Genomic DNA, 144,179 nt, shown 5'->3' on the forward strand with positions numbered 1-144,179 from the left:
GGTACAAAGGGGCTAGACTGGCAATAACTGGGGGAGGAGCACCTGCCATAGACCACATCTGAGCAAACTAAGCCTGCAACCTTGCTCACCTCTCATCTTTACCTTGTGCTACATCAACATAAAATGGCTTACTTCCAACCATTTTACCATTCATTTCATTTATAGCTCATGAAGGTTCGTCAAGAGAGGAAAAATGAGGTTAGTCAACAAACTTGGGGCAACTTTGTCACCTGTAAAGAGCAGTTGATCCATAGGTATAACATTTACATCTTCAACAATTTCGAGACAGTCTCATATTCTATCTAAGTGGTTTAAGCCCTTCAACTCTCAAGCCAAGAGATATTGGATCAGAGTGAACTTCTTGACATGGAGATACATCTTTAGGTTTCTGAAGACCAAATTGATTGAGTTTTCACCAGCTCTTGAAGACCAAATTGGTTGCATTATTTGAGAACTCAAATAAGCATTTATAGGATCTTGAGATATGTGGAGGCCATATCTTCTAGCGTACATTTTTTTCTAAACTTTTGAACACCAAATTGGTTGAGCTATTTCATCTCTAAGTATAGTAGAGATAGGAAGAGTACTCAATGGTTTTGGAACTTCTACTTTAATAGTTCCTGCAGCCATGGAGTGAACCACATGATGTAGTCAATGCAACAATTTTGATTACCGATCCATCATTGGGAAGATCCTTTGATGCTTGGAAGGGATTATGGGGTACATTTATGGAAGATCTCCCTTTTATGCCCATCTATGCAAGCTGTGAGCTATTGAGAGTTCAATCCTTCCATTCCAATTGATGAACTTTTCTTCTCCAAGCTCAAAGATTCCTCTCTTAGCTAAGCATTGCAACCATGGAGTTTATTGGAGTATAATGGAGCATCTTGGAGCACTCAAGAAGGCCTGAATCATTTTTTGATTGCCATCTTCATCAAGCATCATAAGGTACTTGGTTCTTGAACTCTTATTCTCTCAAATTCATCCTCTTGCTAAGCCATAACCAATTGCTTGAGAGAATGCAAGAGCTCAAGTAGGCATTAGGAGATAAATTTGATGCTTGTCTGCTGTCCAATTCATCATAGTCATTTTGCTTTACTCTCATTGCATTGGAATGGGTAAATTCATGTTGAAACTCATTGAGGATTATTGCTTCTACTTACCTTAACCAATCGAGTTGTTGTTTCTTGATTAAGCCACTTAAATCATTTAAAAAATCCATTGTATAAGGGTAAGTTAGCAATGAGTCACTGCTTGGTAAGCCCCTGCCCTTGATCCTTATTTTCCATTCCATGCATTTCATGAAAAGGTTCAATTCCTACTTCCAAATGCATCTCATGCTGGGAGTTTAATTAATAAATGTCTACCATGTATATTCCAAGTGAGGAAAAACCCGATGCCAGGTGAGTGGCAAGACAAAAGAGGGATGATGCCCCCCCCCCCCCCTTGCCATCAAAGACCCTAAAGGGGTGCACAACTCAGCCCGAGGGGAACTTTGCCCACCTCCTGGTGATCCGGAGCTTGAAGTTTGCTTGTAGGTGCAAGTACTCTCTTGAAGAACTAAGATATTGACTTGGCACTGATGTAAGAGATGTATTTGCTGATGCATGGATGTGTTCTTGGCTTCAAATGTATGGAAAAACACTACTGAGGATGTATTTGCAGACATGAGAATACATATGCAGTCAATGGCAATGAATACAATGCTTGAAATGTATGGGAGATGCCTATGCATGGGGAATTATGCTAAGAGATGCTTATGACATGCTCAATTCTAGAATAAGGTTGCAAACAATGAATTTGGATGATTGGGCAATGTATTATGCCATGTGGGATGACCCTTCAATCATGCATTGACAAGTTGATCCATTGCAACCCCTTTCTTGACCCCCAAAAGGCGCTATAAGCAATTTTCTTGCATTTATAGAAGTATACCTACTCCCACGAACTGAGGTGCAGCTCTTCCCAGAGTGCCCACAAGTCCTACTAAGGGCCTTGATCAGTTTTGGAGCTCTATTTGGACTCTACAAGATACTTACATGTCAAAACAGGCCTCCTATAGGTGTAGACAGGGTATTGGACTGCACAGTACAACAATACTTTTCCTATTATAGAATTTTTTGTATAAAACTTGGGAGCACATGCTTATGCTCAGTTTGAAGAGGGCATCCTTGGCTTCGACTTACAATGACATCTGGTCTAATAGGACTACACCTAACCATGGCAGGGAGGAATAGGGAAAAAACCAAGGTTAATGAAGATGTTCGGCAACAAATCAAGGATGCATGAGAACCAAGTACTGAGAACAACCCTGAAACAAATTATGAGGAGTATCCTCAAAACATTGGAAGCCTTAGTGCTCTTAATGACAATCTATGTAGGCATGAGACAAGGCATAATCTAAGACATGAGGCTATTTTGGAAAGACAGGAGGTTGTACTTGCAGCAAACACAGAAAATCATGCTAAGATGATGAAGGAAAGGCATCAAATGAGAGCCACCATGGACACACTTAATGTCAATTTATCTAAGTGGTTGGAGATTCAACTGAAGGGAAAATAGCAAGAAGATCGATCACATGTACATGTTGAAAGAAGCACCTTCCCATCAGTTAATGCAAATTCACAAAGGCATTTTAGGAAGAATGGGCATTCCCAATAGTAGCTTTGAGCTTGGTGAGCCTTCTCAAAGGCAAGTAGACCCATTAGGGAATGCATCACATGGAAATTCTCAGCTTCCATCAACCCCCATGCCTTCAGTAAGGTTTCGACTATCTTTTGGCAGAAATCACTCTCATAATAGTACCACTTTTGGCACTCAAAATGATCAATTTCATTTGGGACAGTTTGGACAGGCCACTTCTCATGAACGAGAGCTGAGAGAGAAGATTATCTTCTCTAAATTTACTGGCCAATCCTCTTCCCCAGTTGAATTGGAAGAATGGCTTTCAAATCTTGAAGACTACTTTGATATTTTGCTAAGAAATGATGGCCAAAGATCCACTTTGCCACGATCCACTTGGAAGGATTTTTTCATACGTGGTGGGGGTATATTATGAGGGAAAATCAATAAGTTGATACTTGGGATGCATTTAAAGCACTTATGGTTCAAGTTTTTGTGTCTCCCCTAGAGAAAGAGAAGCTTGCCTAGCAATGGTACAACTTATGGTTCAAGTTTTTGTGTCTCCACTAGAGAAAGAGAAGCTTGCCTAGCAATGGTACAACTTAGAGCAACGTGGCTTGATAGTTCAGGACTACACAAATCAATTTCTTAATCTCATGATGTATGTCAAGTCCATAAGTGATGATGCAAAGCTGCATAAGTATATATATGTCTTGGATCCTCAACTATCAACTAATGTTTCAGCGCAGTCACCTTCCAATTTGTTCAAGGTTACATCTCATAGGCAAAGTCCTTGTATGCATAAAGAGGGTCTCATGATAGTAGAGGAGACCAACAACCATAAGCAAATGGACTAAGTATGAGTATCAACACTCAGTGAGTAGCCAACCAAAATGCATAAACCACTGACAACGAAGTGACAGGAATAGGTGCTTGCTCAATGTCAACATCAGATCAGCTCATAACCAAAGCTCTGCAGATGGGCAACATGACGAGCATATACATGTAAGAGATCCCACAAGCTCAATTGTAACTGTAAGTTCCAAAGCTCTATATACATTCAAGATCGATCAGAGGATCCCACTTGAAGAAAAATCCAATGCAAGCATCAAATGCATATCACCTAGCATCCGATAGCCAAGCAAAATATATGTGACATCCAAGAGGAGCATGAATACAATGTAACTGACAAAGAGTAGCATGAACCAAGCATTTCAAGACTACGTATAGTAGTTCAAGTAAATGTCCAAGCATCAAGTATTTAGTAGCAAGCGGCTCCAAACAATGTAACTAGCATGCATAGGTGACATAACCTGTAATAGTGGTCAAGGCGATCAAGCATAGACCAAAGCATGCCATAAGTGCATCAAAGACGGAGCATCCAAATGCTTTCCAAAGCTGAGCTCAAGCTCAATCAATGATCTGGAGTGTAAGCCAAGCTCAAAGTCATACCCCAAATGTCAATACATCATTGCATATCCCAAAGACATAGCCCGAAAAGCATAGGCATAACCAAGCATGAGTTAAATAGCTTCAGCCCAACTATGTACATCAGACATTCACTACTTCAAATTGAGTATTTGCAAGCCCAAATCATCACCAAAATAATGGCAAATCATTACCATCACATCCACCAATAATAGGCATCCATTGCATAGGCATATGGGCATGGACCGATGTAGATAAGCTTCAATGTACTTGCAAAAAACCCTGTCACAGGTTGTAACCAGCAGATCTGCTATGTATTCTAGCAGAGGAGAGGTTCAATCCAAGGCTCCAAGCATGCTAGCAATGCCAAGCATCAATACAATGTGCCCAAGAGGGAATATGACCCACAAATGGTGTTCTAACTAGGGAACAAACCATTGAAGCTCAAGGACTTTGACTTGTAGGCTGGCGCAATCAATGCAGGTATGGTAGGTTGTGCTACTACTCCACCTAGCAAGGATGAAGGCCACAATGGGGCCAATAATAGCCCAAGCAAAGGCTCATGTAGGCTCAATGAAGCCAAGTGAAGAGAGGAGCTTCAAACTTCAAATGAGAAGCTTGATAATGGATGCCCCTGCCCTATCTAAACTGTAACCAGCATAAACCCTACAAAGAAAGAGTGTATACCTCTGTGTGAAAGCCCTGAGGGTGCCTCAATAGGCCGGGAAGAAGCTCGAGAAGCCGGGGAGTGACGAGAGCTCAAGGGAGTCAGCTATGGCTGCCGAGAATGAGACCCATGGAGTGTAGGTATTCAAATGTGAGCTAAAGACGCCATAAACCCAGTTCAGGGAGTCAGGAATCCAAGCTCTGATACCAGTTGAAAGATGAGAAGGATCAAATCTTACACGCAAGGGCTATGGTGGGAAAGCAAGAGCAAGATAAAGAGAGACACAAAGTGGGAACTCCAACAACCACAATGTGTGGCCGGGCCTTCCTTTATTCAAACTGTCACTAAAAGAATAAAGAATAAGTGACTATGACGGGTGCCTACCACCTACAGTGTGTAGTGGCGGGTACTGTTAGTGTGGTAATACACAAGCGGCTAGGCGGAGTCACCTTTACCCCCAACATGTGGCACTTTTGGTTTTGAGGGTGGCCTTAGCATCCGATCTTTTCTTCCTTCATCTCCGGCTCTTCTTTCCACTTTCCAACTAAGATTACATCAAGGTTGCTAAGCCCTAGCAATGATATGGCAGCCTGCTTCGTCTACGCTCGGGTCATGACATGCAACGAGATAGGTGTGGCCTCCCCATCAAGTGTCTCAACACCAAACAACCCCAATGGAACTGATGGCTCAGTTGCTGAACTAGAGGATGGCTTCCATCTAGGGCAATCAACAAAGAGATGACTGATTCCACACTCAGCACATCTCAAGCCAGCCTTATCTCTATTTACTTGCTCCCTCTCGGGGTAGCGCGAAGAAATATGTCCAGGGTGACCGTAAGTCCAACAACATACCATTGGTTCTTGGGCTTGCCCTCCTAGGCCTTTGCCTCTCCCTCTACCTAATGCCATCATCGATACTAGTCGATAGTCCATGAGGATGGCATTGCCTTCCTCATCGTACAACACATATGGGTTTACATAAGGCTCGCCCCCACTGCTAGGCTCATCCACATAGTGGACTGGAGTATCACTTGGTGGGTGGGTCATGTAGGGTCCCGGTGGTCTAGGGATGCATGTAGGATTTATTTCCATTCTAGGGATGGTCAGTTTAACATCATTAGGTGGTGTTGGGAGAGCCAATGGGGCTCCACTTCTGAAGAGGTTCGGTGGCTTGTTCACAAGGTAGGGTTGACCATAAGGTTGCGAGTATGGGAGCCTTTGAGGTAATCGACAATGCATGGTGTCATGGCTGAACTTACCACAATTAGCACAAGGTTGTGACCTAGGATCCTAACACTCGACTAGCAAGTGGTTTCTGCCACAATGCACACATTGAACACGTGGGTGTGTTGGCCATCTCGTCATCTCCTATAGTTTGATTGTGTCCATCCTAATCTCTACTAGCTCTTGTCTCGAATCAATACCCTTCCCTTTATCCAGCATGCTTGGGTCTACTCTTTTACTCGGTGTTGAGGTTCTCTCGGAACTCATGGCACTGGACTCTTCTTGATTTAAGCCTCTAGAGCCTCTTTTCTTGAGCTAGTCATCCACTCAATAGCTTCTTCAAAGACCTTGGCCAGTGCATATCACTGCAAGCTCGAGTTTCCAACTAAGGCTTTGTAGAGCTCTTTGCTTCGTATTTTGTTGATGAATACTATGGATACTACCCTTTCGGTTGGTCTCTCATCCATGGGAATTCTCTTGAAAAGGCTCCTCACATGGGTCACATAATCTTGAATATCCTCCTCTTTCTGCTTGACGTTCATGAGTCGCACTAACAGGTTATCGAAGTATCCAGGTTCAGAAAATCTATTAATGAAGAGATTTTTCTGTTGGAAAACACGGACCTAGTATAGATTAGCTTGGACTCATAAACACAATCTTGAGTGACTCAAATTGATTGTACCATATATTAAAATGAGTGTCAAGTACATGCCTTTATAGCTTTATGGATAGTACCACTTTTCTTCTCTGTGCTTATGGGATTTTGGACATCTCTTCCTTGAGCTTATGGAGCATACAACTTTTGTCATCTTTCTTATACAAAGCCTCTTCTAGACATACATCATTTGATTTCTCAATACCCTCCCTCAAATGATGAGTCTCTACCCTTGCTGGCTTTTGCCCCCCCTGCATGTAAACATGGACCAAGAGACTAGATCTTTGGCAGCCTAGTCAAGTTAAGGCTTGAAACTTTACATCTTGGTAGGGTTTTTACATCCACTATGGGAAATTTTTGCAAAACATTTTGTTAGTTTGTAGCAACAGAGTATTTTATCTTCTTCATTTCCTTCATGCTTCTTTGGCATTCTTTGATCTTCTTCTTGGTCTTTTGCTCCAATGTTTGAGCTTCTGGCATTTTGGTCTTCATGGTGCTCTTTATCCCTTTTGTTGATGTGTGATACATGCTTTTTTCTCTAGTCTTCTTGACATGATCTTTGTGCTTTATAGGTTCATGGCTTTCTCTTGACAAGCTTTCTTTGCCATACATAGGATTGGCCTTTGGCTTAGCATGGATGTTGCAATGTTTTTGGCATACGAGATGAACATATTTCTCTTTGGATCTCTCTCGGATTTGGAGTACATGGCTTGACATGGCATGGTATAAGCAAATCATTTCGATTTTGGGATATGGGAAGGTCTTACCTAATAGTAGTGTCTAATCTCGATTACAAAAAATGCTTCAGAGAAATTGAGAAGCACACAATGCTAGTGTCAAAAGACACTTGATGGCAAATATAAAGAGATGGTAGAGTACCTTAATGTCAATAAGGTTTGGAGAGGGTGTGAATAGGTTTGATTTAATCATACGGTTAATTTTTTAAAAAATCTTAAGGTATTTAGAAGGATAAGAGAGGTTAAAAGAAATACATTGCTCCTGTCGGCGACTTCTTCACGCCTTCCTGCGCGGGGGCCATGACTTCGTCTGCCGCATCAGCTTCTTTCTCATTCTCTTGATTTGCTGGAGCAAGTAGATGTGTTGTCTTGTTCTACTACATTAGCTGAGTGATCACCTCCTTTCTCGTGCTTCTCTTCTTTAGCAGGGCCCTGATCTTTGTGTGCATCTAGTTTCACCACTTGACCATTCTGTTCTGCGGGGTCTTTCTACATATGGCTTTCAGTTGCTCCCTCTGTGGCGATCACAGAATTATCATCCTCACAGTCTAGATGCAATTTCTTTGTGGCTTGGCCACCGTTGCCATTCGCTGCTGCTGACTCATCTCCGTTGACTTCCTGGGGTCTTTTGGCACTCTCGTCAGGAAGGACTTCCATGTCGGCCATTAGAGTATGCTCACTCGGTCTCCTCAGTCACTGGAACCAAGGACTTGCAAATGGTGAACCTTACCCTTCGTGTTCTCTATAGGCCTGATGTTGACAAACTTTCGAATATATTTAAGTGCCTTGGTGTAGAGTACAATGAGAAGATGCTTCCTTCAATTGGAAATGAGGTGTTGAAATCTGTTGTTGAACAGTTCAATGCTGATCAGCTTCTTACAGAACGGCCATATGTGTCTGCACTTGTGAGAGAGGGCCTTCTCCGAAGATCCAAGGAGTTTGACATCCTTTTGGATGATGTTGCAATCACACACCTTTCTTTTCTCTGTCTCTATCTAGTTGCCTCTTCCTTTGTGGCTATTCCTTGTTTTCGAACAGAAGCTAGCCTTCAATGTAAACTCCAAACAGATCTTCTTGAACAACACTGCAACACTTCCTTAAGCTTCTTCACCTCTCCTACACAGCACCTCGTATATAGTAATGAATCTTGAATGGCTTGTACACGGAGAAAAAAAATGAGAAGGAAATGGTGAAAGACTATGCCCACTAGCTACCTAGCTTAGCCATGGCTCTGATACCATGTTGGAAAACACGGACCTAGAACTAGATCAGCTATGGTGGACACAAGTCAAACACACGATACATTATCAAAATGAGGAATTGTAACTCAAGTGAATTAGGTTCCAAGATAGATTAGCTTGGACTCATAAACACAATCTTGAGTGACTCAAATTGATTGTATCATATATTAAAATGAGTGTCAAGTACATGCCTTTATAGCTTTATGGATAGTACCACTTTTCTTCTCTCTGCTTATGGGATTTTGGACATCTCTTCCTTGAGCTTATGGAGCATACAACTTTTGTCATCTCTCTTATACAAAGCCTCTTCTAGGCATACATCATTTGATTTCTCAATATTTTCAAGTCATTGAAATCGGCACGCTCCGCAGCATCTAAACTTGTGTACTGGGTTGACCGTTATCGCTTAAGCACAGTCCGAAGGCTTGGGAGCATTGAGTAGGATTAGTGAGGTCATTGGCCTCACAGACCTACTCAAACTACTCCACAAAATTGTATGGGTCATCAATAGCTTGGTATTTGTCCAGCTGCTTTGCTACCACAAGGATTTTCGATTGACTCTTAGCGCCTTGGTTGACTCCCAACCCCGTCAGTAGCAATGTTGCCGATGTTGCAATGCTTTGTTCTTTGGTCGTGTTATCTAGCAACCGCTTTGTCAGGAGCTCGCTCAGCGTGAGATCTCCTTCTAGCGCTCTCTCACTCTCAGACTGATTCCTGCCCGCTAAGGCTAGCACTCTCTGGATCTCTTGCATTTCTAAGCTCTAGCGTAAGTTCATGGTTTGCTGATCCTAGTTGTATGCATCCAGGCCTTGTAGAGTCTTGCGGGCTAGTTTTCTCTCTTCCTCTAGGCCTGCTATGATGTCCTCTACCAGCCTATCGTGGTGTTCTAGTTGGGTTTGAGCGTCGTATTGGTTCACTAAATGTTGAACAACCTTAGGAAAGTCTCCTAAATTAAGCTCCTCGTTGCTTCTACGGCCTGTGTTGCCCTCTTTCATGTCTAGGACTTCTTGCTCTGCCAAGTTGTTGATCAAGTCGATAAGACTAGATAGATCCACTTCCACAATAGTACGCATTTGGTTTTCAGCTGTACTCCTTGCTTGGTCTTACCTTTGGGGATTCGATCACTTGCCTATGTGTTTGGATATTCTCCTACTGGTGGGTTCCTTCAAGTTCTTACGTGTGGGTGAGTTCCTTATTAATTACAACCAGTCCTCAACTTACCCTCACTCTGTGTGTGTGTGCGTGTGTGTGCTCTTTTTCGTGCACTGTGTGAAGTCATGCTTTTAACTTTTCTTAATTGTGCTTAGAGGGTCGGAATTTAGAGTGAGTGAGAAGACAAGTGCCTATACAAATCTAACAATATCGTATAATAGGCTTGTATGCTCGGTTTTTGGCCATCCCTATTGGTTTATAGGGTTCTCTGCTGCGCTCTCTGCCCTGTCACGATTCGATGGTGCTCTAAGACTCCACTCGATGTTGTTGTTGGACTGAATCGCTAGATGGTCAACTAGAGTCACTTCTATGCTTGAGTCTCATTGATCCCTTTTTTCCTTGTGCCAAAAAGGCTTCTCTAGCGTCTATGTGGTTTCTAATGTTCGGATAGCCGGTGTCTAGGTGGTCTGGTCTAATGTTCGAAAGATTTTAAAAATTCAGACTAGGCCCAACAAGTCCAAATTGCAGGGGCTGAATGTCTGATTCGGCTTGTCCGAATGGCCAAGGGCTGAATGAGGAAATGGCCAAATGTGATTGGTCCGAATGTCAAATTCGGATAGTCCGAATGCGGTTGTTGGAGAGCCGAATGGCCGAACGGCCGAGGGCTGAGTTAGGTGGGCCGAGGTACGAATGGTGAATTCGGGCGAGCTTTGTTCTAGTGGGATTGAGCCGAGTCGACAAGTCAAACACAAGTCAAACAGAGTCTCAAGACAGTATGCAGCCTCAGCAAAGTGAAAGACTAACATACGGCTGTAGAATCAGCCATAAAGTGCACTAAACGCGCATCAAGAGGCCTGAGAGGTGTCTGCGTCTCATAAAAGACAACATGACGGCTGCGTCGAACCTGCTGGGCATCTAAATCCCAAAACCTGTAAGCCATAAAGTCACCATCTCCATAACCAAGGAGTATGCATCTGTGTGACATAGGCTCATGTGGCATATTGATAGATGCCTGGCAGCCAAACATCCTTAAGTGATCATAGGAGGGTCTCATGCCACTCCATGCCTCATGCGGAGTAATAACATCCAAAGAGAAACACAACATCCGATTAACCAAGTAGACTGCCGTCATAAGGGCCTCAGCCCAAAAGCCATAAGACAACCTAGCTGTGGTAAGCATAGAAGCAATCTTTGTTTATAAAGTCAGGCACATGCCATGAGCAATCCCATAATACCGTGTGCATAAGAAATCAATGCCATATTGCTGACAAGAGATCCGTAAGCTAGGAGAGATAGCATGACTCTCATAATCCATCTACAAGCATCTAGGCCTGCTACCAACAAAATCCATAAACTTGTCAAGCATAGGAACAACATCCTCAAGCCACACCAAAGGGTAAGCCCAAACATGGTGGGTAGCATGATCCATGAAGGTCACAAAATACGATGCTCCACCAAGTGACTGGGAAGGCATAGGTCCATATACTACAACATGGACTAGATCTAGAGGAGCATGCCTCACACAATCACCATAAGCCAAAGAGGCTCTGCACGGACCATGAGTACAATGAGGGCAAGTAGCATGGGGAAGAGCAGGCAATAAGCCCATATCACATAAAGCATCCATCTCAATGTGTCGTACATGGCCTAGGTGACAATGCCATAACAATGCATGTGGTATCTGCATAACTGCAACCATAGAATCTCCCACATGAGAGACATGCACTACATAATCACTGCCATATCTAGCACCTCTGGCCAATACCAAGCAACCACGACGGATTTTCCATGAAGTATCCCCAAAAGAGACATAATATCTTGCACCATGCAACTGACTGACAGAGATCAGGCTCTTACTAAGCGTAGGTATATGCAAGATATCATGGAGCATAAGAGAAGATCCATTTGGCAAAGCCAAGTGTATATCCCCTGTACCAATAACATGACAATCCTACTCAAGGCCCAAAGAAATACATCCGTCAACCTCCATGTAAGAAGAGAACCAAGCTCTATGGGAGTAACATGACAAGATGCCATACTGTCTAAAAGCCAATCAAAGGTATAGGCCGTATCACTGAGCAAGTAATCTGTAGGGTAACACGATGCCAGGAGTCTAGGCTTAGCTGCATCATCATGGGTAACTACATGCACCATACCACTATCAATAGTGGTCTCACCTATTGTATCACTGACTCTGCTCTCGTGTCTAGTGCAGCCCAATCTTTTCTGCTCTCTAATCCACTTGAAGCATTTACACTTCACATGCCATGTCTTTCCACAATGAAAGCAAATAGAACTTGTAAAACCTATAGAAGAGGACAACTACTCTGTAATAGCATGAGTAGGGCTGTCCAATACATCCAAGGAGCTCAAAGAATCAGGGAACTCTCATCAGAAAGAACATGCTCATCAAGAGGACTGTTTGCATGACTAGAAGAGCTGGAAGACGTCATAGCATACTGCAAAGGGGACTCATCCAAACCAGAAGGGGAGAACACAAAGGCATCAACCACGGATGCAAAAGCTCCCACACACGGACAAGCCTAGCAGACAAAAGCATGACATATCCAACCACTGTAGCTCGCAGCGCCATAAAAGCATAAGCATGCCTCAGAGCCATAAATGCATAAGCATCCCCAAAACATAGGAGTATATATACCTTTGAAGTGTCTCATACCATGTACTGACATACATGTTCAGCCAAGAACGGCAGGTGGCAAATAAACCTACAAGAATCAAGCTCCAATAAAAGCCCAAATATCTGTGTAAAAGCATCCAGGTAAGAGGCTCTATAAAATACATAGCAGCAGACCATGTGCATACATGGGTGGCCATAAAGATCAATTGCTCCCTGATATACACGGGCAATAGCAGCCCAAATAGCATAGATGCCATACAATAGAGAAGCAGGATGGCCATAACTGTAAATCCCAAGCACTATCCAAGTCCATTGATCGATAAGTATTCCGCATATCAAATGCAAACGAGTAATCACAGCTCAATAGGCAATTGACAAAACAAGGGAGCAGTTCACTGCTCAATACCTGTAAGTGCATCCAAGTAATAGCCAAGATCCATAATCAGAGCATCAAATCCCATATAGCATCCAAGGTCATAACGGAACAAGCCAAGTCGTAACGGAAAAAGCCAATTCAATATCCAACTGCTCAAGGGAATACTCAAATGAATGTCGAGACAAGCTCAAACAACTGCCATCCACAGCCAAAGCATAAAGCATTCACCAAGACATCATAACCCGTATTGGGTAGCCTAGGCATAAACCATGTCATAGATGAAATGCCAGCTACAAAGAAGTGACAATCAAACCCAAATTGAGCTCTAATCTCAACTCAAAAGCATTCCGGAGCATAAACAAGACATGTAGCATAGTCCAAATACATCATGACATCATACCGAGTAGCTGGGAGCACCCCATAACCAATAGGCATAACCCAACTGCAGCATAAATAGCTTCAGCCCCGAAGTTTCTAACAACAAATAATAGTCCAAAACTGAGCAAAATAATGCTCAAACCAAGCTCAAATAAAGTGCCAACTCATAGGCATACATTCCTAGACATGTAGGCACCAACCTGGCATAATCGAGCATCAAATGACCATGTAGCATGAGCATAAAATGTAACGACGGGGGGCTGCCCTGTTTTGGGCTGCCTGTGGACTATGTAAAACAATCAATGGCTGAGCAAGATCAGCTCCAAAACCATCTCACATGATAGGCATACATTCCCACATCATTCGGGGAGCATTTGGGACCAACCGGTTGACCAATGTCAATGCCAATGTGGCCCAAACATAAAATGCTAATGTAGCACTGCTGTAAACTATTTGTGAATAGTCCTGGACTGAAGCAAATCAGCCCACAAATCAATGCCAAGTGCCGGGGTCAAATGCCAAGTGTCGGGGGGTCCAATGGACCAATATCAAGTGCCAATGAGTAGCCAAGTGGGTGGGGAAGCTGGAGAATGATCATGAGCTGTCTAGGGCCTGCTAACAAATGGTGCAAACTGTCCTGAAGGGGGCTGATCGTGTTTTTCATGAAGGGGGGGCTCAAGGGAGCCACAAGGGGGCTCAATAGGTGCCAATGAAGGCCCAAACAAAGCCTTAACAAGCCAAGCAAGGCGGGAAGCTTCAAGCTTCAAGGGGGAAGCTCATCAATGACTGCCCCAACCTGTAAACCCTATTGTACCTGTGTGGACTAAAGAATGAGAGAGAACAAGATCTCATACCTTGTGTAGATGCCGAGAAGAGCTCACGAAGGAGTGGCTTTGATACCAATTGAAAGGGATGTAGGAGACGTGGGAAAGAAGAGCACACACAATGTAGGTGCTGTCAATCATGTTATGACAACCTTATTGCACTTTCATATATATATGAATAAAGAATATGGGCGGTCACTGTACACAGATAGGCCCAAGGGTCTTTTACCCCAACAGCAACTACCATAGATATGCATGCATGAAGGGGATGAGATTAAGACAGCATTCAAGATTGATCGTGGGCTTTATCACTTCTTGGTTATGCCCTTTGGTTTGACAAATACACTCGCCACTTTTCAGAGCCTAATGAATAAAATACTTCAACCATTTTTATTCAGATTTGTGTTGGTAATTTTTTTATGACATTCTCATCTATAGCCACTCATTGGAAGCTCATCTATTGCACATGAGACAGGGATTTGATGTACTTAGATATCATAGACTCTTTGCTAAGGAGTCAAAATGTTCATTCATGCAGATTGAGGTAGAGTATTTGGGCCACATTGTCAATGAGGTAGGCATTAGAGCTAATCCAAAGAAAGTGCAACGTGTTAGAGATTGGCCTACACTTGCAAACACCACCTCTTTGAGAGGATTCTTGGGTCTCTCTTCATTCACCGCATATTTACTCGACATTACGCCACTAGTGTAGCTCCTCTCACTGACAGGCTAAAGAAAGAAGCATTTTTCTAAGATGCCATTGCAGATAGAAGCTTTAATCAGTTGAAAGGTTTGCTTACTTAAGCCCTGATCTTGGTTTGCCTTGATCTTGGTTTGCCCTGATTTCTCCAAGGAATTTACCATTCAGTGTGATGCTAGTGGATGGGATATTGGTGCAGTATTGTTGCAAGAACATGGGCATAAAGAAATGGCACCAGTACTTGTATGGCAGCGGGTTTAGAGTCAAGAGTGACCATAGGGTCCTCAAATATTTCTTATCTCAGTCCAACCTTACTCCTAAGCAACGTAGATGGGTGGCCACATTGCAAAATTATGACTTTGACATTACCCATACTCGTGGGAAAGATAATGTAGTGTGGCTGATTCCTTGTTTAGAATGTGGGCATGCAAAGTTGCTGTCATCATGGAATTGCATAGTGATTGGATACACGAGCTTCAGGAGGCTTACCTATTGGATGCTAATTTCAACAATATATTTCAGAAATTACAGCAAGGTCAATGTACAGAAAACTCTCCATTTCAGTTTAAAAATGGGCTTTCATGGCTTAATGGCAGGATTACTATTCCTCACACTTCCCCATTCAAGCAGAAGATCATGCATGAAATGCATTCAATACCTACAGCTGGTCATTTGGGAGTGTTCAAAACCTATGACAAAATTGCCAAGAATTTTCATTGGAAGGGCCTTTGGAGAGATGTTAAAGATTTTGTCTTGAGCTGCGTGCCTTGTCAGCAAAACAAGGACATCACATTAAATCAGGGTGGGTTGCTACAGCCATTGCCTATTCCCGAGGGCAAGTGGACTCATATAACCATGTATTTTATTACAGGTCTGCCTCTCACCAAGAAAGGGTGGAATAGAATCTATGTGGTGATGGACAGGCTCACAAAGGCAGCTCATTTTATTCCCACTAAAGCCCAATTTACTGCATCATAAGTCGCCAGCCAGTTATGGAACATGTGTTCAAATTGCATGGTTTAACATAGATCATTGTGCATGATCGGAATACAAAATTTATGAGCAATTTTTGGCAAGCAGTATTCAGTTCTATGGGCACTAAGTTGGCTCCCTCTACAGCTTATCACCCCCAAATTGATGGTCAAACTAAGAGGGTCAACAAATGGTTGGAAACTTATCTGAGACACTTTTGTCATGATGTTCAACATGCTTGGGATGCATGGTTACATTTGGTTGAGCTTGCCTATAATAACTCCACCCATGCTAGCATTGGAGTTTCACCTTTTGAGGCTTTATATGGATATAGGGTCCCTCCCCCCATGGTCATCTTCAATGACAAGATCAACCCTCAAAGCAAGGAAGAATTGGAGAGTATGCAGGCCCTACTTTAGAAATGTAAGCTGAACTTAAAGAGAGATCAAGATGAAATGAAGCTTTATGCTTATGAGAAAAGACGGGACATTGAGTTCCAAGAAGGGGATTTGGTTTTGTTGAAAGTACCTAAGTCTAGGTATGCCACTCTTAAGTTTGGCTCCAACAATAAGTTAGCTCATAGGTTCTATGGGCCCTATTGGATTACAAGTGGGTGGGTGACTTGGCTTATTAGTTGGAATTGCCCCCTTCCACCAAGATTCACAATGTTTTTCATGTGAGTCAACTCAAACCTTTTATTGGATCATCAATGGATTACTTAGAAGAGGTCCCTCCTATGGATGAAAAGGGTATCATCCAATACATTCCAGAGGTAGTCATAGGTCAGAGGGAAAATAAGTTGTGCTTAAGATCAATCATGGAATAATTGATCAAATGGCAAGGATTGCCCCTTGAAGAGGCCTCTTGGCAACCTGATTCAATCATGGAAGAGTTCTCTCATCTTATGGATGCTAACTTGGCTGAAATGTAGTAACAGGTAGCCTGTCCTAGTTTAGACAGCTTGTAGATAACTCTTTGTTTTCAACCATATTTAATTCAAAGTTATGGACAACGTTTAATGCCATATGGATTGAAAGTACTCGAAGTAAGCTTCGTTTCTATGTGTCAAACACCCCGATCGGAGTTACCTATAAAAAATTATTACAGATTTACTACAACAGGGTCTTGTAGTAGACAACATGCTGTCCACCTTCTGCAACACTCAATTCCTCACTAAATATGGGTCAAAATTGGATTTTTCTTATTCCCCAATCATGCCCATACATCATATTGTATCCATGACCTAACATACATACATAACCCCTACATGATTTAATGAATAACCCCTTGTAATCAAGCAGCAGAGTAGTACTCTAGACTACCCTGCCTTGTTTTGTAATAAGTGCCCATTTTGTTTTGAGAGCAAAAACCTTTGGGTGGGGATGGAATGTAAGAGGTAGGGAATACGTGGGAAAATATGGGAATAAAATAATGGAGGAAAAATACGTGCTACACTAGTGTGTATATAAGATGAAAGGGACTTGTCTTTTTTTTCCTTCAGATTATAATAACAAGTCTCCTTCATCTTCTCTTCCTCTCTCTAGCTTTCATGGCTTCGTTCCTTCCTTTTTTGTCTTTCTCTCTCCTGGTCACTCTCTTTCTCTCTCTTTTGCTTCTCTTCTTTTCTCTCTTCTACAGTCTTCTCTCTCCCCAGTCCTGTCCTTAACAAACTCTTTGAGGTTTACCACTAAATGAACAACAATAGAGACATAGAGAAGCTAGAGCAATATGATCAACTGAGCTGAATGCTGTCTCCTTGAGCTTTTACTTCTTGTTCTTGGTCTTGTTTGATTAGAGCTGAAGTCAAAACAAACCCAAGCATAAATGTCACTCAACATGGTAAGTTCTCCCCTTGGTATGCCTATAGGTTAAATGGACCAACTAAAGTTCTTATGTAAAATAAGAGAGCCTATAATGCATTATATCAAGATGCCTTTTGAATATCACCCCACACTAAATGGGCTTTGAACTCGATTTGCATGGTATAGGGCCCTAACATGTGATGGTGTGATGACCATTTTCCCTTCTTTGACAAGTTACAATTAATTAGCTTGACGAGTTATAGTTAATTAACAATGGTATAGCTAAATAGTGAGTCTTGTTTGTTGCACATTTCATGCACAATTCCTTCATTTTATAGCATAGCTATATTTCTTTGCTCACAAAAATGTGGAGCGAGGAAGTGTAAAAGGCTTCGGGAAAAAGTATACAAGGTTCCATTGACAAAACACCTTGGGGACACAAAGTATATAAGCTTCCATTGACAAAACAACTTGGGGACATGTGCCATGACCAAAAGTCATACAACATTGCCGAGCTTTCCATCGACAGGAGCCATGGCAGGACTTGCATTCCAAGTGGACTCTCTCTCAGGGCGCACCCTTCTGCTGTCAGACCAGCACCACCGTCATCGTCAAGGTAGGAGGACTGTAAAACACAACCAGCTCCTCTGCTTTTCCACCCGGAAAGCTGGCCTTCCCCGTTCCCAGCAGGAACAAGCTGGCACTCGCTCCACTAAGCTGGTCACCTTCATTGGCAAAGGGGGCTCAGGCAAAACCATCTCTGCCCTTCTCGCTGCCCAGGTATCGCTCTCTAGTCGCCCTGTTAGAAATTCTCTGCTGGACTGCCATTATAACGCAAAATTGGTGATTGCAAAAGTCTGTCTGGCTTTTAGACCCTCTGATGCAAACACATTGCCACTTCATGTCTCATTTCACAAGAAGTTTTAGACAAATTCCCAATATAATTTCCACATTGCAAATCACGACAACATCAGAATCTTCTGCTTGGGAGGTACCATGATCTTCTGCTCAGGAGGTACCACCTACCTAGTTAGGTGCAGATGGGGCAGGGGGCTGCTGGCCCGGGAGACCCCTGGCCCAACCACACCTAGCTAGGTGGGCATTGCCTTGCGATCAGAAGCTCATGATGTTGAACACTATAGGGATAACCAGGGGAAAGGAGCCCCTTTTCTAGGAAAATGTCAAAAACTTGTTGTGCTTGACATCATAACATTGACATGTAAAATGTAGAGCACCTCCTGGGACAGCAATGCCAAAATTGATCAATGGAGAGGAAAAATGATGATGCCTTTGTTGCAATTTGTCTACACAGACTATGAATTGCCAGCAATTTTGAGACTATATTGGATGCAAAGGTAGTATCGGCCATTCAAGCAACATGGCTACAGAGATTCTGAAGTGGTCGTATTATGAAATGTGTACCTGCCTTATAAGCAAAGTGGCTACACACACTATCAATATGGTCACAGTTTTTAAAGGTAGTAGCTGCCATTTAAGCAGCATGGCTACAAAGATTCTGAAGTGGTCGTATTTTTAGACAGTATTGTATGCCAAGGTGTACCTGCCATATAAGCAGCATGGCTACACACACTATCTGTTGGTCGTACTTTTTAGACTTGTATTTGGAATTTCTGCCATTCAAGAAAACCTTTTCAGGCTGTCACAATTGGGAGGTTTTGCCATGCAGTACTATGCCAGAATGGGCCTACGTACATGCTTGGTCGTACAATCCCAGGAGCCCACAGTGGATCTTTTACTTGGACAGAGGATAGGAGCATCTCCAACATCGTTTGTTGAGGGAACCCTGGATGTTGTTCGGCTTGAAACAACCAAGGTAGCGAGCGTTCTTTTATTTAACTCTTGCCAATGCTGTAGGCAGACTCAGTGTTGCAATTTAGTTGTTAAAGAATTGTTGCATGGTTATTTTGCAGCAGCTTCAGGCTGTGAACTACATAATAAACTGGAACTTGGAACTAATGCTTGTGGTTGCCCATTTTGTTTTGCATGGGAACTTCTCCACTGATGCTACATAACAAATTGGAACTTGGAACTAAAGCTTGTGGTTTCCCATTCTTCTTTGTACGGGCACTTCTCCACTGATGAAAATTTCATTGCAGCTGCTTCTGGATCCACTGGCACAAATCAAGAAGGCTGATGCAAGGCTCAATTTCAGCCAGGGAGCTTTGGACGAAGTATGTTTCAAGCATACATTTGTAGTTTTAGTACTATGCTATTGATTATCATATGTGTTCCGGGTTGTTAGCAGATAGTTGGTGAAGAGATAAGTGTTCTTCCGGGCATGGATGCTCTATTGGCATTAGGGGCAATGGAGCGATATATAGGATTTGCTGGGGATATTCTTAGAAGCAAAACAGCAAATCTGCTGTACGATATAGTTGTTTTTGATGGTGCAAGCACCGAAGAGACTTTGCGACTTCTTGGAGCAGCAGAAAAATGCAGGTTATACATCTTGGCTGTCTGTGCACTTTTGATAAATGTACTGGTTCTTAAGTAGTCAAAGCCTGTGTCCCTTACCTTTTTTGCTGGAGAAGATGGTACTTGCAGCGTGCAAGGAGTCTAGCTGAGAAGACTGACACAGGCAGAGTGACATCTCCATCCATTCTACGGCTATTTGAGGCTTCTTTGACACAAGAGACTGGTAGTGACAATGCTAATCGAACTGTTGCTGAACTTTGGGATGGGGCTGACAAAGTTTTTGAGGTGTGTTTTACCTTCTGAAAGGCACAGTTATGTTAGTTTTGCTTGCATTATCTCAATTTTCAAATTTGTGTCTTTAACTTAAGACTAATATTTGGGTCCTGACAGAAAATTGCACAAACATTTGCAGACACAAGAAGGTTTTCATGTTACCTTGTAATGGATCTGAGCAATGATCTGTCTATAAATGCTGCTCTGCGGTACTGGGGTTGTGCTATGCAATCTGGAGTGCGTGTTGCTGGTGCTTTCTATGCAAAAGCAGCATCCAGGTCTTTGGAGGATCAATCCACCGGAGAGAAGTTTTCACCTTTGAGCATATCTTCTTTACCGTCTGTCCCTTTGAGTCCACCCATTAATTGGGAAGAAGTTGTCACAAGCCTTGATGACAATGCAAAATCTCTTCTATTGATAAAGAGCCAAGACAACATGCCAGAACCTGTGACATTCAACCTAAAGGAGGGAACTGTAACCTTTTTCCTGCCAGGCTTTCAAAAGTCGGAGATAAAGCTATCACAGGTTAGTATTCTGACTTCTGTTGCTTGGGAAGTTCTAAGCTAAAGTTTATATGCATCTTTGAAACTTGACCTCTGAATGTAAGGACAAAGAATGCATGCTGCTCAGGAAAGGTTGTGTGCTTATGATTCATATTAAAACATCCTATTTTTGAACCTCTGCTGGCAAAAAATGAATGGTTATCCTAGTAGACACAACCTTAGTGGTAGAAAAATCATGTCGTATAACTTGTCACCATTTGCACAGGATTACCTGAAATTTTGTTGATTTTGTGCATGTGCATTTTGGTCATTGGATGCATTTGTACCTAGTAGACATATTCCAAATCCAGTGCCAATCAACCAGAATGCGTTGATTGAACATTGGATGCCCCTATGATCCATTTAAACATACTACATTTGTTAAATCTATAGGATGTTGCCAAGAAGGCTTCTTGTCCTAGCTATGGATGCAGTGGAGGCCACCGTGTGTAGATCCTTCCCCTGCAAAACGATTTCTATTTGTCCAAAGCATGTCACTTGGTCCACCTTGAATAGGGTTTTGGTGTGAGTGCACAACGGAAGAAGGAACTCGAACACAAAGGAAGAGAGAGAATCTGCAAGAGAAGAAGAAACGAAACTTGTATTGAAAAAGGAACAAATGCTGAATACAGAAGGGCTGATCAGTCCCTGCACGCAGTCCAACGCATCAGTGAGGCCACCAGATCAGGTTGATGATGACAACAGCACCGAAGATGGAGGAAGACGACGGAGTCGGAGTGTGCACTTGCCAAGGAAGGAGGGAAGATGATAATCTAGCTGAGTTCTAAGTGGAAATTGGCTATAAATAGCCAAAAATCCCCCGAAAACTAGCCGATTTGAAATTTGGTTCCAAAAATCCAACCAACATTTAATGCTGGTAAAAATGCTAGAAATGCTCAGAAAAATCGTGGAAAGGGTGGACAACGTTTGACAGGTGAGGCATGTTGAAGAATGTAGAAACTGCCCTGGGAAATGCACATAAAATCCCGATTTGAGGAGAAAATGCACTGAAATGCAATAAATTCAGTACTCTAGAATGAGCTACCTTCTCCGTCAAAACAAGTGATAGATAGGTCAGAGCTCCTAAAGTCCTCATTTGAGTTAGACTAAGGCTCACAGGTAGGAGATGACAAGGCATGACAAACATGATTGCTAACATCCCCTCTCAGATCCTGGATGTGGTGGAAGGCCAAGGGAGAAACGGATCTTGGGGTGGCAAGGGGAATACCAATGTTGATGAAGTCCGTCGATGACGATTGCCAATGAAGAAGCTCCTCACGATCTTGGGAAGCTTCATGTAAAACAATAGGGGTTAAAAAATCCCAGTCACACCATCGAGATTATCCCCCTTTGAAAGGGAAGGGGGGTACGAGGGAACCACCGGAGGAGAGGGTAGGGGATGGGAAGGAATCCGTGGAAAAGAGGGTGCACAAGTGGAAACAGGTGTAGCAATAGACAATTGCCTTGGAGGACCCTATATAAGAGAAGGGGAATGAAGCCTGTAAAGCCCGCTCTCCTTCCAACCTGTTGCGATAACAGCCCTTGTAGAAGAATCCTCAATACAAATAGCATGCTCAATGAAGACAGCTTAGGTATCGAGCCTAGTAAGGCCATAGATTGAGAGGAGGGGAAAGCCCAAGTCTGGAACATAAAGAGCCTGTGAAAGGGAGTTGGATGCGTGGTTGAAAAATAAAGGCAAAGTGCCTACACCACAAGTGGGCACCGAAACAATGTCACCAATAGTGATTGAACCATTAGAAGGGCATAGATCCTGCAACAAAGCACCTCGTGGAGTCATATGACAAGAAGCTCCACTATCAACTAGCCAAGGCCTCTTAGAAGATGAGGCAAGCATGGAAGAAGGCTCCTCCAAGTCAACAATCCCGAATGAAGGTGAGGGCACTTCTTCCAACATTTCTCCTTTGGATGTGTCCCCTTTCCACAATATGGGCATTTAGGCTTCTCCAAGTTGGAGTCAGAACTTGAAGAACTCTCTGTGAAGAAAGCTACTAGGGTTTGCACCGAGGACACACAGAGTGTATGACCATAACAAAAACACAAAGAGAGACACACAGACACAGAGGGAAAAACTCAAACCCTAAACGCAAAACTCAAAAACTCAAACTCTAAACGCAAAACTCAAAACTCAAACATAGAAACTTGAATACAAATAGAAGAAGGAAGAGAGAGAACACAACTCTGAAGTGAATGAATGCTGTAAATGAATGTAAGAGTGCATAGTGTGCTCAAGGGTAGAGCAATGTCGGAGTGTGACGTCCACCGGAGATGGATCCCAAGTCTGTGACCACCAGTCAGAGTGTAGGAGTGCTGAATAGTGAAAGGCAACAAGTTGGTCACCAAAACTGAGCAGTCTGGAGGTTGGAAACTAGTAAACGCAGCAGTGTACCATCGAACAGAGGCTGGAAACTGTGCACAGTTTGTTGTAAACAGCAAGCTGAAACAATGTCTGATGTGGCGAACGATGATTGGATGATCAGATCGCAGAAGATGATGATGTTGCCAGCAGCTGACGTGCATGGATGAAGGCACCAACAACAGGAGCAAACACAGATGGAGTGGCAGCAGTCTCGAGGGCTGGACAGCCACGTGGGAGGAGGCTGATGTGACTGAAATCTGCACGTGGAGTGAGAAACCTGCACAGATGGAATAAGGCTGAATGGGAGCAGCGTGTCTATTTATAGATGTGGAAGGGCGCCCCAAAAATTAGGGTTTCCACTGAACTCTCTCGAACCGCTCCCCGTTTTAGGGTATTACTCTGAAAGAGCATTTTTTAGTGTGCTTTGGGGCTGTTTAAGAGGCTAATCAGCAAGTAATGCATGTTTTAGCTCAACCCCCCCTCTCTCGGGCCCAAAACTGAGCTGAAAGGTTAGGCCAACCACTGGGATGTTTACTTACCCCAAGGCGTCCCACCCCAAAGCAGCCAGGGCATCGGACAAAGGGTGTACGTTGGCTGCCCAATGGCCTACCAAGACTATAGAGGCGATGGTTATCTTACCAAGGGAATCCAAGTAGTCACCCCAGAGAGGACAGGGCATCGGACAAAGGGTGCACGTTGGCTGTCCAGTGGTCTACCAAGCCCTACAAAGACGGATGGAACTACATGGAACTTTTTTTTTTTTTTGAATAAGTGAGGTAAATTTTATGGGATGCGGCTGATTGAGTAATAATGACCCAGAAGACGGGAGGGTACACCCAACGCATCACAAAACAGTATAAGCTAATCCATCCACTCAGGGTGTTGATGACGAGAAAAAATCGGTGATGAGATATCCATGTGATGAAGGAGGATGGTGGTGTGGTAACAATAGTCGTCGGTGGAAATAGCTTAGGATCTGCGCAAGTGGTGCTCTGCACAATGAGATGCAAAGTATGCTACATGCTAAAGAATGCTCATGCAGCAAGTGCCACTTGGACAATGTCCCTCATGGGAAAATTGTTCACTTGTCCAAGCGCCCCAGTACAAAGATGATGAAATGATGCAATGCAAAGAGTAAGGTACAACAGGGGGGAGAAGCCGATGTCGAAGACAAAGTGTTGAAGCCTGTAGAATATCAAGAAGGGTAGGAACCCCCTCTCAACCTGGATGTAGAAGCCGAAGAAGGAAGAGAAGCTTGATGTTGGTCTTCATATAGTGCCGAGAACTATAAGGAATGAACGAAGATAAAGTGGATGAAGCACCCCGCTAGAAGAGCAAGGTAGAAGTCACTACTATGATAGCATTGAGAGAGATGCTGCACAATTCGCATTGAGAGGGGAAGCCGTCATGCTGGAAGAAGAGCAAGCACTTCGAGGATGATGAAACCATGAAAGGAACGGTGCATATCCCTACATCTCTAGCCCAGGTAGGACCAAAGCAATCTACAAGTTAGTCCTACACTGAAAGACAAAACCTTGCAAAAGAGATGAGAATGTTCAAACACAGAGGTTAGTGGTGAGATGCTCCAAAGCAAAACATAACAGAATGAAAATCTAGCGCAAAATAAATGCAATGAATGTGTATGTGTGTGAGTAAATGGAGCGGAAGACAAAAGAATGGAAAAGCTAAGGACAATGAATCTTATGGGCCCGACTCTAAGAGTTCGAAAAATGAATGCTAGATTGACCTAGGGTATCCGAAAGGACCTAGAGACATGCTAGTCTAAGAAGGTGGCCACCATTGCGTACGTCCAGTAGCAGGGCTCTGCCAAGGGAACGCCTGATGAGGTGGGGAGGAAGGTGAGATAGATGCATGAAGTGCAACAGGATTGGAACCTGCAGACCAATCAGCCAGTCCCTCAGGGGTAGTGAAAGAGATGGGCTGTTGAGACTGTACTCGAGCCACATGTCCAGCAACAACAACAGGTATGCCAGCCACCCATGACATTGGTGATATCTTTGAGAGTCTTTCACCACTATCTTTGGAGTTGGTGCCTGGTTGTAAATGGTAGGACATACATAAGACAACAAGCTGATGCTGCACTATGTACTTCCGAACAAAAGGGTTTTGATAATGGTTTGCCACATGCAATGGAAGATGTAGTACTGTAAGAAAGGGCTGCTGTAAGTCCAACCAAAATAATCCTGAGATGGCTATTACATACTCTCCAAGAGAGTAAAATGGATGCTCCCTTACCTCAACGCACTTGAAGGGCTTCTAGACATGTAGCACATGATGCAGGGGATTGTGATGAGCATGTATTTATGAGCTCATTGTTGGATGATGATGAGTCTACTTCCTTGGACGAAGCTCAACAAGATGTACATTGGATGTAGGTCGTGCAGGATGAGTTAGACTCTCTTGCCACTAACTCTACATGGGATCTTGTGAATTTACCTCTTGGTAAGAAGGCCATTGGCACAAAATGGGTTTTGAAACTCAAATATAAGGCTGATGGCATAATTGACAAGTACAAAGCACGGTTAGTAAAAAAAAGGCTATGCACAGAAGAAAGGCATAGATTATGAGGAAACTTTTGCTTCTACATCTTGTATGAGTACGGTGAGATGCTGATTGGTATGGTTGCCAATTATGGTTGGAAAGTACATCAGTTGGACATTTAGACAACATTTTTAACTAGAGATTTGCATAAGGATGTTTATGTGTCACAACGTCTAGGGTTTGTGGTTAAAGGGAAAGAGCACATGGTATACAAGTTGTGTAAAGCTTTATGGTCTCAAACAGGCTCGTGTATAGTGCTCTAAAATTGATGCTTATTTGGCTAGCAAAGTATTCAAAAATAGTCCAATGGCTCCCACTCTATACAATAAGAATGTAGGGGAGGGGAGGGGGTGGGACTTGCTGATTATCATTCTTTATATAGATGACATGTTGCTCATTGGACCTACGAAGGGAAAAATTGCAGATTTAAAGGATGAATTAAAACATGCATTTGCTATGTCAGATGTGGGTTGCCTACACTATTATTTGTGGATTCAGTTCACCTAAAATCAACATGGTATCATCATGTTACATGCATAGTACGTGGATAAGTTGTTACATAGATTTAATAAAATTGCAAACCTATGTGCACTCCTATGGAGCCAGGCTTAAAGCTGTCTATGCATGATGGTGAAGAGATGCATGATGTTGCAATTTATAGCTAGGTTGTTGGCTGTCTTATTTATCTTTGCAACACACCCCTTGACATTCAGTATGCAATATCTCAAGTGAGCAGGTATATGCATAGCCCATGGACTATACATTGGCAAGTTGTTAAGCGGATCTTTAGATATTTGCAAGGTACTCAATCACATGCATTATTATTTCCCAAGGGGGGAGACTTGCATTTATAGGGTTACAATGATTCAGATTGGGCTGGTGATGCAAGACACTAGGTAGTCTATTAGTGGACATTGTTCTTTGGGCCACTCGTGCATTTCATGGCTAAGTAAGAAACAACCTACCATGGCTACCTCGTCTTGTGAGGTTGAGTACAAGCAACCCTCACAGCAACGATGGAATATGCATGGTTACATAGATTGTTAACTGATCTACATTTACCATTGGAGGGTCCTACACCCATTCTTTTTGACAGACAGAGTGCTATTGTAATGGCATGAAATTGTGTAATGGCACCAAATCTTGTGAGGTTGAGTATAGGGCAACCTCATAGTGACAAGAAACGGCCGGAACAGCCCCCTGGCACGTGGAATCGCCGTCCCTGGCACGAATCCGTCGTGGACCACGTTCCCTGCTACGTTCCCTGTCTGAAACGGGATAGGGAACACCACGTGGCACCATTTACCTGTGGCCGGCCGCTCGCTGATCCCGTCTAGAAGATGCCAGGTGGCAAAGGACTGTGCAGTTGGACAGTTTTTAATGCAGTCGGCTGCATTAAATAAAGCTGACTTGATGCTGGTTATTTTTTGGTATTTTCTTCTGCTATTTATAGCAGCCCTTCCAACACTTGTCTATCACTTGTATCTGACAAAGACAGCCTGCTGGTGAGAGAGAGCACTCAGGCTGACGGAGATCGAGGTCCTCAAGGTGAAGACATACGCAGATATTCTATCTGCACCTGTGTATAATTCTGTATCCCTATACAACATTGTTCACTGCAGATAATAGTGCAGTATGTGTTATTTGGAAAATGCGGCTTATACACTTTGTGGTTCCATGAGGACATTTGCACTTGAGGGTCATCTTTATTTTGTCACCTTTATTGATGACTACTCTCGGTATACATGGGTGTATGGGTTGAAAGCAAAATTTGATGTGTTTATGCATTTTTTTAAACATCTTGTTGCAAAGCTTGAGGCTAAAACTGGCTTGAAAGTGTAGACACTTTGCACGGATAGAGGGGGGGAGTACATGTCTTGTGCTTTTGAGACATATTTACTTGGAAATGACATCATGCATCAAGCCATTGTTAGAATGACACTTGAGCAAAATGGTATTGTTGAAATAAAAAATTGGATATTTGTGGAGATGACTCATTGTATGTTGAAAACCAGGGGGCTGTCACATAAGTTTTGGCTTGAAGGCCTTAAGTGTGCAAATCCTGTATTAAATTGTGCTCCCACTAAAGCACTAAATGCAAGAAACCCAAAGTTGATTACTTTTGGGGGTATTTGGATGCATAGCCTATGTACATGTTCTGAAAGAGCTTCATGGAAAGCTTGATGACAAGGCTGTAAAATGCATATTTATTAGCTATAGTTTGGAGACCAAGGGCTATTGCTTGTATGGTCTATAGGCTTACAGTGATTTAGATTGGGCTAGTGATTTAGACACTAGGTAGTCTACTAGTGGACACTATTTCTTTTTGGGTTGCTCATGGATTTCTTGGCTAAGTAAGAAACAATCTATAGTGGCTACTTGATGTTGTGAGGTAGAGTATAGGGCAGCCTTCATGGCAATTGTGGAATGTGTATATTTGTGCAGATTATTGGTTAATCTACATTACCATTGGAGGGTCCTATGCTCATTCTTTCTAATACTCAGAGTGCTATTGCAATGGCACAAAATCGTGTGTTTCATGCTCGTACAAAACACGTTGAGGTGCATTACCATTATGTTAGAGAGATGCTATGCAGGAGAGATCAACTTGATGTATGTACCTATGAGAGTGTGCAACGGAAGAAGGAACACACACACACACACACACACACACACACACACACACACACAAAGAATCTGCACAAGGAAAGAAGAAAATAAATCTATAGTGAACAAGAAACAAATACTGAATATAGAAGGATTGATTAGTCCCTACACGCATCTCATAGCGTCAGTGAGGGCTTCAGATCAGGTTGATGATGACGATAACACTGGAGAAAAAGGAAGATGACGAAGTTAGAGTATGCACTTGCCAAAGAAGAAGGAAGATGATTTGCCGAGTGAGTGGGAAAGGCTATGAATAGCCAAATAAGTGCAAAATTGATCGACCAGCAATTTGGGTTAAAAAAGTGATTGACCAGTATTGAATGTTAGTAAAGATGCTTGATGTGCTCGGAAAAATCCCTGAAATAGTGGACAATGTTTGGTGGGTAAGACAGACTTAGGTATGCAAAAAGTACTTGAGAAATATACACTAAGTCCCGATTGGAGGAGCAAATGCAATGACATGTAATAAATTGATTGCTCTAGTGGGAGACAAGTCACAACTCCTTAAAGTTCTCATCTGACTCAAACTGAGACTCACATGCAAGAGATGACAAGGCATGACAAAAATGATTGCTAACACTTCCTCTCAGATCCTGGATGATGTGGCGGAAGGCCAAGAGAGAAACGGATATTGGGGTGGCAAGAGCCAATGTCGATCAAGTCCGTTGATGAAGAGTGCCGATTAAGAAGCTCCTCACGATCCTAGGAAGCACCCTTTGAAACACTAGGGCCTGGGATATCCATAGTCACATCACCGAGATTAGTCCCCTCTGAAAGGGATGGAGGTAGGAGGAAACCATCGGAGGAGAGGGTGGGGGATGGGAAGGAACCAATGGGAAAGAAGATGCACAAGCAGGAACGGGTATAGCAATAGACGACTATCTCAGAGGACCTTGCATAGGGGAATGGAGCCTATAAAGCCCGCTCTTGTGCCAACCTATCATGATAACAGTCCTTGTAGAAGAATCCTCAATACAAACGGTCTGCTTGGTGAAGACAACCCGAGTACCAAGTCTAGTAAGGCCATAAATTGAGAGGAGTGGAAAGCCAAAGTTTGGAACATCAAGGGCCTGCGAAAGGGAACTAGATGTGCGATCGGGAAACAAATGCAAAATGCCAACAACACTAATAGGCACCGATACAATGTCACTAATAATGACAATTCGTAGAAGGCAATAGATCTTGCAACAAACACCTGGTGGAGGGGCTTTTGTAGGGACAGGTCAATTTTTACTCCAGCAAGTATTTTAGTGCACAAATTGCAGAAATTTGCAGGCATTTGGGTCAGCAAATTTGGGGCTTTTGTATCTTTGGCAGACATTGGCACATATATTGTGGTTTTAGTCTAATTGACTGAAATTACGCACATTGGAGGTCAAAATTTGTTGCTTTTGCGTTTTTAGTGCTCATGAGCACTCTTATTGCATTGCATAGTGTATTGCTTGCTGAAATCTGAAAAATTTCAGCACATTGAGGTAGTAGTGGTGGTCAAGTGTGACACGATTTAGTTGATTACAGCTTGGTATTTACTGTAATTTCTGGAAATTTGAAGATTTCCAGGTCAGCCACCTTTTGTTATTGCTCTTGTGCATTTGATTGAGTGACATCTATCATGGCAGCTCAAGGATAGAGTGATGTCTTCACTTATGTACCAAAGGAGGATGGATTGGATGGCAACAACTATTCTTTGTGGTCCTTCATGGTGAAAAATGTGCTTGTTGCAAAAAATCTTTGGGATCATGTCAATGGGGAAAAAGTATATCTTGGTGATTTGGCTCTTGCATCTCCTCCACAAGGAGGTTGTGGCCAAAGGCAAGAGGGTGCAGCTGCAACCTTTTAATAAGTAGGACGTGGATAAGTTGGCGCTCAGCCCCACCACCCCAAAGAATAGCTGCACAGAAGGCTTGGGACACTAGAGATGCCCAAGCATTGTCGCCTATTGCATTGGTAGTTCAGTTGCTTTACGAGTAGCGTGGCTTACAGTTGAGCATATGTTTGCTGGAAAAAATGATACCCACATTTCTTTTTTGAAGGAGCGTGAAAATGTGAAGATGGATGAAGGTGATGCTATGTAAGATTACCTTAACAAAATTCAAGACTTGCGCGAGCAATTGATGAATGTAGATGAGTATTATTTTGATGCTCAGATGATTTCTACGACTTTGGACTCTTTGCCACCTTCTTATTTGGCCTTTCATACTTATTGGTGCAAGAAGAAGAAACAAGGAAAAAACAATGGAGTGGATATTGTAGCTTTTGAACAAGCTTTTATGGCAAAATAGAAGGGAAAGGGCAATCAGCCCAAGAATGCTCTCCAAAGTTTTGGAACTTCACATGATAACAAGAAGCAGGGGGGCACACAAGCCAAGAAGGGCACGTGCCATTACTATAAAAAGCTAGGTCATTAGAATGCAAGAAACACATTGCCAAGGAGAAAAAGGAGGAGTTTGGGATGTTAGTTTTTTCAGATGCACCTTCTACTGCTACTACTACAAAGTTCGTGTTTTTCATTATTGACCATGACTACTGTTTTTATACTTGCAGTTATGATTTTTCTTGGGAAGATAGAGCATTCAAATCTATAGAGGATGCTAGCACTTGGTTTTTTAACAGTGGTGCTTTTAAAGCATATCACATCTTCCAAGGATTTATTTACTTCTCTTGTTGCAACTCTTGTTGGAAAATCAGTGCAATGTGCCAACAATGCATCTTATCCTGTTAGAGGTGTTGGAGAGATTATTTTGAAAGCCATTGATGGCTCTATTCTGTTGGGTGTAGAGGCCCTTTATGAGCTCTTCCATGTATATATTACTTCACACATGTGAACCCACCCTAACGGGTGCAAGTGTACCGCACCCTAAGTATAAATACATTCTTTTATTCTTTGTGTGTACCACATTGGTACACACCTATCCAACGACTCACTCTCACTCCATCACTGTCAAACACTCTTCAACTCTGGGTCATTGAACTCCTTGATCATTGTGTCTGCTCTTAGCTCATAGCTCTCTCTCTCTCTATCTGCTTCCACTTCGCCTCTGCAAACTGGTATTAGAGCATATGGCTCATGCAAGTTGTTGAGGAGTAGACAAGCAGGCATTAGCTCGAATGACTGGTCGGGTGCAGGCATAACAGGCGTAACAGTTTGGCAGACTGTTGAGGGGCAGACGATAGGTAAGCAAAGGCAGTCGACGGCAGACTGACGACTGATCAACAGGTAGGTGCTGCACGTGTTTACTACTTGATGGGGTTGGAGGCGACATTGCTGTGCGACAGGGCTGCATGACGACTGACGGGGCTGCATGACGACTGCTGCGTGATGGGACAAGAAGGCTTCTATGTGACGAGCGACAGGTCACCCGTCACATGAACGACGGGCAGAAGGTCAACGACATATTTTTTCTCTTTAATTTTCTTCACCTTATTTTCCCCTCTCTATTGAGTGTTCACACCTACAAGCACAGAGTGCAAATGTGTGTCTTGAAATTTGGGGCTTTTCCCAAATTTGGTGCGTGACACATATTGTAGTGACCTCTGGACCATAAATTGCAAATATTGAGTGCACAGGCCTTAGAAATGTTTTTGGGGATTGTCAAATGCAAGTGAAATTTTTACTTGGATGAGCCAATTTCTTGGAAATTGTGCACTGTTGGACCCCAAAATTTGGGGCTTTTGCAGAAATTGTTAAATTTCTGCAACATTAGCCCGCATTTGATGCTTAGGATGATGTATTTATGCAATTGGAGCAGATTCATGGCTTTTCATATTAGTGATGCATTTTTGAGTCGTTTTGAGACTGGACAGTGAAATTTGCAGCAGATTCACTGTTGAGTGGGAGTCTTTAGAGTTTTGGATGCTTCAAATGTTGAAAAAGGGCAGCTTCTCTTGGTACATGCATTGCTGAATACTCATTATGCAGTGAAACAGTGGTAAATACAGCATTTGGGTCATTGCATTTGGGATTTTTGGTGATGTAATATTGAAGTGGGAGCTATTATTAATACAAATGTATTAGATTTGATTCGTGCATATGCTGTAATCAGTACTTGAGACTGAAATTTGCAGCTAAACATCTGCTTCTTGGACACTTTGGAAGTACAAAAGTGTGTATCTACATCTGAGACAAAGAATCTATATCTGAGACATTTCTAAGGCCCCAAAAACATTGAGTGCACATTTACGAATGCTGGTAGTGCATCTACATCTGGTCTTTATTACAGTTGAGTGCACTCAATTTACGAATGCTGGTAGTGCACTCAATACACAACTGATAGTGAATCTACATATGCTGGTAGTGCATCTACATCTGAGACAAAGAATCTCTTTGAGATTCGTAAATTTGACGGAAATGGTTTTGATCTTTGGAAAGATCGTATGCAAGGTATACTCTTTCTAAAGGATTGTGATGATGCTTTAGAAGAACATAAGCTTGTTGCTTTGTCAGATGAGGATTGGGCTAAAATGAATAAAAAGGCCATTACTTACATTAAAATGGTCGTCACAGATGGTATCTTGGTTGATATAAAGGGGCTTGATACTTCCTATGTAGTTTGGGAAAAGCTTAAGGCTACTTATGAGAATACAACTCTTGTCAATTAGGTACATCTCATACGGAAGTTGGTCAACTTGAAGCTTGATGAGTCTAAACCTGCCTTAGAGCATTTGAATGCTTTCACTGGTATTTTGAGTTAGTTACAGGATGCAGGTTTGCTAGCTTTTGATCCTAAATTGAGGGCTATCTTCTTGCTCATGACCTTGTTCGATTCATGGGAAGCATTGGTTGTGTCATTGAGCAATAATCCCAACTTGACATTTGATGGTGTGTACGGTTCTATTCTGAATGAAGAGATTAGACACAAGGCAAGTGGGGAAAACAGTGGATCAACCTACAATGTAAGAGGAAGACCTAAAAAAAGGTATAATACTGCAAATAAAAATAAAAATTGTAGTAAAAGCAAGGAAAAAAAGCAAGATGTAACTTGTTATCAATGTGGTCACAAAAGGCATAAAAAGTCCAATTGCAAGTACTTTAAAAAGGAACAAGAACGTAAGAAGCAGGCTAATGCAAAAGGCAAAAAGAATGATAAGGATGGTAGCTCTACCCCTAAAGAGATAGAAAAAGTAAATGTGGTATCTAGTGTTGTTATTGAGGCGATAGAAGATGATAAAGATGCCTTCTTGTTGCATTTTCAGATCCGCTTGCTATGACAGTGGAGGACATGTATATCACTAAAACAGATGTGATAGATGCCTTGTTGTCAGCTCATGATGGTTTGTCACAATCGTGGATTGTTGACAATGGTGCTTCTTTTCACGATCTCTGGAGTGTTTTTCTACTTATGCAGAAGGTAATTTTGGAAAAGTCTACCTTGGTAACAATCATGCATACGATATTGAAGGAATGGGCACCATACACCTGGCTCTAGAAAATGTTCAGGAATTGATACTTCATGATGCTAGATATATTCCTGGCTTCAGGAAGAGCTTGCTTTCTACTGGGTAGCTAGACAACAAAGGCTATTTCACTACTTTTGGTGGTGGTATGTGGAAAATACAAAAAGGATCTATGCTAGTCACTAGAGGTGGTAAAAAGAGGACTCTGTATTATCTCTGTTGCAAGGCACTTCTTGGAAAGTTTGTTGCAGTTACTGAAGTACAGTCACACATGGAGTCGTGGCACAAGCCTCTTGGACATATAAGCCAAAACGGTTTGCAAGCACTCTCTTCACTTGGAAGAGTTGATGTGAAAAGCTCAAAGCTTAATTTTTGTGATGATTGCGTCTTTGGTAAATATGTAAAGAGTCCCTACTCTCATGGAGCCTCTAGGAAGGTATGTATCTTGGATTTAGTCCATTCTGATGTTTGCACCATGTCAATGAAAACTCATAGTGGTTTCCGTTATTTTGTGTCTTTTATTGATGACCATTCTAGGAAGCTATGGGTCTACTTGCTTAAGCAGAAAAGTGAGGCATTGGATGCTTTTAAAAGGTTTTATGCATTGGTCAATACTCAAAAAGGCCTAAAGCTAAAATGCATAAGAACAGACAATGGGGGAGAGTATGCTTCTAAAGAATTCATTAAGTTTTGTGATGACAATGGGATTAAACGAGAGCTGACAACTCCCTAAAATCCATCTTCTAATGGTGTGGCTGAGCGAATGAATTGCACGTTATGTGAGAAGATTCGGTGCATGCTGTCCACAACTAATCTCTCGCAATCATTTTGGGGAGAGGCACTTAAAATCGCGGTGCATATTTGCAACCGATCTCCACATCGTGCACTTGACAATGGCATCCCTGAAGAGGTTTGGTCTGGCAAACCTGGTTCATATGACCACTTAAGAGTCTTTGGCTGCGAATGCTATGTACATGTCCCTGTTGATAGCAGAACCAAACTTGACATGAAATATCAGAGGCATCTTCATGGGTTATGGAGATGAAGGTGAAATGGGCTATGGAGTTTGGGTTCCAATCATAAAAAAGGTGCTACGTAGTCGGGATGTGATATTCAATGAGTCAAAGTTGTTGAAAAATGTCACATCTAATGACTTAGACAAAAAGAAAGCTAAATTCAGCATGATCAGTTACTTGAGCAGCCATCAGCCACACTGAAAATTCAGCTCCTTTTGATGCTGATTATGATAATCAACGTATCATCATTGAGCCAGATGAAAATGGGCAGCAAGGGGAGGCTGAACATCAGCTTGAGCACCAAAATCAGCATGCTGAAAATGAATTACAATAGCCTGAAATTGTATTATAGCAACTTGAACATGCAGTTCGACAACTAAACAATGAGGTCATTGACATTCCCTTGGATGTCGATCCATTACCTGATAACACAGATCATTGGGTAAGAAGGTCTACACATGTTAGAAGACCTATGGAAAGATTTGATGCTTCTTTGGACTGCATTTTACTCACAAATGAAGGTGAGCCTCTTACGTATAAAGAGGCCTTATCATGTGAGTTAAAGAAAAAGTAGGAGCTAGCTATGCAGGAAGAAATGAAGTCATTGTATTAGAATGATACTTGGGATTTGGTTGCATTGCCCAAGGATAGAAAAGCCATTCCTAACAAATGGGTCTATAAAATCAAATGTGTGGATGGCAAATCCAAATACAAAGCCAGACTTGTGGCTAAGGGCTATACACAAAAGGAGGCGATTGATTTTCAGGAAGTGTTTTCTCCTGTTATCAAAACGACCACTCTTGGAGTGTTATTTGCCATTGTAGCATCTATGGATCTTGAACTTGATTAGACGGATATTAGAACTGCATTTCTGCATGGTGATTTGGAAGAAGAGCTGTACATAAAACAACCCGTAGGCTTTGTTATACATGGAAAGGAGCATTTGGTATGTAAGCTTAAGAGAAGCTTGTATGGTTTGAAATAGGCTCCTAGACAATGGTATAAAAAGTTTGATGCCTTCATATTCTCACATGGTTTTAACAGGAATAGTGCAGATCACTGGTTATATATTAAGAAGGCTGATGATGGAAGCCTTACAAGTGCTTTATGTGGATGATATGCTTATTGCTGGTAAGCATAAAAGCCAGATCAATGCATTGAAAAAGCAGCTGAATTCAGCCTTTTCTATGAAGAATTTGGGTGCAATTGATCATATTTTGGGCATGCGTGTAACAGAGATAGAGAGCAATAACTCTTATTTCTCTCATAAGAAAAGTACATCAGCAAAGTACTTGATCCTTTTTCTATGGCCGATGCTAAGCCTCTTGGTGTACCTTTTCCATCCTATGATGGAAGCCACTTCGTAGAAAGAAGTGATTAATTCTTTGATACTAAGCACGAGAAGGGTACTTCAAGCCATAGACATGTTCTCCTTCCCTTGCACAAGAAAACTTGGGGGCTGTGAAATATAAATCTCCTCCTCAAGGACACCATTCAAGAAGGTAGACTTCAGATCCATTTGATAAACAGGCCAGCGATGGTGGGGTGCAAGAGCCAAGATAGCCCGAATAATAGACATCCGAGTCATAGGTGCAAAAGTCTCAAAATAGTCCAAATCTGCCCTATGAGCAAAACCTTTGACAATAAGCCTAGCTTTGTGCTTGTCCAAGGAACAATTTGCAAGGTACCTGGTCTTATAGATCCACTTTATGTCTGCCAACTTTTGCTTTGGGGGGGACATGGAACCAACTCCCAAGTCAGATTACACTGGATAGAATTGAGCTCCTCCTATATGGCATGACACCAAATATTTGTGCAAGAGCCTCCTCAACTGTAGTAGACTTAGTGGCATGAAGAATGTGTGACATAAGAGCATAGTTCACACAAAGTTAACTATTCCATTGGGCCTATAAGCGAGTTGATTTGCGGGGACCTCTAGGAAAGTGAGAGACACTTGAATCTTGCATGAGTTGTTAGTACCAACAAGGAATCCAAATAGGCTCATCCTACTGTGAGGGAGACTGAATAGCCTCCGGTACCTGTAATGCACCTATTTGTAGTAGGGACTTCCTCTCACCTAGGAAAGATAAATCCTCCTCATGTGAAAAAGGCTTCCCCTCTGATCAGCCCTAGAAGATTACGAAGGGGAGGTTGAAGGGGTGGAAGTATGCGACAAAGAAGCGGTAGTCGCATCGGCCAAAGGTGGTAGGGAAGTTGGAGTAGAGTGTAAAGGAGAGGGAGGAGCTGAAGACGAAGAAGAGATGCTTAGAGGGAATCTAGAAGGAAGAAGAGGAACAGGGGGTGGGGAAGGTTTAGCCGATGACGAAGAATCACTTGTAAGAGAACCATCAATAGGATCCTTAGAGGTTGTAGTCTCGTCGAAGTTACCAATCATGCATCTTCCAAGAAAAACTCCTCTCAAAGCTTTCTTAAAAGCTGTCCAATTAGCATCTCTTCTATGTAATTCATCAATCCGATCATGTATGTATGGCCAAACAGGAGAAATACCAATTCCATGCATACTGCGATACCCCATGAAACAACATCTTTTCTTCATACAACCGGATGAAAGCTGAAACATTTTGACCCTTAAACTGCTTAAATTCCTGTCCCTCTGCTTGTAATGCTAAGGAATCAATTCTTTTTGCTTCTTGCCGAGTATGCATCTGCTGTTGTAACAACAACTGATGTTGTTGTTGTTGCTGCGATAAAGCAATTATCTGTTGTAAAGTATCACCACCACTTGAACTTGTAGAATTTCCCATCTTTACACACTTGCTGTCGACTTTCACGTTGGGTTCACCACTGTCGGAGCGGTTCGGGTCGAAAGTCTATCATGGGGGTAAGAGATAGTAGGGTGAAGGGAGATTCAAGGAGAGCAATTAATGAAAGAGAAGGGGTTCAGAGAAATAGAAGATGTAGAAGAATACTTGTAGAGGTGAAGCTTGTCAATTTATTTCTGCATCGTGAGAAGATAAATCTCTTGTAGACCAAAAACGTGCATCAAACAGTAGCTTCTTCTCTGCTGCTCAGACCACTAATCTGCTGCTTCTGTTGGCTGCGAAAGGGGAGTAAAATATCAGGACACATGGTCAGAATTCTCTGAGATCACTTCGTTTTCTTCTCCCAGTTCAGAGTGTTATTTGTTGCTTGTAAATTGCGATCGCGCGTGGCGCGATTTCACCAATTCTTTTTTTTGCATAAAATCTTCCAAAAATGGCTAAAAGCCACCTGCTTTTTTTTACATGACACTTCATATTATTCTAGAAGTTGTCTACAACTTTTGGATATTTACAAGAAATGATTTCCAAAATATTAAAAATATGCTAAACTTGTTTAAAAATCTAGTATTTTTGAACCATCCATACTACGAACATTGACACTAATGACTAATATGGCATTGACTCTCCAGACCAATAAGAAAGTTGAATGATGATGCACTCTAGAGTTTTTCACTTTGTGTCCATGTAGCAGTATGACAATGGGTGTAGCAATAGACAACTGCCGCGGAGAACCTTGCATAAGAGAAGGGGAATGGAGCTTGTAAAGCCCGCTCTCCTACCAACCTATTGTGATAATAGCCCATGTAGAAAAATACTCAATACAAACAGCTTGCTCAATGAAGACAACCCGGGTATCAAGCCTTGTAAGGCCATAAACTGAGAGGAGTGGAAAGCCCAAGTTCGGAACATGAAGAGTATGTGAAAGGGATCTCAATGTGCGGTCGGGAAATAAAGACAAAGTGCCAGTACCACAAATACACATCGAAACAATGTTGAATCCTTAGAAGGGCATAGATCCTACAACAAATCACGTCATGGAGTCATATGACTAGAAGCTCGACTATTAACCAGCCAAGGCCACTGAGAAGATGAGGCAACCACTGAAGAAGGCTCCTCCAAGTCAACAATACAAAGGAACACTGACTGATGGGTAATTGTTGGAGTAGAGGTAGAAGGCTCGGATGTTTTAGCACCATTCTTTGCTCTTGGACGAAGGTGAGGGTACTTCTTCCAACATTTTTCCTCTGGATGTGGCCCCTTTCCATAGTATGGGCATTTAGGCTTCTCTGAGTCGGAGTCAAAACCCGAAGAACTCTCCTGTCTTTGAGCTTGTGACTTTCCTTTCTTTTGCATCTCCCCTCTTGAACATGCAACAAAAGCTTTGGTGGAGGTGGATCTACTAGCTATCTCTTTGGCGCCCTTGTCATGCTCCAAAACAAGTGGGGCAAGCTCCTCCCATAGAAGCTTCTCACAGGTCCTTGATATAAGAAGGTTGGTGTAGAAGACATCAAACCAAGGAGTGTTGGAAATAAAGGCCCTCATGTCTTTAAATGTGCTCGGGTGTGAACACACCCTTAGCACTTGTACTTACACATATATATCTATCTAAAACCTAAAGGTACACTCTCGTCATTGTACCTAAAATCGTGCACACTCTTTGCTTTGCTCTCACCCACTCTCTCTGTCTCTTGCTGTGCATGTAACGACTGACTGTCTCGATCTTCGTGCCTTACCCATCACTACAAACTGGTATTAGAGCCATCAGGTTCTGTGTGCTTCTCGAGATCTGACAAGACTAGCAGACAACTGGAGTTCTTGACGACCTGTGTGTCCGGCTGAGGCAGAAGACCATGTGCACAAAGGGTGACCAGCGTGGTGACTAGGCAATGTGTGGCGTCAGGTAGGTGTAGATTGCCAATGGTTCAGGCAGGCTGGATAGGTGACAGCAGTTGTTGAAGAGTAGTCGGAGGAGGCGAGCTGATGGACGGCGCTTGCAAGGTAGTTGACCTGTGCAGAAACGCGACAGGTAGCAGTTGACGAGGATTGGAGGCGTGCTGCACGGAGACCATGCGACGGGACTCGAGGTGCGCTGCACAGCGCTGACGACACACCTGGCGGCATAGTCGATTGGGTCATCGGACCTGTCACAATTTTCCTCTTAAAATAATTTTTTTTTTTTTTTGAAACTCCTTTTGCCCCCCCTTATTGTTACCGGGTGTTCACATCTACAAGCACTGAAGGCAAATCTGTGTCTTGAAATTTGGGGGTTTTCCAAAATTTGTGCCTCACACACATGGCAATGTTCTGTGGACCAGATATTGCAGACATTGAATGCGCAGGCCTCATAAATTTTTTGGGGATTCTCAAATGCAAGTGAGATTTTACTTGGATGAGTTGTAAATGCCCCGAACAACGTAGTACGCTTAACAATTATGATATTCGCTTGTTTTCGAGTTTTAATATAAAAGAGAATGAACACTTAAAGTTGAAAATGAAAATTACTCACAAAATTACAGCCATGAAAATGTAAAAGTAATGGAGACAAGATTGAGGGTTGAAGATGGGCAACTCCCCCCCCCCCCCCGGTGAAGGAATGTATTTCTGCTCAACCCAAGTCCCTTAGGGAAGAGCTCAGTTACAATCAACCTGAGAGTGAGGAGAAGTAATTCTCACTCTCACAAGATCATGCAAAGATGTACAAACACACATGCATTATCTATTATACAATGATAAGAACTGATTTCTTTACAGTATGAGAGAAGAAAGAGGGGAAATCAGCCTTTCTTCATCGTTGATCAGCAGTACATGGATAGGGCTTGCTTCTTGTTGCTAAAATGGAAGAAAGAGCTCGAGAAGGAGATGCTGTAATGAATTTACAGGCTTGCTGTCCTGTAAAACAGCAGTGATAGAAGAGGGAATATGGAGGAATTTGATAATGGAGAAGTGGGGGATGATGATGGGGATGGATGGGGCCAGTTTCTGGCTATCTGTGGGTGCTGTACATGAGTTTATAGCAAAGAAAAATGATGCTGAATGAAGAAAAACGAGCTCTTATTTATAGGAGAGGGAAGAGCTAGTACAAAAGGGGAAAGTGGAGTAGCACAAGACAAGTGTCCAGCCACATGTCATGAGATGTGACAAGTGGTGGGACACTTGGAAACTTGTGTGACAAGTGTCTTGACACTTTGTCTTTTCTCTATGGCCTTCCTTTTTGAGCCGACTGTCAACAATAGAAACAACCAAATTTAGTAAGCATAGTCAGAGTACAAAATTTACTATTTTTAGAATGACATCCCTATTTTTTAGGACTAGTATTTTTAGGCTAATTCGAGGCTCCTAAAATTTAAGGACCCCCCCAATATGGGTGTCATATGAAAGCTTTTTCCGTGTACATCGCAAAAACGGTATCAGAAACTTCATGTGACTTTCCTATGCAAAGAAATGTGCATTTCAAGCTTTCAGCCCACACATGCACATTGTACAAGCATTTCATGATCATGCCATCTTGTTGATTGTAACTGTCTGTTCTGGCGGATCTAGCCCACACTTCAAGGCATCAATCCTTTCTATGTGCGAGTCTAACCCTGATATGTGTGAGTTCTGGTCACAGGCGTCCAATCGGGCCATATAGGTGGAAGTGTGAACTATCTTTTCTCTAACCCACCGCGTGGGTCCACCATAACCTGTGACCACTCATCAGTGGTCAGCTCCAATGCACTTTTCTTTATATCTAATTAGTGCAAAGGAAACAAATTTAATAAATCATTATATAGACAAATTAATGAAAAAGGATACAAATTTTGTTTCTATAGAGTTGTGACAGCCCTCTGGCTTTTATTCAGCTGTTCTCAGCTGAAAAGCTTCTTGATATGGCTAAATAATGTCTGGGTAATCCTTCATGAATTTTTCATCTATCCACTGTGCATTTGTTGTGGGTAGATTCTTGAATTTTAGTAAGAATTTTTGTGTCACAAGGCCACTTCTCGTGGTTCGATCCTTGTGAAACAAAATCTGTTCAGGTTCCGAGAGTTGCTCTGTTTCTTCAACTTCTGGGGGATCTTCAGTAATGGGTTCCTTTGGTTTTGGTCCTATGTAAGGTTTTAGCAAACTTACATGAAAAGCATTGTGTATTTTCCAATGAGCAGGAAGCTCAAGTCGATAAGAAACTTCATTTATTTTCTCAATCACTTTGAAGGGTCCAAAGTATCTACTAGAGAGCTTTGGAAAAGATGAATTTAAACCGAAACCTTGTTTGAGCTTGCTTTTATCAAACTTTAGCAAGACATATTGACATTTTTCAAAAGCCAAAGGTCTTTTTCGTTTATCTACTTGCTTCTTTTGTCGCTCTTGGGCAACTTTGATAGTGGCTCGAACTTGATCCATTCCTGTTTTTAAATCTGAAGCAAACTCATCAGCAATAAAAATCTTATCTTTAGTGCGAATAATTGGAGGAGGAATCACTTTACCCTGTACTATTTCATTTGGAGCTTTTCCTGTGGATGAGTGCACTGTATTGTTGTAAGCAAACTCCAATAATGGAAGATATTTCTCCCATTGTAACTTATGTTCACTAACATAAGCTTTCAACATTTCCAAAAGAGTGAGATTCATCACCTCTGTTTGGCCGTCAGTTTGAGGATGAAAAGCTGAGGAGAACTTTAAAGTGGTTCCCAAATTCTCAAATAAAGCACGCCAAAAGTTACTTGTGAATTTGGAGTCTCTATCTGAAATGATCTCAGAAGGTATACCATGAATCTGAAGATATGCTGAATGAAAAGTCTTGCAGCTTGTGCGGATTTCAATGTTTTATGACATGGAAGAAAATGTGATTGCTTGCTGAATCGATCAATTATGACCCAAATCATATCATGACCTTGAGGTGTTCTTGGAATACCTGAGATGAAATCCATTGTGACAGATTCCCATGGATCTTTGGACATTGGAAGAGGTTGCTACAATCCTGGAGTCTTCTGCCTATCATACTTGGATTTTTGGCATACTAGACAAGCCTCAATGAAGTTATGTGTATCTCTTCGTAATGTTGGCTAATAAAAGTAGCGCTCAATTGCACTAGAGTGGCTGTTCTCTCTCTATGCCCTGCATAAGGGGGTTCATGACTTTCTTTAAGCACCTTTTGTCGAACAGGAAGAGTGACACAAAGGCGATTGTTCATGAGAAGGTAACCGTCTTTGATGGAATAATCTGGATGAGAACCTCCTTGCTGTAAATTTGACCAAATGCTGCAAAATCAGTATCTTCATCACAAGTATTTTTCATCGTTTGAAAATCTTCATGATGAGCCACTGTAATAGTTGCAATGCGAGGCACTCTAGAAAGTGCATCAACAACTACATTTTGTTTCCTTGGAGTGTACATAATTTGAAAATGAAACATAGACAAGAAAATTTTCCATCTTGCATGTTTCTCGTGCAAATGCTTTTGAGTCTTGAAATACTTCAAGCTCTGATGATCAGTTTTAATAAGGAATTCATTGCCTAAAAGATAATGTTTTCATATCTTCAAAGCATGAACCATTGCTAAGAGCTCCTTTTCATATATGTCATACATTTTCTCCACATCATTTAGACGGCGGGTTTCAAAGGCTACGGCATGACCTTCTTGATTTAGCACTGCACCAATACAATCACCGCAAGCATCTACTTCCACCACAAATGGTTTTACCAAATCTGGAATGATAAGAACAAGTCCAGAAGTAAGAGCTGTTTTCAGCCTTGTGAAGACTGCCTTCTCTTTTTCCTTCCATTGGAAAGAGGTCTTCTTCTTTGTAAGGTCATGAAGTGGAGAAGCCATATGTGCAAAATGCTTGATGAAGCGGCGGTAATAAGAGCATAAGTTAAGAAACAATCGCACCTCATGTACATCATGAAGATGAGGCCATTCTTGGATTATCTTGATCTTTTCAGGATCCATCCGAATCCCTTCAGAAGAGATGACATGCCCAAGGTAATTTATTTTATGCATGAAAAATTCACTCTTTTTACCATTTACCAAGAGTTGATTTTGTTGAAGTAATTGTAGAACAATCTCCAAGTGCTGATGATGCTCCTTTTCATTCTTGCTAAAGACAAGAATATCATCAAAGAAAGTACCGACATATTGTCGATGCTCTCTAAAGATGCGCTCCATCATTCGATTAAAGGTGGCTGGTGCATTGGTTAATCCGAAAGGAACCACCAAGAATTCATAAAGACCGTATGAAGTGCGGAAAGCAGTTTTGTGTATATCTTGTGGTATTACCCTAATTTGATGATAACCACTCTTTAGATCAATGCGGCTGAAAACCTTTGAGCCTCCTAGACGATCCAAAATGTCGTCAATTCTGGAAATAGGAAACCGATTCTTCACAATGATTTTGTTGAGGGCTCGATAATCAATGCACATCCTGAATGTGCCATCTTTTTTCTGAACAAGAAGAACCGATAAACAAAATGGTGAGCTACTTGACCTAATTAGCCCATCGTTGAGTAGGTCTTCGACTTGCTTTCTAATTTCTTCTTGTTGAGGACAGCTCACACGGTATGGTGCTATATTAGGAGGAGAACTACCTGGAATAATATCAATATGATGGTCTTCTGGCCTTTCTGGGGGAAGCTGATAAGGAAGATCTTCCGAAAAACAATCTTTATACTTTTCCAAGAGCTGAAGTCGCTCTTGGTTTTCAGCATTCATATTATCTTTTACATCAGTGACATAAAGCAAACAATATTGAACACAATCCTTAATTGCTCTAGAGACTTGCATATGGCTTACCATAGGTATGGTGTCTCCAGAAACTCCAGCTTGGATCTTGTACTTCTTGCCTTTGTTGGTGAGTTCTACTTTCTTTTTCTGAGAGAAGATGGTTGAATCTACTCTATGATTCCAGGGCATGCCAAGAATCACATCGCAACCATCAAGGTCTCCGATACAGAAGGTATCTTCGTCATTGTAGTCTTGAATTTGAAACTTGAGCTTGCCAATGTAGGGTGTCAGAGTCTTCACTGTGTCACCTTCATTGGCATTTAAAGCTTGGCGAACTTCTGCCGGAGTGTCCATCTCTTCATTCTTTAATCCAAGCTCTTTAGCAAATTGCAAGGAAATGACATTTTCATTCGCCCCAAGATCTATCAAGAATAGTGCTTGCTTACCTTGCAATTGTCCCCAAGCTTTTAATAATTTGCGCATCTCTGGAGTGTGAGTTGTGTTTGCAACTACATCACTGATAGCATTGATTTTCATTGGCGACTTAGGCTTGTTGTCAGAAACCTTGCTTTGTCCTTTGTTTGGACATTGCTTCGCTATGTGGCTTGTTTATCCACATTTAAAGCACTTCCCTTGTTTCATGAAGCGCTGCTTTTCTTCTTCGAAAAGTTGCTTTGCTTGTGGATATAGATTGGAGCGAAATTGAGGAGCATTAGGAGGTGCATAGGGCTTCATCTTCTTTTGATTTGATGGCTGCTTTTGCCGCTGTTTTTGTTCTTCATTTGGGGCTGAATACTCCTCATTATCAGCTACTCTCTTCTTATCATTCTTTTGGAATGGTTTGTTGCCATTGTGCTCCATTTCCCATGTCTCAGCATGGTCAATGAGTTCCCTGAGACTAGAACAATGATAATGATTAAGAGCAGTACGAAGTTTAAAATGCAAACCTCCTTGAAACTTTCTAAGCTTTTCCGAACTGCTGATCTTCTTGAAATGTTGGACCTTCAAAAGTAGCTCCCAAAATCTCTTGGTATAGTCACCAAGTGACTTATTTTTCCTTTGCCAAAGCTGATCCCATTCCATTTTTACATCTCTTTTGAAATGAACAAGAAGAAATTGGCTTTGTATCATGTGAACAAAGGACCGCCATGATTTTGGGGCAGCATGATCATATTCCAACCCCGTCCACCAAGTATGGGCTAAGTCGGGTCAAATATAAAGCTGCAAACTTAATCTTTTCTTTTTCTTTATACTTGTCACGACCATATAAAATTTGAAATTGACGAATAAACTTCAGAAGAAGATCAGGATTTCGGGAACCATCATACATACTGAACTTGATCTTCTTTTCAAGTTGAGATAGTGACTTAGTCTTCTTCTTTTTCTTATGTCTTCGTCCATGCTCGAATCTTGAGGTTGAAGATGATGAAGTGCTTGATGGGGATGAAGATGGAGACGAGGGTGAAGAATGTCGACGCCTTTGACGATGATGAGGTCTTTCACGAGAAGGGTGTGACTCTTTGTCACTAGAAGAGGATCCATCAGAGTAAGTGCTAGATGACTTTAAAGAAGAGGATGAGCTTCGACGCGATCTCTTTCTTTGTCTTGAAGTAGAATGGGACTGCCTCTTAGAAGTAGTTGGACTTATTCTTGATCGGCTCCTTTCATTGGTATGGCTCTATCTCCTTGAAGCAGATGGGCTTCTTTCCTTGAATTCTTTGGGATTCTCAACTTTTTCTAGTTTGAGAAGTTGCTCATGAATTTGCTGATTCTCCTCTCTAAGACTTTGAATGGCTTGAAGGATAGCACTCGACTAATCCATTGAGACTCTAAGGAAAATATGCTCAAGCACTCAATGCAAGGGTTGAAAACAAACAAACTTATAATTGTAAGCACTACCAGTGTTGGGGTGAGGACCGAGCCAAAGCTCTGATACCACTGTAAACGCCCCGAACAACGTAGTACGCTTAACAATTATGATATTCGCTTGTTTTCGAGTGTTAATATAAAAGAGAATGAACACTTAAAGCTGAAAATGAAAATTACTCACAAAATTACAGCCATGAAAATGTAAAAGTAATGGAGACAAGATTGAGGGTTGAAGGTAATTCTCACTCTCACAAGATCATGCAAAGATGTACAAACACACATGCATTATCTATTATGCAATGATAAGAACTGATTTCTTTATAGTATGAGAGAAGAAAGAGGGGAAATCAGCCTTTCTTCATCGCTGATCAGCAGTACATGGATAGGGCTTGCTTCTTGTTGCTAAAATGGAAGAAAGAGCTCGAGAAGGAGGTGCTGTAATGAATTTACAAGCTTGCTGTCCTGTAAAACAGCAGTGATAGAAGAGGGAATATGGAGTAATTTGATAATGGAGAAGTGGGGGATGATGATGGGGATGGATGGGGCCAGTTTCTGGCTATCTATGGGTGCTGTGCATGAGTTTACAGCAAAGAAAAATGATGCTGAATGAAGAAAAACGAGCTCTTATTTATAGGAGGGGGAAGAGCTAGTACAAAAGGGGAAAGTGGAGTAGCACAAGACAAGTGTCCAGCCACATGTCATGAGATGTGACAAGTGGTGGGACACTTGGAAACTTGTGCGACAAGTGTCTTGACACTTCTCTTCTCTATGGCCTTCCTTTTTGAGCTGACTGTCAAGAATAGAAACAACCAAATTTAGTAAGCACAGTCAGAGTACAAAATTTACTATTTTTAGAATGACATCCCTATTTTTTAGGACTAGCATTTTTAGGCTAATTCGAGGCTTCTAAAATTTAGGGAGCTCCTAAAATTAAGGGATCCCTCCAATATGGATGTCATATGAAAGCTTTTTCCGTGTACATCGCAAAAACGGTATTAGAAACTTCATGTGACTTTCCTATGCAAAGAAATGTGCATTTCAAGCTTTCAGCCCACACATGCACATTGTACAAGCATTTCATGATCATGCCATCTTGTTGATTGTAACTGTCTGTTCTAGCGGATCTAGCCCACACTTCAAGGCATCAATCCTTTCTGTGTGCGAGTCTAACCTTGATATGCGTGAGTTCTGGTCACAGGCGCCCAATCGGGCCATATAGGGGGAAGTGTGAACTATCTTTTCTCTAACCCACCGCGTGGGTCCACCATAACCTGTGACCACTCATCAGTGGTCAGCTCCAATGCACTTTTCTTTATATCTAATTAGTGCAAAGGAAACAAATTTAATAAATCATTATATAGACAAATTAATGAAAAAGGATACAAATTCTGTTTCTATAGAGTTGTGACAGTCGTTTCACTAAAATTTGTGCAATCTTGGCCCGAAAATATGGGGCTTTTTGCAGATTTGGGGATTATGATGCAGGACAAGACAATTTGTCTCAGAAATTGCAGGAATTTTGACATCTTGCCTTCAACATTTGGGGCTTTTCATGCACAAGCACAAATTGGGCTGAAATTTACCCAATTTCTCGACATTAGTGCACATTGGAGCTTGTGCAATTTGGGGCTTTTGCAGTGTAGGCAAAATTTGTGCACCATTTGGCCATTCTATGTACATGGAGGTTCAATTCCATGCAATTTGGACATCAACACTTGGAAAATTTGGGGGTTTAGCTGAAATTGCTCTATTTTAGCAAAATTGGCCTGTTCTATGTATGGCAAAGAAAATGCATTTGTGTGGTTGATACTTTGAGCACAAAAATTTTGGGGCTTTTGACCATGCATGTCAAATTTTATGCCCGTGGGTACATGTACAACAGAAATTGCAGCTAAAATTTGGGATTTCTCATGCAGTGTGATATATATGCCCTTGGAACAGCTGTAATCGGTTGTGGAATGCTGTAGCACATGGTTTGGTGCTTCTGAAAATTTAATTATGGATCTGAAATCTGTGCTTCTACGTGGTCATTTATTACTGGTTGATACTTGTTTGTAACTTGGTCACTTGGGTGATAGTTTGGGCCTGCATTTGCTGATTTTTTGGTCACATTTGGGCTGAAAATCATGGCTGGCAGCGGTGACAGCAGTAATCTCATGCACATAAAGAAGTTAGATGGAGCACATAACTTTGTAGTTCGGAAAAAACAGTGCTACAATATCCTATTGCAAAAGAAGCAGGCAAAGCCGATTAAAACCAAAGGAGCAAAGCCCGCGGACATGGAACAGGAAGATTGGGATGAGTTAAATGAGCTTGCACGCTCAACCATCGAGCTATCCATTTCTAATGCCTTGCTGTTTTAACATTGAAGGTTTGGACTTTGCATATGCTATATGGACTAGACTGGAAGAACTATGTGCACAGAAGAGTGCTGCAAGCAAAGTGTATTGGCTGAAAAAGCTTATGGATTTGCGTATGAAAGAGGGTATAGCAATGTCTACTCACTTGAGTGAGTTTTACTCTATTTTCAGCCAGTTGGTTGCCTTGAAGTTCATGATTGATGAGGAATTTAAGGCTGCTTTCTTGCTTTGCATCCTACCAGAGAGTTGGGATACATTCAAGACTGCTATGAGCAATTCTAATGTGATCCTTTTGTATGCTGATATAGAGAGTGCTCTACTCATGGAAGAAATGAATCGGCAAAACAATGCATCCAGTAAGTCTTCCAGTGCTTTGCATACTAGGGAAAGATCACAGCAAAAGGGCAAATCTGATAGCAAGGGACGCAGTAAATTACGTGGCAAAGATGTTGAATGTCAACATTGTGGCAAGAAGGGTCACTTTAAACGTGACTGCTATAAATGGAAGAAAGAGAAAGGAAAGGGCAAGAAGATAGATCTAGAGTTAGTACATTTAGATGTATGTCAGATGCCAAGATTATCTTTAGGGGGAAAGAAATATTTTGTCACCTTTGTCGATGATGCTACAAGAAAGGTATGGGTTTATCCTATTCGTAGCAAGGATGAAGTGCTTGACAAGTTTAAAAAATTCTTAGCATTGGCTGAAAATCAGACAGATAAGACACTTACATGTCTTCGCTTTGACAATGGTGGGGAATATGTGTCCAAGGCTTTTCAGGCATATTGTGACAACAAAGGAATAGAGAGGGAGCTAACTGCCTCTCATAATCCACCCCAAAATGGAGTTGCAGAGCGTATGAATTGGACCATACAGGATAAGGTCCGTACGATACTGTCTCATGTTGCATTTCCCCATGGTTTTTGGGTAGAGGCTGTTATGACAACTGTTCGCTTAATTAACTGGTCACTAAACAGGTCTTTTGGAGGGGGGGGGGGGGGGGGGAAGTTCCCCAAGAAGCGTGGTCGGGCAAGCCACCTTCATATGCTCATTTAAAAGTGTTTGGCTGCAAGGCTTTTGTGCACATTCGTAAAGAAAAACGCAGCAAACTTGAGCCAAAGTCCTGTAAATGCATTTTCCTAGGATATGGTGACGAGGGTGAAATGGGGTATAGATTGTGGGATCTCGAGAAAAGGAAAGTAGTACGCAGCAATGACGTTATCTTCCGAGAAGATCGCATGCACAAACAGCCCAAAAAGACTGAGGAGGTCCTTAGGGTTGTATTCCGGGAAGAAATACCTTTTGGATAGCAAAATGTGCCTGTTGTACAACAGCAAATACCTGCTGTAAATGAACCTGTAAATGCGCGAAATGATACTGGAAATGATCAGCCAGCTATTGCCCATGAAAATGAGCCATTACATATGCATGAACAGCTACGACAACAAGCTGTTAATGCTGATTTGCAGGCTGAAATGCCAAGACAGCATGCTGAAAATGGAAATTTGGAGGAACAGCTAGCAAACAATGACCATTGGGTCAGGAGATCGTCTAGGGCTACTAGACAACCTGACAGGTTTGTTCCTGGTGCAATTAATGTGGCTGAATATGTCATGCTGACAGACTGTGGTGAACCGTCTTGCTTCAAGGAAGCAATGGACAGACAGGACAACAAGAAATGGTATAAAGCCATGCTGTCAGAGATGGAATCTCTTGAAAAAAATGGCACTTGGGACTTGGTCCAGTTGCCTAAAGAGTAGAAAACCCTTCCATGCAAATGGGTTTACAAGATGAAGGTCACTTCTCGTTCCTCACCAAAGTACAAAGCAAGATTGGTTGCAAAGGGGTATAAGCAAGAGCATGGAATTGACTTTGATGAGATTTTCTCTCATGTAGTCAAGATGACTACATTGAGAACCATTTTGGGCTTGGTTATAGGTGAAGATATGGAGCTCATACAGATGGATGTAAAGACTGTGTTTTTACATGGTGATCTTCATGAAGACACATATATGTAGCAGCTTGAAGGATTTGTGGATAAAGGGAAAGAAAAGATGGTATGTAAATTCAAAAGGAGTTTATATGGGCTAAAACAAGCACCAAGAGAATGATATGATAAGTTTGATACATTCATGCAGTCCCAAGGCTTTCATAGAAGTGAAGTGGATCACTGCTTGTATACCAAGAAGGCAGCAGATGGCAGCCTGATTATCTTGGTTTTGTATGTTGATGACATGCTGATTGCTGGCAGCAATACTCATGCCTTGGATTCATTGAAGCAAAGTCTTCATGGCAACTTTGACATGAAGGATCTTGGTGATGCAAATCACATTCTTGGCACATGCGAATACTCAAAGATAGATCGAAAGGCTTACTCTATCTATCTCAGTAGGAGTATATCTCCAAAGTTTTGCAACGTTCTAATATGGAGGGGGGGGGGGAAATTGAGGTTCTAAATCCTCCATATGTTAAAGTTAGTGCAGGGAACAGCCCTACATCTGATGATGAGAAGGCTGAAATGGCCAAGATATCATATGCTTCAGCTGTTGGCAATTTGATGTATGCTATGGTTGCTACACAACTTGACATTGCCTTTGCAGTGGGAGTGGTTAGCAGATACATGGTAACCCCTGGCAAGAAGCATTGGGATGTAGTGAAAGGTATTATGAGATACCTCAAAGGCACAAAGGAGTTGTGCATTTGCTTTGGAAAGCAGAAGGCATCTGTTGTTGGCTTTATGGATGCAGACTATGCTGGTCATGCGGATTGCAGAAAGTCCACTTCTGGGTATGTGTTTACTTTCACAGGAGGAGTAGTCTCTTGGATCTCCATGCTACAAAAGTGTGTTGCATTGTCTACTACAGAGGCAGAGTATGTGGCTGCCACTGAGGTATGCAATGAGGCTTTATGGCTTTCTCGTCTAGTGGGAGAGCTTGGCATCACAAAGTTACTTGTTCTCCATTGTGATAGTCAGAGTGTTATCATGCTACCACGAAATCCCGCCTTTCATGCAAAGATAAAGCACATACAGGTGAAGTACCATTTCATTAGAGATGTACTTGACAGCAAGAGCATTGAGCTTATCAAAGTGCATACAGATGATAATCATGTAGACATTCTCATGAAGGGTCTTCCAGTAGAGCAGTTTGCTCATTGCCGATAGATGATGGGAGTTGGATAGATATATGTATTTCAGCTTGATAAATACCTAGACTTAGCTGATTCTTTTCTCCTCTTAAGGCACATTGCCTTTAGGTGGGAGGTTGATGGGAATAAAGGTCCTCGTACCTTTAAATGTACTCAGGTGTGAACACACCCTTAGCGCTTGTACTTACGCATATATATCTGTCTAAAACCTAAAGGTACACTCTCATCGTTGTACCTAAAATCTTGTACTCTCTCTGCTTTGCTCTTACCCACTCTCTCTGTCTCTCGCTGCGCGTAACAATTGACTGTCTCGATCTTCGTGCCTAATTTGTCACTACAGGGAGATGGGTGCTGAATAAAAAGAATAATGGCCATATCGTTTGAAGAGATCATCCTGTCAAGGGACACAAACTCATCCCTCATATCCTCCAATCTATTGATATGATCCTTCATGGAATAAGAATCATCAACAACGAGCATCCATAATTTCGTCTCGAGAGTAATCCGATGGAAAAATGTCTTTTTGATGGTACAAATGTTGGGAATAAAGGCCTCGTGCCTTTTAAATGTGCTCGGGTGTGAACACACCCTTAGCACTTGTACTTACATATATATATCTATCTAAAAACCTAAAGGTACACTCGTTATTGTACCTGAAAACGTGCTCACTCTCTACTCTGCTCTCTTGCACTTTCTCTGTCTCTCATTATGCGTATCGACTGTCTGTCTCGATCTGTGCGTCTAATCGGTCCCTACAAACTGGTATCAGAGCTGCGGTTGAGGCGTTTGTGCCCCTCGGAGTTTGAATAGGTGAGCAGGAGAGTCGACAGACAGGCCACGATAGGCAGCGGACAGGTCACGATAGGCAACATTTGACGTGAGCGGTAGTCGCCATGCAGCAGTTGACGGGCCACGCAGTAGACGTGACGGGCAGCAGTCACGATCAGTTGCCAGAAGGCGCATGCGACCAATGGGGCTCACGATTTCTGGCGACCATCGGGGCTCACGGTGCACGACTGGCAGGGCTCACGGTGCATGTCTGATGGGTCAACGGATCCGTCATCCATATTTTTTTTTTCCTCTTCTTCAAAATTTGTTGAAAAATCCTCTTCCTCCAACCAAGGTTCGCATCCGTAAGCACAAAATCTCAGATCTGTGCAAAATTGGCCCAGAAATTTGGGGCTTTTCTCGAATTTGGGAATCTCAACACAGAATTGGATAATTTGACTTAGAAATTGCAAAGTTGATGCACATTTGCTCGGGAATTTCGGGGCTTTTCACATTTTAGTGAAATTCTTTCAATTTCACTGAAATTAGTGCACGCAGGACTTAGAAAATTTGGGGATTTGTCCAGATTTGGTGCGAGCAAGATGCAACAATGATATCTGTCTCGGAAATTGCTGGAATTTGTGACATTTTGTCCCCGAGATTTGGGGCTTTTCATGTACATGCACAAATTGGGCTGAAATTAATCCAATTTCTCGACATTGAGGCACATTGGACCCCGTGCAATTTGGGGCTTTTGCAGTTTGGGCAAAATTTGTGCAGCATTTGGTCATTTTATGTACATGCAGGTTGAATTCCATGCAATTTAGACATCAACACTTGGTAAAATTTGGGGGTTTTGCTGAAATTGCTCTATTTGCAAAATTGGACTGTCCTATGCATGATAGAGGAAATGCAGATGTGTGTTTGATGCTTTGAGCACAAAATTTTGGGGCTTTTGACCGTTCGTGTCAAATTTTATGCCCGTGAGTACATGTACAATAGAAATTGCAGCTGAAATTTTGGGATTTCTCATGTAATGTAATGCATATGCCCTTGGAACAGCTGTAATCAGTTGGATAATGCTGTAGCACATGGTTTGGTGCTCCTGAAAATTGAATTACAGATCTGAAATCTGTACTTCTGCGTGGTCATTTATTGTTGATTGGTACTTGTTTGTACCTTGGTCACTTGGGTGACAGTTTGGGCCTGCATTTGCTGGTTTTTTGGTCACCTTTGGGCTGAAAATCATGGCTGGCAGCAATGACAGTAGTAATCTGATGCACATAAAGAAGCTTGAAGGGGCACATAATTTTGCAGTTTGGCAAAAGCAGTGCTACAATATCCTGTTACAAAAGAAGCAGACAAAGCCGATCAAAACCAAAAGGGCAAAGCCGGCGGACATGGATCAGGACGATTGGGATGAGTTGAATGAGATTGCACGCTCAACCATAGAGCTATCGATTTTTGATGCCTTGCTTTTCAACATTGAAGGTTTGGATTTTGCATATGCTATATGGACTAGACTGGAAGAACTGTATGCACAGAAGAGTGCTGCAAACAAAGTGTATTGGCTGAAAAAGCTTACGGATTTGCGTATGAAAGAGGGTATAGCAATGTCTACTCACTTGAGTGAGTTTAACTCCATTTTCAGCCAGTTGGTTGCCTTGATGTTCATGATTAATGAGGAATTTAAGGCTACTTTCTTGCTTTGCACCCTACCATAGAGTTGGGATACATTTAGAACTGCTATGCCTTGAAGTTCATGATTGATGAGGAATTTAAGGCTACTTTCTTGCTTTGCACTCTACCAGAGAGTTGGGATACATTTAGGATTGCTATGAGCAATTCTAATGTAATCTTGTTGTATGATGATGTAGAGAGTGCTCTACTTATGGAAGAGATGAATCGGCAGAACAATGCATCTAGCAAGTCTTCCGGTGCTTTGCATACTAGGGGTAGATCACAGCAAAAGGGCAAATATGATGGAAAGGGACACAGTAAATCAGGTGGCAAAGATGTTGAATGCCATCATTGTGGAAAGAAAGGTCACTTTAAATGCGACTGCTACAAATGGAAGAAAGAGAAAGGAAAAGGCAAGAATACAAATGATATCAAGGAAGAGAAAAAGGATAGTCAGCCTAAGAAGAGCAGTGTAAAAATTGAAGAGGTGAATGTAGTCACTCATGACAGTGACAGTGGGAGTGATGTACTCTTTGTCTCTTCACACTAACATTGGGTTAGGAGATCGTCTAGGGCAACTAGACGACCTGATAGGTTTGTTCCTGGTGCAATTAATGTGGCTGAATATGTCATGTTGACAGACTGTGGTGAACCGTCTTGCTTCAAGGAAGCAGTGGACAGATATGACAGCAAGAAATGGTATAAAGCCATGCTGTCAGAGATGGAATCTCTTGAAAAAAATGGCACTTGGGACTTGGTGCAGTTGCCTAAAGAGTAGAAAACCCTTCCATGCAAATGGGTTTACAAGATGAAGGTCACTTCTAGTTCCTCACCGAAGTATAAAGCAAGATTGGTTGCAAAGGGGTACAAGCAAGAGCATGGAATTGACTTTGATGAGATTTTCTCTCCTGTAGTCAAGATGACTACATTGAGAACCATTTTGGGCTTGGTTGTAGGCGAAGATATGGAGCTCATACAGATGGATGTAAGGTCTGCGTTTTTACATGGTGATCTTCATGAAGACGCATATATGCGGCAGCCTGAAGGATTTGTGGATAAAGGGAAAGAAAAGATGGTATGTAAACTCAAAAGGAGTTTGTATGGGCTAAAACAAGCACCAAGAGAATGGTATGATAAGTTTGATACATTCATGCAGTCCCAAGGCTTTCATAGAAGTGAAGTGGATGTGGATCACTGCTTGTACACCAAGAAGGCAGCAGATGGCAGCCTGATTATCTTGGTTTTGTATGTTGATGACATGGTGATTGTTGGCAGCAATACTCATGCCTTGGATTCATTGAAGGAAAGTCTTCATGGCAGCTTTGACATGAAGGATCTTGGTGATGCAAATCACATTCTTGGCACATGCGAATACTCAGAGATAGATCGAAAGGCTTACTCTATCTATCTCAGCAGGAGTATATCTCCAAAGTTTTGTAGCGTTCCAATATGGAGGGGGGGGGAGGGGGGAATTGAGGTTCTAAATTCTCCATATGTGAAAGTTAGTGCAGAGGACAGCCCTACATCTGATGATGAGAAGGCTGAAATGGCCAAGATACCATATGCTTCAGCTGTTAGCAGTTTGATGTATGCTATGGTTGCTACACATCCTGACATTGCCTTTGCAGTGGGAGTGGTTAGCAGATACATGGCAACCCCTGGCAAGAAGCATTGGGATGCAGTGAAAGGTATTATGAGATACCTCAAAGGCACAAAGGAGTTGTGCATTTGCTTTGAAAAGCAGAAGGCATCTGTTGTTGGCTTTACGGATGCAGATTATGCTGGTCATGTGGATTGCGAGAAGTCCACTTCTGGGTATGTGTTTACTTTCACAGGAGGAGCAGTCTCTTGGATCTCCAGGCTACAAAAGTGTGTTGCATTGTCTACTACAGAGGCAGAGTATGTGGCTGCCACTGAGGCATGCAAGGAGGCTTTATGGCTTTCACGTCTGGTGGGAGAGCTTGGTATCACAGAGTTACCTGTTCTCCTTTGTGATAGTCGGAGTGCTATTATGCTAGCACGGAATCCTGTCTTTCATGCAAAGACAAAGTACATACAGGTGAAGTACCACTTCATTAGAGATATACTTGACAGCAAGAGCATTGAGCTTGTCAAAGTGCATACAGATGATAACCCTGTAGACCTTCTAATGAAGGGTCTTCCAGTAGAGCGATTTGCTCATTGCCGACAAATGATGGGAGTTGGATAGATATATGTATTTCAGCTTTATACATAACTAGACTTAGCTGATTCTTTTCTCCTCTTAAGGCACATTGCCTTTAGGTGGGAGGTTGTTGGGAATAAAGATCTCATGCCTTTTAAATGTGCTCGGGTGTGAATACACCCTTAGCGTTTGTACTTACACATATATATCTATCTAAAAACCTAATGGTACACTCGTCATTGTACTTGAAAACGTGCTCACTCGTTACAATGCTCTTTCGCACTCTGTTTGTCTCTCACTGCCCATAGCGACTGTTTGCCTCGATCTCCGTGGCTAATTGGTCCTAACAACAAAGAAGCAAGCTTTGTCCACACTTCTGCAGCTTTCTGCAGCCTACGCACATGCACTAGGACAAAATCATGTAAGCTCATAAAGAGGAAAGATCGAGCTCTTGAGTTGAGCTGGTTCCATAAAGCCGCACGATCCATCAATGATCCAATGGTGGGACCCTCCACTGGACGGGGAATAGGGTGGGTTACAAATTCCCAAAGATCGAAGGTATCAAGGATACACTTCACCTTACATGACCAAAGCTAGTAGTTGGAACCATCAAGTTAGTCTTCTTTAGGCAGAGAAGGGAGTAAGGGCACCTGTATAAAGGGTGCCATGGACGGCATATGAAGGCCAACAAAATGAGCCTGTTGTGAAGCATGGAGAGAACGGGCACAAAAATCTCTCCGTCTCTTAGAGGAAGGAATAGAGACCTTATTCTTTGAGTCAACAAAGAACTAGTGATAAGATTTCTTCGTATATATCTGCAAAACGCCAACAAAAAGTTATGTTTGCCTTGAGGCAGGAGGAATCAGCTAGGATATAGAGATGCAGAAATATCAAAATGTTGATGTGGATGCTCTCGCTTACTTTGAAAGGTTGTGTTTGACTGGACAAGGTAGTCACCTAGTAGGCTCTAGATGATGATGCTTGAGCACCAAATGTAGTCACTAGCTACTAGGAGCTTGCGTTTTCAGCAAACGCAAATGTGGATGGCCTCATGAACTCTGTCCTTTTCAGATACCATTCTTTGATACCATGTGAGAGTGCGCAATGGAAGAATGAACTCAAAGATAGAGAAAGAGAGAGACAATCTGCAAGAGAAGAAGGAAAGAAACCTACTCTAAACAAGGAACAAGTGTTGAATACAGAAGGAGGATTGATTAGTCCCTGCACGCATCTCATGGCGTCAATGAGGGCACCAGATGAGGCTGATGATGACGGCAACACCAAAGACGGAGGAAGAAGATGGAGTTTGAGTGTGCACCTATCAAGGAAGGAGGGAAGAAGATAATTTGACTGACTGCCAAGTAGTGCAATGGTACGGGAGTGGAAAGAGATGTGAATTGAGGTTGGATGGATTGTCAGTGGCCATGAGAGAGCGTCAATGTGCCTCCAAGTTCGAAAAACGTGCGTCATAATGAGCTATTTTATGAGAAAAAGGTAGATTTTATTGTTGACTATAAATAGCTAAAAATCCCAAAAATTGGCAGACTAGTATTTAATGCTGGTGAAAATGCTAGAAAAATCGCAGAAAGGGTGGACAACGTCCGACAGGTGAGGCAGGCTAAAGAATATAGGAACCGCTCCTCAAAATACACATAAAATCCCAACTGGAGAAGAAAATGCATTGAAATGCAATAAATTGAGTGCTCTAGAATGAGCTACCTCCTCCATCAAAACAAGTGGTAGATAGGTTAGAGCTCCTAAAGTCCTTCTCTGACTTAGACTGAGGCTCACAGATAGGAGATAACAAGGCATGACAAACATGACTGCTAACACCTTTTTCTTCCGTCCACCTAAGAACAACTAGCCCCAATCTCTTTGAGTTGCTGGTCATGCTCCAAGACAAGCAGTGAAAAGCTCCTCCCATAAGAGTGTCTCACAGGTCCTCGATCTAATAAGGCTAGTGTAGAAGACAATTGAGGAGATGGCATTGATTCAAAAGGATCATAGCCATGTCTTCGGAGGATATCATCTGACCAAGAGAGGCAAGCGCAACCCTCATGTCCTCCATCTTCATGATGTGTTTCTGTGAGAGTGCGCAACGGAAGAAGAAACACGAACACAGAGGGAGAGAGAGAGAAAGCAGAAAATCTGCACTGACTGAAATGAATGCTGAATACTCTGAAATGGACTGATCAGTCCCTGCACGCAGCCCGAAGCGTCAGTGAGGGCACCAGATCAGGCTGATGATGATGGTAGCACCGAAGACGGAGGAAGATGACGGAGTCGGAGTGTGCACCTGCCAAAGAAGGAGGGAAGATGATAATACAATTGACTGCCAAGTGGAAAATGGCTATAAATAACCAAAAAACCCATAAACTGGCCTACCTGAAATTTGAGGCCATAAATATGTCCGACCAGCATTTAATGCTGATCTGACCAGCATTTAATGCTGGTAAAAATGCCAAGAATGCTCAGAAAAATCTCGGAAAGGGTGGACAATGTCCGGTAGGTGAGACAGGCTGAAGAATGCAGAAATTGCCCTGGGAAATGCACATAAAATCCCGACTGGAGGAGAAAATGCACTGAAATGCAATAAACTGAGTGCTCTAGAATGAGCTACCTCCTCCGTCAAAACAAGTGATAGACAAGTTAGAGCTCCTAAAGTCCTCGTCTGACTTAGACTGAGGCTCACAGGCAGTAGATGACAAGGCATGACAAACATGACTGCTGACACCCCCTCTCAGATCCTGGATGTGGCGGAAGGCCAAGGGAGAAACGGATCTTGGGGTGGCAAGAGGAATGCCAAGGTCAATGAAGTCCGTCGATGAAGAGTGCCAATGAAGAAACTCCTTGTGATCCTGGGAAGCCCCCTCTAAAACAGTAGGGGCCAGGAAATCCACAGCCACATCACCGAGATCATCCCCCTTTGAAAGGGATGGGGGGTACGAGGGAACCACCGGAGGAGGGGGTGGGGGATGGGAAGGAACCTGTGGAAAAGAGGGTGCACAAGTGGAAACGGGTGTAGCAATAGATAATTGGGTCGGAGGTCCCTGCATAAGAGAAGGGGAATGGAGCCTATAAAGCCTGCTCTCCTGCCAACCTGTCGCAATAACAGCCCCTGTAGAAGAATCCTCAATACAAATGGCCTGCTCGGTGAAGACAACTCGGGTACCAAGCCTAGTAAGGCCATAGACTAAGAGGAGTGGAAAGCCCAAGTCAGGAACATAAAGAGCCTGGAAAAGGGAGCTCGACGTGCGGTCGAGAAATAAAGGCAAGTGCCAACACCACAAATAGGCACCAAAACAATGTCACCAACAGTGATTGAACCCTCAGAAGGGCATAGATCCTGTAACAAATCACCTCGGGGAGTCATATGACTAGAAGCTCCACTATCAACCAGCCAAGGCCTCTCAGAAGATGAGGCAACCACTGAGGAAGGCTCCTCCAAGTCAACAATATGAAGGAACACTGACTCATGGGTAACCGCTGGAGTAGAGGTAGAAGGCTCAGATGTATTAGCTCCATCCTTCGCTCCTGGACGAAGGTGAGGGTACTTTTTCCAACATTTCTTCTCTGGATGTGTCCCCTTCCCACAGTATGGGTATTTAGGCTGCTCTGAGTTGGAGTCAGAATTGAAGAATTCCCCTGTCTTTTAGCCTGTGACTTCCCTTTCTTTTGTGTCCCCCCTCTCGAACCTGCAACAAAAGCTGTGATGGAGGTGGATCCACTGGCTACCCTTTGGCGCGCTCGTCATGCTCCAAAACAAGCGGGGCAAGCTCCTCCCATAGAAGCTTCTCATGGGTCCTCGATGTAAGAAGGTTGGTGTAGAAGATATCAAAACGGGGAGATGGCAGCTGAGTCAAAAGAATCATGGCCATATCCTCGGAAGAGATCATCCTGTCAAGGGATGCAAGCTCATCCCTCATGTCCTCCAACTTGTTGATATGATTCTTCATGGAAGAAGAATCATTAACAACGAGCATCCATAATTTCTTCTCGAGAGTAATCCGATGGGCAAAAGTCTTCTGATGGTACAAAGAAGCAAGCTTTGTCCACACTTCTGCTGCTTTCCGCAACTTGTGCACATGTCCTCCAACTTGTTGATATGATCCTTCATGGAAGAAGAATCATCAACAACAAGCATTCGTAATTTCTTCTCGAGAGTAATCCGATGGGCAAAAGTCTTCTGATGGTACAAAGAAGCAAGCTTTGTCCACACTTCCGTTGCTTTCCGCAACCTGCGCACATGCACTAGGACAGAATCCTGTAAGCTCATAAAGAGGAAAGATCGACTTGTGAGTTGAGCCGATCCCATAAGGCCGCACGATCCATCGATAATCCAATGGTGGGATCCTCCACTGGATGGGAAATAGGGTGGGTAACAAACTCCCAAAGATCGAAGGTATCAAGGATACACTCCACCTTACACGACCAAAGCGAGTAGTTGGAACCATCAAGCCGGTCTTCTTTGGGCAAAGAAGGGAGTACGGGCACCTGTATAGAGGGTGCCATGGAAGGCATATGAAGGCCAGTAGAATGAGCCTTCTGTGAAACATGGAGAGAACGGGGAATAGAGGGATCTCGGTCAAATGGGCTAGGTGACCTCCGGTCGTCGCGTGAACTAGCACGAAAGTCTCTCCGTCTCTCAGAGGAAGGAATAGAGACCTCATCCTCTGAATCAGCAAAGAACTGGTGATAAGACATCTTCATATATATCTGCAATCACCAAACAATTTGCAACCAACAGACAGTCAAGATGGAGCCGCCTATGTCAGAAAAGACCTAGAAGATGCTGTCGCCTGCAAGAGGAGAGAGAAAATGCTGCCGCCTGGAGAAAAAAATTGTCGCCTATCCTCCAGATGATGACGCTTGCTCCTCTGCTGATGTTGACCACCTCCTGTTGGCTGCGTTTGATGCAAATGTAGGCTGCAAACACCTAGAAAACTGTCGTCTACTCCTCCTGATGCTGCAAAACAACAAAATGCAGGTATGGAAGGCTGCGTTTCAGCCTGGACAGCACTGCCAAGGGCTGGAAAGGAGGGAAGAAAGGCTGCACTTGATGGTGTCCTCCTCTGCAATGGAAACTCTCCTCTGTGCTCTCAGTTAGGCGATGATACCATGTGAGAGTGCGCAACGGAAGAAGAAACACGAACATAGAGGGAGAGAGAGAGAAAGCAGAAAATGAAGGAAGAAAATCTGCACTGACTGAAATGAATGCTGAATACACTGAAATGGACTGATCAGTCCCTGCACGCAGCCCAAAGCGTCAGTGAGGGCACCAGATCAGGCTGATGATGACAGCAGCACCGAAGACGGAGGAAGATGACGGAGTTGGAGTGTGCACCTGCCAAAGAAGGAGGGAAGATGATAATACAACTGATTGCCAAGTGGGAAATGGCTATAAATAGCCAAAAAACCCAAAAACTGGCCGACCTGAAATTTGAGGCCATAACTATGTCCGACCAGCATTTAATGCTGGTAAAAATGCCAGAAATGCTCAGAAAAATCCCGGAAAGGGTGGACAATGTCCGGTAGGTGAGATAGGTTGAAGAATGCAGAAATTGCCCTAGGAAATGCACATAAAATCCTGACCGGAGGAGAAAATGCACTGAAATGCAATAAACTGAGTGCTCTAGAATGAGCTACCTCCTCCGTCAAAACAAGTGATAGACAAGTCAGAGCTCCTAAAGTCCTGGTCTGACTCAGACTGAGGCTCACAGGTAGGAGATAGCAAGGCATGACAAACATGACTGTTGACAGTTTCTCCATAGAGGAGTCATCAAGATTGAGTATCCACAACTTCTTCTCAAGGGAAATCTTGTGGGCAAATGTCTTGTGCTGATGCAAAGATGCAAGTTTCTTCCACACTTTTGTGTCAATCTTCAATCTATAAGCATACACAAGGACAGAATCTTGCAAACTCATAAAGAGAAAGGATTGGGTTCAAGAGTTGAGCCGATCCCACAAAGTTGCTTAGTCCATAGAGTCCCATCTGCTGGATTCTCCTTAGGACAAGGGATAGAATCAGAGAGAGAGCCCAAAGATTAAAGGTGTTGAGTATGCACTCCACCTTACACGACCACAACAAATAGTTGGAGCCATCAAGTTTGTCTTCTTTGGGTAATGAAGGTAAGACAGGAACCTGTATTGAGGGTATCAAGGACAATAACTTCATTGAGGATGAATCCTTCTGTGATAGATGAATAGAAGGGGGATGGGTGCTAACAGGGGATTCCTCTTGCCAACTATAATTGCGATGATCGTATCTCCATTCAGAAGTGTCTAGAAAGAAGCTTCTCCTTTGAGTCATCAAAGTGCATGAATTGGTAAGACATTTTGATCTTGCAATCACCTAGAAAGCTGTGGTTGACAAAGAAAGGCTGTTGCCTACCACGGAAGGGGATCGCTTGCACCAGGAAGCTGTTGTCGAGAAACCGCAAATTTGCGTTTGCTGCAAAGTGCAGAAAATAGGGGTTGCTTGATACCTAGATGTTGTTGTCCAATCTTCTAGAGAAGTTGCTTGGTTGCCAGGAAGGTCAAACGCGTAGTGGACCACTTGTATGAGCTGTAAATGCAGCTGAAAATCTACATTTGATAAATTTGGGCTGCTTCTCTTTGATGAAAACTTGCTTCTCTGCAAAAATCTGTAGATTGTCTTCACACTTGGGCAATGATACCATATAAGAGTGCGCAATGGAAGAGAAACACGAACACAGAGAGAAGCAAAGAGAGAGAGAAAGAGAGGAAGCAAAAGATGAAGGAAGAATACTGCACTGATCAAAGAAGAATCCTGATACAATGGGAATGGACTGATTAGTCCCTTCATGCAGCCCAAACTGTTAGTGAGGGCACCAAATCAAGTTGATGACAATGGCAACACCAAGCACAGAGAGTCTAAGTGTCAGAGTATGCACTTGCAAATGGAAGATTGAAGACTAAAGAGTATGTATGTTTGCTAAGTGAGGGGTGCGGCTATAAATAGCTAAAATACCAAAAAATTGGCTGACCTGCTCGTGTAGGGGCCATAAATGCTGACCAACCAGCAGTAAATGCTGGCTACTGAAGAGAAAAATGCTAGAAAAATAGGGGAGACTTGAGAAAAATCCCAGATGATAATGACAATGTTCGGCAAGTGTAGGTAGATTGTGGAAAGTAGGAACTGGCCTAGTAACGCACACAAGAAGCCGACAAATAAAGAAAATGTACCTAAATTGCTAGAGCTCCTATGTCTCCATCAGACTTTGATAGGGCCTCACAACCAGGAGATGACAAATTGACATGACTAAAACATAAGACATTTCTACTTTTCTAGATTTGAATTTGAAAGTCATAGCCCATGCAAATTCACCAACGGTGGATGTTACTTGCTATAGGCAATCGATTGGGTCGTTAATATGGCTCCTAAATACTTGGATTGATTTGTGTTTTCTAGTAGGTTTGCTTGTAGGGTTCATGAGTGGACCCAAGCTGGTTCATTGGAAGGCTGCAATGAGGATTGTGTAGTTCCTAAGGGGGACCCCTAACCTAGGTATTTATTATCTTGCAGGTACAAGAGATTCAACCTTTGTTTTATAGGGTTGGACGGATTTAGACTGGGCGGGAGATGTTGATCACAATCAGTCACAACAACAAGATATTACTTTCTTTTGGGTGTAGATGCTATCTCTTGGAGTAGTTGCCCTAGTCATTTGCACTTGTTTTTTCGCTGAAGATGCACTCCACAGCCCATTGTATATATGTACTTTCATTTCAGCATTAATTCACTGCACGTTTTTGCATTCTACAGTATCTTTCTCTCTTCCTCTTCTCTCTGTATTTATTTTCTTTTAGTCTGGTCATACACTTCCATATTCATTGCACTCTAACACACATGTCAATGTGTATAGGTATGGGGTTAGGGTTTGGCAAAATCCCAAGGCTATAAAATAAACCCCTAGCCTTGTACTTTCATATCATGAAGTATCACATCAATGTAATCAGCTTGTTACATGTGCAGAAGCTCTCTCTCTCTCTCTCTCTCTCTCTCTCTCCCCCAACACACACATACACAAACCATGGGGCTATATTCACCATAGTTGCTCTCACCTCGTTGAGCTCAACCCTACTATAAATATCCAATATTGAGCATGAAAGTAGTAGTGCTAAGGGGCCAAGCTCTCCTTGCAAGGGTTGGTGTCCCATACCACCAGCCCATGCCATTGATGTGTGGGTGAGATTGCCCCTAAGCCTAGAGTTGTGGTATATTGATCACACTCGATAGATGTTGTACAAATGAGCCCTTGAGTCCTGTAAAGTCCTTTACAGGACTCTTAACTCTCTTAGCCTTTAGCAAGTGCTTCACACCTAGTCTTCTAGTTACCCAAAGTCGGTGATCAATGTTGCAGCATGTAACCAACTTTTTGTGTATAAACTATTATGAAGATATATTGGCACAATGGCTCAAATTAATTTGATGCTCATATAACTTGAAAGGTGATTAGCCTTATTTGAGTGCTTCAAAATACAGTTTCATATTCATCTTTTAATTCAAGGATGGCCAATGGCCAGAATGCCCTATAATTATGCTTGGGCCTGTTGGCTTGCTTATTTTTAGTCTGTTAGTCTTATCTAGAGTGCCATCACTATGGTATGATACTTGGTCTTAAAGACCCATTTGACTCTAATCACCTTTGCCGAACTGGGCCAAGGCACAAGATCCCAAGGGCCATTCCCCTCAATTGCATCCAACTCTTGCTCCATAGCCTTTTTCCAATGTGTTGACCGTAGAGCATCACGAGCCATCTTGCGGCTATCATGTCAGAGTGCAGCGATGCGGAAGCGTAGGACAAAGACTGAGAGAGAGTGAACACAGAGAGAAGAGAGAGAGAGAGAAAAAGAGACAGTGTAAACGCAGAAAATCTGCAGTGTAGTATGCTGTATAGAGTGCATAAATATACTTGGGGGCAAAGGAAATATCTGTGTATGTCTCCGACTTGATGACCTCAATCTCTGTCAGCCTGAGCACAGTCTGTCTCAGCCAACAGATCTCAAGATCAGAATCTGAAGTGAATAGATTCTGACATGTGCCACAAACCGGCTATAAATAGCCAAAAAAATAGGAAATAATTGCACCAGGTCAGCTGCATAAAATGTAGCCAACACTGCAGTAAATTAGCCGACTGTGTAGTCCGACTGGACAGAACTATTGCTCGATTGCCCAGTGCCACGTGGCATCCTGCTGTACCGTTGACGTGTCCTTGGCAGTGACGTGGAACCTGCTGTACTCTGCTCTCCACCGACTGTCTAGGAAATGACTGTCTAACACCCCCTCTCAGATCCTGGACGGGTCAAAAGATTGAGGGATCTGGAATGCTGGTGAAGAAGAGCCTGGGAAAGCGCCTTCGTAAACAAATATGTAAGATTATCCTCCGTCTTGCAGTACTCCACATCAATGGTCCCATCTAGAAGCTTCTCTCGAATGAAGTGATACTGGATCTCAATGTGCTTCATCCGGGCATGGACTACATGATTCCGTACCAAGGCAATGCAACTCTCATTCTCACTCCGCAGAAGAGTAGGATGAGTCTGGGGGTAGCCAAGCTCCTCCAATAATCTCCGAAGCCACACAACCTCACATGTGGTGGAAGACGCAGCGCGATACTCTGCCTCAGTAGAAGAAAGGGCTACTGTGGACTGCTTCTTACTACTCCAAGAGATAACACTTGTACCCAAGGTAAAACAATAGCTTGTAGTAGACCGTTGGTGGTCGACATCGCCATCCCAATCCAAGTCACTCCAACCTGCAAGAACCAGATCAGAAGCATCTGTACCTGTAGGATAAGAAATTCCTAAGTCAGAGGTCCCCCTCAAATACTGAAGAATCCTCAGGGACAGCCTGCCAATGCACCTGTTTGGGTTCAGTCATGAACACTGCCAAAAGACCCACAGCAAAACAAAGATCAACACGAGTGTTGAGAAGCCAAATCAAGGATCCAATCAACTGACAGTAGCGTGAAGTATCCATCACGAGAGAATCTGAGTGTGAAGTGGACTTCCAGTTCGGATCCATAGGAGTAGTAATGGGCCGACAAGTCTCCATCTCAAAAGTCACCAAGAGCTCCTGAATGTACCTTTGTTGAGAGATGAAAATCCCCCTCTGAGACTGATAAATCTCGTGACCCAAGAAGAAATGAAGAAGCCCCAAATCTGTCATCTCGAATGTTTGATGCAAAGCTGTCTTGGTCTCTCGGACCTTTTGCGCATGATCCCCTGGCAGAATCAAATCATCAACATACAGCACAAACAAGACATGACCAACCTCGGAAGTGTGAACATAAGGTTGCGGATCGGCCTTGGAGCGCCGATATCTCAACTTCGACTGAAGAAACGAGTCAATCTTCTCGTTCTATGCATGCAGAGCCTGCTTGAGGCCATAGAAGGCCTTCTTTAACCTGTAAACTTTCCCATCAGAGGATCCAAAGCCAAGAGGTTACTCAACATAGATCTCCTTGTGCAAGTCACCATTTAGAAAGGCTGACTTTACATCCAACTGATAGACATGCCATCTCCTATGGCCAGCCAAGGCAAGCACAACTCGAATAGTCGCCATACGAGCAGTGGGGGGGCAAAAGTATCATGGAAATCAATGCCGGGGCGTTGAGCAAAACCTTTAGCAACAAGGCGTGCCTTGTGCTTGTCCAAAGAACCATCACTAAGCTACTTGGTCTTAAAGACCCACTTGATACCAATCACCTTCTTGTGAGAGAGACGAGGCACAAGAAGCCAAGTGCCATTCCTCTCAATAGCCTCTGACTCGGCTTCCATAGCCTTCCGCCAATGATTAGACTGCAAAGCCTCCTTCACTGAAGTAGGTTCACGATCCTGCATAACACGGGTCAGCAAACAATAGTTGGACCAAACAAGCTCCAAAGAATGTGCCTGATTCCTTCGTGACCTCTGCGGTCCATCTTGTGGTTCCCACTCCTTAGGGACCCCCTCGATCCCTGAATCTCGGAGTGTGTCACGGGCCCAACGAGGAGGACGAACCTCTCCCCGTCGCTCACCATTTGTTGAAGACTCCGGTACATCCACCAGCGGAAGCTCCTCGAGGGTGGCCGGTGGAAGAGAAGACTTTGAATTAAAAGAAGAATCTCCATCAAGAGGCTCTGGCTCCAAAGGAACTATCTCGGGAGCCCAACTCTCCCCTGGATGTCCAAGAACGAGATGCTCCTCACCCCCCTCTGTGGCCGGAACTTCCACGACGAACCGCACATCGCGGCTCGTGTAGACATCCTGCTTGACGGGATTAAACAAATAATAACCTTGGGACTGGGAGCTATAGCCAATAAAAACCTGTCATCGGGAAGCCGCCTCGAACTTATCACGCTGTGTCTTCGGAATGTGCATATAAGCATCACACCTAAAGATCTTGAAATAAGAGACATCAGGCTTAGTCTCGAAGTAAGCCTCAAAAGGTGTCATCCTGTCAACGGCAGAAGTGGGAGATTGATTGAGGATGTGAACTGCGGTAGCCATTGCCTTGGCTCACAGAAACTGAGGTATCTGTCGGTGCTCCATCATGGTGCGTGCCATCTCGATCACACTTCGGTTCTTCCACTCCAAAATGCCAATCTCTTGGGGAGTGTTGGCGTTAGCAAACTTCTGGTGAATGCCCCTATTTGCACAAAAACAAGCAAACTTATTAGACATAAATTCACCTCCCTTGTTTGAATGCAAGGTCTTCAGTCACCGGCCAGAACGGTTTTCCTAAAAGAGAATCCAATCCTTAAAGTGAGAGAAAGCCTCCGACTTTAAAGTCAAGAAATAGGCCCAAGTCATCCTGCTGTAGTCATCTACAATCAACATGAAGTACAAGCTCCCCTTGAGGGACTCGCTCATCGGGCCACAAAGATCCGTAGATACAAGCTCCATGGGTGAAGTAGACCGCCTCGAATCTTTATTGGAAATCGCATCCCAATGCAATTTTCCATGAATGTAGGAGACACATGGCTGATGGCTCACCTCTATGTTCGGCAATCCTCGGACAAACGATCCTCGTGACGCCTTCCGAAGGTACTCGTAGTTTAGGTGGCCAAACCGAGCATGCCATAGCTCGGACTGTGTCTAAGAAGTAAGAAGAAGAGAGATAGGAGCTGGGGAAAACTTCAACTTGTAGATGGCATCCTCCTCATATTCTGCAGAGAGAACCTTCCTCAATCCACGATCAAGGACGCGAACAGTATCACTGTCAAACTCCGCCAAGAGACCAAGAGTATAAATCTTATGGACCGAAAGCAAATGATACCCTAAGCCTGGCACATGCAACACCTCAAAAGTGTGGGTACCAACACATCCATCTGGAATAAGCTGCATCTCACCCTGCACAGCAATAGACACAGAAGACCTATCTCCAATGAGAATCTGCCCACGCGAAGGTCACAAATGGGCAACACCATCGGAAGGAGTCATGTGCTGTGAGGCACCACTATCCACAATCCACTCTCAAGCTTGGGGAGCTGTCATCGCAGCATTAGAAGTCTTCGATGTAGAGTCCTCAATGACTGCTAAGTGTAGAAAAGCAGTTGATGAGGGTGCAGCCACCACTCCAGAATCCTTCGTGTCCTTCTTCTTGGTGCCCTTTTTGTCTTTGTCGGGGCAATCCTTCTTCCAATGACTGGTCTTACCTCAAATATGGCAAGTCGATTCCTTCTCCTTGTCCTTCTTGGATTTGTTGTTGTTCTTCTTATTCTTTTGGTCCTTCCCATTCTTCTGAGATGCTTGACTAACCAAAGCTTCCGATTTGGAAGCATTTTGTCCCTTCAATTGTTCCTCTTGGTCCAAGACCATAGGAATCAACTCTTTCCGTTGAAGAGTCGACTTCTGCCATGATGCAATAAGGGCAGAATAAAAGGTACCGAATCATGGCGGCAACTGGGACAATTAAGTGATTGCCATGTCTTCGGAGGAAATAGGCTTTCCCGCATTTTAAACCTGCATCTGAAGCTGCTGAAGCTTGTTGATGTATTCTCGAAACGAAGAAGACTTATTTACGGACAAGGTCCGCATCTGCACCTCCAAAGAAACCCTCTTCATTAGGGTCGTCTGGTTGTACATCTGATCGAGCTCCAGCCATATCTCTCGGGCCACTGTCATGTACTTGATGTGAGCTATCACGGCTATAGTGCAAGACAGAAACAGAAAAGATCGAATCTTGGCATTGAGTTTGTCCCAATGAGACTGGGCCTTGGTCAACTCCGCACGAGCATTGGAAGAGAGTTTGGACTCATCCCTCATCGAGGGCCTGTTAATCTCCTCCATTACCAGTTCCGCCAAATCATAAGACTCCAAAATGGCCAATATCATCACCCGCCAAATGCAGTAATTGTCACCATTAAGCTTTTGATTCGATGGAAGAGCTGGTAGGTCCATTATCGCATGGAGTTCCAAATCAGTCTCTGTGGACATGTTAACCTGCAATACTTGCATAAACGCAAAATCAGTCCCCTCTGGCTATGTAAAGGCAGCCTTCTACGGTTGGTTCCTCTGCTACCCAAACCTTCTTCACCCGTCGGAGGTGATGAAAAAATAAAATCTGCAATGGAAGGCCTCAAACACAGCCTTCCTCCCCTTCGAATAGTAATAACCTGCAGCAAATTCACTGATTAGACTCCTTTCCCGCATGCCTACGCTCGCTTCAGCCTTGATCCGATGCGCAGTCCTCCTGCTCGCCCTCGAATCCTGGAAACGCAGCCTTGTGTCGCGCTGAAATCTCCTCTTCAGATAGGTTCAACCCTTAGTCAGTCCATCTTCACAGCTCTGATACCATGTCAGAATGCAGCGATGCAGAAGTGTGGGACAAAGACTGAGAGAGAGTGAACACAGAGAGAAGAGAGAGATAGAAATGGAGATAGTGTAAACGCAGAAAATCTGCAGTGTAGTATGCTGTACAAGAGTGCAGAAATATACACGAGGGCAGAGGAAATATCTGCGTATGTCTCTGACTTGATGACCTCGATCTCCGTCAGCCCAAGCATAGTCTGCTGTCTCAGCCAACAGATCTCAAGATCAGAATCTGAAGTGAATAGATTTTGAAGTGTGCCACAAACTGGCTATAAATAGCCAGAAAAATAGGAAATAATTGCTCCAGGTCGGCTGCTTTAAATGCAGCCGACTGCAGTAAAGTAGCCGACTGTGCAGTCCGACTGGAGAGAACTAATGTCCGACTGCCCAGTGCCACGTGGCATCTTGCCATACTGCTGACGTGTCCTCTGCACTGATGTGGAACCTGCTGCACTCTGCTGTCCACCGACTGTCCAGGAAATGACTGTCTCACATATCACTCCTCAAAGACTCCCTCGATCACTAAATCACGAAGAGTATGATGCGTCCAACGAGGAGGAGGCCAATACTCCCCTCACCGCTCTGCCTTTGTTGAAGTCTTTGGAATGTCCATTGGTACCAACGAAACGGGTGAATCCGGTGGTGAAGCAATCTCCTCCTCCACTAAGGGTGAAGCCTTGATAGACGAAGGCTTTAAAGGCATTGGAATAGGTTCCCAATGGTTGCCTAGATCTCCAAGGATGGGATGCTCAACACTCCTCTTTGCAACTGGGAACTCCACGAACCGAACATCTCGACTCGTATATACCTCTTGTGAAACAGGATCATAAAGCTTGTATGCCTAGGATTGGAGCTATACCCCATGAACACCTATCTTTTGGAAGCCAACTCAAACTTGTACCACTTTTTCATCGGGATATGAATTTAAGTATTACACCCAAACACCTTGAAATAAGACACATTCCGCTTTTGACCAAAGTAAGTCTCAGGTGTTATACCAACCACGGGTGATGTGGGGGATCGATTAAGGATATGGATAGCGGGGGCCACTACTTAGGCCGAGAGACACTATGGTGTTTGCCAATGCTTCATTGTAGTTTGCGCCATCCCAATCACATAGTGATTCTTCTACTCCAATATGTCATTCTCTTGAGGTGTATTCGTGTTGGCAAACTTCTATCTATGCCGTGATTGTAATTTGATGCTCATATATCTTGAAAGGCGATTTGCATTATTTGCGTGTCTCAAGATATGGTTTAATGTTCATCTTTGTATTCTAGGGTGGCCAATGGCCAAAATGCCGTGTAATTATATTTGGGTCATCATTGATGAGATATCCAAGATAAATTAAAAGTTTAGTTGGGCGGTGAGATTGACTAGAAAGCCCTGATCTGATGACTAATACTTTTTCACTCGTGTAGTCACATTGACTAGAAGCCCATATAATGAGTGGTTTCAGAAAGTGAAATATGATCTGGTGAACCTATACAAATTAAGCTCCCAAGAATCTAAATTTTGTGACTCCTAAAATTTAGGAGGTAAATATTTTTGGAAGTTTCTCAAATGGAAATTGTGTTGTATCAAAGGCTTAGAACTTTCACAAGCAATGATTTTCTTGTTAGTAACTATTTCAAATTCTTAACCATTTGAGAGATTTTTAGAGTAGAAGGTGTAGAAGCTTCTTTCTCTAGAAAATTGACATGTGGCATCTAGAATAGAATGTGTCATTTTGAAATAGACAAGTGTCTTTGCTTGTCATTTTGCTGAACACTTGTTATCTTCAACAAGTACTTCTCATTTAGCCTATAGTTTCCACTTTTGAGCACCCAAACCCCACACCTATATATTGGAGGTCCCTCTCTTCATTTTGAACAAGCTCTAACATTGACATTTCAGCCACATACTTTGTACATGCTTATCTAGCACTCGTTCAAGAAACTCTTTCTACCGAGTTTATGTAAAAATCAAGGTATCCTACTTTTCAGAATTATAGCAAATCAGCCCATTGTGATTCTATATGGTTTAGGCGCTCGTTGGCCGTGGTTTGTTTCAATAAAATCTTGTAAAGGGCAAGGGGCCCGTTCCCCTCTCAACGTGGTGTTGTCTCTCTTCGTTCTCTCTCTCCCTCCATCTTCTAATTTTCATGGTGATAATTGATTAAGTTGGTTAACTTCAAAGTATTGTCATTCTCACGTTCTTCCCCGCCACTATCTACTCCAATTTGTAGTTGGTGTTGCTCAAAACTCAGTTTCAGCTATGGACTGGCCGTTGTTCACTCCAATGGTTTGACAGGCTGCTCGAGTTTGTACTGGTTTTCAAAAATTAAAAAATCACAATTATACCTTCCTGATTGGGGTTCGACGGGTTTCTCTCTTCATAGCATCGTCATTGCTTTGGCCTGGACATTGGTCTAGTCCCAAAGTGATGTTAGCCACCAAAGGGAATAGCTGGATGATAAAGCTGGATAGAAAGGGGATATGGACAGCAGGTGCACAAAGAGGCAGATAAGAATATTTTAAGACGTGAAGGAAGGATTCAGGAGGCTGGGAGTCAAGAGAGAAGACTTATGAAGTGATCCATATTTTGAGGAAGAGAATATGTGGTGCTTGAATGCTGCTGAGGGTGTTGAGGTAGAAGAAAACTGAATGACAATGCCAGCAAATGAAACAGACTCCACTCCAATTTTTCGACAGGCTGCTTCGAGTTTGTATTGGTTTTCAAAAATTAAAGAATCACAGTTATACCTTCCTGATCGGGGTTTGGTGTGTTTCTCTCTTCATAGCATTGTCATTGCTTTGGCTTGGACATTGATCTAGTCCCAAAGTGATGTTAGCCACCAAAGGGAATAGCTGGATACTAAGGCTGGATAGAAAGGGGATATGGACAGCAGGTGCACAGAAAGGCAGACAAGAAAATTTTGAGATGTGAAGGAAGGATTCAAGACGCTGGGAGTCGAGATAGAAGACTCATGAAGTGATCCACACTTTTTGAGGAAGAGAATATGTGCTTCTTGAATGCTGCTCAGGGTGTCGAGGTAGCAGAAAACTGAATGACAACACTAGCAAATGAAATGCAAGGGTGTGGGAGGCAGAATGGTGCTCAGAGTCTGCATATTTTGAACATGATTCAAAAAGGCTGTAAATGAAGTCTCCAGAGATGCGATGCAAAACTTGAGTAGAAATCTGGCCCTGCACAAAATGTGCAAGCACTGAGTGAGGGTGCTGAGGATGAAGGAACAAAAGAAAGTGGGGAGAATGAAATTGCTGTAAGTACAATACCTCATCAGTGGCAGCCACAAGTAAATGACAAACTCTAATAGCTGGGCGGCCCCAATAAAGTGGCTGAGTGGACCAAGGAGTACTAGACAGTTGTCTAATGTTCCTCATAGTGATGGGGCTGACAAATGGGAGATGACCATATTGCTAGTAGACAGGTAACTTGTGTAGCTCTACCAAAATAGACTAAAGAAAGCTTCAGAGTCTACCTGGATATTTGGGACCAGCTTTAAGATACTGTCTTCTCTTCTGATTCCTCCACTCTTTCATCACCACAGAAGTTTGATTCTCCAATGAAATGGCATAGGTCATTAGAAAAGAAACCAGAGTGTCAGTCCCCCATATCTTTGCACTCCCTGGTGGGACAATGCCTCTCATGATCTAAAGGCTGAATGGCTTGCCTTGTTACCAAATATAAGGCTCCTTGGTTTCGAGATCAGAACTTTTGTCTTTAGCACTGAGAGGCTGGCCCACTGCAGCCCGCAAAACTTCAGTGACCTCAATGTACTGAAAGCTTGAATTATCAAGGTGCCATGACAAGGGGGCCTTCCAAGTTCTACCTCATATGTCTCGATGGAAGGCACAATGCCATCAGCAATTATGGCAAAACATCTTCATCATGCTTTTCTTTCTTTATGAATCTATAGTGAATATTAATGTGTGGTGGGAAAAGCAGCATCGGAAGGTCGGCTAATTCCTATTAACCTTTTGGTTGCCAAAATTGTGCATTTGTCACACAATGGTCAGTGTAGTGTGTAATTGGATATTGATGGTGCTTGTTCAATAATTGGTTCTGGTGAATGTTCGTGACATTGTTTTGGTGGAGAACCTGTATGTGAAGAAGGCAACAGTTATAATCAGCGTATTGTTCTCTGACAATCACACATGGGAATCATTGCAAGTCAAAGGATGAACCATCAGGAAGCAAATTGTGTCTCTTTTCACTGCGTTTTTTTTTTGGGCAGGCTCGTCAAATGTGGAGCAATCAGTTGTAATATGTGTGTGTACATCTACGTCTCTCTCTAAACACACACACACACACACACACACACACACACACACACAGACATATATATATATATATATATATATAGAGAGAGAGAGAGAGAGAGAGAGAGAGAGAGAGAGAGAGAGAGAGAGAGAGAGAGATGATTTCTTTCATAATGAGAGTGGATCTATTTCAGTGGCGAGGAGGGTCAGCATTGTTAATGGAGGTGGGGGATCAGAGACGAGTAGTGAATTTGCCACCTGGTTTACGAGGAAAGGTGGGTGGCGCAAAGTTTGAAGAGAAGTGCCTGACAGTGACGATGAAGGCTCGCTAAACGAGACGGATTAGAGCCTTATTTAACCATCCGTTCTGATTTGTCTAGTGCCTGAATTTCTCTGAGGTCCCCACGACCCAAAACCCAGTTGTTGAGTTACAGAGCTCCTGAAGGAAATTGCAGAAGATGCTGTACTAAGACAGTCCGCAGCAGCACGAAACGTTCAAAATAGCATCATGCTATGCTGTTGCCATAATAAAGCAGTGAGCAGCATGTCGGTGTCACTACCACAAAACACTCCTGCGAGGGAGGGCAGGCGCTTTCCAATCTTCTCTGCAGTAAGAATTTGCCTTGTGTATGGATGAATTCATACAGATATCACCCAACAAGCCGATCTCAATCCAACGATCCAATTAAGTGGTAATAATAATCAACCACCTACAAATTAAGGGCACATTTTAGCGCAATGGCTTTTATTCTAAGTTTTTTCTGGGTGAAAGAATTAGACATTCCGGCTAAAAAATTGCTCTAAAACTCTAAAAAATAAGGTTTACTAGCAATGATTTTCCGAATTTTTCAAACTCTTTCACCTTTGATCAACGAAACATTTTGTTCACCTGTTCATAATTAAAAACCATGGGGATCCCTCATTTTTTTAAACCTAAGTGGTATAGACAAAAGAGTCTTTAGTCGGTCTCACCTTGAGCTTTGAGGCATGACTCAAGCAATAAGACTTGTAAGCTTCTTAATTAAAAACCATAGGGATACCTTATCTTTTACCTAAGTGGTATAGGAAAGAAGAGTCTTAAGTTGGTCTCACCTTGAGCTTTGAGACACGACTCAAGCACTAAAACTTATTAGCTTCTTAATATTCGTGCCTTTAACACTTGATATTTAAATTCAATAATGAGCTCACATGAGGTGTATTGGATCATTGCGCCTTTATGTTTTCTTGTACTACTTTTATGATGCCCTTTGGCGACAAGTGGCTAAACACTTTTGAAAACATGCAAGGCTAATAATGCATCTTGTTCGCCTTAGGTCTTGCTTGAAACTCTACTTTGCCCAACATTTTTTACCATGTAGTTATAGGTCATCGAAATTGAAGTTATAGATTGAGCATGGTGGCAACATGCAATTGGAAGAGGTTATATGTTTGGCTTAGTCAATGTCAACAATTGTAACCTCGAATCTTGATAAATTTATTAAGTGCATTGATGAAACAAATTAAGTAATTTGAGTGGATTAGACAATTTGGTATTGGGGTTATCATCATATCTTTGAGTGTGGTAACAATGTGTAGTTGAAAAATGTTATAATAATAATAATAATAATAATAATTAATGTGTATAGTTTTGATATGTGAATTGAAAATTAGGTGGATTGATAGAGTAATATGGGTAGATTAGACACTATGGGGCTTTGGTCATCACCATATCTTGGACCCATATAGTTCCATCTTGCTTACTCATTCTAACAATTACTTGGGAAATCTTGTTTTTTCAAATGGAACAGATTGAATAGAACAATTGACAATGGTGATAATGAAGTAGGAATGGTACTTGTAGATGTCATGTACCTTCTAGGTGACCACACACGCACGCACGTACGCACGCACAATCTTGTAGCATTCCCTAAGCCAAACTGAGAGCCAAGTCCATGGAAGGAATGCTTATATCAATAAATACACGTGCTTGACTCGAGCAGAGGAGGAGCTTGTTAGAAATGTGGCCACAACTCATAAGAAGATTAACGATGAAGTCAAGGAAATGACAATAAGAGTGCAAGATGAGCAATGCAAGGACATTAACACAAGGAGGGTATATGTAGAAATTAACACTAGGAAGGAAGAAGGGATTGTAAAGACATTATTTTTTCTATAGTTAATGAAGCTATGTTGCAAAAGAAGATTCAACCTCATGCTTGACTAGGAGACCTCCTTGATGGGGGGCATAAAGAAACACAATTACAAGATATCACCAAAACCATGTGGAGTCATATAGGTTGAAAACCATATGAAGGTCGTTATTGAAAATCGCAGGTTCAACTAGGTGTTGCTAGGTTGCATCACCATCAATGGAATCACTAAGTTTGGGGACATACAAGTTAAAGTTGAAGCACTTAGGCAATCTATTTCAAGGAACCAAATGTAGGTCATGGATGAGCTCATACTAGCGCAACTCAAAGTATGACGGTGAGGTCACCAAGATAAAGGTAGCTAGAAAATATAAAAAATGTGTAGTTTCTTGATGTGCAAAGCCATTACAGCAGAGTTAAAAAAACCTAAACATTAGGCTACTTTAGGATCATTGAGTTATGCAATAACTTTTTCAGCTTAACATTTTGTTCAGACTCATGACAATGTTTTCTCTTCCTTTTAGCCATGGTGAGGCCCTAGTAAGAAGGCTCACACAAATGAGCTAACATGTTCTTATACCTCATTGAGATGGTTGGATGTAGGAAATCTATCCCTTAATTAGAACTAGTAGCTTGAAAATATTTTAATTGAAGTCCCTCTTGCAACCTTCAATTTATAGTGCTTCAAAATGTGTTTACCTATTCGCTAATGGTAGTTTATGAATTGACTTGTCTTGACCTATTCGTTTCAAAGGCTATCATCCACCATGACATTATAAGTACCAAATAGTTTGGATAGAAGGTTAAGATATGCATTGATAGAAAAATGAATTGATTCATAATGAGAGAGAGAGAGAGAGAGAGAGAGAGAGAGAGAGAGAGAGAGAGAGAGAGAGAGAGAGAGAGAGAGAGAGAGAGAGAGAGAGAGAGAGAGAGAGAGAGAGAGAGAGAGAGAGTGTGTGTGTGTGTGTGTGTGTGAGTGTGTGTGTGTGTGTGTATAGGTCACCACTAGTGAGTGATCAAATAAAACTAGCTATATTCTATGCATAGCTAGTGGTTGTAAAGGTTAGTTATGCATGAAATTACACAACCCTTTTTCTCCTAAGAAGATTGCTCATTTGGAAATGATGAGTCCCTCCATATTTCTTTAACGTTATGATGTTCAACTGCATTCTTTAAAAGCTCTAACTTGAGTGTCACACACACACACACACACACACACACACACACACACACACACACACACACACACACACACACACACACACACACACACACACACACACACACACACACACACACACACACACACACACACACACACACACATCCATCCTATAATATGCCTCAAAGGTGCATAGGAAATAATTCATATTTCATATATAATCCACTTCGGTGTTCTAATGGCATGAATGGAAACAAATAATAAAAATTACATATATAATCCACTTTGGGTTCCCACTAGCACAAATAGAAAAAATTACTAAAATTACAAGAGTTGTTATATAAGTTAATGACCCTAAGTAGCCTAATGCTTAGGCTTTTTGAAATCTTCTAAGATGGCTTTGCCACCTTGATAAATTGTCCATTTGCTCTCTTTTCTAGCAGCTTTCATCTTCACAATCTCACTTCATGCTTTGAGTTGTGCTAGTTATTTCCTTGTTTGGTGATTTCTCATGGTGTTACCTAGTTGAATACTCGATTTTCCAATATTGGTTGGAGTTTGGTTTCTAACTTGTATGGCTCCAAAGATTATTGGTAGTCTTTGTGCTCTAGTTCCTTTTTTGTTTCTTTATGCCACCCATTGGGAAGCTCCTAGTTGTGTTCTTTTGCAATGTAAATTCATTAACTATAGAATAACTAATGCATGTCATACCTTGTGTTTCTTCTTCTTCTTTTGTTGTTTTAATTACCTTCTGTACATCTGTATGCATTTACCTTCTGTACATTTGCTTGCATTCTTGTTATCATGTCATTGATTCCATCATCAATCTTCTTTACATATATATAAGGCCAAATCAGCCTATGAGACCAAAATGTTACTTTCGAAAAGCTAGAGAAGCTTCCAAGTTCCAAAGTGGCTATCATCTATTGCTATGACTGAGATACAATGTCAAACTACCTAGGAGGCACTATCATCCCAAGATATGTCTCATGGGTCTATCTAGCATAGAGAGGCTAAAGTGGTGAGGTATGGTCCTTGGATGATGGTGTAGTATCCTTTGTATTTGCAAAGGATGTGTCTTGTGAGGGCATGGACCAATTAGAGTTGGGAGATGGAATCTGTATCTCTTTGTGGTGCTGCGTCTAGGGTGGTCCCTTATGGTGGGACCGTTGGTCGATTGGATGAGGGCTTTCTAGTGGAGGGAGTGGTCCATGCTCTATAGAAATCAGTGAGTGTGTGTTGGTGTGTGGCTCCATGTTTCCTCCTAGGTCTATAAGAGGTGCCCTATATGGCAGTGTAGCTCTTGTTAGAAGAGCCCAACTAATTCGAAACTCCATCACCTTGGATAGTGGCCCAAATGCCTCTCTGAATAGACAATGGAAGTGCCCTTTGTTCTCATAGTACACTCAGCACATCTGCATAAGTAGTGCCCCTTTAGCTTGAGCTGGAAAAGCTTGCAAATCATGTCCTTCGGGGGAGGGAGTCTATGCCATATTTACCTATCTTGATTTGGAGCTGGTGTGAGGATATACAGAGCTATCCAATAGCACATTGTACACCATGAGATGTGTACATCCATTTATCTCAGGTGGGCAACAAAGCCATATGAGGATGTGTAGAAGATGCTTCTAGTAGAAAGCCATCTTTGTCCCCAGATCCGTAGTAGGTGTCACCCATGTCCTAGTTGTGTGTATTTGAATAATGCCCATCCTAATGATACGATTCAGCTCCTCATGACTAAGCTCCAGGTGAAGGTAGCCCAAGTTGTATTGTAGTGGTGGGAGATCATCCATGTGTAATCCATGTAGTTGTAGCCATGGCTTTGTCTTGAGCATACCAACACTTAGTATCCCCCTATAATGCTAGCTCTCTAGATGACTCTAGTGTGATTCGGAAGTATCTCTTTCTTGGTAAGGTTTAGAGCCTACATAGGAAAGTTACTTTTTGGAAAAGGGTCTTTACCACTATGGATGGTGCTCCCATATTTACTCTGATAATCTCATGTGGTGTAGAGGGCTTGCTCCGAAGCATTTGTGAAATCATTAGTAATAGGGGTCTCTCCATTTGCTCCCACCCCCTATATATCTTCTCCCCTTGGGTAGTGGGTGATCTTGTGTGGCTCTCCTCATGTGGTAGCGACTTGATCCCCATACGAGGGCCCCATATAGAAGTGCTTGTATAACCAAAGTGTTGTCGAAGAGCTAAAGCTTCGTGCGAGGCTCTTGAAATTGTATGGGTGCGCACTAACTCTCCATCGACCCTAGAGCCACATAGCCTCATGTCAATCTATCCTCTATTGCTCTCCTCAAAGTGAAGCTCGACCCTAAAAATGTAATCCCCAAGTAAACATATCTCCGGATCACCTCCACGATCTCCTCTCCATATGTGAAATGGGGTAATGATCACTCAAATCACTAGGAGGAAGTTTTAAACACCATAACCTTGTTTTTCCCAAGGTTCATTGTGAGATCCTGTCTTGCCAGAAGGCCTATAGTGTATCTAGGTGTGTGGCACTACAATCCCTTTGGTGCATTGGAGATGAGGACTATGTCATTGGCATATAATAATGTGGGTATCAATGCCCCCCAAGATAGATCCCTCCCCTCCAATTCCATCAATATACATCCCAATTTCACTCCAATGGTGCTGGCGATCTCCTTTGACAGCCATCTGGTGCTTGTATTCGTCTTGTACCATACACGTACAATGATAGTATCCCCATCTCCATTGGGACTTCCAACTCTTGTAGTCTCTATATGAGCCTATCATGTGGTATTATGTCAAAGGCCTTACGGAAATCCAAAAGGTAGTAGTATACATGCCTCCCATGTGCCCTACTTTTCTCGATGATCACTCAGATAATAAGGATATGATCAAGAGTGGAGTATCCTCTCCAAAACCCTGCCTGTCCACATGCGCGATGTTGGTGCTTCTCTGTCCATTTTCTTAGCTCATGCTCTACTATTGATCCATAAGGCTTGGCTACCAACCATGACCATCCTATAATTCAGAGGAACCATGGGGTCTCTAGCTTTCAAGATTGATATTACAATATTAGCTAACCAAATAGCAGTAAAGCCTTCATATAGGACCTTGTTAATAGGTGGGCTTGAAGGGGTGCTAGGATATATTTGGCATGTGATAGGTGCTCTGCTAGTAGTCCATCATGGTCATAGACCTGGCCATTTTGGGGTTTATTGATGGTGTTATGGACCCTCATTGTGCTACAGGAAGAAGGTATAAAGTGGGTTTGTTCTTTGGTGGTGGTTAGGGCAACGAGGGTTGTTGCCCATGTATCTAATATAGTGAGGTAGCATATGCATGTCATGTGTTTGGGGAGGTGATGGGTATATGGACTTGGGGCTTCTAAAATGCCTTCCACCCTCCTTGCTATTCTGACTTGTGCTTCAATCTAGATAGAAATACCATATTCTTCCACGACACTTGGAGGAGAAGGATCAAGCATGTCTGGCTGTGTGTGTAGGTCCCTCGTGCTCCACCTTGCTAAGATGAAGTCAGGTTTTCTTGCACTCCTTGTTCTACCAACTATTATGTGAGACATTCTTGCTTGGAGGGGTGGAATGAGTGCATATGTGAGGAAAATACATGGCAGCTGAGGGCTGAAAAGATGAATGGGTTGCCTCTTACCCACCCAGCCTCCAATCCTCACTAAGAGAACTAAAGAGGATCACCACCTAGCCAAAGGGAGGATGGGCTAGGACATCCCTTTTCTCAAAGAGAATCACGAGAGAGAATATATGTACTAGACACCATATTAGGATATGGAGAGAGAGAGAGAGAGAGAGAGAGAGAGAGAGAGAGAGAGAGAGAGAGAGAGAGAGATGAGAAGAGAGGGAGAGAAGAGGAGAAGATGTAGAGAAAGCTTTTCATTATGTATTCATGGAATGAGAAGATGAGAAGAGAGGGAGACAAGAGGAGAAAAGGTAGAGGAAGCCTGCCATTATGCTACATAATAAAAGAGACTCATTCATAGCTTACCTCAAAGAGATGGACTAGCATAAGGGTATTCTAGAGTGCTCTCATGTGCTTGTCATTGTCCCCCTTTACATCTCCTCCTCCATGAGGGATTAGATTAAGCTAATCTTCTTGATTAACATAATCCTAAATGATGTATGGCATCTTTGAAAATATGGAGAATAGTGGATGGGACAAGTCCCCACCTTGGTTATTATATAAGAAGCCAAGAGTGGTGGTAGACAAGATAGAGAAATGGAGCTAGATTACAAGAGGTGGGTGTCCAAAGCACATTATTATAATATATTTACAAGAAGGATAAAATGAAAAGTTGATGTGGTGAAAGAGAGAAGAAAATTGCATGCAGCCCGTAGTCTGTATCTTCGTAACTTCAAATCCATGAAGAATCTGAAAAAAGTTTCTTCTGCAACTTTGTAGACTAGGTCGAAACGGTCGGGTAGTGTGTGAATTTTTTCGAAATTTGCTTTCCCTTGGGATTTATTGAAATGATAAAAAATGGCTTTCAAAAGTTGCTTTGACTTTAGCTCCTTATATATATATATATATATATATATATATATATACATATAAGCATGTGAGAGAGGGGATCCATGCTTATAAGTTTTTGCGTAAGATCCAAATGACACCATGATGTGGACATTAACTTGTATACAAGGGTGAGATGTCCTCTAATGATGGTGATAGATCCCAAATCTTGGTGATGCACGTGGAATCCACGTGTAGTTGGAGGCTAGTCCTTTGAAAAAATCTATGTATTCACTTAATCCCTAGGTGTAATCCATTTCCATCTTTACTAAGATAACCCCTTCCTTTTACCCTTTACATTGATATCCCTCCTAAGAACTTGTTCCCCCCACTTGCTAGAGTTATTATAATCGAGAAGGAATGTAGCATACCTAGTGCTTGAAGAGTAAACCCAAAGTGATAAGATGTAGGGTTTAAGATATGGGTAAGACTCTTGATAGGGGTTTTGGCCAAATTTTGTGGTAGAAATCCAGTTTGTAAAAAACCCGGATCATTAGCTCTCCCCTTAGGCTAGAGGCATTAATGCCTCTAGCTTGCTAATGATGGTCCAATAGAGCAGGGAGGACTGTACCCCCTCATTGGTTGCTCTTTGTTGAATGACTGCTCCAGAGTGTCCCTATTGTTTTGAAAATAAGGCTTGAGTCGCCATCCATTTATCCTTGTCTTGTGAACTCTTCCATCCATGTCACCTAGCTTATAACTGCCATTTGGATATCTCCTTATGACCATGAATGGCCCTTTCCACTTGCACACAAGTTTAGCATCCTTTCTATTATCAAAGCAGTTATCATAGCGCATCACAAGTGATCCTTTTCTTATGTATTTGCTAGCCAGCTTCTTATTAAATGTCTTCCTCCTCTCTTCAATTTGCATGGAATAGTGTTGGACTGCTCCTTCTCTGTCTAACTCTAGCCTCTCTAGATCCAAGATCCTTTCCTCTAACTTCTTATCTTGATTCTTCTTTTGAATGGCTACTAAAACATGTAAGGTGGTTAGTTCCACCTCCATAGGAAGCAAAACCTCTTGGCCATAAACGAGGTGAAATGTGCTAGAGTTATTATAATCAAGAAGCAATGTAGCATATCTAGTGCTTGAAGAGTAAACCCAAAGTGATAAGATATAGGGTTTAAGCTATGGATAAGGATCTTGATAGGGGTTTTGGCCAAATTTTGTGGTAGAAATCGGGTTTGTAAAAAACCCAGATCATTAGCCATCCCCTTAGGCTAGAGGCATTCATGCCTCTAGCTTGCTAATGATGGTCCAATAGAGTAGGGAGGACTGCACCCCCTCATTGGTTGCTCTTTGTTGAATGACTGCTCCAAAGTGTCTCTATTTCTTTGAAAATAAGGCTTGAGTCGCCATCCATTTACCCTTGTCTTGAACTCTTCCATCCATGTTACCTAGCTTATAGCTGCCATTTGGATATCTCCTTATGACCATGAATGGCCCTTCCCACTTGAACTCAAGTTTAGCATCCTTTCTGTTATCAAAGCGGTTATCATAGCGCAGCACAAGCGATCCTTCCCTTATGTGTTTGCTAGCTAGCTTCTTATTAAATGTCTTCCTCCTCTCTTCAGCCTGCATGGAATAGTGTTGGACTGCTGCTTCTCTGTCTAACTCCAACCTCTCTAGATCCAAGATTCTTTGCTCTAACTTCTTATCTTGATTCTTCTTTCGAATGGCTACTAAAACACGTAAGCTAGCCAGTTCCACCTCTATAGGAAGCAAAGCCTCTTGGCCATAAACGAGGTGAAATGGAGTATAGCCAAGTGAGGTTTTGAATGAAGTCATGTAGGCCCAAAGAGCTGCACTCAATTTTTTATCCCAGTGCTTGGGGTGCATGTGTACTTGCTTGGTAATTATCTTAAAAATCAACCCATTCACCTTTTTGACCAAACCATTACAATGTGGGTAGTAGGGAGTAGAATGCACACACTTGATTTTTAGCCTTTCCATTAGCTCCCCCACTAGACTGGCCCTAAAACCAGGACCCGTTAGAGATAATTTCTAAAGGGTACCAAACTTGCAACAAATATTTTCAAACACAAATTTTCCCACTTCTTAGGTTGTGATCCTACTAGTTGCTGAAGCCTCTATCCACCTCATTATATAGTCCACACCCATGATGATGTATTCCTTGCTAGACTAAGTTCGTGGGAGTGGCCGTGTAGTTATGGGATTTTGTTCCTCATGCACTAGCTTCCTTGGTCTGGCCTTTTGGCAAGCATCACAAGTGCGGTACCAATGTTGTACATCTCGATGCAGACTAGGCCACACAAAACCGGCTTGGAGAATCTTTTTGCTAGTTATTTCTTGAGCAAAATGTCCGTCACAAACCCCCTGATGGCAACTCTTAATCACACCTGTTGGCACCCTTCTAAGCACTGCATCCTTTTCTTTGCAATACAACACATAATTTATCAAGCGGTATTTAGTGGCTTTAGTAGCCAAGCACCTTTTCTCATTCTTATTATGTGTAGGTGCCTCATCATGCTCAAGAAAATAAAGCACATCTTGTAGTTGAAACTTATCGTGAAACAAGGGAAGCTTTACTGCAATGATGCCCACCATTACCTCTTTCAAATTTTCAGCTGCTAGAGCATCTACGTCGTCGTTTGTGCGCCTTGGCACAAAATAGATTTGGGCTTTCTGTAGCTTCCTCATGAGAGTTTTAGCTTCTCTCATTTTCACTGCTAGGTTATCATTTTTACAAGCCCAGATTCCTTTTATTTGCTTAACAATTAGCATAGAATCCCCAAACCATGTGAGAGACACCATCTTAAACCTAAAAGTAAGGCTTGATATTCTCCCTCATTGTTAGAATGTACATCCTCCAAGCTAACACCTTCTCCATAAAGTTCGTCACCTTTGGGACTGAACATCACTATTCTTGCTGCCGCTCTGTCTTTAATATGCTTGTAGGCCCCATCGAAGTAGAGGGCATGGGCATTCTCCACCCATGGTGGGTCCTCAAAAGGAGGTGTCTTCTCTTTTACCTTTCCCTTCTCTTTTTCCTTCTTTTGATGGCATCTATGGGTCAACAAATCAGTTAGGCAAGCCCGAGTAGAGTCTTCCACTTTGAAGGTGTAGTCAAACTCTTGGAGTTGTATCATCCACTTAGCGATTCTGGCTGAAACATCCATGTGCTGTAAGGCATAGGGAAAATGCTCTTCTGTCGCGATCACTATGAATGGCCTAGGGAGAAGATAAGGACGGAACTTTCTTACAGCAAACATTAGAGACAAAACCATCACCTCCATCATCTTGTACCCTCGTTTTGATGCTGTCATTACTCTGCTAGAAAAGTAAACTAGCCTCATCAGGCCAGTTTTAGCATCCTTTTGTATTAGTGCTGCCCCTAGAGCATCTTCCCCAAAACTCGGGTTGACAAAAAACTCTTGATCCCAGCAAGGTTGTAAAATTTTAGGAAGGGTGCTGAGAGCCTTCTTCACCTCGTGAAAGCACCTTTCGCTTTCGTCACTCCACAGGAGCTCCTTAAAGTGGGTCAACTGTTGCAGTGGAAACACTAATTGGGAGAGGAGATGAATGAACCGCCTTATATATCGCACCTTCTAAATGAAAGAGGTTAGTTGCTTCACAGAAGATGGTGACAACACCGCCAATAGAGCCTTAACTTTGTTTGGATCCGCTTAAATGTCCCTCTCACTTACGACATGCCCTAACAAAGTTACACTGCTTTTGCCAATGCGACACTTCTCATGGTTTAACTGCCTCCCCATTTGTGTGAGGCTGTTGAAAGCTTCATCCACCTTTCCTAGATGTAAAGCCTGAGAGTTATAAATACAAAAATCATCAATAAAGACCCTCGACTTACCAAAATATGGTTGGAAGACATAATTCATGAATCGCTAGAAGGTAGCTGGGGCATTTGTTAATTGAAATGGCATTACTTTGTAAGAAAAACACCCCCAAGGCATGATGAATGTGGTCTTCTGTTGATCCTCCTCAACTATTCGAATTAAGAAATAACGTGAATACCCATCACAAATAATGTATCTCTCATGTTTGGCTACCTTGTTGAGTATTTCATCCTGAAAGAGAAGAGGAAAGTGATATCTCTTTGTTGTAGCATTTAGCGGCTTGTAGTCCACACAAGTTCACCATTTTGCATTCGTGGGTGTCACCACTATAGGTGAAACCCACACTGAGTCCCCTATTGGATAGATGAAACCTGCCTTCAAAAGTCGCTACACCTTAGTGAGTAGAGCGTTTTGTTGAACTACTCTTAACCGTTGTAGTCGCTGCACCACTAGCCTTGCTCCATCTTTTAGATTAATGTGGTGTTGTACTGATGTCACACCTGTGATGTGTTCATAATCAGAAATAAAAAGTGCAGAGTGTTCTATCACCACTTCCATGTAGGTTGCCTTCTCCTTAGCTGATAGATCCTTAGCCAACATTTTTTCTAACCCCTCCTTCTCGACCTTTGGAAGCTGCTGCAGAATTTCACTACTAGAAGGCCCTTCCAATGCAATCCCCATCACTTCTAGAGAGCTTTCTTCCTCCTCATTAGAAGACTCACCCTCTGTCATAGATGACTAATCCTCGCTGGAACTCCATTCATCAGAGGTGGTCTCTAACACAAGATCCTCCTGTTGGCCCTCCTTCATGTTGTAGATAGTGCTCTTCCATTATTTTTGCAGTCCCTTATGCGGCCTTAGCTCTAAAGCCCCTGTCTCCCGATCTTGTCTAGCTTTCATTCCCATTAGCCATGGTCGCTTGAGAACGAGTGGATAGTCGTCCCCCCTGGCATCACACACATGTCAAGCTCCAATTGCACTCCACACACCTTTGCCTTGACTTTCTTTATAACTCCCAAACAATTTACTGCTACATTGTTAGCCATTTTGGCCCCAAATTTAGTAGTGAATATATGTACTAGACACCATATTAGAATATGAGAGAGAGAGAGAGATGAGAAGAAAGGGGGAGAAGAGAAGAAGAGGTAGAGAAAGCTTTCCATTATGCTATATAATAAAAGAGACTCACTCATAGCTTACCTCAAAGAGATGGACTAGCATGAGGGTATTCTAGAGTGCTCTCATGTGCTTGTCATTATCTCCCTTTACATCTCCATGGGCACCTTATATAGCCTCCATGAGGGATTAGATTAAGCTAATCTTCTTGATTAACATAATCCTAGATGATATATGGCATCTTTGAAAATATGGAGAATAGTGGATAGGACAAGTCTCCACCTTGGTCATTATGCAAGAAGCTAAGGATGGTGGTAGACAAGATAGAGAAATGGAGCTAGATTACAAGAGGCGGATTGAAAATTACATGTAGCTAGCAGTCTGTGCCTTCGTAACTTCAAATCAATGAAGAATCTGAAAAAAGTTTCTTCTGCAATTTTATAAACTAAGTTGAAACGGTCGGGTTACACATGAATTTTCTTAAAATTTACTTTTCCGTGGGATTTATTAAAATTATAAAAAATGGCTTCCAAAAGCTACTTTGACTTTAGCTCCTTATATATATATATAAATACATATAAGCATGTGATAGAGGGAATCTATGCTTGTAAGCTTTTGTGTAAGATCCAAATGACAGCATGATGTGGACATTGACTCATGTACAAGGGTGAGGTGTCCTCTAATAATGGTGATAGATCCCAAATCTTGGTGATGCAGGTGGAACCCACGTGTAGATGGAGGCTAGTCCTTTGAAAAAATCTATGTACTCACTCAACCCCTAGGTATAATCCATTTCCATCTTTACTAAGATAACCCCTCCTGTTTACCCTTTACATTGACATCTCTCCTAAGAACCTGTTCCTTCCACTTGCTAGAGTTATTATAACTAAGAAGCAATGTAGCATACCTAGTGCTTGAAGAGTAAACTCAAAGTGATAAGATGTAGGGTTTAAGCTATGGGTAAGGCTCTTGATAGGGGTTTTGGCCAAATTTTGTGATAGAAATCCGGTTTGTAAAAAACCCGGATCAACAGCTAAGGTGTGAAGTGCTTCAACAAGCTATGCTGTATCTTCCAAGGATATGTGGGGATCCATCTCTTACAAGGTCCAATAGAGATAATCTGAGTAAGCACTTGTTATCAATCTAGTGAAGTGGTATCTAGGGATTCTTAGGTGGCTTCTCATTGGAGGGATCGCATCATTTCTACAAGTGACGGTAAGTTGTAGATAGGCATGGTCAGTTGTCCATCACTAGCAGATGAGGGGACACTCTAAAAGAATGTATGTTAGGGATGAGAAATAAGGGCCCATAATCTATCATGCTCACTCCTAGTCTCTATATGGATCCTCCGGAAGGGACTCCTCTTGTATGTTTGGATGCATGCTTGTGTGGAAAGCATGTGAGAGTACATAATCAAAGCAGTTAATGATGGCTAATCCATGTGCACCTCCCAAGGTTAGGAGGTGGTCACCATAATCTATGCACTTTGTTGTGTCCTATGATGTTTGATTGAGCCCCATCTCCTCTGGTGCTATCTCTCTATACATGTGGTCCTATCTCACCATAATCTGTGCACTTTGCTATGTTCTCTAGTGCTATCTCTCTATATATGTGGTCCTCATTCTTGAAGAATGAAACCTATCTCTGTGCTATGTGGGCTGCCTATCTCTACGGCATGCACTCCTTGTAGTTGGCTACTTAGGCAGATGTGACGTCATCCTCAAGGTATACTTTTTCCCATATGTGAGAATCTTTCTTTTGAAGAGGAAGGCTCGTCGTGACTCCAAATTAGCAAATTTGATGATAAAGGGCACCCTTTTCTAGATCCTTCCCTATGTGCCATGCATTTTCCCCAATGGAGGGGTCGTCCACTCCCTTTTTTTTCATATTCTCTTGGCATATTCTAGAGGGTTGTCTCCCTCTTTCCACCAAACACTTGAACGTGCAAGGATCTAGTTTTCCTTCTCTTCTCCTCTTCAAGTGATGTATTCATGAGCTCTTCCTTCTTTGTTGGTGTATTCTTTGCCACTTTGATCCATTTGGAGTTTTTAATAACTTTCACTAGTGCTTCCTTTACAATGGTTTCCCATGTATTAATCTCATTTGTCATGTGTGTCTTTAGCTAATCTATTTCAATTTGCATGTTGTTGGGCAATGTTTCAGTGATTTCCCCTTCCTCCTTCTTAAGGAGATCAAGTCGGTTCCAATCTTTGGTAATCTCATGCTAGAGTTTTTCAATCACCCTATTTTTCTCCTAGAGAGAGGCTTTAATGCCTACCTTCCAAGAGGTGACGTGTGTTATGAGATATATGATCTCATCATATATTACGTTCTTCCATTCTAACAGCTTTTGGGTCACCTCCTCCCTAATTTATTGTATGGGCTCATCATACACACTACCACCATCATCTCTTTGATAGTTCTATATCTTGATCTTGCTTTTTGCACACATCTTAGAGGACCTCTAGGCCTTTGTAATCGGGTCTAGATTCTTGATGTGGTCGCCACGTGCAAATTGATTGCACCAACTCTGTGGAACAATAGAGCCTTATCATACCCGAACCCAACACATGGGTATGCTAGTGTTTCGGACTTAATAACAAAGCATACCAATAGAGTTAGCTACCATATGGTGCTATTGAGATAGACAAGTCATTCGAAAAGAGAATGCTCATATATTCCATCAAATGTGTTCAAGGACTGATAACATACATCAAAACATAGAGTTCATTTCCAGAGTAAATCTATTAGAAGAATATATGACAATGGGCTAGACTAACTCGGTTGCCCTTTGTTGTGTTACACAATATTGAAGGATTACATTGTGATCATGAGGGTTTAAGAAAGTTTAGGACTCAAACAGTGGGTCAAAGGAGAAAGTAAAGAGGAAGATAGATGGATGCAAAGTTAAGAGGAGAGGGACGAGCTTGGGGTAACTGAGGGAGAGTCCATGTAAAGAAGACTTGAGGAGAAGACCACATCACTTCTTCCTTGATCCTTATACAGCATGTGGTGCCCATGCTATCATGAAGTCCTTCTATCATAATTCTCTGCTAATCCATCGCCTTGTACTACTACGCCATTGCCATCAGAGTTGATAACCTCTTTTAGCCACCTTTCCATAAATGCTATTTCGGGTTGCCAAATAGGCCATCCTGGGCCCTGAAAGCCTCTTTTTATGTGAGATTTGATTGCTATCCCAAATAATTGAGTATTTCTTGCTCTTCTCCCCTCTTGTGTGGCTGTTAGATGTTGGGGATATGTGGCTTTTCATATGGGACTTCATCATATCTTTGAGATTTGGTTCGCACTTGCTTAAGGGCACTCACTAGAATTCCATGGTTGGGTAGGGTGTGCTTGGATGGGTTTGGGTATACAATGGATTATTTTCAAGTGCGTAGGTGTTGGGTTGAGAGAGAGAGAGAGAGAGAGAGAGAGAGAGAGAGAGAGAGAGAGAGAGAGAGAGAGAGAGAGAGAGAGAGAGAGAGAGAGAGAGAGAGAGAGAGAGAGAGAGAGAGTCTTCTCAACTCTCTCTTAGTTGGGCTATGCATTCCTCCTTTCTCTATAGCTTACATTATTAAAAGAAGAGCAAAAAATACCAAAACAAAATATAAATAAATTATATTAAGCAAGGAAGAGGATTGATATTGATGCTAGGAATTATGGCTCATTGCTATTGACAATAACTCAATCTCTCAAGTTATTACTTGTGAGACAAGAAATTCATTAATTAGTTAATGGTAATACCTACAGTTATAGAAATGTTGAACAACGTTGCTTTGCACCAATGATAGAATGACCAAGGATGTACATTGTGAGATGTTTGGCAATATAGCTTCTTACTAGACCCACACGACTTAGAAAATAGGTAAGAAAAATATGAAACTACTATGCCATACAAGGTGAGAGAAAGCAATGGTGGGATACAAATCAATGAATTGGAGGGTATGAGAGAGGAAGTGGACACACGAAGTTTTTTAGTGCATACAAAGATATCCTTACTCTTCATTGTCTTTACTTATATATGATTGTATGTGTGTCCTAGTACAAGGGGTGTCCACCCAACCTTTTGACATTGGCTTTTATCTCAAGAACCTCCTAGTTAAAGGCCAATGCACCTTTGAGGGAACATAGCTATGAAGATAATATCCAATATCCAACATCACTCTACAATGTGCAAAGCACTCAAAAGTTAAAATCTTTGTACAAAGATCAATATGGTTATCATTCGTATGAATCTTGACAAGCTCAATTCACTTTTCCTCAATATATTTTTATGTGAAAAAACTTGACGGTATGTGTAAGTCCACTGGTGAAATCTTGGCAAAAAATGATGCCTGTAGCTGTTGTGTCCGAAGTCTGGCATATGGGGCCACTTTTCGGCATCTGGGGGCCCCAGACACCACAACTTGGCCCTAGACATCAGAAAGTGGCCCCAGACGCTAGACTTCGGACAGGGCAGCTACATGCATCATTTTTGGGCAAGACTTTACCAGTGGACTCCGGGGGACCCGACGCACCCTATCGTCAAGTTTCCTTGCTTTGTGATAACTATAGATTAGTTGCTAAATATATTATTTGATTTGACTTTATCATTCAGGAGATATATTGTATATAGATGTGTTTGCATCAAGGTAAGGAAGAGCTTGGCATGTGGATCGACAGAAGGATTTAGCTTTGAAAGGAGTTCATTGACAACCTTGTTGGAGACTTGGTGGTCTTTCATAAGAAGTGCTCACCAGGTGCTCACCAGGAGGGTAAGAAATAATCATGAAAATTCGAGCTTTGACCAAGTTTGGATATTTTCGAGCGATACCTGTGACATCTAGCTTGGAGAAGGTGGTGCTAATCAGCGGTCAAAGCTTCTTTACTTGTTTGACCAAACGCGTGGTGGAGCAATGTGTGTGTTTGCTACATTACGTGACCTTGTTAAAGTGTCTGATCCACTTCTCTTGGAGAAAGAGATGAAGGGGGACTACATCATTTTTGAAGTACAGAAAGAACTTATATTTTCATCAGAAGCTGTCCCCTCTCCAGCGATGAAAAAGCCAAGGAACAATTGAGAGTTCTTGTTAGCTATCGTCTTTTTGTATCTACCATCACTATCAGCCCCATCATATGTATTTTTTTAAATGAATATACTATATTTTACTTTGTCCTTATAAATAAATATTTACTAAATAAATGTGTGATTCGTGTAAGTATGATGATAATGTGTAGTACATGAATGACGCATTCGCATACGTTAACATAATTCAACGGGTAGTACTGTACTTGTGATTGTGTAAGTGTGATGATAATGTGTGATAATGAGTGATGCATTCGCATACATTAACATAATTCAACGCACAGTACTGTACTTGTGATTGTGCATAAGCAATAACATAACTTGTATCCGTACGTATTACTACTTTCGATGTGTTCGTACGTTAAAGAAAAATTAAGAGTCATGTGTTTCAAGAAACAAAACAAAACAACTTTACTCAATTATTTGAATTCAGTACACATCACATGAGATATTATGTATATATAAATAAATATTTCAATGTAGCAGAGTATACAAAGTTTTTCGGCCTTCCAAGATGTTATGGTGCTATAACACTCATTATAAAACCTTGCATCATTAATCTCATAACCTATGGAGGAGTCCCATTGCCGTGTCGAAGTTGAATGATAAAGTTCATGTCTTTATTTGTGATTGTGACACACTTTGCATGGAGGATGGCCGCAAGCTGTGTATCATCGAGCAAGTTGATGAGAAACCCCTCTACAGCTGTTTGTAAGGTCTCCATAGTTGCAACAGTCCACCTTCTTGCTGGTGGGCCATCTCGCACTTGCGTGCCCAAAATCTTTCCATCCCTTTCAACTCAAAGTCTTGCATGACTTTTTGAACAACCTTATGAAAATAACTTCTCGAGATGAGAAGCTCATATCCGCGTTGGATTCTCCTTATCTCTCGAAGGGCGACAGTGTTTGGTTAAACAACTCCTCTTCTTCTGTGGTGGTCCTTATGCTCTATGGAGAGCACATGTTGTTGCACTACTAGAGGAGGCTCCACCTTATGCTCTAGGTGGAGGGCCTTGGTGTGAGGTCTTTCCGAGGCCAAAATGGCGATATGCTTACTTGGTGCATGCCATGCAAGCTTGAGGAGGGCAAGATGGAGAAGAGACAGAGGTTGGGGGTGTGAGAAGGGTGAAAGCAAAGAAAGCAAGATGTGAAAATGAGAAGAAGAATGAAATTTTAACCCATTTAAACCCCAAAATCGGGTTAATGCAGCTTCATACACACTGTCCATTGTGTGATCGTAAATCCATAACCTTTTATTGGAATGAAACGAAACTTCACACAGGCACTCGTTAAGGTGGCCAGCTCCAAATCACCACACTTCGGACCAGGGGCCTACATGCATTTAAAAAAAAGGGCTCTTGGCCACCTAACGAGTACGTGTGTGAAGTTTCATCTCATTTTGATACAGTTTAGTATTTTAAAAATTATCACACACCAAAATTATGGATGGATTGATAATTGAGAAATCAACATTGCGACTACTGGTCCTTAGAAACTTCGCACCACATAGACTATACATAGACTATACAAAGGCATCAGGAGTAAAGTCTGCAACAAGAAATGGTAAAAATTTTCATGTTTTTTCTATTAAAATTGATAGTGCTAATAAAAAATGTAAGTAAGAATTAAAAATACATTGAAGATGCATAGTCAAAATTGAGAGAGAAGGACAAAAGTAAAAATTTAATTCATATTTTAAGGGCACATACAATAGTTTTGCACTAGGACATAGTCATATGTCCAATGCACAAGGATAACACTATGCAAAAAAAGATAACATTACAAACAGTATTCATTCCATTGGAACGAATGGATCCTTCATTGCCTGAAGATTTCTTACAAGTTGGAAGTCCTTGGGAGTTATGGTGATGCGCTTCACATGTATTGCACAACACTGAGCATCAGTCACATCAAGTCAACTAAAAAGGCCTCTATAGCACACTGTAGAGCATGAAGACATTCTTTTGTGAAGCGATCAGGTCTATCCTGACCTTGTGCCAAAAACTACCTCCTGCTTTCTGTGCAGTAAAGGCCTTGCACAATCTCGCGAACAAGTCTCGAGAAGCTCACCAATGAGATCAAAAGAGCGTTGATACCTCCTAATTTCTTTCAAGGCCACTATACCTGACTTCCACTTGCGTTTCTTATGGGGATGCTGAGGAGGACCCTTCTTCTAGGGCGGCTTGAGGAAGGTGGGTTAGGTTGAGAAGGGGTTGCATCTGAGCTAGTAGATGCTCCAAGGGGCTGAACATGATATGGGACTCTGAGCGAAAGCTTATTTGCAACTATCTTAGATCTAGCCATCTTTCTTGCACAAGAGATGTGAGAACTCAATGAATAAGATAGAAAGTAAAACCCTCTTTTATAAACCCTAAACTGTAAGACTCATCCACATAGATGCACACTCTCTCTTTCTCTCTTAAACAATGAATTGCATTCACACTCAACACATTGTTCATCTTACTATCTTAGCTCTTTTCGAACCCATTTGTTGCCTTCTCAAAGCCTTGTTTCTAGCCACTTGGCATGGTTTTCTTTGGCACTTGAGGCTTCATAACGCACTCTTTTAATGACACGATGTGATTCCATCATGTTTGCATCTGATTCATCAACACTTTCATTTACTCTCTTTTGCGAGGGTTTAGCTTCATCCACTACTATGATCCTATACCACCAAGATAGCAATTGGATCATTAGATCGTTACCATTTACCCCCTCTACCTTGATCGGTTTTTCTTTGGTATGCACCATGAACTATCCAATGTGAATTTTCCATCCCTTGTGTGGACCAAATTCTGATGCTTCCCTTTTCTGCAAAGTATGGCCCATGTGTCTCAAGGATATGCTACAAAGACACATATCATCCATGTGTAAAACTATGCTCAATAGTTTATATAATTCATAAAATTTTAATATATTAACTTAGTATGCACCGTGTAATGTGTGATAGAGCTTTTGCCCTATGCTTCCACTATGTTTTTGTAGAAGCTATGCATAGCATTCATAAATTTTTGCTTATCTTCATTTTTAAACATCATCTTGCGAAGTAAGGGAGAAAATTTGTTAAGACTAATCCAAACCTTAGCTTTGGCCAACCTTGTTTTTCCTCCATTACTTCGATCTCAGGAAAACTGCAAAATGTAACTTTTTCCACCCATTGTAGTCTTGCGCCCTACGAACCATGACATTCCCTTCCTCATTGATGGGCTTCCTAGCATTTTCTCCTCCAAAGCAAGGCTTTTTTGGCAAGTTACCAGATTTTCCTGGTCTCTTCTCATCTTTTTCAATCGTCACTTGATGCTTGTGTAGCCCAATTTCTGATAGCACTCGCTCCACATTCCTACACGTTGCAATGGCTTATTTTTTTGGTTGCATCCTATAAGCAAAGAAAATGTATTCATGTACAAATTTTTTCATGATTCTGACAAAAGCATGCAATGAACAAATGTGAATACGATCCAATGGACTGTTGAAGATGGGCTTCAAAGTGGGATCTTCTCTATTGCGTGTCATTGCAGCACTTGTCACCCTTTGCCAGTTTTTCTTTTCGTTATTTCCTTCCATCCTCTCTGTTAAGCAATATAGGCATGGATTCTTTGTATTTACACCATTGGAGATTTCACACATGCATTTTAAAGTTTTTAAGTCTCATGCAGGATGCCATTCAACCAAATATTGACATACCCTTCAACTGAGAGCATCTCACCATGTTCTTGACAATCGATGATGCTTGGAATGCTTGTGTGCATAAAGAACAACTGCAACACCTCAAATGTTTTCTTAGGAACTTCAAATGCAATGGAGGGCCAAGATGGCCAAGATTCCCTATGCATCCATAATGGACAGTATTATGTATGCCATGATAGCCACTCATCCAGATATTGCCTTTGCAATTGGTGTTGTGGCATGCTATATGGCTACACCTGGCAAGAAGCATTGAGATGCCATGAAGGGTATCATGAGGTACTTGAAGGGAATTGGAGATATGTGCATATGCTATGATAGCCAGGATACAAGATCCATGGGGTACACTGACTCTGTTATGTAGGACATGCAGATAGTAGGAAGTCCACTTCTGGCTATGTGTTCACTTACGCTGGAGGTGCTGATGTCTGTTGGATGCCCAAGGTAGTGCAGACCACTAAGGCCGAGTATGTTGCAGCCACTAAGGATTGCAAGGAGGCCATATGGTTAGGCCATTTGGTTCATAACCTTGGTATTGATGCTATCCCTACACTACATTCGAATTCTATGAGTGCTATTCAGTTAGCCAAGAATCCGGTCTTCCATGTGAAGACAAAACACATTGAGGTGAGGTATCACTTCATATGTGGGGTCATTGAGGAAAAATTTATTGACCTTGTCAAGATCTTGATTGACTAGAAGCTTGCAAATCTACTCACCAAAAGCCTCTCTACGGAGCGCTTTGCCTTCCTCACGAGATTGATGGGCATGGGATGAGATAACGTCTTTTCTCATCCTGTTATACATGTGTACATGTTGTACTGTCTTTTCTTTTTCTTTTTCACTCCTCATTAGGGTAGATTCTCATTTAAGTGGAAGGTTATTGAGGGTAAAGGTGCCTTCGCCTAGCTACCCGTGTATTACTACAGTGACGGTATCCACGCTTGCACATTGTAGGCAGCGGGCACTTGTCATCATCACTTTATTTATTATTCTTTTAGTGACAGATGAATAAAGGGAAGGCCGGTCACACATTGTGACTGTTGGAGTTCCCACATTGTGAGTCTCTCTCTCTCTCTTGCTCTTGCTCTCTTGCTGTAGCTCTCATGTGCAAGCTTTGATCCTTCTCACCTTTCAGGGTCTATATAGCTCGCTCTCCTCTACCAACCTATCACTAAAAGAGCTCTTGAAGTAGAGTCCTCAATAAAGATGGCTTGCTTGGTGAAGACAACCTAGGTACGAAGTCTAGTAAGACCATGAACAAAAAGGAGTGGAAAGCCCAAGTCTAGAACTTGTAGGACTTTCAAAGTGGAGCTCCATAATGGAACAACAATGATACAATTTGTAGAATTGTTGACTATTTAATGCATTCTAGTTGTTTCATGAATAATGGTGAGACGATTTACCAATGTTTGATGTGTGAGCTTGTTAGGACATGTACTAATTCCAATTGTCTTAGAAAAATGTATTGGCTTGATTTCTATCTTAGAAGAGTGGCTAATTAGCTAAGTTAAATGCTAGTTAGTATTGGTTTTTTTGAAGCATGTAGATGCTATCATTCTTCAACTATATTATAATACTAGATGTCCCATACCTTCTTTTCTATAGATGTTCAAACCTTTAAAAGCTTCTTAAGCGCATGACGGCTTGATTAGCGACCTGGAATAACATTCCTGGAATGGTGGCTAAAAGAGGCCATCAATTTTGATGACAACAACACATTAATACAAGGTGGTGGATTAGTCATAGATTATGGCAGATGGACTTCATGACAGCATGGACACTAGAAGCCCTAAGAGGATTAAAGAAGGAGTGACGTCTTCGCTCTCCCCTCATCTCTCTGTTTCCTCTTTACTTCCTCTTTCGACCTTCTATTGGATCTTGACTTTTTGCGAGCTCTAATGATTAACATATAACTCTTCAACACAATGTAACGATGTGTGCAACGAAGGTAGTCCGATCCATTGTCATGTATTTCTTCCAAGTGGTTGCCTTTTGGGATGTACTCTGTGTTCTGATGTCTATTATCAAACCTTGTAAACTCTTGAAGGAATATATGAGAAATTTTCTTGCTTAAGTACTTGTCTTATTAGTGCAAATGGTAGTTAAAACTTTTAGTATGCTAAGTGGACATGAAGAAAAGGTGGAAACTCTTGTAAACTCTTGAAGGAATATATGAGCAATTTTCTTGCTTAAGTACTTGTCTTATTAGTGCAAATGGTAGTTAAGACTTTCAGTATGCTAAGTGGACATGAAGAAAAGGTGGAAAGAGACTTGTGGTTTGATATTGATTTAAGATTGAGATAGAACAATACGACTCAATTGGCCAACAAATTTTGGCATAGAAGTATCCATGGTTTTCTCTCAACACATTGTCATTGCTTTATAACACCCTTTTGAATAAGAAAATATTAACCTTTTTCTTAAAGGGCTATAAAATTAACTTTGTGACTATTATATGTACAAGAAGCATTTGGATCAAGGATGCCTTTTTATAGCAAATGCGTGTAAGTGGATGGCATAGAGGAAACATAAATAAGAGCTAATGAGTGAATTGGGAGAATGTTTGAAACATGACTCATGTATACTCTCAAATGATTGCCGTAAAATATAATGAGCTTTTGGAATATCATGTTTCATTTACCCAATTTTAAAAAGATTATGTGGCATTTCTTTCAACATGTACATGACAAACTTCAAACATTTTACTCACTAAATTGAGTTGTTACAAGTAGATATCACTAACTTGGAGAATTCAACTTCAAGAATTGAGTGTTGTGATCAAATAAAATTCCTTGGGTGAGAATAAGATCTATGCAATGCGGAGTATACTTTATAAAACCTCCCAACTCTTGAAGTGTCATGTCTTACTAGAATGTGGAATGTCCTTTATAAGCCAAATGTTACAACTTACATGCAATGATATTAAAAACAAGTTCGTGGTTTCAAAATACATTTGGTCATGTGGGTGCAATATTTAAAACCAATTCATTAAGTTCAATTAAATTCAATACCTTGTATGAGGAACATTGTTTTGTCTACCATCTAACATTCTCTTATGAATTCATATGTTCATAATAGAAACCATCTACATTGTTCCAAACCTTCTACCATTTTCATATATAGTTGTCAAGTTGGATCTCATTGCAATTCCTTTAGATAAGTAGTTAAGAGCATTCAATTAAATTCTAGTATAGTAAGTTCTTTTCAACCACAAGAAATCAAAGTATAGAACTTCAAAAAATCATTTATTTCAAGATGGCATGAAAATATCATAGAAGTTAATTTCCACAATAATAAATCCATAATGTGATGAATGTCATATGAAAAACATCACATAAGACAATACTTAAGGAAAATCAAAACTGGGGTCCAAATGCCAAGTAACTTCATAATTCCTTTGAAATAAGATTTACCTCACTTTGGTAAGTTTCATGAATATTGTTTAGAACTTCTAATAGATCCTAGTGATGTTTATATTTATCATACATTCATGGGAATACTTCGTAATTTATGAGGTCTGTTCTACTTCTTCTATTTGAGTCTTGCAATGATTTCATAAAAGAATTAACTTATTGGAAAATGTTAAGATGTGAAAATCTTCATTGTGCAAAAGAAATGAATTAATTGATAATTTTATGAATCTAGAGTGGCACAATTAGGCATATTCAAATTTTTGACATATTTGAGCAAAAGTTACCTAGGATTGATTATGATTTTCCATCATTGCCAAATAGTATAATAGGAGTTCATTTTCAGAAGATGCCATTTTATTTTGATTTGTGGATCATACGTTTAAAATTTGTAGTCTTTGTCCAATGTCCCATTATCAAGCTCTCACAGAGCTACTGCCGAGAGCTTACGAAACATGCATGACTAGATTAGGAGAATCCATATGGTAGATTATAAAGTTGAGCTAGCCAAAATGAGTGAGCCTTTTGCTCTCTGAATACATGGTCCTTTTGAATGTCACACGGCTACATAGGAAGGCCAAGTCAAGATGCAATCATCTTCTTAGACATCGAGTAGGAAGTGGAGTAGATTAGAACTTTCCATCTTATTAGACATTGAGTAGGAAGGGGAGTAGATTAGAACTTTCCATCTTTCCAAAACATAGAAACCAAGAAAATTTATGCTTTTCAATATCTTGTGAGTTTGGATTCTCTAATACATCCATTGCATTTGGTACTTGCATGGATTATAGCATCTAAACTCATGTATTGCTTATAGATCACACATAAGCAACATACCAAACACTAATCTTATAAGAATCTTTGCTTGAGGTTTCTTTCATGCTTCTTGAGCTCATTTATGCTAGAGAATTACAAAAGGTAGTGCTGTTTCATCTTGCTCGAGTGTATTTGGAGCCATTCTCAAGTATCTACTACTACACATCCACCCAAACTACTCATCTCATCACCTCAATTATATCATCCATAAGCATGGAAACAAAGGATATCATACTAAAGTAGTTGGGGATTGAACGGACTGCTTAGGGTGCTTATGTGGTACCATTACCGTCGTGACTGTACCTTCTTTCACCTAGAACATTGCTATTTTGTGCTTGATGTATAATTTCCATGGGGGAAAAATGTGCAATCCATCTCTTGATTGTGCTTGGATAGCTAGGATGATTAGTTGATTTAGTAACGTCGTGACCAAGGGATTTGTATACACTTAGATTGGAATGCTACAATAGATTATCTTCACTATTGATTTTTAAGATCCAAATTTCTTCATTTAATCCAAATACTTTCCAATACTTCAGTTCACATTCAATAATATGTCATTTGCAAGCATTCAAGGTCATCCAAGTACGAAACATTACTTTTGGCATCATTTAAAAGGATTCAAACTCTATCACCTCGATTGTTACTTGGAATAAGCTTGAATGTCTATTCTTGAACCTGAATATATTGATTTTCACACCACAACATATCCTAGCATTGGTGTTTCTACTTGGAAAGGAGTTGGGAAAGTTATTGGGAAGCACCATAGCTAAAATGATCAAGAAACATTGTTTTTGCACCATTCGGGAGACGACAAAGCCATGATAACCTTGATTGAGATGCTCCACTACTTTGACTAGCTAGAATTTTGGCTAAAAATCACTTGTTGACCACTATCTAGGTTGTAAACACATTAGAAACAACATGTATTGTGCAAACTCATTGTTTATTACCATGCAGAGAATTTGCATTTGAATTCTCCACACTGGCGAGCATAGAACGAAATCACCTCAAATACAAAGGTTTATCACCTAAGCTACTATGATCAAGGCTAAAAACCATTCTATTTTAGGCTTGATTGACATTCTCTACAAGGTAAGACTCTTGGGAACTCATAGGTTGTGGCACTCTCGCAGCTCTTGTATGCATGACCCCAAAGCTTCTGGCTATGGAGTCGATTATTTTTTTCTGCTTCTAGATCTGAGTCATTTGGTAGCAAGCAAATTCTATAACACCACCAGCGTGGGCTGGTTGGCAATCACATTTTTGAGCCTCCACCTTCAGAATCTCCATCACCAGCATTATGGCGCCATGGCGCCCTGGATAATACTTGGGTTATTAGCCCAGCAATATCTTCCAGCGTTGGGCCTCCCATCATAGGGAGAGTGAAAGGAGCAAGGTGACCTCTTCCCGACGCTATGTCTATTCCTTCCTACTACAGATTAGCTGGAACACTGTACTACTACACTACCTGGATGCATGCGTGGAGCTACCTGGATGTATAATACTTCAATGCCACTATCCAAATACCCTTCACTACACAATTTGCCTCAGCATTCCTGCATCCTAGCTGATGCACCTCACCCTACAAAACAACCAGCTGCTGCACAGGAAGGCCTCTTTGTCCTCAGCCTACAACACCTACGCTTGCGCCACATCATATGCACTAGAACCACCACCACCACCACCACCACCACCGCCACCGCCACTGCCACCACCACCACCACCACCACCCTTCTTTGAGTTCTTGAACTCCATGCATGACAGTTCTTTGCCTCCCAATAGCTGTATTATGACCTCTGCGAGCTTATACAAGCTCCAAAGCTGCAATGCCATGCTCTTTTCCACATGCGTCTTCAAGGGTGCTTTTACCATGCTTCTCTACTTGAGAAGCCTCCAAGGTGCCACAACCATGTGAAAGCCTTCCTTGCTTCCACTCCAAATGCTCTTCCCCTTGAGCATACACATGTGACATGCCTCAACTGACATGTTTCAGCTTGAGCTGCAACCAGCCCAACACCACTTGCCATTCCAATGATAGCAAGCATATGCACCTTTACATGCTCCTTGCAAGAGCAAGAGCAAATTGGACACAAGTCTTCAAATATTATGCTAGGCCACACCATTCCTTCTCTTCACCTTCATGTACATGCTCGATCCTTTGTTGCATCATGATGGAAGCAAATTATCCTCCAAAGACTAGAGCAATCCAACACCCTCTTTGGAAACCACTAGTAAGCATCATGACACTCAACCATAGTTTTATAAGATATGTTAGAATAGTGAATCTCACAATTACAAGGAAACAAACAGGATCATAATGAAGTGAAATGAGAAAGGAAAAGTATCCATATGTTACCTTGGTTGGGAGAGAGTAGCAAAGGGATTGTGAATGCCTGCAAACACTTAAGCTCAGATCAAAACATAATCACAAGTGAATCATAACAAAGAACTTGCACATGAACAACATGTAATGACCAAGTAGAAACATTCAATGTGAACGAGCATTAATGAAGCAACTACCAATAAACAAAGATCACATGTTAAACCAAGTTAAAACACAACATAGGTCAGACCCTAGAACACAAGGCCACATTAGCAATCAGTTGTTGATGTGGCACACGTCAACATGGTAGGACACATGATCCACATGTAACTATCAACCAACAATATACATAGCTACATATCAACAAAACAAGGACACCCATGATATCATATCAAAGTAGGGCGAACTCAATGGCACAATAGTAATTTCAAATGCAATGACAAGTAGGCCAACTAGCAAATCAACATTCCATGGGACATCCACATATGCAAGAAATCAACGTAAGTTGCATAGTCAATAATGATAGTTGTAGACAATCAAACTGAATATTATGTCTAAAAAAGTGAATACAGTAGTAGATCACACCAATCAATCGACACATCAACAAGCCACATAAGCCAAAGCATGCAGAAGGTCACACTCGAAAACATAGTCAAGCAACATAACTATGAAACATAAACACATAAGCATATCTCAAACAAACCTTAAACATCTGATACCAAGTTACTCGTGGGGGAGGGGTCATTCATGAATATATGTGTGTATCACGTGGGTTTAAAATAGGGGAATTTTTAAATCCTATGTATATATATATTTTTTACATATAAAAGGGTATCATATAAAGAGTTTATTTATAGACTGAATAGAAAAGGGCCATGTTTTATTTAAGAAACGTTCACAGGTAAGGGCATTTATAAATAGACTTTGAACTCATGAGATAGATGATATATGTATATAGTGAATCCTCTAAGCCAAGTTAGAAGAGCATAATACACAACTAAATAATGGAAGACATAAGATTGATGTAATAGACAATGCACAAATACGTAATCAGGAAAGGGAATCCATAGTGACAATAGTACAATGGTTGAGAGTGAGTCCACAAGCTCCCTCTCTCCACACAAAGAATTAGCAAGTATAAGTATGAACAATGAACTATGACCACACACCCTCCTTTTATAGATAAAAAATAAAAGAGTTGTCCTATCACAAAATAGGTTGGCTAATTACCAATTAAAGAATAAAGAGGGTGTCCATATAATAGACCATGGGTGCCCACCATTGACATGTGATATGCCCACTTTTATGAATTCCATGTGTCTATTATTTATTCTCTATCACTATTCTCATTGTCTGCTTTCCGACATGGTTATATAATGGTATTTATGTCTAATTGACGTAGTTCTTAATAGAATCATATAGTTTTTGTCTTAATACCTACAACAGTAATGCAATCCTCAATTATCTTTTGCATTAGGGTTAGGGCTATAACAAACATGCTAGCTCAAACTGGTGCTTGTAGTAATATGCTCTTGAGAGCAATTCAAAACTAGCAAAACTAATAATCCAAACAAGAATGTGAATGGAGGAGTCTCCATTTGAATAGCCACCAAGGACCCCATCGCTAAAGAGTTGACTTTGTGAAGTTGGATCTAAGGAGGGACGGTGGTTGAAATACATGGGTGGCAATGATGTTCCAAAAGGCATCATTCTTTTTGATACATATATGCACATTAAAATGTCTTTTGAGGTTGCTTTAATATGCTATAGTTCTACTAAAAGAACAAAATGTGCACACATATACATGTATACTTATATATTGTATAAATAGATTCTTGTACTAATATTCACATGTGTTTTATACAAATACATCTTTATAGTTAGTAGCCATGCTCACATATGGCCCATGCACATGAGGTACTCATCATAACAAAATGCGTAAGCCTTTGTTACTCATGAATGTTTGATCACATGAGAAGAGAGAAAAAAGAGTTAAGTCATTCAAAGGTGTTAGAATTTGATGAATAAGAGCCTCAAAATTTAATGTGACATGTTAGACAGAGCTTAAGGATAAAACTTTTCATCATCTTAACAAATGCATTGGGTAATTGAAAAGTTAGTACTAGTCTTGTCAAGGAGCCACAAAACTAGCTAAAAGCCATGCAAGTGGATTAAATAAGATTCGGTAGGATTTCACTAATCTAATAATAACTTTCACATGCACTACTTAGAAGTTATAGGATTGATCAGTTCTAGATTGGTAACCATGATAGAAAAGTTGAATGATCTTATTTCATGCTTTTGATTGATTTAAAAAAACAGCATTACAAAGAAAGCCACAATATCCCTAACTTCAAGTGCTTCAAAAAGTTGATAATTTTTCTTCGATTGATATAATGCTTATATGGATGAGTCATGAACACATCAAAGTATTTTTCATAGAAAGTTTGAAGTTTTCAAAAATTTATTGAGAAAGTTATCAAATTGAACAACCTTTTAGTAAAGCACTCTCAATCATGCCCCTTGGAAAATATAATTTCTTAACCAAACAACATATTTGTACTCTTTTTCAACTCCTATCTTGTGTTGGGCTACAAATGCTTGAAAGGAATTTGATTGATAAGATATATTCAAAGAGAAATGAGAATCTAAGATGACATACAAAAAGCCTAGATTGTGGTCTTTTTGCTATAAGACGAGTGCTAACTCCAACATGACCCTTAGGAAATCCTTTACTTGGTGCTTTTGAAACCCTAATGTGTGCAATGTTATAGAAAAGGTGTAGGGGATCACATGATGTATAAGTATTGGGCATGTATATTCATTATGAGGAATATTATAACCTGCATAGCGCCACACTTAACAGTGCATAGGCACTATTAGGGTTGTATATGGGTGTCGCACTTTGTAGATGGAGACGTACACCCTCTTCTTGCCATTTTGTTGCGACTCTCTTTCAAGCCCGTGCCTCTCTCTGAGCTTCTTCTGCACGCCCACTGAGCAGTCAAGTCTCTCTCTCTCTCTCTCTCTCTCTCTCTCACACACACACACACACACACACACACACACACACACACACTATAACCTTCACCGGCTCACTCTCCTCTTGCTTACCACAGCTGCACCCTCTTCATCCCTTCAGCCTTTCCCCTGCATGATCAGGATGATCATCATCATCAACCCAGTAAGTAGCCTTGTCATCTTATCTATCACCCACACTCCTCAGATCACATTCTACCATAAAGGGGCTCGATAATTATAATTATATTGCCTTCATCATGCACCCAATAAGTGGGCTTGTAATCCAATCTGTGATCCATGCTACTAAGACAATATACTATATCATAAGAGGGTTGAATAATTACACTTCCCTTTCGTATGGAGCATGATGCTGCACCCCTGTCATCTAGTAATGATCCATGAAATGTACCTCCTAGCTTACATGTAGTAATTACTCAGCCAAGCCTGCTATGAAGCTTATTAAGGAATTTCGGTTCCTCCAATTGGGTGCTTAAGCATGGGTGCTGGGGCTGCAGCCTATTAAGGACTGCTTCTGGAATTGTACAATGCCTTATAAGAGCACCACAGTGAGCTCAATTAATTCATATACATATAACCTTTTGCAAACCATACCTATTTAGTGGAAAACTCAATCTCTCTCTCTCTCTCTCTCTCTCTCTCTCTCTCTCTCTCTCTCTCCCACCCACCCAACCATTGGGACTTGCATCTGTCAACTGGCACTAACGTAGCATTACATGTATCATCCACACTACAAGGGGGTGAATGAAACTGTTATTATATATTTCCGATGGGCATAAATTTAGTTGTCTTTTCTTGCAGGACTCTCAATGGTGCCTTGTGCTCCATTTTATCTGCATTGCTTACCTTGTATACATTGCTGGCGCTACCCGCCACCATGCAACAAAACCTCCGGCTGTACACGCTGGAGAGCATGCCCCAGCTCTGATATGGAAGGTACCTGATAATGACGTATGTGCCAACCTAAGGAACATACCAAGCAGGCCTCACACTGTCTCCATAACTGAGTTTGGGGCTGTGGGTGATGGCACAACTCTCAATACGGTTGCATTCCAGAATGCTATCTTCCACCTGAATTCATTTGCAGACAAAGGGGGTGCTCAATTGTATGTCCCTGCAGGGAAATGGCTGACAGGAAGCTTCAACCTTACCAGCCACCTCACTTTGTTCTTGGACGAGGACGCAATCATCCTTGGATCACAGGTGTGGGGATCATAATAACGTAGTCCTTTTTCCTATCTGTGCTTTTCGTCTCACATATTTGTTCCTGGATCTTGTTAATTCACCTCTACATACATTCAATTGGTCCAGGACCCGAAGCATTGGCCAATCATTGACCCACTGCCATCATATGGGAGAGGAAGGGAGTTGCCTGGTGGAAGGCATATCAGCCTTCTCCATGGCTGGAACCTTACCGATGTTGTCATAACAGGTGCAGCACTTACACTGCATACATATGGTCCCTGTGCTTGAAAGGTTTTGCCCTGTTTTCTAAAAGCTGCTGTGCCTGCTCTGCAAAGCATTATGTCAATGTTCTTAAAGCTTTATGATATGTCAGTTCATCTACAGTAACATTGTGTGCTGAAGATGTTGCGATATTTCGAGAAGATTCATGTGCTAAGAATATGAAAGCCTGTACACAGGCAATGGTGGAACTGTTGATGGCCAAGGAGCAGTTTGGTGGGAGCTTCACAGAAATGGTGGCTTGGACTATACCCGAGGTTATCTGCTAGAATTGATGGAATCACAAGACATTGTCATTTCAAACCTGACTTTCAAAGACTCTCCCTCTTGGACCATCCATCCAGTCTATTGCAGGTTAATACTATTTGTAATCCCTTGTCCCAATATTTCACATTCCATTCCTTCATTCAGCTTGGCTAACAACTTCTTTAAAATGAGAGGCCCTATCAGTCAAGCACTAGTAACTGGACACTGACATATCAGAATCATTGTCTCTGTTGAAACCTCACATCCATATCTCCTTTCTGTTTGCTTGACCATGCAGAAATGTGTTGGTTCAAAACCTGACCATCCTCGCACCAGTTGAATCACCAAACACTGATGGGGTGAATCCTGGTATGTTGAGATACATCAAAACTTTTGTTGGTTATAACATTTAAGGCTTCAAATGATAGGGGAATGCGTCCCACTTGTGTGAGAAATTACTCTGTCACACAAGTGGCATCATTGTGTCTGTTTTATCAAATCAATGTGTCGCCCTTTCCCTCAGTTCCCTTTCACAATTTGATTCCTGAGACCATTTTTGCAGATTCAAGTAGTAATGTCTGTATTGAGGACTGCTTGATTGAAAATGGGGATGATCTGATATCTATAAAGAGTGGCTGGGACGAATATGGCATTGCATATGGAAAGCCGAGCTCCAACATCACAATCAAGCGCATTACAGGACGGACAAGGGCGAGTTCGGGGATCGCCATCGGCAGTGAGATGTCAGGCGGGGTCTCGGATGTGTATGTGGATGATCTGGCAGTGCACCACGCAGCTACGGGCATTCGCGTGAAGACTGCAAAAGGGAGGGGAGGCTATGTGAGGGATGTGTACATCTCCAATGTGACAGTAATGAATGTCAGGGCAGCTATTGAGTTTACTGGGTTCTATGGGGAGCACCCAGATGGCAGATACGATCCGGATGCTGTACCGCAGGTGGAGCGAGTATCGATAAGGGATGTGGTGGGTGCTAATATGACAGTGGCAGGCGATTTCGAAGGCCTGTCTGAGTCTCCTTATAATGATGTATGCCTAAGAAACATCACCCTGCAGGTCACTGCTGCTGCACATTCTGCTTGGAAGTGCTCTTATGTGCAAGGGTATGCAGAGGATGTGTACCCTGAGCCATGCCTTGATTTGCAAGATGTTCACAGCTAATTTGTAGAGGCCCGCCATGCGTGCTCTGACAAATTCTGATCAATTTGTTTAGGGTTCTTGGCTTCTTGCTGATCCCTGGATCTGATCAACTTATTGCTGATTCCTAGGTCGGATTCATGAGATTTATTGCTCAGCCTGATCAATGTGTTGCCCCTCATCAGTTTGCTGCTGATAAATTTGTTAATCGATCTCTTTATAGGATTTATGTACATATAAATTTCACACTAAATACTTAACGAGGTTCCCTTTCTGGATGAATGTGTATATAATGCCTCACTTGCATAGGTCTAAAGAAATAAAAATGAATAAGTAAACTCATTGACATATCTAAGACTGTAATTGGGGCGGTACTGTGCCAAACTAGTGAACATGACATGGACTTGTGAGTTTTGCTAGGAGACAACTCACTCATGCAGAAATGAACTATTCAAATGCGGAAAGGAAAGGAACGGGAATGGTATACGCAGTTAAGCAGTTTTGAAATGATTTACTAGATATGCAGTTCGTTAGGGGGAATATGGACTCAAAGAGGGCCTTGTAAGAAATTGACTAGGAATTCTTAATCTTGGATTAGTCCCTCTTCAATGGTCATCATTGCATGCCTTTTGTTCCCTTGGCCCCTACATTCTTAGGCTCCACCCACTTTTTTGTAGTGGACCCTACCAAGAAAGGAGGGGTTTCCCTCGTTTCCACCTTAGTAGCTAGCCTTTTTCATCCTCCAAGAAAGGAACACTACTCTTCTAAAAGTGCCACACCTGAAACTCAAAATTATTTTTGCCCCACAAAATGACTTTTTTAACATTTTCACAAAATAATAGATTTCTTTTCCTCAAAAGCTACCTATTCATATTGCAAGTTGAAATGCTCATTTTCTATAATTTTTAAAAACATTAAGTGCCTTCCAAATTAGTTCTTCCTCCAAGACTGGACTACCACTCTTCCAAAAGTGTCACATCAGTAACTCATATTAAATTTTTCCCATAAAAATAAATTTCTTAAAAATTTTCATAAAAAATAGATCTTCTTCTCAAAAGGTACACTATTGCAAGTTAAAACACTCATTTTCTACTTGCTTTTTTACATTAAAAGGCCCTCCAAATTATTTTATATTTTTCAATATCCACACATGTGGTATCTGGGACCTATAGAGGTAGTTACATACCCAATTTATGCTCCACTATTCCTCATAAGTGTCATATCAACTGGGTAGACTAATTATGATTCCAAAAAGTGACTTTTTCTCTTCCCTCTCAAAACATGCTCTTTTTCAGTTCTAGTAGTGCCTAACCATATTATATATGCATTTAAGCTTTTTTTTAAATGTTGCCTTTTTCCCCTTCACCCTTTCAAATCAATATTATACTGAAAACTTAGTCTACTTTATTTCATCTCCTGACTTGCATTTTCAAACGGGACCACTTTAGGGACATAAGCAATCATAAGAGGAAGGTGAATTTATATGTTTGTGTAGATAAAGAGTATGCTATTGCAAAGCCTTGTGTAGAATATATATATATATATAGTGAACCCTCTAAGCCAAGCTAGAAGAGCAAAACACACAACTAAATAATGGAAGACATAAGATTGATATAATAAACAATGCACAAATATGTAATCAGGAAAGGGAATCCATAGTGACAATAGTACAATGGTTGAGCACGAGCTCACACACTCCACAAGCTCCCTCTCTCCACACAAAGAATTTGCAAGTATAAGTATGAACAATGAACTATGACCACACTCCCTCCTTTTATAGATAAAAAATAAAAGAGTTTTCCTACCACAAAATAGGTTGGCTAGTTACCAATTAAAGAATAAAGAGGGTGCCCATATAATAGACTGTGAGTGCCCATTGACATGTGATATGCCCACTTTTATGAATTCCATGTGTCTATTATTTATTCTCTATCACTAGTCTCATTGTCTGCTTTCCTACATGGTTATGTAATGGTATTTATGTCTCATTGATGTAGTTCTTAATAGAATCATATAGTTTTTGTCTTAATACCTACAACAGTAATGCAATCCTCAATTATCTTTTGCATTAGGGTTAGGGCTATAACAAACATGCTAGCTCAAACTTGTGCTCGTAGTAATATGCTCTTGAGAGCAATTCAAAACTAGCAAAACTAATAATCCAAACAAGAATGTGAATGGAGGAGTCTCCATTTGAATAGCCACCAAGGACCCCATCGCTAAAGAGTTGACATTGTGGAGTTGGATCTAAGGAGGGACGGTGGTTCAAATACATGGGTGGCAATGATGTTCCAAAAGGCATTCTCTTTTTTAAAAGAAACTTTTTGGACGATGTGGAGGCCAAGGTGAGGGTCCAAAGGCATTCCCAAAATGCAAGCATCGGGTTGGAATTTTGAGACACCCTCAACATCGAACCCTCCGCCTTACTACTTTAAATGAGGTTGTGACAAATGTTCTTATTAGTTTATCAGTGGAAGAAGTTCAAATAGCATGTGATACAGTCGAGGTTAGTCAGCAAGACTAATAGGATATACATAAGTATGATAGCAAATGCATTGGCTCATAGCAAAATCAAGCATATGATTTTATCTCGTCCGTTTTGGTTTAGAGATGTCAGATGATCACAAAATATATCCATTGTGTTGACTCAATAGGAGGATATTTTTTTATCACTAAAAATATGGAAGTGGAAGAAACTAATGCTCCAGATATTTCTTGTGACTATGATAACTTCAATTTTTTTGTTAATCCATTAAGTTGCAATGTGCCTTGACTCATTTCTGCAAGGTGCAATGCTTGAAAGATATTGACTTGTCCTAATATAACATTACAAATGCAATATAGTACACTTGTTTCTACTAAGCTCATGCAAACTATAATTGCCAGGTTTTGTTTCAACCTTGGAGTTTGTTTATCAAGTTTGATGAATGCTAAATCGTAAAGGGATAGAGAGGGTGGTTCTTATATTGATGAACTATGCTATGGCATATGCAAAATATAGCACGCTTGTTTGACCATTTAGTATGCAATCAAAAAAGGAAATTTAGTGGCTAGCAATAGCCACAATGTTCTCTTTTGGATCTTCCAATATATTCCATATCCAAATATAATTTCTAAACAAACAAGTGGTGTAGAAGCTCTATGTGGAAGGAGTCTGAGAATTCAACATTAATTGATACGAGTGGCAATCTCAAGACCCGAGAGTGATGTTCAATTGTGACTCTAAGGCATTAACAACATTGTCTTATCCATTTTGCATGAAAACAAACAATTCTTTTGAGGCTGTGGATAATGTTGCATGGAAGGGAGGAGTAGTAGCTTGCAATAGAAATGTGCCACTGAATAGGTCACGTCTTGAGAAGAGTTGGAAAGCTATATTTTCAATTAACATTGAGAATGTTCATTTTTACACTTTGCATTGCCTCACGTGCATATTTGACAAGCTATTGAAGTTGATATCAAATATGTATACACAATGAAGTCTTCCTCCTGATGTGAAGTAGATATTGAGAAAGTTGAGGAGCTCTTAACTTCATTGGGTGTACATGAAGGCAAGGTTAAGATAAAAAAGACCAAAAAACATCAAGTCTAACTTATGATATAGCATAGAAGATATCAATGAGTGAGATGAAGGAGAAGAGATTCTTGAGCAATATGATTGGCAAGCTATCAATGTTAAAGTGGGAGCTATGGAAAGATTTATGCAAATACAATACAAAATTGGAAAGGGACTCTAGTCTTCTAGAATGCTCAGGGAAAAAGTTTCGCATTCTTGTAATAAGCTAATCTGTATAATGCTAAAACCATCAACAAATCATTCTACTCAAGTTGAATATCATACAGTGATCAATGCTTTTACAATGCTAGTTATCAATGCATGGGATAAAACCAATATCACCTATCACATGGTACGTCTTCAACTCCACTACTTGCATGTTCTTCTATATTTTTATAATTTAGCGTTCCAAGTTTAATATAAATGCTTCATAGTTTTGTAACACATATTATATACTCACGGATCATATTTCTTGGAGAAGAAGGGTCTTTGAACATGTGGAGCACCCAAGGCATAGAGAAGTCTCACTATTGGGATTGTGATACATATTTTAAGAACACTTTCCATGGAGGTGGTTGTATCACAAAAGCTACCTTGTAGAAATGTTTGATTAGTTTTATAAAGATGTATATTCAATTGCTCTATCACATTGGAGAAATTTGGTAAGGCTATTGAAATATGCAAGCTTAGTCTGTACTTTTGCCGACTCCATCCAGTAGTAGATTAGCTGGATGACATGTGTGTATAATAAAGTTAGTCAAACTTAGATGATACAGTTAGACTAAGTCTCTTTACACTAATTGTTGACTTAGGTTATAGTACATTGTACTTTGGGTTACTCAATTATAGTAAGTGTGATGAATAACGAAGAAAGAGAATACTGAGAGATGACTGCTCTCCATTGCCCCTCTATCTCCCTCATTCTTCTAACATGGTATTAGAGCCATGAATCCCCATGACCCCGTAAAGTGTGTGAAAATTGGAAGCTCAACATTGGAGTTGCAAGAGAGATGGAATAAATAGACTTGTGAGTGGTCTGCAATAGGAGGAAAGAGCTATCTTGGAGTGTTGGCAGCCATAACTCAAGATCTAGGTATGCTTTTTTGGTCTACATACATCAGAGCCTATTGAGGCTTGTTTGGAGGGGTTATTAGCAAGCATTGGACCTCTTGACAATGACCATTGATCTCAACAATTGCAGCAACATAAAAAGCATAGCCAGGATGGGTTGCACATGTTTTTGGACTGACAAGAAGAGAGCATCAGTAAACAAAAACTATATTTGCATTCGGGGCTCCATATTGAAGACAAATGCCATGCAAATCTCGTCAAGAAATATCTAAAGTCACCCAAGCATTGTGCCATGCTTAATGCCAGATTTGGAATCCATCTATAGCCTATGTGATCTACCCCAAATCGTGCATGTAGGTTGATCATTCTCTCTTGCTCAAACTCAAACATTGGCAGCCATAAACACACTCTACAATCGGTTAAACAACTTGTCAGGAATTGAAGAAGAATCCATAACATTGGCATTTTGTGTCTTACCTCACGCGTGGGATGTTTGAATTAGACATTGGCTGGAAAATAGAGCAGTTCTACTGCTAATCATACACAGACATCATACATCTACTTGGTTATAGCTCGTTGGGAGCTATATTGAACTCCATTGTCATCTGATGCTGCTTGGCAATGTATATGCCTTTATTCTCATGCATTTGGGTATGGCCTTGAAGAGTTTAAAACTCAGATTTGGAGGGAAAAAGTAGGCTAAAATTTGTATGTGAATGTATGATAGATTGTGCTTGATAGTTAAAGCATTGTGATGCTTGCTCGGTATGCATGAATGCCTAAACTTTGCCACATAGGATGTGGATGTCTTGTGAGATGTTGTGGATTGTAAATACTCTAAATTTGGACTAATTTTAGTGTTGCTATATAATGGACTAGCTATTTACAACTTGTGGAAAGCTTGTCTGGCATTATTATTGGTCATATAAACCATCATTGATGCTCGTATGTACCTACATTGAATCCCGAGGGTTATGGTAGATGTTAAAGATATTTTGAGGATGTTTTGAGCTGATAGTAAGCATTTATGCCTATGTGATAGTGGCACATGTCTAATATGATTTGAGGATGTTTGTGGCTTGAAATTGCTTCAGTTTTGCACAAAGAATTGTTGCTGGAAATTGCAGACTGTGATTGTAAATGGTTTTGGGAACATATATATATGTCCTGCATGCAATGAATGAAACCTACCTAGCATGCTGCCAAACATGGTTGTGATGATAATGTCTCAAGATGTTTGTCATGTTTTTGAGCTGAGATCTCATTGATTTTTTCCGTCAATTTACAATCATAAATTTGAGGACTAAAATTGTCATGTGCAAAGTGTGCTTGGTTTGTAGGGAGTCAGACATTGTCTATTTTAGACTACATTGAATACATAGAGTTGGAGGGATGGTAAATAATGAGAGAACTAATAACATAACTCAAATAGTGGGTGACAAATTAGACAACGACAACTATGCTATTTGAAAGTTCAAGATGGAGAACGTCCTCAATGATAAGGGCTCCTGGGTTTAGGTCACAAATGCAGAAGTTGAACCTAAGCCAATTATCTACATGGCACGACTACCAATTTTGATGAGACACTATGGCATGACTACCAATCCACACAAAATTCAATTAAAGAAAAAGTTTAATACAATGGATAGGAAAGGACGGTTCATTCAAGATTATGTGATTGAGATAAAGACTATTGAAGATTAGTTAGCCCTTATAGGAGCTCAGGTAGATGATGATGATATGGTGGTTGTGAACTTTAATGGTCTAGGGCCAGAATATATGTCCTTTGACATGTCAATTTCAGTCAGGGATAAAATGTTTGACTTTAATGACCTTGTATCCTTGTCCATGAAGAAGTGAAACTAGGTTTGACTACGAGCTTGAGTAGCTCTAAACATAGAGATGTAGCTTTTTACTCTAATCAGAGAGGCTATGGTCATCATGGTAGAGATTCTAGGCATGGTAGGGAAACCTAGTAGCATGCATCTTAGCATGGGTAGAGTCAGCAAGGATTTGCTAGTAGAGGTGGTGGATACTCCCATATGCGAGGTAGAGATCTCAGTCTAGGAACAAAGGATCTTGGCACACTCAGTTTACTCATGAAAATGCTAACAAAGATAAAGTCTTCCATTACTATGGAAAGCATGGCTACATTGCAAAAGAGTGTTGAAAGAAGTAGGCTAATTAGAAGGGTAGACAACAAGGACACTATGCATCCTTTAGTCATATAGAACCAGAGAGTGGTGAGAGACTATTTGCTATGGCTTATGTACACAACAAGGGCAAGCAGTATGAAAAGTTCGATGATGTCTTGTATATAAATTATGGTGCCTCAAACCACATGACACCACATGGCTATGTATGTACTGGAGATGATTTTCAACATGACATAGCACACACATGGATTTTTCCCTTTCTTATGCATAATTGCAAAAAAAGCACTTGCATTATGTATTTCATGTTGTTAACCCTCAAACGAACGAAGGTGGAAAATCCGGAAAAGCTAAAGCAGAAGACAAGACAAAGGCCAAGGCAAAGAGAAACGGAAGACAAAGACGCACAAGGAGAAGAGTCCTAAATAATGGAGAAAGGCACACAAGGAAAAGCGCAAATCAAAACTTTTGTAAAAGAGCGCAAGCGCATCATGGTGTAATTCAAGGAGCGCCGGGCTCTCACCCGTGCAATTTGTAAATTTAGACGGGCGGTGGAAAGGAATCTAGGAAGATAGAAGGACAATGGAAAAAAGGGCCTAGGCTACGACCGGCCATGTAAAAAAGGGGAAAAGGGGATGACCGCCCAAAAGGGATTTAGGGTTTTGTATATAAAGTTGAAAAGTGAATGAAAAGCTCATTCTTGTGTGTGGCCAAAAGTAGCTCTCCTCCTCTTCTTCTTCTTCTTATTCTTTCTTGCTTGAGCTTGTGCTTGAGAGAGGGAGTGTGAGAGTGTGAGGGAGTGAGTGTATGAGGGTGAGGGACCGTGGGGTGGAGAAGCTCTCCATCTTCTCCTCTCTTCTTCTCTTCTCTTCTCTTCTCTTGTCTTGCTCGCAGCAATGGAGCTTGGAGCTTGGAGCGGGAGGATCGAGCTTGCTTGAAGCTTACACTTGGATCGTGGAGCTACCGGAGTGTGCGAGAGAGGAGGTAACTCGATCGGCATGGAGGTAAGCTCACTACACCCATAGGTATGGATGGCGTGTCGGCTATGTGAGAGGTAGCCATTAGTGCTCGGCTTGGAACACTTGAAACAATAAGCGGTCCACGGGTCTTGGCGGTTGAGTGAAAGCTCCCACATTTTGGTTCCGTTGTCGGGACAAACGGATTCAAGCCTTGAGCGCTTGCGCGCTTCGAATCGAGCATTGGAGTAGGGTTTTCCCCGAACCGGTGCTTGAGGTAGATAGGTAGGAAGCGAGGGAGTTTGAAGAGGTATTCGATCTCCTTAGCAAGTAGGTTTTTGGTTTTTTGGATTTGGAAAGCATGTTGGAGTAGTGTAGGTGATTGCTTTGTGATTTGTATGCATTTAGGATAGGAAAAAACAAAGAAAAAGAAGCAAACAATAGGGTTTTCTGTTGCTGTATAATAGGCTAAAACAGGGAAATAGGGGCACAGATCCTTGGAGTGCCGTTTGATTCAAGCACCATAGTGATTCTAGGCATATTTGGCATTTCTTTGTAGTGTTTTGTACCTATTTGGAAGGCGCTGGATGATTCAATGGAGTAGATGTCGACCTAGAGGCATCGCGCACAACTCGCGGGCCGCCGTCTGTGCCGTCAGACCAGGCCGTCCGAGTCCTAGAATCAGACCAGTCCAGAATCAGACCAGGCCGTCCGAGTCCCACAATCGGACCACCCAGAATCGGACCAGTTCAAAATCGGACGCTTCCGATTGGACCATCCTGTTCGATCGGACCACTCGGACCAACCCGTCCGATTTTGAAAATCGGACCACTCGGACACTCGGACTCGGACCACTCGGATCATTCTGTCCGATCAGATGCTCGTCCGATCGAGGCAATCAGACTACCCTATCTGATTCGATTCCCAGAATTGGACCACTCTGAAAATCGGACCACTTTTTCGATTCGACTCCCAGAATCGGACATGACCAAAATCAGACCACTGGGCCGATCGGACCACCCAGAATCGGACGTCTGATTTTGATAATCGGACTCTTGAAAATCGGACATATGAGAATCGGACAGAAAACTGTCAAAATCGGACAGGTATCTAAAACACAAATTTTGACACATCTAAACCCCGAATTTGACCCCAAAGGCTACATAGACCTAAAGGCACATCATAGATACGTCACACTGGGCTGAAACTTAGAGCAAGTAGTTCAAAACTTGACCATAAACAGTCCTCCAAATTTTGCATGGTGTTTACCGTAACGGCCTTGCGGGCCGGGGGGATTGCCCCCCCCGGACCCCCGCAGAGGGGGCTCTGCCCCCTCCGCACCTCCCCCAAGTAGGTTGGAGGGAAAATGCGCATCGTGACAGGTCCTTCAAATTAGACCCTAGTGTAGTAATGGCTCTACACGAGCATGGATCCTCACTTGTGAAAGAGCAACCAAAAGCCCATACCCGAACAGAGAGAAACACAGACCCTAGAACATCAATGGGCCAATCTAGCCATCAAGGGGAAAAAGGCCACACCACGAGAACACAAAGACATTGTGTTCACACCATGTCTAGTCAGAGCGAAATGCAACATCAGCAAGCTACAAATGCCAAGATGACTAGACATGACACTCTTGACGAGAGATGTACCTTGAGTAACACTGCACAGACAACCCAAGACATTGGTGGAGAATCCACGTCTGGTCATGTAAGTGGGGACTCAAGGGCATCTGTCAGAAGGCTTAAATTTACAAGCCTCATTTGAGAGCTTCCAAACCTCTATCATTTCTATCATATATATAAAACTTATTGTATACAAGTTTGGGATAATTTTACTCTAGAGTTTGAAGCTCATTTGTGCTTCTACTAATGCCCATATGCTCATGTATTGATGCTAGATCATTTGTGGATGCCTTGAGGTGCTTTTAGGATACATTTGACCTTGCATTAGCTTAGTTTCGATAGTGTATCCATTGTCATAATAGTGTAGATAGCAAGCTTTTGCTAAGAAGGTTTTATACCTATTGTGCCTACATGGTATTTTGGGTATACTATATGTCTACTGCATTAGAGGAGATTTGAGGTCAATTTTTGGCCCTATAAGAAATTGGGGAGAGAGAAAGTGATGTGTAACTTATAAAATACACCATTGGGAAAAAAATCACAATCGATGTGAAAATTAGCCCAAAGGTGTATGAAAGTATGGTTTGGTGGTATAAGGAAAGAAGTAATTTTATCTATGTCTGGTTGTGGTGCTTCCATTAATTCTTAATTTGAATTTTGGAGGGAAATCCCTAGATAAGAAAAAGTTAAATTGTAAAGATTTTTAAGCATGTCTTTGACCGAAATGATGTCAAACCACAATATACATGTATAATGTCATTATGATCATCTATGGATGGCGTTCAGTCGAGTAGACTTAGTTTGAACTATCGAGAAATATCCTATCCCACAAACAAATCTCACCATCATCCAATTAATGGGGCACAAGAGACGTGCTAACACTAGTTGTCCCAGATACAACACGAGCTCCCTCTAGCCATTAAGCTCTCAACGCTCCCCCTACAGCTAATTATTGTGCCACTCAAACTCTCTTCTTGGTGCTTTACACCCAATCTGCATGTTTGCATGTTGCCATGAGGACTCCATCAAGGAAGGGGTTTGTTATATCCACCCTAATGAAGCCCCCAATGACAAAGTGTAAGGAGGGGGATGAAAACCCCTCACAAAATCAGCAAGATATCATGGTCCATACCAGAGTAAATACAGATCTCAAACACTCATGCAAGCAAGGATAGTTGCTCCATGGAGCATTCTGAGAAAACACTAGTATTGTTTGGTGATCAGGATAAGTCCTTAACAAAACCTAGAGGTGAGCTTTCAAGGTATTACTTTATTTGGGATTCACTTTATTTATTCTATGTCTTTTCACATTTAGCTAGTGGAACAAAAAATGGTCCCAACACTCGCTTTGAGGCTCTAGCCGAGGGCTCCTATACACACCAGTTAACTCCCATGGCCTTACAACCACAAGCATCTAGATGCTATGAAAGGACTTATCTAATGAATGTGTTTGTAGACATGAGCTTCAAACTATAGTCCAATGTACTATCCATCCCAACTCTAAGTTGAGGGAGTATCCCATACATATATGAGACTAACACCTCCTTATACACACAAATAGGGCACCCCCAAGTGATTGTTGTGGCTCCTACTATGACTCTTCTATACTCTATAAATTGGCCCTAGGATGCACCCCCCAACTAATTGCCATGGCTTCTATAACTCTTCTACACTCTAGGGATTGGCCCCAAGATACGCCATCTCAAACATAAATGAAAAATGTGACAAAATCCTCTCGTGATGTATATAAAAATCGAGGAATATTTCAACCTCACATAATGTCTCCCCAAAGATCACCATGTCACCCTCCTACAGCAAAGAAGCCTCAACACGCAGCATTGGTCACAACTAGGAATACAGGTGCTATGTATCTAGGATTTTTTCTTTTGATACCATGCATAAATGCAAATGCAACATATATGACTCATTGTGCTCAAATAATTTTAACTATAAATCAACCAAGTGTTATGCAAAAATGGTCTTTTCATGATTTCTTCTCTCTAACATTATTTTGTGTTGCAAAGAGATAGTACTAGGCTAATACATGCTACTATTCCTCTTCAAACTTAAATAAACCAAAGCCTATATGCCATAATATGCAATGAAGTAAGAACTTATTCAAATATGATCTCTTTTTAGTCCATTTTTCCCTATCACTTAGGTTTTGCTTTCATGCATAGGTGTAAAAGGATTCTGTCATCATTTTTTAATGAATAAGCAATAAATACACATTTTTTCACACATAAATGGAGATATACTAATAAAAATCTTCATGTCTTATCCTTGTTATATATCCATATACACACTCTTAATTTTTGATACTTTTCAATGCTTTAAAACTATTTTTCCTTATTTTTTCTTAAAAATACTATTTCTAACTATTTTTTATTCATTTCATCATAAATTACTTATTCATCCTGATTTTTTGATTTATGTAACTAGTGGACTTTGATCCATCAACATATCAATTATTATTCCATGTTAATAATATTTTTGCATTAAATCTTATATCTCAAATTTTATGATTATAATTTTATTAATGTAAATAACTAAAAGTGAGTCTTTGATGGAAAAGATAGATTATTAATTGAGAAGGATAGGGAGAATCAAAGCTTACAACAAGCAATGTCTATCATTGAACATGCTATGCATGCTACACATATACAAAATATTGAGTCACAGTCTAAAATTATGGAGTTGGAGAAGGAGAATAGAAACTTAAAAAGGAAGCCCATAAAAACTTTAGATATTGGGCTCACTTTAAAAATCAAAGAAGCATGTCAGTGTTGCATCCGATTAATTAAACCAATTCACCAATTAACCAAAGAAAGTGGATAATATCATAGACAAATATATACTCAACATGCTACAATGAGAAATAGGTTTCCTCATGTAGACAATGATACTATTGCTAAAGTCCTCAGCAAGGATATGGTAAAAAATGCATTGGAAAATTGTAAGTTCAAGGATATTGTGGATGGTGTCGCAATGAACATCTTAGGGATGTAAGAAACTTGTTTAATGCTACAGATGCTTAGAGATTATGTGACAAGGTAGGATTGAGTTCTAAGTCATACCATATGCTCTATCAACGATTAGATACGTATTTTAAGTAGGTCTTCAAAACTAAGTTGGTAGTGCATCTACTAAAACCATTTCACATGAAGAAGGCTCGAAAAAAAACTAAATGAGAAAGTTTTAGAAGTGATTGGTGAGCCTACACATCTGGAATGCATACACATACTAAAGTATGGCTCCAAAGAAATTACATTCGTATTGAATACATTCAATGACTTTGTATTGGATATATGTAGAGTGCAGGTGGCTATGGTCAATTTCTACAATATGTCTTTGGAAGAATATAGAGGCAAAATACTATAGTAGAGAGTTGGGGAAATCTCATATAGTTTGGAAATTGCCAATATAGTTAATGTTTGGTCATATGATCAAATCTTGTCCCCTTGAAAGTGGAATCTACCCTAATTACTATAAAGATTGTCTTTCCAAGTCTCACTTTGAAGCATAGGTTAAGATTCAGCCACATGGCCAAACCTTTAACCCTTATTTGAAAGTGGGACTTGGGAGATTCCCAAATTTTCTAATATGATGTTGCAAGCTTAAGTTCGTCCTCAAACTTGATGAGAATGAGATTATCAAGGGGCAAAAACTTGAACGTGTGAGTATAACACTTAAGAATCAAGCATTAGATCTCGACATTAATGAAAACCATCCTTTATACTTTAGTGTGCAGTCAAAGAATGAAATATGGTGGCTTGCAGCATTTGAAGTACCAAAGGACGATCATGAAGTACTTAAAGTTTTTTTAAACCTCACTAATATACCCAATGTTATTCAATAGCAAAATAATGGAGCAACTTTACATGTTGTAGAATTTGGGACTACCAAGTTGAACGGTATCTTGCAGGTGATTCAAAAGCAATGAAGTATTTGTTTGGTTTATCAAATGCAACAAATACAAAATTTCCATGCATATATTATATGAGAACTAGGAAGAAAAGGAAAGATGGAAAAAAATAAGGGCTTGCCAAATAGGACAACTAAGGTGCTCCATCAAAAAGTCATGAAAAATGGAGTGCTAGTCCCAATGGATCCAAACCAATGTCCTATTTTAGAAATACCATTGACAAGGATTCACCTTTTACATATTGCATTGTTTGGTTAGAATAATTGAGACGCTAGTATATGAATAACTTGTTCGAAGATAAGAGAGATAGAGTGGAGCAGCCAAGGAGTGAGTGTTAACCTAACCACAAAAAGAAAGCAAAAAAGTGGAAAAGCGCAACCTAAGTCAAAGGCAAAAATGCATTCTTAAACGCAAGGTGCCCCTAAAACTTTTTGTAAAAGAGCACCATGCTCCCTTCGGTGCAAATTGTAAAGGTAGATGGGCGGTAGAAAGGAAGGCAAATAGAAGGCACATAGAAGGAAATGGAAAAATGACCTTGCCACAACCACCGATCATGTAAAAAAGGGGATAAGGGGATGGTCATCCAAAAGGGATTTAGGGTTTTTTATATAAAGTTGAAAAGTGAATAAAGAGCTCATTCTTTGGTGTGTGGCAAAGTGGGCTCTTCTTCTTCTCTCCTTCTCTTCTCTTGCTTTCTTGCTTGTGAGTGCATGAGGGAGGGAGTGTGAGTGAGTGAGGGAGTAAGTGTGTGAGGGTGAGGGATCTTGGAGGGTGAAGCCCTCCACCATCTCCTCTCTTCTTCTTCTCTTCTATTTTCTTGTCTCGCTCGTGGCTATGGAGGATGGAGCTTGGAGGAAGAGGCTTGAGGATGCTTAAGCTTGCATCATGAATCATAGAGTTATCGAAGTGCTTGAGAGAGGAAGCAACTCAATTGAGCATCAAGATAAGCTCATTACACTTGTGGAGAGGGATAGTGCATCATTTATGTGAGAGGTAGCCATTAGTGCTTGCTTGAAACGCTTAAAGGAATAAGCAGTCCATGGGTCTTGGTGATTGAGCGAGAGCTCCCTTTACATTTTGGTTCCGTTTTTCCAGGACCAATGGATTCAATGAACATCCAATTCTCTGAATCGGACTTTGGTAAATTGGACATAGCCTGAGAGACAAAATCTAGAAATTTGACAAACCCTGACCAATCAAGAGAGTGACCCGCACTAAGGAGAACTCACTGAATGCCTTACAAACAGTTACAAACCCAGAAATCATAGTCAAATAGCTAGGAATCATGTGGCAGCACATTTTCACAAATTTGACATACTTAGTGCTGTAGGCTGATTGTAAAACCCCCCAAATTGACCTTAAACAAGCTGAATGACACAGCGTAGACCCTAAAAGTGGCAAGGAAGGTCGGGAACCGAGCTTAGTGCCCCATCAGACCACGAGCACAAGTGGGAGTGTAAAAGCTAGATAGTCGTCTTGTCTTCACAGTCGTATTGTTTTCAACACTTGAAGTCCACTTGGTAAGAGGCAAAAGCCTAACTGTGCATAGTGCACAGAAAAGAGTACACCCACACACACTGAGTGACTGTAAGTTGAGAAGTGCTTGTAAATAACAAGGAACTCACCCAAACATAACCCAAGAACAAACCCACCAGTAGAAGGATATATGGAGACATAATCGGGTGATAGAAACCCCAAGCGTAGGACCGTCAAGTAGAAGACACAGTAGGGAATCCAGGAGGAACAATCACCATTGGAGGAGTGGATCTACTGAACCTAATCAACCTCATTGACAACTTGGTGGACAGAGAGACTATGGACATGGTAGAGACAAGCACTAACCATGGATGGGATGAGGAGCTCGACCTAGGAGGTCTCCCAACTGAAATCCAGTGGCGGCTGGTCGCCAATTATAACCTACATGCCAGATAGACCATCAAGCTAGTATCTCTTGATACTATTTTGCATGTGTCTCTTGACACATTGAAGTATAACTCTTTTTTATGGATATTCTCAGTTATTTGAAGACAATGTCCATCATGGAAATGACCAAAACCAAGTCTTTTATGATGATGCTTCTCATGAAAAGTGACACAATTATTGTTGCTCGCTTACACTACATGCAAGACTTGGTTGACCCACTTGCAAGAAGACATGGAGTTGTCTACATAAAAGAGCAATCAATTATCTTATTTGAAGACCTTGAAGACATTTTTGTCTCCTCCAAAATGATGATACCTTTGCTTGAGGGGGACATGGACAAGAAGAGCAAAGTCAAAGTCAAAGATGCTACAAGCAAAGAGCAAAATGAAGGACAAGATGTTGTATGATCTCATAAGAAAATCCAATGTAATGTCAAGCCATGAGTCAAAGACATATGAAATCCCAAAAGCTATGTATCCCAAGATTTATGAAATAGTTCAACAAGTCATGTCAAGTCATAGCAATGTACCCATCTCAAACTCATTGAGAAAGAATACCCGAAAGGACCTCACAAAGAAGATTAGAGCACAAGATAATGAAGAACAAGTCAAAGATGAAAAGCATGAAGTCCAAGAAGAAGTCCAAGAAGATCAAAGACACCCAGAAGATCGAGAAAAGCAAAGGATGCCAAATAAACATGAAGAAGATAAAGAAATTTCTGATGTTGACAACAAATAATTTTTCCATAGTGGATCTTTATTTCCCGTAGTGGATCTTGTTTTCCCATAGTGGATCTTTATTTCCCATAGTGGATCTTGTTTCACATAGTAGATCTTTATTTCCCGTAGTGGATCTTGTTTCCCATAGTGGATGTAAAAGCCCTTACCAAAGATGTAAAGTTTCAAGCCTTAACTTGACTAGGCTGCCAAAGAGCTAGTCTCTCGGGCCATGTCATCATGAAAGGGGAGCAAAAGCTAGCAAGGGTAGAGACTCAATATTTGAGGGGGGTGTTGAGAATAGCAAATGATGCTTTCCCATAGAGGCTAGATGTATGCTCTGAAGAGGCTAAAAGAAAGACAAGCGATGTATGCTCTAGGAAGAGATGTTCAAAATCCCATATGCACAGTGAGGAGAGTAGTACTTGGTTGACACTCATTACAAGGTAATGAAACTCTTAGTTAGAGTCACTATCAGTGTCATTGTCCATCTTACACAAGAATGTGTTTATGAGTCCAAGCTAATCTATCTTGGAACCTAATTCACTTGTGTAACAATTAGTCTATCTAAGTCTATGTCATCATGAGTTGTATATTCATCTTCCATCCTCCATAGCTCTTGCCATGCTCTAGATCCGTGTTTCTGACATAAAATAGCCATCTTTGTTAAACCGTACCTGCAAGTTTTGTTTAACCATATGGCCAACAGTTAACAAAATTTTCATGATTGATAGAACATGCAAAAAATCATACAATTTCTTATTCTTACTATCAGGCATAACCAATGGAACAGCTCATGTATGAACTATGTCATACTAAGTGTCATATCCTATGCATACATGGCCATTTGTTCCAAATTTCATTTCATTTAATCACTCTCTATGTGATGTCATATGGTTTGATGCTCCTGAATCAATATACCATATGTCATCTGACTTTTCTTTGCTGAGTAGCCTTGTTCCATACATAAATCATTCTTTAGAAATGTGTATGTACTTCTCATAGTAGTGACAATCCTTATCCTTGTTTGCATTGTCATGTGTAGTCGGTGAGGATTACTAGGATCCTCTGCCTCTAGAGTTGGATCTCCCCCCTCACTTGGGAGTATCCACCACCTCTAGCATTATTTCCTTGATGATTTTTCATATTCTGAGATGAATCTTGTTGAGTCCCTTGATCATGAAAGAACCCCCTACTCTGGCTTCCATGGACTCTCTTATTTGAATCAAATACAACATCTTTACCTTTCAAGCTACTTGAGCTAGTAACTAAACCTAGCTTAACCTCTTCATGTATAAGCAATGAGACTAGCTTGTTAAAATCGGGCATCTCAAATCTCACTAATATACATGTGTCAAACGAGTTGTATTCAATTCCAATACCATTCAAGGTTACTGCAACCAAATCCTCATCCTCTACTTCAATTTTGATAGTTGTTAATTGATCAAAAATGGTTTTATCTATGTTACATACTCCTGAATGGAGAGTCCTTTCCTATCCATGGTACTGAACTTCTATTTTAGCTATATTTTCCTTACACTAGTAGTAGTATCATAATATCTCATAACTGGTGTTACAATGTTACAAAACATGTTACAAACAAGGATTACGTTGCCAAAAGGAAGCAAAGAAAGACCAAGGAAGCCCAAGTCAAAAAGTGAATGAAGAACCTCATTTTTCCCATGCAAGAAAAGTGGAGAAGGCAAGCTCAGAAAAAATGTGGGAGTCCACTAAATATTCTAGCAAGGTGCTCTCAAGGATGAAGGAAACCACTAAAGATTCTAGCGATGTGCTCAAAAGGAACGAGGGAAAGCATTGAATATTCTAGCAAGGCTCTCTCAAGGATGGAGGTCCTCTCAAAGATAAAGGATGCTCTCTCAAGGATGAGGGAGAACTTTTGAGGGCTCTCACAAGAAAAGTGTGGGGCACAATGTAATTCATTTTATAAGAGCACCAAGCTCCTTCCTGTACAAGTTGTAAGGTCTAAATGAACATGGGTGAAGGGATAAGGCAACTAGAAGGGAATGGAGAAAGAGTACCTTGGCAAGATGCCTGATCATGTAAAAAAGGGGATGGGTGCCCAAGGGATTTAGGGTTTTGTGTATGAACTCAAAAAGTGAATGAAAACCTCATTCTTTGGTGTGTGGCAAGAGTGATCTCTTCTTCTTCTCTTCTTCTCTCCTTCTTGCTTGCTTGTGTGTTCTTGAGAGAGTGAGTGTGAGGGAGTGAGTGTGTGAGGGTGAGGGATCATGGGAGAAGAAGCTCTCCATCGAGGATGGAACTTGAAGGAGGAGGCTTGAGGTTTCTTAAGCTTGCATCATCTCAAATCATGGAGCTACCAACTTGCTTGAGAGAGGAGGCTACTCACTCGGGCATCAAAGTAAGCTCACTACACCCCTATAGGATCAAAGGAACATCGGGTAGGTGAGACGTAGCCATTTGTGCTCGCTTGAAATGCTTGAAGCAATAAGCATTCCATGGGTCTTGCTGGTTGAGCGTGAGCTCCCACTACATTTTGGTTCCATTGCCGGGACCAATGGATTCAATCTTGAGCACTTGTGTGCCTCAAATCGAGCGCATCCAAGTAGGGTTGCATCTCCAAACCCAATGCTTGAGATAGGTAGGAGATTTGGGCTTTTTAATCTTCAAAACAAGTAAGTATTTAGGGTTTTTGATTAATAGATAAGTAGAAGGATTCATTTGAGTATTTGTGTTTTGATTCTTGTTGCATTTAGAGTAGGATAGGAGCAAGAAATCAAAGCAAAGAAACCTAGGGTTTCTCCTGTAAAATAGACCAAAACAGGGAAAAATCGAGGGAAAAATGGGCTTGCAACCCATTGACAAGGCTTGAGCACTAATGGGACAGCACTTGGACATTAGGACAAGGGCTTAAGACCCAAGGAAGGGGGTGGAAGGCTCATTTTTAGTTTCAGAGAGAGAGAGAGAGAGAGAGAGAGAGAGAGAGAGAGAGAGAGAGAGAGAGAGAGAGAGAGAGAGAGAGAGAGAGTAGAGAGAATCGAGCAGAGAGATAGGAGTTTTTCATGCATATGAGGTACACAAAATCCTCACTATGTATGCATACTTGCATTCTAGAGCTCCTTGCTTGTGGGTGTGGCCAAAATCGTGGCCACGATTCGAATTTTTGTTGTCGATGTTTGCATGCCGATGAACTTTGACATGATACACATGGGTCCAATTCCCATAATTGAACACTCAGACGTCCAATTCTTGGAATTTAGACATTTAGACTAACTTGACTTGTCCGATTGAATGTTGTACGTCCGATCCTAAAAATCAGATTATCCATCACATGTCTTATCAAACATTCACCCCGTCCAATTGGTCCCATATCAGACTCAATATAATCGGAATCGGAAACTCACTCATCGGCCATTTGGATAGGGACCTTGTCAAAATTGGACGCTTGGCACTCGGACACGCTAGAATCAAATACTTCGAAATTGGACAACCAAAATCAAACGTCCAACTCTAAGAATTAGACATTGTCAAATCAGACCATGTAATGTCCCCATTACTTAGTTTATTTTAATAAACAATGTGCATATACATTCCAAAGAAAATTGATTTATGTTGCACATCCACACATGGAAAAAACTGCAGAATCTCTACATGATTTATAGAAAGCAAGACTGGTTTACTAGAATAGTCTAAAATCTCTAGTATCATTTTTTGATGACTTAATTTTCACTTTAGATGGATCCAGATATATAGTGTGACTTATTTTGAAGGGGATAAGTCGTCCAAGACAAAAGATCAATAAAAATAATGAGATTTACAAAAATCATTATTTTCGTCTATTTTTTATGGATATTCTCAATTCTGCCCACGCTAGCTTGTTGACCACATATGTTCCAATTGTTTTAAGTACCCGAATGTCTATATTTGGAGTTCATACAATGAAGTTATGATCCAAACAAGTTGCAGGGCAGAAAATAAATGAAAATTTTTGTCATCAATGATGTCATCAAAAATGCCAAAAAGCAGGTGCCCTCTCTTTATCCCTCCCCCGCCCCCTCTCACTACTATATAAACAGGGGTAGAGCATCACACAAACACACAACAACCCATGCAGAAGTCTCTCTACTGCTATTGACGCGACGAAGCTCTGCTGCATTCAACCGAGTCTCTCTTTCTCTCTCTCTCTCCAACCCTACGCGGAAGCACTACCCGAAACCATCAACTTCTTCCATGGCTCCTAAGAGACATCGAGATGCTAAGCAGGATCACGCTCAGAGAGCTCCCCAATGCGAGGAAATGGCCGTTGCTACTGAGAAAATTCAACACGATGCTGAAGCGCAAGTGGAGGTTAACCCCAAACCTATCCAAACCGAAGAACCAACCATCCCACAACAAATTGAGATTGGGGCCATAAATCATAATCGTGATGGAGCCGAAACGGAGATAATCAGGTTTAGTACTTAAGAAAAGCATTGTTTTTTAAGTTATTAATTCTACAATTTCCTAATAAAGGATAAATTAGTCTGTTACATAGATTATGATAAGTTAGAAGGTACTTAAACTTACAAAAGAAACATGTTGGTATTATCAAATGATTCTTAGGAAGGAACAAGGAAATTGATGGAGGGGATAGATTCTATGCATCGCATTGATAACTGTGTTAAAATGTCTTATGGTTATAACTGCTTTTGGATTTGTGAATGATGAATTATGGCTCTTATGATTCCGGGCTTGCACAGTCGAACGAATTGTGGATTGTGGTGGTTTGGGACATTGGGGTCCCCAACCCAATGCTCCCTTACACTTTGCAAAGTGTGGAAAAACTCACCTGTGGGTGGGGATCCTATGCTCCCGAGGGAGGTAGGTGTTTTTTATTTTGATCACTCCAGCGCACCTGAGAGGGCAAAGGGCCAAGTGGTAAGTGCCTCAGTTATGTAGAACGGCTCCTAAGGCTCGGGGAAGCTTAGAGGGGCTCTGAGCCAGTAAATTTCCTTGTTGACCGCGGACGGAGTGCAATCACATACAACCCAATCCTGAGGGATTGGAAGGTCCTATCCTAGGCTAGACGGTGTCTTTCTGCGGAAAGACGGTTTTGTACCACTCCGCAGAGTGATGACTCTGGATGTTACTATGAAATAAAGTATCTGATTTTCCGAATTGTTTGTTATGTGCTGAGGGTTGAGTTTAATGAACCCAATTTAATGGAGTAATAAAAGCAAGCTGATTTTATATGTCCAAACAGTGTGGTAGTATGCTTTGCTAATTAGAAAACTATGCAAACCCATCGAGGAAAGTGGGAGGCTTCGATCCTGACGATTGGACGCCCGTGGTTGGGTGGACCCGATAAGTCGGGTAACTTTCCAACATTAGATAGAGCCGATTAAATCGTGACCCTCCCAATATCGATAGGATTATTTATCAAGTTTAACACCATTTTAGGGGGCCGAAGCTGAGATTTTACCTTATGTGTAGGGGAATCGAGTTAGACTCTCCTCCGTCTCTCACTCTCTTTGAACCAAGTGCGCTGTTAACCTCACTCTTACCTTTGATTGATTACGAAGTGGTCTTTCTTAGGTGAGCGTTAGATTGCTATTAGGAGTGACTTGTCCACACTTCCCCTATGAAGTAGAACTGAGATTTACATGTTCAACTAAGTCCAAGGTTTCCCATGGGGAGACGGGATGGTGATGTGCATGGATATGAATTTCAGTCGACTATTAGAGGACTCCTCTGGGTCTATTGAAGGAGGAACCTCACATACCAGAATTCTGACAAGAGGACCCCAGGCAGAACACCTCTTTCAACCAGGGAAGGCTTTGAAAGCCTTACAAACAAAATTAATCCTAGAAATCGCAGTCAGCAAAACTAGACACAACCATTGATAGTCACCTTAGCTTTTAGTTCCTATTCGAGCTGTGAGATCATTTGACCCTGATCAAGCTGAACAACATAGCCCAGACCCTAGAGACCAGAGAGAATGGCTAGTGAGTGAGTGTAAAGCCCTTTTTAGTCGAGAGCTTAGATCGGGTGTGGAAGCTGATTTTATTATCTTGTGTTTGCACCCACATTGTTTTTGACACTTTAAGGGCACTTGGAAAAACTGAAAGCCTGATTGCACACAATGCACAAAAAAGAGCAACACACACACACAGTTCAATCAGGTCTGCAAGGCTAACGGCCTCACAGATCTTGCCCAGTTCTCGCAAGATTTTGGCCTATTCTTAGGTGATAAAGGATGGATGTGGTACACCAGTTTTGAATGCAATGACTTTAACACCCTCAAGAGTCTCTTCATCAAGAGGTTATTTGAGGCGAAATACTTTGACAATCTCATAGTTAGATTAATAAATGTCAAGCAGAAGGACAAGGCGGATATCTGAGACTACGTCACCCATGTGCGGAGTCTTTTCAAGAGAATCTTTGCCTCTCTAAGAGACCTAGTGAACGAGCAGTCTCCATTGTGTTCATAAGTGGAATCCTAAGTGAAGAGCTTTACAAGGCGTTGGTGAGCAACTCAACCCTACAAAGGGACATGCTAGCTAGGTCTTCGAAGAAGCCATACGAGTGGATGAGGTGCTTAAAGAGAGGAGCTCAATACCCATAACTCGAGAAATCACTGCTCTTGGAACCTTAGGAAGAAGAACCCCAATCACTAACGACGGATCTAGCCAAGCACCCAAGACAAAGAAAAGAATGTTGATTAGAGCCAAGATTTACCGGATGTGAAGTTAGAGTTGGCTAAGCTACAGGAGATGATGAGAAGGCCTACACACAGTCCCATTTCCAATGTGTGTATTGCTATGGAAACAACCTTCTAGTTGAGTGTCAGGACCCTAGGTCTTGACCTTGTGCCAATTACAGAAAGTTTGGTCATGATGCCATCCATTGCAGACTGCCGCGAAGACTCCCATACTCACAACCTTACAACTAGTCTTACCTAGGGAATAGGCCTCTAAATTTCTTTGGGAGCCCTCCTAGCACCTAATAATATGAAGCCAGCCATCCCTAGCATAGAGATTAATGCCATAGGCATACCTAGGCCACTTGGACGCTACATAAAACATCCACCGAGCAATGCTCTAGTCCACTATGTGGAGGAGCCTAATGATGAGGAGCCCTATGTTAACCCTTACGTCTCATATGATGAAGATGGAAATCCATGCTCATGGACTATTGGCCACCAATACTGGTGATGGTGTAAGAAAGAGGGAGAGGTTGAGGCTTGGGTAGGTAGACCCAAGAACCAATTTATTGTTTCACGAAGGACACATCTCCTTGCGCTGCCTCAAGAGGGAGCGAGAAAATCAAGATAAGGTTGATCTGAGATGCGCTCAGTGTGGAACCACTCACCTTTTTTTCGATTGCCCTAGGCAAAAGTAGTCCTCTAGTTTGGCAACTGTGCCATGAGTACCATTATGCATGATAGCCAGGAACTCTAGTAATCGACCAACACCAATGCATCTACCAGAGGCTCCTCCAATGCTAAAACCCCCTCCAAATGCAAGAGTAGCCACCATTACTAAGATTGAGAAAGAGGGGGAGGAAGTGGTGGCACCTGCCTACCTATGCATATTAGTGACCGTCTAGAATACGAATGCCTTTGATGCACTCATTGACAAGAGGAATGATTGTAACATCCTTACGCATGTGATCATTGGACCCTCATTGGTCAGCCCCAACTGACCAACACTAAACTTAATCTATTTGGAGGATATTCCTACTCACTGCACAGAAAGTGCAAAATAGTGGTCTCTATTAAGACTCAAAGACTATCTATGATCTTCTATGTGATGCCCAATACCAAGGCCGCTGGAAAGGAATCACTGCTAGGACACACATTCAAGAAACAAGTACACTACTGCAATGTCGACTATGACTTGCAGTGCATTCACCTTGCCATTGGCATTGTTTGGATAGTGACAGCTTTTAGTAAAGCCAGCACAACTCCATCAAAGCCTACGATCTCATTGGTGGAGGAACCTAATGCAAGGTCCAAGGAGGGGGGTCATAACTTGGCCCATCCTACAAAGACTAGTTGGTTGTTGCAGTCTAAGGGAGACACACCAAAGATCACAGAGCAAGAGCTCAAATGGGTGCCCAAACAACAATTGTAGCTGCCTAAAATCCAACCCACACGAATCCATGACCACTGAATATCACATCCTAGGCCTGGGAAGCAAAGCTAGTGCTACTGAAGTAAACGAACGGTCAAGCCCCCGCGATGGGTGCCCAAAACCCTATTGCACACTCAAGGCTACTACGAAGGCAACAATTGGATTTGGATGCCCAAGTCTAGAAATGGTACGGATGCTCCTCAATTCAAGCCCTCCAGCCCATCTCCACAAGGCAGTGAGCCAACTAGGGAGGAGAAATCCATTACCTCAAAAAGCACCAAATCCATAGAACCTCATGGAGCCTATCAATCAAAGCTGCAATCATTCGGACCCTGGGCCAACTCAACCTAACACTTACAGTGTCCCAACTACTCCACAAGCCAAGAACAACATGTCAACTGAGCCACATGACCAAGCTATCTCACAAGCGGCTTACAGACACCCCATCAAACCACTCATGAGGCAGGCATCAGTAGTTAGTCGAGCTATCCAGATCAACCAAACCCCAACCTCTCGTAGGCCTTAGACCCTCCTATTAGCGCCAATCTATCCTTACGTTGGCCATGGACCTATAACTGCAAATACATGGCATGACTTAGTCACTTGCATCAGGTGTTTGGACACCACATTCACCACGCTAGCTAGGAACTATGAATGGCCTCCTTGATGAGACATTAGCAAGGGAAGTACGCTCCTTGCCATGCACTTGGGACAACTATGAGTTCATGTTTGTTAAGATTCCTGAGGTAGCCAAGGAATTGATTGACAATGAGATCTCTCAAGAGAAAGCTTGCACACAACGGCTGATCACATCATACCACAAGGGCAAAATCTCTACAAAGGCCAAGAATTAGAAGAGCTAACAAAGCTAGCCAACTCATACTCTTCCTTTCTGCAGAATTGGTATGCTCTACGCCTCCAATGGGAAAGATAAATATGATAAGCTGTTGAAAAAGAACTTGTTTGACATTGCTTTTCTATGTCAAGTGCTATGATTACGTAAAGTGCCGAGTAGAGACACATAATCAAAACTGCTGAGTAAAACCCTACCCATGTGGCTCCTACCTTGCTCCAAGTCTTAGCCATCATGCACAAATAACCTCATGATGAATATGTCATGACACATCCCTATTTTGATCGAATCCTAACCGAGGAAGAACTGCATGTTTCTAGTAGGATGAACTTTGGTGACTTCCTCACTCATCTCCTAACCAACATTATGCACATAGGCATTAGACCTCATGACGTGGACTATCACGACCACTTAGAGTATAATCCAAACTTCTACAATTGGCTCATGATGAAGTAAAGCACATCAAGCATGCGCATGCCCTTAACCCTTCATCCTCCAATCTTAAAAGGATTCTTATCATTTCCAAGGGGGGAGGGGGTAAGATGAAAAAGAAAATATGAACATGACTTGAACTTCAAAACTTCAAACTGAAATGCTAAAAGCAGGTGTGAATGGTATGAAACATCATAAAACATAAAAGGTGAGGAACATAAAAATTAACCCTAAAAGCTCAATCAACATTCAGAAGTAGAAAATAATGCATAAAAATCAACCCATGATTGAGTAAAAGCGTCCAAATTTTTTTAGGAATGCATGGACTATTTAAAGGAAAAAATTTCTCGTCCTGTTTAAGGATTTTAGTGTCCATAAGCATTTCTTCCATTGTCTACATGTCTTTCCACAAAAATGATCTAAAGAATACTGATGGTGAGCTATGGTGTTGTGGCAGGCACCCACAATGGCAGGACAAGAGAAGAGTAACAAAATCCCATTCTCAAAAGACGAACAGATTAAATATGGTCTCTCGATGGAGACAAGGGCCTTCAACCAGTTCAAGTTTAAGTATATCCTAAACCTGGAGGATGTGGCCATGGAGGGACCCATAAAACATCTTGTAGAGCAATGCAATCTGCAAAAGTACCTGGACAAAGTCAGCCAAGCTGTGGACTACAAGAAATCCATAGAATTCCTCCAAAATTTCCACAATAATTGTAGCACCATAACGATGCATGATGAAAATCAAACCCTCTAGGTGGAGATCGAGCTAAGCCCCAAGTTGGTGCAAAAAGCATTGGGCCTACACAACAAGATTGAGAGACGGCCCAAAAGAGACATATATGATATGCTAGGGATGGACAAGATCTTAATCCACACCAACGATGGCATCAGTCTTGCAAACATCTCAGATCCAAAAGTCCACACGAACGATGGCATCAATCTTGCAAACATCCCAGCTACGTGGTTATGGTATCAACTTCTAATATGTGATACCACATTGCAACCCTCCCTTTAAGGGTCATGTTAAAGAACATCATTAGATGTCCGTCATCCTAAATTTGACAATTAAACATGAGACTTGAAACTCACTGATGTAAAGCTCTACATCCTCCTCTGCTAACCCATTAAAGATGAGTAGAGGGAACTCTAAAGTTGGCAAATCTGGTGTTCTTGTAGGAATTGCAATAGGTTATGCCATAATGACAACTGGATTTGTTATAGGAGTTTGTAACAATGAATGCAACTTCACTTGAAGTGGGTCGATTTATTGGGAGAAGGGGAGCATTAAAGCTTCCTCCTCCTCCTAATGGATTGTTTGTGGAACTAGGGTCACTAAGATCTCTTCCTCATAGGGGTATCGAGTTGTTATGTTGAGGGGAATACCATCTAAAGATTTTAGCCCATTGTCTAGCCCTTTCAGGTATTTTTTGTTTTTGGATCTTGGCTTGATGATGTGTAATATTTTAGCCAATTTTCAATCATTTTTTCATTTATTTAAACATTTTAATGAATTTTTATTTTTTTAATTTTTTATTTTAATTTTTTAAATTGAAAAATATGCGAGAAAAGTATGGACTGCGCTACGTGTGAAGCGTAGGTTCCACGGCACAATCAAGAATCCGAGTGTGTCCTCGCACATGAACGGGAGTTGAATTGGTATGCACATGAATCTTGAACAATCCATGTGCAAACACCAATGAAAGAGAAGTTGAGGCAGTGTTCTTGCACTAGACCTCCCCAAGGCATGTGTGAATAAAACCTACTACAAGGGATTTTTCTTTTTTAGTTTCGTGTTAGTGAGTCTAGACCAATCATGACATGAATGGTCTTGTCGTAGGGAGCTCTAGTCTCGGTAAAAGGAGGTGAGGATACCACGAGACTCTGGTCATAAACTCCTTAGACTCTTACAAACTACCAACTACCCTTCGATTTCTAGACTGTGTCTGGAAGTTCCAATACTAATTGGGGAATGCAAACTGGAGAGAATAATAGCTTCGAACAAGAAAATATTTGTAAAGGGTCATTTTTTTGAAAGGAAATATTGAGAAGAAATTGCTTTACTCTATTTTTTTGTTGTGAATGAAGGGCGTGTAACGAATTTGTATCAAGAGATAATTCAAAGAAGTTGTTTTTATATGTTGAACCTAAAGTGGTAGGTAATTAGATAACTAAAACTACTGTCTCAAGGAAAATGGGAGGATGGACCCCTAACACGGATCCAGACCTATGGTTGGGTGGTCTCGGTAAGCCAAGAGCTTTCCTAGGAAGGAATAAACATCGCACTTCATGGATCATTAGAAACTAGAAAGCCTGATTTGCATCACTTTAGAATCTGCTAATATTAATTAGCCTCTAGTAATAGATTTAACCAGAAAAACTTAGGTCAATCCTCGCGAAAGCAACAGAAACTTCCACTATGCGATAGCCTCAAGTGAGCCTAGTTAGCAAACTCAGGGTTTTATCAAAATCTTGGATGATGCTTCTTAGGACATCTCGTGATGGGCTACTAAGAACGTACCACCAAGAAAAGCTCGGGCGGCACATTACATATGAAAACCTTCAACTCTTCAAGGGGAATATATCATCAAATATCTTGTTAGTCTTTCTTTGGCATGATCTAGGAGCATTACGTAGGCCAAAAGCCATCACATATGGTACACAAAAGTACCAAAGATCATATTAAATATCATCTTTAACTTACCCTCTTTAGCTATGTCCATTTTATTATAACCACGAAATAGTCCATGAAAGAGTATATCTCTCATCTTGCCAAGTGATCTAAAATTTGATCAATAAAGGGTAGAGGATAATAGTCCTTTACTGTCTGCTTGTTCAATTCCTTAAAATTAACACATAGATGGATTTGATTGTTCTTTTCCTTTCTTATTACCACCAGTGAGTACCATTCTGTATGTTCAATGGAAAATGTCAGACTAGCCTTCCTTAACTGCATCAATTCCTCAAAAAGAGGCTCTCTCAACTCAAAAGATATATGTCTAACCTTCTACCTCATTAGCTTACTACCTTCTTTCAATGGGATAGTATGTACAACAACATAGGGGAGAATCCCCTTGAGTTCATCATAACTCCATGCAAATATATCCCAAAACTCTTGTAGGAGTGCTGCATAATCTACACGCTCATCAGAAGATAACATAGTACCGAGTTTAATGGGGTGGGGATCATTGGGAGTCCCAAGATCCAGCTCTATCACATTAACATCACAACTGTCCTTTGCCTTTATTGGCTCATTCAAACATACTTGATAAACCTCCTCAATAGTAGAACCCTCTCCAGAATCACCAGAACTTGAGGTTTTGGTGGCTAAAGTTCCCTCAAGTGCCTCCCATTCTATAATGGGAGGTAATGCCCTTTTGTCCAATGGGCACTTTGCAATAAAACAACAATAATTGTAAGAAAGGACATAAACCCCGATTGAAAAAATAGCAAACAAGAGAAAATGCAAAGAGAGACGTGCACATGTGTTTTGCCTAAAATCTAGAGTTGCACAGAGAAGAAAGTGGAGAGGTAATTAGAACGCTCAAAACCCTATTTACTCTCACCAGGGAGCTTCAATGGAGACGAAAATTCACCAGTATTGAGAAGAGGGGGAAAGTAGTCTACTAAACTTTTGGGTCAAACTAATTTCGTGAGAGGGAAAAAATCAAAATTGAAAATTCTCCAAAAAAGGGGGGAAAATACAATGTGAGATAAACTCAAACTTTATGTACTATTCCTTCTCCCTTTTTTTAAATCCCCCACTATCCCTTTTTTTAATTAAAAACCCCAAGATTTGAAGAGAGAAGATTCACCCTCCATGGATATCAACATCTAGCCATCCTATTAAACAATCCAAAAGGCCCACATCTTAAACTATATTATTTATAAGGGCCCATTTATGAGTTCATTTTTTTCCTAATGCCTTGATCCAAAGCCTTCACTAGTGGACAACACGAAAGAGGAAGTGGAGACTGTAGAAGAGGCCAAAATTTTATGGTTGATAAAGCTATAGTTATTGTGAAGAGCACATTGGAAGTGGGTTAGGTGAGCAAGAGGACACACCCTCTATCACAGTGATGTAGATTGTTGCATAGATAGCATGAGCAAAGTCTTCATTGACGATAGGAAATTTGTGTTTCTCCATGGAGTGAAAAACTTTTTAGGAGTGAGGTAGGATGAGGTGGTGTTGATGCTTCCAATCACCAATACCTTCCCCCTCATGTGTCTAATGATCTGCTTGCCGAGCATAGTAACCTAGCTTGAAGACATAGAGCGCACACTCATAGCTATTGGGGATATTGTCGACTTGGTGTAGCACACCACGGTTAGTAGCACCCAAGAGTTTAAAATAGTGTAAGCTAACTTGATGGTAGGACAAGTGTTCCTCAAAGAGTAGCAAGACCTCCCAATTGATGAGTCTAAGTCAAGTGTGGACTTGACCAAATCCTCAGAGATTGCCATCGATGCCAAGCAAGAAGTGAGTGTATCAATAGTGCATCTAGATACTTTTTTTTACTATGCACACTAGTTTAAGCTAACTTCATGTCAATGTAGGCCATGCTGGATATCGATGATTTTGCAGGTCACTAAAATGTTAGATATGCTCAATGCCCCACCCTCATAAGGTGCCACTAATGATCCATGGTGCTCAAAGTTATATGGCCCCCCTTATGAGGAGAAGCCAAGTGTGAGCCCGGTGGATATTGGTTGAGTTGTCCTGACTTGTATGTCAAATGAGGTCCATGTGATCGGATGGCAAAAAGGTGACCATTATGGGTCTAATCTTTGGATTAGATGGAGTAGTTAAGCTAGTAGCAACTCGAGGCACATTGCATCGAGTTGCAGGGTAAAGGAGTTATCATGGGCCCCTATTTTGGGGTTCAGGGGCAGCGCTCCCAGCCGGCGATGGTAAAGGGAATATTCCCTGGCCGACTAGTGGAGGCTCATATGGTAGGTTCGTCAAGCCGACCTAATCACCTTCATGGGCTATAAAAGCTAAATCCATCCATGATCTATCTTTCACCCAGTCAGAGTTGTTCCAACTAGCCTTAAGCTCTTCACCTATCTTCTATCTAAATCACCATCTAAGCCTCACAGTGGAAGCACACCGGTGGTGGACAGAGCCATCTTTGTATCAGTTTTTTGGAGCTAAAGAATTTTTTATTCTCCTCTTATCTATTGTGTACTCTCTATCTCTTTCTTAGATTTTGTTCATTGCGCAGTGTAATTTTTACATAAAAGGGTTAGAGAGTGTTTAGAAAAGATGCCTCAATAGGGCACTACATTGCTGGTGGTGGTGGCTGAATCCCCATTAGTGACATAGCCATTGTCCATGCCACTTTCACCCAAGAAAAATTGGCTCAACTCTCTATTTGAAGGGCTTTTCACTCAAAAGTATTGTGTTCTTCCACCATTACCCTAAATGTGCAGAATATAATTCTCGTTTGAAAAGGAGTTAGTGAATCATGTTTTTTGGTATATGCATACATGAAAGGGTACTACAAATGGTGGGAGTTGGAAAAGCCATAGGGTTAGCCACATTACCATGCAAGAGAGGATTAAAGTTGGCTTGCTACCAAAGGCCAATAAGAGATGCAAGCAGATGCATGAGAAAATAAAGTGCCTAAAAATGGCCTGAAACTTATATTGAGCCTTGGGGTTCCAAGGAAAGACTTGTAAATAAAAAACCCCTCGTACTTATAATACAAAGAAATTATTTTTACAATCTATCTCTCAAATTTTTATTGAAGTCTTCTATGAATTGATTTTATGTATAACAAGTGTTAATATTTTCAAAGTATAAAAGATGATTAAAATATAATAAAATTTTTATGGTGAAAAAGGTCGTCCTACCCATTCATGTGCCATAGTGTCCAAGGCTTCTTACTAAGTGCATTTATCTTTTTTTCCTCCTTTTTTGGCATTTTGGAACAAAACTAAGCAGAATGGGCTATCAAACAACAAATTTTTAAAAATTTCCATGTCACTTGTATAATGCATGCTAACTTGTCATTTGGTAAAGCAAAAGGTCTAATGATTGGTTACCTCGATAAACTAACTACTCATTTGATATAATTGTAAAGTTTTTAATTGATATTGCAAATTCAATAATTACACCATCATACATAAATACAATATGAGACATTCAAGGCAAAGGTTTTTCATTACATGCCAAAGTTTAAAAAGTCCATTGCATTGCAAAATGTATTACAAAAGCTCTAGGCCCTTGGTATCACTAATCTCTCTTCCCTCTTATCCTTCTAGCTAATTATATGTCTCTCTACATAACGGTAACCCGCTTGGCATGAATTGCACATAGATATGCATCCTCAAACGAGTGACAAGGTATGCTTCTACAACTTCCTAGATAGCCTCCACTACAATCCCCTGCATGTAAATTGATATCCATAAGAGTAAAGGATTTCCTTTACTAAGCATAGAAAGGGTACTTTCTTGATCAACAAGTCTATGCTCTTCAAGTACTTGAGAATCTCCCTGAGGGGGACTGCAAGGTGATAGTTCTTCCTCCACTTTAACCTTTTCCCTAGGACTCTTCTTCCTTGCCATGGTTGTTGTCTCTATTGTTATCATGAATGAGATTGGGGGTCAGGTGAAAGTTGCTTGGTAAGGGCTGGTTTGGGACATGGAGGAAGGATATTAAAGGAGGAGGATGAAGTGTTATGGCTTGCTTCATTGGGTAGCTCGGGGCATCACATAGGGCCCTTGCCACCTATTTCGAGGATTTCACTGTATGTATACCCTCTATATCATGTGTGCTTAAGGCCTATTTATAAATATCCCTATTTGTGAATTTTCCCTTAATAAAGTATAAACCTTTTCTATCCAATTTGTAAGTAATCCCTTTATATGGGACCCTTCTATAAGTAAAAAATGTGTAAAAATGGCATTTTAAAAATTCCTTATGTTGAATCCATGTGATACATTCATATAATTATGGTTGACCTCCTTGGGCACCTATTGCATGTCCCTTAATTGAATTTGCACTAGAGCCTTAGGCCAATCCATCCTCTCCTAAAGCGGCCTATTGATGTTATCATCAATGTTTCCACCTTCTTCTTGCATAATACCATATTAGAGAATTTGGGAATCTCCTAAATTCCACTTTCAAATAAGGAGTAAAGATTTAACCAAGTGGCTAAATCTTAACCCCATATTTGAGAGTTGGATTTGAGAGATTTTTTATATTTTATCTAAGATTTCACCATGTGTCCAAATATTATTCACATTAGGAATGCCCAAATTTTATGAAAATTTCTTAAATCTTGAATATGTAGTTGCATAGAAGTGTCACTCTTATTGTTCTCTCGCTAGTATTGTCACTTCCATATCCTTGCTTTTTCTTTTTCCTCTTTATAATGGTCAATTTCAAGAAGGTCAATTTCAGGAAGGTCTTGGAGCCTTTAGATGGCCATGGGGGAAAGGACTGCAAGATCACAAGGTTGTGCTACTATTGGAGTCATCCTACCGGTTGAAATTGGGGATCTCTTTGCCTTGCCATGGTGAATAGGCATGTACTTGCCCTTGGACTTGGCATGGTAGTGGAGGCCATCACACGGTTTTCTTGTAGGCAATGAGGTGGATTAGAAGAGGAGAACATAAGACAACAATAGAAGCATGAAATAAAAAATAAACTAAAAGAACTCTATTTATATGAAACCTAGTATTAGGATTTAAGAAAGATTCACATATGATTTTATATATGTGCCCATTTTGACCCTTTCCTTCACCTTGTCATGTGCCATGATGCATGTGTATTCATTGCAAAGGTTTTTCGTCACTTTTTCTTATTATATACTTGGATTTCTTTTTGGAGAGATTTAGTCAATGTGGTAGTCTTTGTTAGAAGAATGAGAGAGAGACATGGACAACAAAGAGCAATCACCTCTCAGTATTCTCTTTCTTCATTATTTATCACACTTACTCTAACTGAGTAACCCAAAGTATAATGTACTACAACCTAAGCCAAGAAATAGTATAAAGAAACTTAGTCTAAATGTACCAGCTAAGTTTGACTGACTTTATTACAAACACATGCCATCCAACTAATATATTGCTACTGGATAGATTCGGAAAAATTACTAACTAAGCTTGCATATCTCAACACTCTCCCTCAAGCTCAAGTCACTTCGTATATCCCAAGCACCAATCTAAAATGTGTGAACTTATATCTACCAAGATGTTTGTCACTTGATCTTTAGTCTTCATATGTATGAGGTCTAAGCATCATTTCCCTAATGAAATGGTAGTGTACCTCTATGTGCTTTAACCTGGCATGATAAACTAGATTGCATGCCAAGAGCACACTGCTCATGTTATCATAATACAACTTGTCTGGTTTATCCACATGAATACCAAAGTCATCCACAAACTTAACCAACCAAGCAGCTTCACATGCAACCAATGTTGCACCCCTATATTCCACTTTTGTACTTGAGAGAGCCATAATAGTTTGTTTTTTACTACTTCAATTGGCCATGCTACTTCCAAGAACAAATGCATATCCAGTGGTCGGATCTCCATAAGACAATGTACCCTTCACACATCTCAAAATCCTCCTCATAGCATCTAGGTGACATTTCCTTGGCTAAGGCATAAATTGAATTATCAAACCAATTGCATAACTCAAGTCCGATCTAGTGATAGTTGGATAGATCAGACTCCGAACCATCTATCTATACATAGTCACGTTCTCTATCACATTCTGCTCCACTGGTGTATCCATGGGTTTGCATTCCAACATGCCATACTTCTCCAACATATTCTATGCATACTATTTCTATATCATCCATATCCCATGAGGTGTACGCATAACTTCAATCCCTAATAAAAAATTTAGCTCTCCCAAGTCTATAGTCTAAAATTCCTTCTACAATATACCTTTAATGTCATCCATGCCCTATATATCATCACATGTGATCACCAAATCATCTACATAGAGCACCAAAATCACATATCATGACTTTTTTTCCTCGTAAATAGACTGTGATAAGCTTTACCTACTTGAAATCCAAGTGTGTGCAAGTAGAAAGTAATCCTGGTATTCCATGCCCATGGGTCTTTCTTTAAGCCATATAATGCTTTCTTCAATCTACATGTGTACGATGGATAGTCAGGATGCACATAGCCCTTTGCCTGATCCAAATAAAAATCTTCTACCAAATCACCATTTAGGAATGCATTTTTAATATCCATCTAATAAAGATTCTAGCCTTTAGATGTAGCCAATGCAATAATAGTCTGTACAGTTGCCATGCAATAACAATCCTCTGTATTGTTTCCATCTTTGCAACAACGGACTAAAGGTTTTCTCATAATCCAGCCCATATTGTTGGGCATATCCTTTCACTAACAATCTGGTTAACCTCTCTAGTGAGCCATCAAACTTACATTTTACTTTATAGACCCACTTGCATCCAATAAGCATTTTGCCCTCAAGTAGCTCAACCAAACCCCATATTCTACTTTTTAGCAAAGCCTCATATTCATCATCCATAGACTCGCACCAGTTCTCATCCTTAATTGCTTTTGCAAAATATGTAGGCTCTTTATATTTATGCACCTCTATCATGTATACATAATGTTTCACCGAGTATCCACTGTAGGTAAGCATGTCCACCAACTTCCTTTCTCTCTATGATCCTGGCAACGAAGGTGAACCAAATTTTTCTCTCTCATGAGGCAATATGTATCTCTTCTTAAATCCATGTGTAACCACTACAGATATGCCAACTCGCTATCCAAACTCTCAAAAGATTCATATCCCGAAGTCAATGGACATGTAACATCATCAAAAAACTTATCTTTTCCTTTATCTCTCCCCCTCACTGATGTATCCACGTCAGTGGATGGAGACCCATGGCTATGAAGTCTTCTTGTCCAAGGACTTATGTGCTATCCTATGAATTTTCAACATACGTGCCACCTTGTGAATTTGCATTATATACTGTAGCTTGCTTAGCACCATACCAAGATATTAACTAGCTCATCAAGCACAGCATCACTGTTGAGCAATATATCTTGTGTAGTTAGAGCAATGCACTTATATGCCTTTCTTTCCTATGAGTATCCAATGAAATGCACTTCACTGCTTTAGGTTCAAGTTTCTTCCGATTGTCATCGGGGACATGAACATATGCAATACTACCAAATACTTTCAAATATCAGATATCAGGCTTGTAGCCATACAATTGCTCATAAGGTGTCTTTTCATGTATTCTTTCAATAGGTGTTCTGTTCATCACATAGACAACCATAGATGCTACTTCAGCCCAATAATGTAATGATATACCCTTCTCATTTAGCATGGCCATGGTTGCCTCGATAATTACCTTGTTCTTTCTTTCAACAAGTCCATTCGGCTATGGACTATAGCTACAAGTCAATTGCCTCATGATCCCATGCTTTGCTAAGTATCTGCCAAACTCCGTTGAGACATACTCTCCACTACCATTAGATCGTAAGCATGAGATATCACAATTAAGCTCTTTTTTCAGTATGAGCTTTAAAATCCATAAAGTTGTCAAACGCCTCATCTTTATGCTTTAAGATGTATATCCATGTATACCTGCTATAGTCATCCACAAATGTCACATAGTATCGAGACCCATCAAGTGATGCATTATACGTAGGCCCCCAGACAAGTGTACAAGCT

At 41.3% G+C, this 144,179-nt stretch overlaps 2 protein-coding genes across 4 annotated transcripts; both read left to right on the forward strand.

Moving 5' to 3' along the window:
• Positions 1-17,871: 17,871 nt before the first annotated feature.
• LOC148017530 (P-loop containing nucleoside triphosphate hydrolases superfamily protein) lies at positions 17,872-75,043 on the forward strand. The gene is made up of 7 exons (XM_087662977.1): positions 17,872-18,195; positions 19,103-19,249; positions 19,533-19,607; positions 19,682-19,875; positions 19,968-20,136; positions 20,242-20,649; positions 74,431-75,043. The coding sequence occupies exons 1-7, from the start codon at positions 17,902-17,904 to the stop codon at positions 74,566-74,568; spliced, it is 1,425 nt and encodes a 474-aa protein (XP_087519103.1). The 5' UTR covers positions 17,872-17,901; the 3' UTR covers positions 74,569-75,043.
• A 30,170-nt stretch (positions 75,044-105,213) lies between these two features.
• Positions 105,214-108,423, forward strand: LOC148017531 (putative polygalacturonase). Of its 3 annotated transcripts, none has more exons than XM_087662947.1 (6): positions 105,214-105,478; positions 106,135-106,536; positions 106,645-106,765; positions 106,977-107,151; positions 107,342-107,412; positions 107,606-108,423. In XM_087662947.1, exons 1-6 carry the CDS (start codon positions 105,449-105,451, stop codon positions 108,220-108,222), a joined length of 1,416 nt encoding a protein of 471 aa, XP_087519073.1. In that variant the 5' UTR covers positions 105,214-105,448; the 3' UTR covers positions 108,223-108,423. The 3 variants fall into 3 exon arrangements, with proteins under 3 accessions (XP_087519073.1, XP_087519075.1, XP_087519074.1); XM_087662949.1 differs by lacking the exon at positions 105,214-105,478 and adding an exon at positions 105,540-105,881; XM_087662948.1 differs by lacking the exon at positions 105,214-105,478 and having other exon boundaries at positions 105,939-106,536.
• Positions 108,424-144,179: the final 35,756 nt, after the last annotated feature.

The sequence above is a fragment of the Lygodium microphyllum genome, chromosome 22 (assembly GCF_053477565.2).
Source record: "Lygodium microphyllum isolate KBCC chromosome 22, Lygodium_microphyllum_v1.1.10, whole genome shotgun sequence".
NCBI lineage: Eukaryota > Viridiplantae > Streptophyta > Polypodiopsida > Schizaeales > Lygodiaceae > Lygodium > Lygodium microphyllum.

Excerpts from the sequence above, each read along its gene's own strand:
- LOC148017530 (XM_087662977.1), top strand. The coding sequence starts at position 17,902 with ATGACCAAAAGTCATACAACATTGCCGAGCTTTCCATCGACAGGAGCC. Across the intron at positions 19,608-19,681 it reads GCCAGGGAGCTTTGGACGAA|ATAGTTGGTGAAGAGATAAG; the intron begins GTATGTTTCAAG and ends GGTTGTTAGCAG. Across the intron at positions 20,137-20,241 it reads GGGCTGACAAAGTTTTTGAG|AAAATTGCACAAACATTTGC; the intron begins GTGTGTTTTACC and ends GGGTCCTGACAG.
- LOC148017531 (XM_087662948.1), top strand. The coding sequence starts at position 106,078 with ATGAAACTGTTATTATATATTTCCGATGGGCATAAATTTAGTTGTCTT. Across the intron at positions 106,537-106,644 it reads CAATCATCCTTGGATCACAG|GACCCGAAGCATTGGCCAAT; the intron begins GTGTGGGGATCA and ends CAATTGGTCCAG. Across the intron at positions 106,766-106,976 it reads TACCGATGTTGTCATAACAG|GCAATGGTGGAACTGTTGAT; the intron begins GTGCAGCACTTA and ends GCCTGTACACAG.